The sequence below is a fragment of the Onychomys torridus genome, chromosome 4, assembly GCF_903995425.1.
Source record: "Onychomys torridus chromosome 4, mOncTor1.1, whole genome shotgun sequence".
NCBI lineage: Eukaryota > Metazoa > Chordata > Mammalia > Rodentia > Cricetidae > Onychomys > Onychomys torridus.
Genome location: NC_050446.1, coordinates 66,321,848 through 66,465,502, shown reverse-complemented (window position 1 = coordinate 66,465,502; position 143,655 = coordinate 66,321,848). Strand labels below are relative to the sequence as shown.

General features: G+C 50.4%; 1 protein-coding gene across 1 annotated transcript; it reads right to left on the bottom strand.

The window, feature by feature from the left end:
- Positions 1-34,146: 34,146 nt before the first annotated feature.
- On the bottom strand, positions 34,147-79,418 carry Cd82 (CD82 molecule). The gene is made up of 10 exons (XM_036186432.1): positions 79,280-79,418; positions 58,353-58,428; positions 52,406-52,488; positions 48,862-48,934; positions 44,845-44,969; positions 44,666-44,740; positions 36,817-36,930; positions 35,548-35,751; positions 35,260-35,343; positions 34,147-34,972 (listed from the first exon to the last, which is right to left on the bottom strand). The coding sequence occupies exons 3-10, from the start codon at positions 52,466-52,468 to the stop codon at positions 34,895-34,897; spliced, it is 816 nt and encodes a 271-aa protein (XP_036042325.1). The 5' UTR covers positions 52,469-52,488; positions 58,353-58,428; positions 79,280-79,418; the 3' UTR covers positions 34,147-34,894.
- Between the last annotated feature and the right edge of the window lie 64,237 nt (positions 79,419-143,655).

The following is a 143,655-nucleotide window of genomic DNA, read 5'->3' as shown; positions in this document are numbered from 1 at the left end:
ACCTCCATGTATGATGCCCTTGTCTGTTATACCCAACAGAAGCAACTTAAAGGAGGAAAGATCTAATGGGACTCATAGTTCCAGGTGGAGTTTGGTCCAACCCGGCAGGTAAGGCATGGAGGAACAGCTCTCCATCTGTGTCTCAGCAGCACGTGGTTGGGCTCCTCTCTTGGGGACTGGGCTGGGGAGCAGAGGGCTAGACCAGAACCAGAGGCAGGAACAACCTTCTGTCTAGTATCTGGTTTCCCACCTATCCACTTCCCCGAATCTCTGTCCACTTAATGAGAGTTCTTCCTGGCTTGGGACCATCACTGTGTCTCCTCAGATGAGCAGGCTTCACACCGTGATGTCTCCCTCAGGTTTCTCTGATTGGACCTCATGGAGCTGCCTCCAACACATTATGCAGCAGGGAGAGTCCAGCCTACTGGTGAGTGCAGTGCCACAGGGGCTGCAGTTAGAACGGGCCCTGTGCTTGGGGAGCAGCTGGACAGTAGAGAAATGCTGGAGGGACCCAGCTGCTTGGAGCACAGACAAGGAGCTAGGTGTCTCACACCCCCTCTCTCCGTGCCCTTCCCTGTGAAGCTATAGGGAAGCTCTGATTTGTTCCATTTAGTCGCTGAAGTACTAGAAGAGAGGGCTGGGCGTGGTGGGGAGTGTGAGTGTACCTCTGCCTCCCACAGCCCCACATTTTATCGGTTCTTTTCTAATCTCTCCAACAAAGTGCCTTAGCACTAGTTGGGCAGTCAGTTTCTGAAGGCTTTGTACATCGTGGTGGGGAACAAATGACAGGGTGACTCTCAGCCTTTGCTATGGAAGCCCTAGGGCTTCTCACATGTTGGGCAGACCAGGAAGCGGTGAGCTACACCCAAACCTCTCAAGCTGCACCCTAGTGGACTATAGCCAAGCTAGGCATCCCATCCCAAAGGTTCCATAGTCCCCCAGCACAGCACCCCACCTGGGACCAAGTGTTTAAACATATGAACGTTTAAATTCAGACTGTAGAAGGGTTCTAGTGAATGATGTCGCCAGCCTCACCTTCAATCTCTCCACCAGCAAACCCTGCACGCCACCGAATGGCCCTGACTTCCCGCCTGCACCTGTGTCCTCCCACCACCTGCCCCCAAGCCTGACGCCTTCTTTCCCAGGAGGCATCCTTCACACTCTCTAGTGCACCTCTCCAAGGACTCCTCCTCCTCCTGGAGGTCTTCCTGGATCACCCACCCCGTCAACTCCAGCAAGGGTCCCTCATTTCATATACTCACCCTGTTTGTTTACCCTCCCCCTTCTGCATGGCTCCCTCTCTGTCTTGCCTGAAGATGAGTAAAGTTATATTTTTTCTCTCCGAGCTCCACCAACAGGGTGTGGCTTCTCTGTCAGTCACCAGTCCCTCACATACACAGTCTAGAGCCAGAATGTGCTTAGTGGACAAGTCAACGATAAGTATGCTGAGCTAGAATTATAGCTGGGATGGTACTAAAAACTGTCTACTGGCTAGCAGAACATGGATAGCGACCAGGAGAACAGTAGGGGCCAGCCAGGCAGCATCCCTGTCTGCAATTCTTCCATCCAACTACTAACCAGCCCTGACTCTGCTTAACTTCAGAAATCAGATGAATCAGGAGTGTCCAGAGTGGAACGGCTGTAGACCCTGTCTGAAATTCTCTAAGTGCACCAAGCTTGCTCCCAGCTCCCCGCCCCACCCCACCCCTGACCTGATATCCACCCATTGTGTAGGTATTTCCTCCAAAATTCCGTTAAGGCTCAGAAAACAAACAAAACTCCTGAAATTTCTAGGATTCCCAAGACCCCCTCCCATGGTTATATGATCAGTAAGGGCGGCTGTGGAGAGGGGCACTCTGAGGGCTGCTAAAAGTCCTTCAGGAATTCTAAGGATGCAGATTTGTGAGTCTCTGTGCTGGGGTGGGGGCAAGTGATGCAGCTGTCTTGAGTCACCTATGTTCCTGTTAGCCACCCTCACCTCCTTTGAGTAACCCTTCACCCATGCTCTTATTAGTAACCCCTCACGCTGTAAATAACCTGTAAATAACCTTCACCTGTACACCTGTAAGGAACCCCAGTGAACTCTCTGGTTCGATAAGCTAGGCTCAGCTGAAATCACTTCACCTGTCCTCGGCACTCTGTCTGGAGTGGATAGGTATCTGTTCATGTCTCTCTGGGAAAAGCATATATCACCTGAACCGGAGGAGCAGCTGATGGTTCTGCATGTCTTGGAGGTTGGGGTGGGGGGAGGACGGGGAGGGTCTGAACTTGATCTGGCCATCTCAGACCTGAGCCTTCCTTCCTTGGCCTTTCTTACCCCAGGCTAGCTCTACCCAAACTCTTAAGCAGTCTGGAAAGGGTGTAAGGAACCCAGGAACCACATACCAAGTGCTGATGTCTAACAGCATGCCTTCAATGTGGAGCTGACCTGACCTGGTCCACACTGCTCTCTGGAGTTTGCCCATGGTTTGCCCAGTTCTACAGATGAGGAAAGTGGGGTCTAAAAAGAATTTTCCAAGACTTTCTAGTGAGCACAGGGCCAGGGCTGGAATTCTCATGGGATATTCTCAGGGCAAGCGGCACCCATGCACTTTCTTCTTAAAGAAGCTAACCCTATGTGGTGGGAGTGGTCTCCTGGAGCTGGGCACCAGGCTCAGGGTGGTTGCTCCTGGCTGTGGGGCTTGTGAGAGTTGAGACTGCAAAACCTGTTTGGAAAAGAAGCCTGTCCAGCATGCAGAGCCTGACTTTGCCAGCATCATGGCATGGATGCCACTGCTTCCCTCCCTTGCCTGTGTTTATCACTGTGAGGTGGGTATAATGATATGTACACTTGAGAGGATGGTGTGTGGTCAGATTCTTGCTGGGACACAGAATTACCACAATGACCCCAACCATTGGCCTCTTGCCTCCTGGGCAGCCAGGCTGGGTGGACAAATGAAGCTGTAAACCGCTCTTCAACCCAGTGAGCTCAGCAAAGTAGCATCCTGGGAGGTTCCTGGTTGACTGGGACAGACAGCAACAGTCCACCTTGAGCTCCTAGGCTGTGCAGTGGATAGTGTGCTGCCCTTGGTGCCTGGAGGGAAACTCCCCTCGGGGACCTGGTATATGGTATACCCTGGGTCTACCCAAGTGCCTATTAGCCCGAGGAAGTGAAGAAAATTTTGCAAAGCATGTCAGGGGCAGAGGGACACAGAGATGGAGAATTGAGCCCTGCCCCCTTCCCACTGAGCTTTGGAGCTAGCTCCGGCCCCACCCGTCTCTGTTTGAGACCCCATGGAAAAAGGTGAAAAAGAGAGGCAAAACAATGCTTCCTGAGAATGAAGAGGGCCCCACATCCCTTACTTTAATTCTGTCAGGAGCAAAAGGGCACAGCCAGCAAAATCCTGTCCCTGGCCTCGGGCCCCCGCAGCGCCTCTTCCCTACACTTCCTAGTCTGAGGCTGCAGACACCTTTCTAGATAGAACATGGGGTTCAGCGTGGGGATTTCTCTTGGAAGTCCTCACTTGACAGATTGCTCCAGGTTGGTCTAGGGACATAAAAGATCTTGTCCTTGTGACAAATGCTGAGTATCTTCTTAGATCTGTGTGGTAGCATGTGGGTGGAAGGTCTCCACACCTTTTACAGATAAAAAGATGTGGGTAAGAGGACCCAGCTGAGGTTGGGAGGCTGGCAACTGTACTTAAATGCATGCCCCTAATAGTCGGCACAAAGCTGTGTGCATGTGCATGTGTGTGTGTGCATGTGTGTGTATGCATTTATGGGAGTGTGCACACGTGTACATATTCACGGTGCCCTCCTTTTTATTTCTAGGTACTGTCTGTTCTTGGCCCTGCAAGGGCTGAGTGAGTTTGCTGGCCCACTTTTGAAAGTCCCCACCTCACCTTCGTGTAGTTCACTGGCATCTACTTTGGTCCTCTGCAGAGCATGGCTGCATGTGGACAACATAGTTGGCCTAAGCAGATACTCCTAAGCTCGGCAACTGCCTGGCCTTGTACTACAGGTTAGAACCCAGGGTCTCTGGTTATTGGCTCCTGTGGGAAGGCTCAGACTGGCCACCCATAGGTATGTTTTCCCTGTTACACACCCTGCAATGAGCAGATGAACAAGAAGACACTAGTGCTGTCCATGAAAGATGCCAGTGTGTCAGAGTCAGGACAATGTTTCTGTAACCATACAAGGGAATTCATGCTGGTGTTTTCTGGAGATGTGACTGGTTGGGCCTAGGGACTCTAATTCAGGTCCCCCACAACCTTCAGGCCCCCTGACTCTTCTCCCCAGCTTGTTTTCATGAGGAGGTTAAGTGACACATGGCCTAGTTCCCTGCACATTCTCCAGTTTGGTGGAGCCTACATCCTTTGCTCAGGAGGGCTCCTTGGTACCCTCCCCATCAGCCATGACTTCTGGTAGCCTTGTGTACCTGTGTATTGGGGCTAGATAGGTGACTAGCCCCACCTCTCAGTACTGCACACCATAGGTCTGCCTGCACTGCAATTCTGCCCATCCCTCTCTTCTGCCAGTGTGCATGTGAGACCCCGAACCATAAGTGAACTCAGGAGAAAACACACAAAGCACTTTTCATCCATGGTCTAACAAATCCCAGTATGCACTCCCAGGCAACCTGGGCTCCAGTGTAGGACAGGGCAGGGTGGGCATCTAGACCTTGAAGCTGGGAACGGAGAGGGGGATGGCCGATCCACCCCAGCTGTTCAAACATTCAGGCCCTTTCCCCTCTTCCTTCCCAAATCCCCCGTCAGCACTCTGGCCTGGCTCAGGGCCACTCTGGCCTCCCCGGTCTCTGCAGTAAACACCTTGTAGAGATTTCCTCCTGTAGACAGAAAGGGTCTCTAAGCTTCCCAGGCCAGGAAAACTACCACCCCAGCGGGGAATGGGAGGAGGTACCAGGTTGTTGAGCACAAAACCAGAAAGGATGTCTCTACGGAGCTCAGAGGCCAACACAGAAAAGAGTGCGACTCGTAAGAGAGAAGGAATACGACTGCCCTGGACTCCCAGCCTTTGCTCCCCACCTGGGTGGTGCATGCCACCCGCAGTGACCAGCCCCTTGGTGTGTTGTTCCTCTTCACTACACCCAGCTGTGGTGGACCCAGCTTCTTCCCTAAGCACACTCCGATAGCCACAGCTGTAGACCCACCACACTGTTGCATAGAAAGCCTCGACCTTCAGCAGTTGTCAAGAGCCCAGGAAAGAGCTTCAGGGGGCTCACTACCTGTGACCCATTCTGCTGCCATTGGCTCATTTGCTCTCTATGTTACATGGTGATGTCTAAGTGAGGCTGCTCCCTGTGCTCCTGGAATTCCTGGGACCCAGGAGCCTGAGTCTGGCCAGGCAGTTCCTGAGAGGGCTTGAACCCAGAGCCTATGAGAGCAACGGGAGGTGACCTCTACAGAGCTGGTCACTCTGCTCTTTAGACGTTTGCGTTCTTGTTCTGTTGGATGGTCACATGGCCTGGTGTGGTAGGCACTGCCATTTAGTCTGTGGAAGAGGCAGCTGTCGTGTGCCAGGGCCTTCTGTGCTCTCTGAGTTTCTCACTGTTGGTACTGAGGCATACGAATGAGACTGTGTTCATTCCATTATACCCTTCCACTCTTTGAAAAGAGAGCTGGGTGAGGGGAGCTGGAGAAATGGCCCAACAGTTAGGAGCACTTGCTGCCCTTGCAGTAGCCCCACTGTCTGTTCTTAGCATCCACACTTTGGCTCACAACACCTGTAACTCCAGCTCCAGCGGGTTCTGACATCCTCTTCTGGCCTCAGAGGGCACTGAGCATATGTGGTGCACATATATACACATTCAGGTAAAACATTCATGCACATAAAATGAAAATAGAAAATAAACAGCATGCTGACGGGTCTCCTCTTCTATTCTCGCTTCTTAAACGTGCTAAACGTGCTGTGTAGCGTTGGAACCATCCAGAGCTGCAGCGCTTGGCAGAACTTGTCTGTGAAGCTGTGGGAGTGGGCTCCCCAACTGTGGGAACTTTGAAACTTCTGATTAAGCCCCAAGACTACTGGGTCAAGGTCCCAGGTGACACATCCTTAGGAGACACTGTTTTATATCATATTTAAGTTTTACATTTCTTTTTAAAATATTTTAATGAATATTAAAATATTTAATTTTTATGTATATAAGTGTTTACTGGCACGTGGATCTGTGTACCACATATGTGTCTGGTGCCCAAAGAGGCCAGAAGGAGGCATTGGGATCCCTAGAACTCTAGTTGGAACTAGAGTTACAGATGCTTGTGAGTCACCATGCAGGTACTAAGAACTGAACCCGGGTCCTCTGACAGCAGAAAATGCTCTTAACTGTTGAGCATCTCTCTTTCTAATTTTAAATTAAATGTTATTGGGGGGATGCATGCCCCAAAAAATATGTGGAGATTTGAAGGTAACTTGTGAGAGTCAGTTCCTCTCCTACCATGTGGGTCATGGGGATTTAAACCAGGTCATTGGCTTAGTGGCAAGTGCATTAGCCACTGAGCCACACTGCTAGCCCTAAGCTTTATATGCCTCACAATTCACGGATGTCACATACTTTGAAAAGCATGTTTGGATAGAGTTAATAAAGTCCTGATGATTTTAACAGCTCAAGCAAGATACCACATGCTCCCTGTACTTCCCAGGCTCCTCCTCCTCTCTAGGTCCTGCCAATCATCCTTCTAACCTTTTATACGTGAGTTGCAATTTCCATAATTTTATAAAATATATTCATACAACTCTCTGCTTCCTGTGGGTGGATGAAAATGTGATCAGCCCACTTCCAGCTCTCCACCACACTGTCCCTCACTGTCACCCTGCCTTCCCCTTCATGATGGACTCTATCCTTCTGGAGTTGTGAGCCAAAATAAACCTCTGCTCTGTGTGTGTGTGTGTGTGTGTGTGTGTGTGTGTGTGTGTGTGTGTGTGTACGAGAGAGAGAGAGAGAGAGAGAGAGAGAGACTTCATTTTGTTTTCTGTTGGTTGGTTTGAAGTTCATCTAAGTCACTGTGTATTAAGAGCTCATTCCCTTCTGCTGCAGTCATATTTCATTGTATGGATATACCACAAAACTTACCTCTTCACCTTTTACTGAACTTTTTGGTTAACTACAGATGTGAATACCAGAGGCAAAGCTTCTACAAACACTGGTATGCAGACTGAATGAACACAGCTTCCATTTCTCCCAGGCAGAGGGAGGGCTATGTCACATGGCTGGTATATGTTTAGAAATGGATTCTCTTTCCTAAGAGGTAGGGCCACTCGGCATGCCCACCATCTGTGTGCTATAGGCCTTCTTGCTCCTCTCCAACGTTTGATAGGTTCAGTCTTTTAAAATTCAGTCATTCCAATGACACAATTTTTAACAACACCTCCTTGGGGGTTACTCTGTATTTCTCCATTATAATGACATCACACATATTTTATGCTCATTTCTTGTCAGTAGGGTATCTTTAGCAAAGTATCTGTACAGATATTTTACCCATTTCTAATTTTAAATGAAGTTTTAAAAATATGTTTTTTGACAATTTAATGCATATATATGGTGTATCTTGATCATTTAGACCCCCTAAATTCCCACTCCACCAGGTACCCGCAACACACACCCCTCACACCTTCATGTCCTCTCCACAAAGTCTCGTGTAACTCAGGCTGACCCTGAACTATTAAATAGCCACAGTGTGTGTGTGGAGGTCAAATGACAGACTTTGGAAGTCATTTCTTTCACCAAGCGGGTCCTGGGAATCAAACTCAGTGTCAGACTTTACAGCAAACCTCTTTACCACTGAGACATCTTGCTGGCCCAGTGTTTGTTTTTCAAGGCAGCCTTTCTCTGTGCAGTCCTGGCTGTCCTGGAACTCACTCTGTAGACCAGGCTGGCCTCGAACTCAGAGACCCACCTTCGTCTGTACCCAGAGTGCTGGGATTAAAGGTGAGGGCCATCACCACCAGGCTTGCCCACAGTTGATTTTTATATGTTGCATGTGTATCTTGTCTTCTTAATTCATCTGGTGGTTTGAATGACAATGTCCCCCATGGTGCTCAGATGTTTGTATACTCAGTCTCCAGGTAATGACAGTACTTGGAGAGGTTAGAAGATGGTGACCTTGTTGGAGGAAGTACATCACTAGGGCCAGGCTTTGAGAGTGTAACAATTCTTGCCATTTTGAGTTCACTTGCTCTGCTTCCTGCTTGCAGTTTGAGATGTGAGCCCTCAGCTCTCAGCTTCCAACTCCAGTCACCATGCCTATTACCGGGCTTCCCCACCTGGACAGTGATGGGCGTTATCCCTCTGAATCCATAAGCCGTGTAGCCCATTCCTTCTGTAAGTTGTCTTGGTCGTGTGTTTCATCACAGTGATAGAAAAGCAACTAATGCATCATCTTAGTTAAGATAGTATTTGTGCCGGGCAGTGGTGCACACCTTTAATCCCAGCATGCCGGAGACAGAGGCAGGCTGATCTCTGTGAGTTCGAGGCCAGCCTGGTCTACAGAGTAAGTTCCAGGACAGGCTCCAAAGCCACACAGAGAACCCTATCTCAAAAAAACAACCCCCCCAAAAAAATAAACGAGAGAGAGAGAGAGAGAGAGAGAGAGAGAGAGAGAAAGAGAGAAAACGTTAGTATTTATATAGATTCCATAGGACTGTATAAATGCTGTATAAATCATCATGTCATCTGCAAACTAAAGACAATTTTTACTTCTTGTTTCATAATAAGAATAACTGTTGGGGCTAGAGAGATTACTCAGCAGTTAAGAGTTCACACAGGTCTTGCAGAGGACCCAAGTTCAGCTTCCGGTACCCACATGGTGACTCATGAACCTCTGCAACTCCAATCTGATGCCCACATCTAGACTTCACAGTCACTACACACTTTAGTGTAAAAAAAAAAAAAAAGTAAAAGTGTAAAATAAAAAAGGTACTTTTTTCCCTTTCCCTGGTTTTTTTTTTTTCTTCTCTTATACATAAAATAAAAATAAAGAGCCCTTGGCTGGGCAGTGGTGGTGCACAACAAATCCCAGCACTCAGAAGGCAGAGCCAGATGGATCTCTGTGAGTTCGAAGCCAGCCTGGTCTACAGAGCAAGATCCAGGACAGGCACCAAAATAACACAGAGAAACCCTGTCTCAAAAATAATAATAATAATAATAATAATAATAATAATAATAATAATAATAATAAGCCCAGTGATGCTGATGCATGCCTTTAATCCCAGCACTCAGAAGGCAGACTTTTAAGACCAGTCTGGCCTACAGAGTGAGTTCTAGGACAGCTAGAGCTATACAGAGAAACCCTGTCTCAAAAATAAATAAATGAATAAATCTTGAAAACAGTCAGAACCTCCAAGGGAGTATTGACTAGAAACCCTGTCAGCAGGCGTCCTTGCCTGACTTCTCTCCCTGGGGACAACTCAGTTGTGCCTCCTTGGAGATGCGGTTGCAGGGTCTGTGGTTCTGGTTATCACACTGGTGAAGTTCCATGCCAGTCCAGTTTATTCCTTGTGTTCTAATCCATCCTGTTCTATCTTACTCTACCCTGAGGGCTTTTCTACAGAGTGGATGCTGGATTTGGCGAGCACGTTCCCTACACTCATTCAGACCATCCGACGGTATCTACTTTTAATCTGTTAGTGCAGTAGGTCCCTTTGATCGATTTTGTGTGGTGAGCCAACTTCACATTCTGTAAAGAACCCACCAGTCAAGAGACACCTGCTGTATTGTCACATTTTATTTGGTGAGACGTTAGCTAAGAAGATTTGTACCTCTGTCCGTGAGGATATCTGCCTGTATATCCTGTATATGCTATAATCTCATTTTCTTCTGTCTTTATCTGGCCATAACATCAGAATAATAACAAACCCACCAGAATGAGGGAGACGCTCATTCATTGTGTGTGTGTGTGTGTGTGTGTGTGTGTGTGTGTGTTGTGTGTGTGTGAAAGTGTGTATTATTCATATTTTTTTAACTTAAAACTTTTAGTACAATTCCCCTGTGAAGCGATCTGAACTTGGCATCTTCCTTGTGGAACACTTTAAATATACATTCAATTTTTTTTTTTTGGCTAGAATTAGAGTTATTCAAGTCATTTTCTTCTTGAGTGAGCTTTGATAGTTTGTGTCTTTGAAGGAATATCCACTTAACTAAAATTGCCAAACACATTGGTATGAGGTTTATAATATTCTCATGTTATTTTAGTAGCCAGGGAGCTTAAAGTGATGCATACTGGCAATGTGTTTCCTCTCTCTGGACAGAGGTTTATTGATCTGGGTCCTCTTCTGACTCAACGTTTGATTTCAGTCTGCCCCATCTGGTTTTTCTGTTTTTAACTGTAGTACCTTTCACTCTGCTCTCCATTATTACAGTTCTTTTATTTTAAATTTAATTTCCTTTCTGTTTCAGCTTTCTTAGGGTAAAAACAGAGGTATTTACATCAGACTTGTTTTACCTCTATGTTCTTAATAGTATAAACAATTGCTCTGAATTCTGTCTTTTTTTGTTTTGTTTTGTTTTTCTAGACAGGCTTTCTCGGTGAAACAGTCCTGGCTAACCTGGAACTTGTTTGTAGACCAGGCTGGCCTCTAACTCACAGAGATTCACCTGCCTCTGCCTCCCAAGTGCTGGGATTAAAGGCATGCACCACCACCGCACGGCCTGAATTCTATCTTACATGCATCATAAACTTCAATTCAAAGTAATTTCTAATCCTCTTTTTAAAGTAAAACATTTATTTTATTTATTTTTTATTATGTGGAAGTATGTGTGTCTGTGAAGGGTTATATACATGAGTGCAGATACCTTCAGAAACCAGAAGAGGGTGTCATATCCCCTGGAGTTGAAATTATAGGCAGTTGTGAGCCAGCTGTTATGAGTGCTGAGAATGAAGTCCTTTGGAAAAGCAGTACATGTTATTACCCACTGAGTCACCCCTCTAGCCACTACCCTCCCTTTTTGAGACAGGAGTGTACATAGCCCAGGCTGGCCTTGAACTTGCTATGTATACGAAGTTTCTGGTCCTCTTGCTTCCACCTCCTGAGTGCTGGCGTTTCAGGGATGTGCTGCCACACTGGTGTATACAAGGCTGGGAATTGAACCCAGGACTTCATGCATGCTAGGTAAACACTCTTCCAACTGATCTACACCAGCCTACCCTCACACAGTTTGAAAGTCTTGTTATTAGGCTCATAAACATTTTGGGATACTATTTTTTCTTGATCAATTGACTTCTTTATAGTTATAAAATTACAGTGTTACACAAGACTCGTGTATGGTCTTTGCTCTGAAATACACTTTAATATTAATACATTCATTCTAGTTTTCCTCTTAGTTTCCGCATACTTTTCATCTGTTTGTGTATTTACATTTATAGGCCATGTACTATTGGATCTTGATTGCCTCTCCAATCTGTTAATGTCTTCATTCCTTTTAACTGGGATGTTTAAGCCATTTATATTTAAAGTAATTATTGATGTGTATATTAGAATTCTCCAGAAAAACCAACAAAATTTCCCCCCCCCTCTCTTTCTTTCTCTCCATCCATCCACTTACTGAAGGATTTATCAAATCAGCTTAAAGATCAGAGGCTGAGTAGTCCACAGTAGCATCTGTCTGTCAGTAGTTACTCCGGCCAGGAAGCTGGAAGCCTCAGGATCTGAGAGAGGTGCGTGATGCACCCCATCCTAGCTGAAATCCTCCTGCAGAGCCACCAGTGCACACAGGGTGAAGAACCCGATGCTCATGGGCCACAGCAGCAGAAACTGTACCTGCCCAAGCAGAGACTGTGTGTTCCTGAAAGTGGTTCCCGCTCTGCCTCTTCACCCCCACCCCTACCCTTTGTCATTAAAAAAATTTTTAAAGACAGGGTCTCACCATGTATCCCCAGGTCTGGAACTTGCTACATTTTGTATATATATATATGTGCATGTGTCTCCGTTCACCAAGTCTGGCCACCTGAGTTTGATCCTCAGCATGGTAGAAGGAAAGAGCAGATTCTCATGAGGTTTCCTTTCACTTTTACACACATGCTATGGCACAAGTCCATATTTTTTAATGAAATAAAACAAACAAACAATAAAATGAGCTTGGGACTGGGTATTGTATTAAACAGATTTGATCGTCTATGAAAAACACACTTGAGCCGGGTGGCAGTGGCACACACTTTTAATCCCAGCACTTGGGAGGCAGAACCAGGTGGATCTCTGTGAGTTCGAGGCCAGCCTGGTCTACAGAGCAAGATCCAGAACAGGCACCAAAACTACACAGAGAAACCCTGTCTCAAAAGACAAAAACAAAAACAAAAAACAAACAAACAAACAAAAACCACTAAAGGAGAAAAACACACTGAAGGAAGCACCCGGACAGCAGGAGTCCACTTAACCAGTGGTGTCCAGTGGTGTCCAGCAGTCACAGCTGTCTGGACGGAGATGTGCCTGCCCCGTGGGACTCTCCGTCAGCTTGCATGGCCAGCTCTAAGACAAGGTCCTCGTTTGCATGTGCTCGATTTCTTCCACTGTCTAATGACCAACAGCTTTGTTTTTCTGCACGGCCTTTAGAGTGCTGTCTTTACTATCTCAACATTCTTACTCAACAAAGGTGAGGTCAACATCATTTTACTGCTAAACAATAGGAAGAACTCTTGAACTTTTATTCCACTCTGCTTCCAACGCGCCAGTGTCCCTCAGCACGCCCCTGCTCCTCTATTTCATAGTCCTCAGCGGCTGCTATGGCTGTGGTGCAGACAGTCCTCGTTTGGATTTTAACCATATGTGTACCGTGGTTACCTACCATTCTCTCTTGCATCTCAGGCCTTCCAAATGGAATGTTTCCCTTCCTTCGTGAAGTGCAAAATGTATGCTTTAAAAAGCCAACACTTTTCTTTCTCTGTCATTTTATAGTCATGAAATCCATGCATTTGAATGGCGTGGTCCAGTGGCCTTTTGTGTATTCATGGGGTCATTTAAGATGCAGGTAACCAACCTTTGGATGTTGTCATCACCTAATAAACAACTACAGAGTCATTAGCTGCTCCACACTGCTTCCTAAATCTCTCAGCCCCTGGCAACCATCAAGTACTCTGTTTTGTATTTTTATAGATCTCCCTATTTTAATCATACAATCTATGGTGTAATCATACAGTGTATAGTTTCTAAATTCATCATTTTAGAGGCAGGGGTACTGGTCTATTTTTGTAATTGTAGCACTTTGGAGGTAGAGGAAGGAGGATTGGGTATTCAAGACCACCATTATCAGCTATATCATGAGTTCAAGACTAGCCTGGGTTGCACGAGACCCTTCCTAAAACAAAATAAAACAGAACAAGGCTCATTATGTCATTCCATGCACCATATTCCTTTTTGTTACCAAATAGTATTCCATTGTATGAATATGCCACTTATTATTACTTAATCATTCTTCAACCAAAGTTCATATGTCTGTTAAGAATAAAGTTGTTGGGGATTTAGCTCAGTGGTAGAGCGCTTGCCTAGCAAGTGTAAGGCCCTAGGTTCAGTCCTCAGCTCTGGTTAAAAAAAAGTGAAAGAATAAAGTTGCTGTGAACATTCATGTACCAAATGTGTCTTAGTTGGGATTACTAATACTGTAATAAGACACCATAACCAAAGCAACTTGTGGAGGAAATGGTTTGTTTGGTTACACTTCCACATCACAGTTCATCATCAAAGGAAGTCAGGACAGGAACTCAAGCATGATAGGAACCTAGAGACAGGAGCTGATGCAAAGGCCATGGAGAAATGCTGCTTACTGGCTTGTTTATTATGGCTTGCTCAGCATGCTTTCTTATAGAACACAGGATCATCTGCCTAGGAGTGCCACCAGTCACAATGAACTGGACCCTCCCTCATCAATCACTAATTAAGAAAATGCTTGCCTGGTGGTGGTGGCGCATGCCTTTAATCCCAGCACTTGGAAGGAAGAGGTAGGCAGACCTCTGTGAGTTCAAGGCTATCCTGTCTCCAAAAAGGAAAGAAAGGAAGGAAGGAAGGAAGGAAGGAAGGAAGGAAGGAAGGAAGGAAGGAAAGAAGAAGAGAGGGAGGAAAGGAAAGAGAAAATGCTCTACAGGTGGATATTATGGAAGCATTTTCTCAATTGAGTTTCCTTCTTTCAGATGACTCTAGCTTGTATCAAGTTGACATAAAACTAGTCAAGACACAATGTTTGTGTGGTTGTGCTTTCATTTCCCTGAAGTTTATATCCAGGAATCCAGTTGCTGTATCATATGATAAATTCTTATTTAATGTTTTGAGAAACTGCCAAACTGCTTTCCAAAGTGGCTACGTCATTTTGTTTTACCACCAGTAGTGTATGAGCATTCCTATTTATCCGTATCTTTGCTAATGCTGCATCTCCGGCTCCTCCTTCCCTCCTCCTCTGTCTCAGTCACTTTTCTATTGTTGTGACATAAGACCATGGCCAAGGAAACTTATAAAAGAAAGCTTTTAGTCTGAGGGCTCATGATTCCACAGGGCTAGAGTCCATGACCAGCATGGAGGGAAGCATGGCAGCAAACAGTCATGGGGCTGGAGCAGCAGCTGAGAGCTTTACATCTAATACACAGGCAGGAGGCAGAGAGAGAGAGACAACTGAATATGCCAAGGGCTATTGAAACCTCAAAGCCCACCCCCAGTTACATACTTCTTCCAACAGGGCCACACCTTTTAATCCTTCCCAAACAGTTTCACAAACCGAGAATCAAGCACTCAAATACGTGAGCCTATGGGGACCATTCTCATTCAAACCTCCAGTCCCTCCTACCTCTCTTCTTTCCCTTCTTCCCCCTCCTCCATTCTGAACACATTGCATCTGTCAAGCCCTCTGCCTGTTCTTCAGCTTGGTGGTCCTCTCTCAGTCTGGTGCTAGCTCTTGTGCAGACACGTTCTCAAGGTCTGTAGTTCTTTGAACTTTCTTTATAGTGTTTTTTACAGTGCAGACACTTTTGTCTACCTTTCCTTTCAATGTGTTTTGGGGTTGTATCTAAACCTGAATGTGTAATCATACCTAAGATCACCTTAGGATTTCATCTGCACTTCTACACATTCTTAGGAGTGTTCGAGTTTTCAGTTCCTTGATTTAGGCTTGCGATCGATCTCCAGATAATTTTAGTACTCAGTGTAAGAGCCCGACTCCATTCTTCTGTGTGTTGATATTCAGTGGCTTGAGAACCATTTGTCGAAAAGAATATTCTTTGCCCACCGAATTGTCTTGGCACCTTTTCCACTCCTGTTGGGTTTATTTCTAGGTTCTCGGTGCTGTTCCATTGATCCAGCCACTGCCAAAGTCATTTTGTCTTCATTACTCCAGCACTGTGGTTGGTTTAAACGCAGGGAGTGCAAAGCCTCCAACTTTTTTTCTTTTTCAAGTGTGTTTTAATTCTTCTCCTTCCCCTAAATTTCCATATGCATTTTAGGATCAGCCTGTCATTTTCTGTAAAAACAGCCTGCTGGGATTTTGATAGGAGTTGCACTGAGTGTGTAAATCAATTTGGACTCTATTGCCATCTGAACAATGTGAAAATCTCCCAGTGTATGAAGAAAGAGATGTTTCCATCTATTTATGCTTCCCTTAATTTATTTCAGCAATGGTTGATGGTTTTAGGGAGAAATCTTTGTCTTTCTCTTGTTAACCATATCCTGGAGTATTTTACTTAATTAATTTATTTCAGCAATGGTTGATGGTTTTAGGGAGAAATCTTTGTCTTTCTCTTGTTAACCATATCCTGGAGTATTTTACTCATTTTGATGCCCCTGGAAATGGAGTTATCCTTCGTCCATCAGGGTTAGTGATGGAGAAACAGAATGGCTTTGTACACTGACTGTAGATCTGGCATCCTTGATGAACCTGTATCTTTTTTAAAAAAGTTAAAACTTTATTATAAAAACTTACAAATGTAAAAACATCACACACTAAAGTTAACTAGCCCCAAAGTCTATGTATCTCAATGGACTTCTAAACAGAGTAGCCCATTTGGAATGGAAGCTAAAAGTTTCACATTATATTTTACTTTCTCACTATCAAATATATTTTTATGCACTTATCCACCACCAAAACAAACAAACAAACAAACACACACACACACACACACACACACACACACAAACCAATCCATGACAGAGTTAGAGAAAAAACAGAAAAAAAAAAAAAAAACACCAATATACCCAGAGAACTCAGTTCCCAGCAGAGCTCTTTGTGTCCTGGTGTTTGTGGCTGCTTTATTTACAGTGGCAAAGAATTGGAGCCAACCTTGCTGTCAATCAACAGATTAATGGATAATTAAAATTATATGTATGTGTGTACATGTGTATATATACATATACATGGACTACTATTCAGCTCTGAAAAATGCAATTACAAATTTTTCAGGAATTAAGTGATTAAGTGAGGTCACAGTCTCAGGAACAAACCATTTGCTCTCCCTCATATGCAGAATTTAGCCAAAAATAAATAGTCCATTGCCACCGTGGTAGGGAACACGGTGGCATGCAGACAGACATGGTCAGGACAAATAACTGAGGGTACTACATCTGAATCTGCAGGCAGCAGGAAGAGAGAGACTCTGGGCCTGAATAGGCCTTTGAAACCTCATAGTCCACCCCAGTGACATACCTCCTCCAACAAGGCCACACCTCCTCCAACAAGGCCACACCTCCCTCAACAGACCACACCTCCTCCAACAAGGCCACACCTCCTCCAACAAATCCACACCTCCTAATCTCTGTCAAGTGGTAGCATTCCCTCAAGACCACACATTCAAATCTACGAGCCTATGGGGGCGTTGTTACTCCAACCAGCACAGGTATTTTGCCTGACAGTATGTCTGTGTGAGGATGCTGGGTCCCCTGGAACTAGAATTATAGACAATTGTGAGCTTCCGTGTGGATGCTGGGAATTGAACCTGGGTCCTTTGGAAGAGCACTCGGTATTCTTAATGCCGAGCCATCTCTCCAGACCCCGTTTTTTTGTTGGTTTTTTAATTGTTGTTTGGTTGGTTCTTGTTTGTTTACCTTGAAATGATCTCACTGCCTAGGTTTGTTTGGCTGGCTAGGACTCACTGGAGATCAGGCTGGCCTCAAACTCACAGGGATCCTCCTGCCTCTGCCTCCTGAGTGTTGGGATTAAAGGTGTGCGCCAGCACAACTGGCTGGAGGATTTGTTTTGTTTTAGGAAGTGTTGGGTTTTCTGGGTCGAAGGTCTGATGTTTTTCACTAGCTTTTAAAAAACCTCCAGTCATCTCCTCAAACATGGCCTCCTCCCTGGGCTGTCCTTGCTGTCTTCTCAGGAGCACCCTACTGCTGCCCTCCTTTCTCTAGGAACCATGTGCAGGACAATTTTGTCTTCAGCTTTATCTGTTTTCCCCCTGTACTCTGAATTCCAACATTTAAAAGATTAGGTTTATTTCTAGAAACTTCATTTCCCGAGCCATTTTGTTTGTATGGGGCCCTTGTTACTTGCTCAAGACTTTCTTTCTTTTCTTTTTTTTTTTTTTTTCAAAAATACCCTGAGCTGGGCAAGGGAGTGTACATGTGTAATCATAGCACAATGGAGGTGAAAGGAGGAGGAGGACCCGAGTTTTAAGGCTAGTCTACATACTGAGTTCAAGGCCAGCCTGGACTGTGGAATACCGAGTCTCAAAAACAAAGCCACAAACCCCAAATTCTGTCTTTGAATCTAATCACAGTGCTGTTCATGGGCCCTGCTCTGATTCTGCTACCCAGTGCTTCTCCTGGTTACTGTTTGGACTATTTTCCTGGTATGTTTTAATTACTTTTTTAGTAGGCTATCTGTGAGAGTCTTTAATGTCATGGGGACTGTTTCTGGTTTCTTTGCTTTCTGTTGTTTGTTTGTTTGTTTGCTTCCAATACTGGGGATTGAACCCAGGGCCTCTTGTGTGCTAGACAAACATTCTACCAAGGTATAGCCCTAACCCTCTCTATTTTGTTTTTCTCGTTTTTAAATTTTTATTTTTGTCCTGGGAGTCACACTTGAGCATTACCAACAAACACATGAAGCTGGCATCTCTGCCAGGCCACACGGCCCAGTGGCTGCATCCGTGCAAGGGGAGCACACCTCAGGGCCAACTCGTCCCTCCTGTGCCCATCTCCCCTTTCCCATGATGCTGTGCTTAAGGAGGGTGTGCTTCCTCGTTTCCCTGAGTGTGCGCTTGTCAACTGCCCTTACATGAAGGGTGGAGTCCTGTGAGACACCCCCATGCCTTCATGTGTAAGTTCCCCAGTAGACCACCCCATCTTGAGGAGCTGGGTTCCCTCATCTTCTATTTTTGGCACTGAGGATGGGGACAGAGTGTGTGCTGTATCATGCCGTGCTGGAGTAGAGTTCTGGCCAGCACACCTGGGAGAAGCAGCAGCTATGGGCAGACCAATGATCATCCGTAGGGCAGCGGACAGAGCACTCCAGCTGGGGCTCACTCATGTTCTGGCCTCCTGCCGGAATGGAGGCTGACTTCCCCAGGCAGCCAGCCCTTTGTGTTCTGAATTCTGGGCTCTCAAACCCCAGGTGCCAGGAGCTGGACTGAACAGCTTGGTTACATTTCGAGGCTGATCCTGGATAAACCTCCACCCAGGAATTTCCTTGGTTGAGAGGAAGGAGAAGAGACCATAACAGGAGTTGGGGTGGTAGCTGGTGGCCATACTGAGGGTGCAAGGATGATGCTGGGAATTTTCATGTGGTGTCCTGGGACTCCCTCCCAAGCTGCATCCCACACTGGGGGATTGCCTTGTTGGTCCCTGGAAGCCAATGTTGACCTTATGTAGTAAGCACATTGCTGAATGGTCCCTTCCCTCAGGTAGCCATGATGGCAGTGAGAAGGCAGGAGTGAGCATCTCCTGGGCAAACAAGGTAAACAGAGGGTCACTGTGCCAGTGGGAACAGAAGCTAGACTTCAGCTTGGCGCTCAGACCAAGGAAGGACCTAGTACTGCTACCTGTTATATGAGCTCAGGAGGTAAAGTCACCCATCCCTAGCAACCAACTGGTAAGTGAAGGCATCCTACTTTGCATCTGGACTGGATGTGATGGCTGGAGCCTAGTAATTCCACTGAAAGAACATCACCACAGGAGGCAGCCAGGGGTCTGGGAGAGGGGACCTTCTGTGAAGGTCCCAGGGGAGGTATGCCCCCTCCCTCACATGGGATGTGTCATCCTCACAGGGTCAGCCAAGGGTGAAGGGTAAGCTGTGAGGGCGGGTGGGAACAGAGAAGGTGACGTCACCACAGCTCTTAGTAATGCTTGGCAGAGCCTGGGTTCCCACCTTGGGAAGGGGAGGGGGGAGGGGCAGTTCATAAGCTTCAGCCAGGAGGCTGCCAAGTCCAAGTCCTCGACACAGCTGGGCTTCCAGCCAGGACTACCTCAGACTCTAGGGGCCTTCTGAGTGGGGGAAGGCAGAGGGCTCCAGAGAAGACAGTTCCCCTTGGTGTCTTGGGAGGGGACTCTGGAGAAAGGTGACCAGATCAGACTACCTGTAGAATGATCTCAGACTGGCTGGCTGGCTAGGCTGGTGGCCAGCCATGTCCCAATCAATGCCCGACTGACTGTCTGACCGACTATAGGTTCATTCCCTCACGGCCTCAAAGGCTGTCTAACTGATTTACATGATTGACACTTGGAGATGCCAGGGAGGATGGGCTGAAAACTTACTCTATCTGAGATCTCAGGCTACCCCTGACCCTCAAGCCACCTCCTCAGAAAATCCAGGGTTGGAAGAGTGTGTATCTGGCCCTGGTCCAGGTGCTGAAGCCAGTGCCCTAAGGAGTGCACATTCTGGCTAGAAAGGCAGAGTCAGACACCATCACTAAGTTGGTTGGTGTTGGGGAAGCTGGACTGGTAAGCAGCTGGGGCAAGTCAAGCTGCCTTCCAGTAGTACCATGTTGAGTCCATCCCAGGAACTTTATACCCACGCTCAGGTCAGAAGTCAGCAGTCCCAGAGTTTCTGAGCACTGTAAGGTGACAGAAAGTTGCTACTCTCTGGTGCGAACCCAGGTTAATGATGGAAAGGGTCTGATTGTCCCAGGGAACTGGCCGGAACCAGTTCTTGCTGCCCGTGCTGTCCTCTTTGGGCATCCACCTGGAAGTGAAATGGCCTTTCTGCCCTTTACATGTCTTGGCTCCTCTTCCCTAGGTCATTATTTGCAGTTTTGGATGCTTCTGGGTGAGCAGGGAAGGTGGAAGCGGGAAGGAAGGTGTCTTCATTAAGGTTTCTATTACTGTGAAGAGACACCGTGACTATGGCCTCTCTTAGGAAAGAAAACATTTAATTGGGGACTGGCTTACAGTTTCGGAGGTTTAGTCCATTAGCGTCATGGTGGGAAGCATGGTGGAGTCAGGCAGACATGGTGCTGGAGAAGGAGCCGAGGGCAGCAGGAAGCGAGAGTGAACCACTGCCTGGCTTGAGCTTCTGAGACCTCAAAGCCCACCCCAGGGACACTTCCTCCATCAAGGCCACACCTCCTAACTGTGCCTCTCCCTCTGAGCCCATGGGGGACAATTTCATTTGGATCACCACGGAAGGGTTTTCCTTGCTGCCTTCCTGGGAGGTCTGGGGGAAGGCTAACTTGAGTCCTCAGAACTTGGAATGATTGAACTACACTTGCCACTCTGTGGAACATGTGAGACTCTAAGGGTTCTGCCCCACCCTTGGGTTCTCCAATATCTACCCTGCAGATATTCTGTTATAGTACCTCAAATATACTCCCAGGGGTACAGGAGTAGGGGAGAAGGAACAGAAGGAGGAGAGGGAAGAGAGGAGGAGGGAGAGGAAAAGGAAGAAGAGGATGAGGAAGAGGTGAAGGGGGAAAGAAGAGGAAAAAGAAGAGGAAGAGCTGTATTTGGGGAAATAACTTGGTAGACCTGGTTCATCTTTGGGCTACAGAAAAAAACACCTATGTCCTGTACTCTAACAAGGGGTCCTAGTTCATCCTTCCCTTCAGAGCCGCTTCCTGTTCCTGGGCCTATTAGTCGTTCCAAATAGGAGCTAGATCTGTCCATTCCACCATGTCCCCAACCTACTGTCAAAACATGCCGTCACCTCCTATGGTCCATGGGGAACACTGACCAAACCCAACAGAGGAGCAGACACTCAGGTGACCTCCTCCTCATGGTTCTAAACACTTGCCACTTCCTGGGGCACCCCAGTTTTCCCCCCACACACATCTTTCCGACCATCCTTCCTGTCCTCTTCATTAGCTACTGGCCCGTACATACGCTCCCACAGCTCACTACCCAACCTCTCATCCCAGACTTCTTTGGGGCTCCTGTTCCATGATTGCCTCTCATCTGCCAACAGCTATGCTCTTCCTTTAGGGTCACCAAGCCCTAGAGGAGTGCCAACATCGCTCCAGCTGGAGCTTGACAGCATACTCAGACCCTTGCCCTGTCACCCATTACCTCCCTTTGCTTGCTGGGTCACCAGCCCAGCCCATTTGTTTGCAACTGCTCAGGTTTGGGTGGTGACACCTGGTGAGAAATCCATCTGTCCCAGGCAGAATCACAGCTGGCTGTCCCACTCCGTCTCAACAGCAGCAACTGTGACATGTGCACACAGCCATGGCCTCAGAACTCAACTCCCGGCCCTGACTCAAGCCCCTCCAACAACCACAGAGACCCTACGAAGATATTAACTGGCCCCTCACCCATGCCCACCCGTACCTCAGTGCTCTCTTCTTTTAGCCTCCAGCTTCTGTTCCTCCTGCTTTGGACTCACTTCCAGGACTGGTTCCCAGAATTCCCTTCACCATCGTCTCCTGATACTGCTCCTTACCATGGGGCTCTTGTCAGTCCAAAGAAGCTGTGGTCTCCTTCCGGTCTGTTCACCAGCTAGTGTGGCCCAGCCCAGAGCCCCGAGGCTCTCAGTGAGTCCTCTAGACCCAGGAGTGAGGGCTGGCGGAGTACAGATGCACTGGCAGTCCTCTGTTTATTTGTTCAGCGTCTATCGTGTGCTGGGGGCTGTGCCGGGTGCTCCTCACACAAAAGAAGTATCGACATTCCTGCACAGATTCAAGAGCCATGTGACACACATGTGGACTCAGGCTCATGAGCAAGTGCGCGCACAAGATTCTACTTTGGGAAAGTTTTCCTAGGTGCTGTGCTTCATGAGTGCCAGGTTTACAAGGGATATCTAACTCTCCAACACTTCCCCCCACTTTCACATAGGAAGCCCCTCTCCCTTTCTGGGGTCTCGGGGACCTTCGTTGACTTCTAGCCCTAAGACCCAGACTGTAACTCCAGTCTCTGACTTCGCCAGGCATTGTCTTGCTAGAGCTCACGGCCTCCTCCAGGTCAGACCAGGAGCTGGCCTCAGGCCATGTTGGGTTCTAAGTTGGGTTATTTTGGAAAGTGTTTGCCCATGCTCTACACACACACACACACACACACACACACACACACACACACACACACACAAATGGACCCAGGGCCTTGTTAAGGCGTGTCATCCCTTCCCTTGGCGACATCCCAATATACAAGATCCTGAACCTCCCCCCACCTCCATGTCTTCATCCCCTGGCAGGCTGGCACCTCCCCTCAAGGCTGACACCACCTTAAGAAGCCCTCCATGTCTCTTTCCTGGCCTCCCACTCAGGCAGGAGGGCATGCTGGCACCAAGCCTCAGCAGTAGGCAGAACCCAGGGCCTTCTTCATGCCAGGCCATTGTCCTACCACTGAGCTACACCTTTAGCCATTTAAACGTGTAAAGAATACATATTTGTTGTTGTTGTTGTTTGGTTTTTACATTACAACCAGTTTCCCCTCCCTCCCCTCTTCTCAGTTTCTCCCCCGAATCTCTCCACCCTGCTCCATCCTCTCTTCCTCCACTGTTTCTCTTCAGATAGTCTTACCAAGTTTTCCAGGCTGGCCTTGAATTTCTAACCCTCTTGCCTTAGCCTCTGAGCAGAGTAGCTGAGATTACAGGCAAGCCTGAGCCACCACATCCATAGGGTGGCATGTCTTAAGTCACCTGCGTGTCTACACAGGTGCTTGTTACAGGCTGGATTCCCTAAACCCCTCAGCTAAGGACCCGGCTCTCTAAGAGGAGACTGAAGGGTGACTGGGCCAGGAAGTACAGGATTGCTTCAAAGTCCCGCTGCCTCAGCTCTTTCTGTAGCACCTCATTTCCTTTGGGGACTGAGAATGGGCACATTTCCTGTCTCCGTCCCTCATCTCTCTGTCCCTCCATCCCTCCTTCTCTCCCTCCCCTTGTTCCTTCCTTTCTTCCTTCCTTCCACAATGTGTGTTAAATGCTGACTACATGTCAGTCCCTGTTCTGCAAGCTGGGGGCAGGGCATAACACAAACCAGAAGCCCTTTCAGCCTCCAGGGAATCTAGATTCCAGCACAGGGTACAACCTCCAGGGCAAGGCTGGAGGGGGGTAAGCATGGCTAGCTGGCTCTGCACTGAGCAGCCTTTCTAGGCCAGGAACTCATGGTGCCCTGTGGCAGCCCTGCAGGGCAGGGTCAGAATTAGGCCCAGTTTTGAGAGGAAAAACCAACAAGGAGAGCAGGGCTTGAATTCGAACCCACAGCCCACTTGGCAGGCAGATTGGAGGCACTCACTACGGGGAGGCCAGGTCAGGCTGCTTGCGTGTTTAAAGGTGGACAGGGAGCTCCAGAAGGCTAATCTGTAGGGACCAAACCGAGGGAGATTACTGTGGATCCAGCACCTTCAACTTAACCCGGGACAACAGGAGCTGAGATAACTAGCTCTGACAAGCAAGTGCTGACTAGCTGGGGATCTGTCTGCCTATTTGCAAACCTGTTGAGAAAAGGAGGCTGACAGGCACAAGGCTTAGTTAGACCCTGAACGAGGGTCACAGTGGCTGAGTCCAAAGTTCGTGACTATTTACTGAGCAGTGTTAACTGAGTCAGCTGTATGACCTTGCTCCCTCACATCTGTGAGAAGTGAAGGCTGCCCAGAACCATGCGGGAGCAGGTGGAGCTGGCATAGGGGATATGATAGTGTGTATGATAGTGTGCAGAATCCTAGGCACATGGTGGTGTCTGCTGCCCACTAGGCTCAGGAGATTAAAGATGAGATCTTTAAACTAGAGATGAGATCACATCTCTAATCTCAGCACTCGGAAGGCAGAAGAAAGACTGCTACAAACGTGAGACCAGCTTAGATGTATAACAAAGTACTAGGCCAAGCTGGGCTACCATCTCCAAAATGAAATTAAATAGGCACCGAAGGTCCAGAGGACGGCGGCTTAGCTACAAGCTCTCCACTACTTCAGGGCCCAGTGTCCCAGAGACTTCCCTCAAGCTCCCTGCCTCCTCTCCCAACCTCTCCTGCCCTGGTACAATGCCCCAGGGTTACATGGGCTAGATTCTTATTGGCAAGGCACCTTGGGCAGAAGTTCTGATTGGCCAGACATTTGGGGCAGGGACTCTGGATCCTACAGGTTAGGGGCTAAATGCCCTCCCCAGTACACACCCTCCCTCCCTCCAGGGATGTGACCACCTGGGAGAGAAGGTAGCCTGGGCACTCGCTGCATCTCCCATCGGTAAACAGTTCTGGCGGGGAGAGAAGGGTCTGGTGCCTAGAGCTGGTGGTGGAAGATGGCAGTGTGAGCGGCTAAGCAGGGAGGAGGGATGGAGAGCAGAAATGGAGGATAGCTATGTCTGCATCTGTCAGCCAGCAAGTGGAGCAATGGCTGTTTCCCACTCCCTCAGCATGTGCACCTCTTCCTAAGTCATGGAACTCTCTGGATCACCCTGAGAGTCAGCAATTTGACCGAGAGCCAACTGTCACTTGAGGCCAGGAGACGCCATCCAGCAGTATCTTTCTCCTCAGTCTTCCAGCCCCATGACCACAACACATACAGAACCTGGGGATGTTTCCCCATCCGTCTGTCCATCCATCCATCCACCCACCCATCCATCCATCCATCCATCCATCCATCCATCCATCCATCCATCCACCCATCCATCTATCTATCTATCTGACACAGGGGCTCAGTAGCCAAGGCTGGCCGTGAATTTGCTATGTGGCCAAGCTTGACTTTAAACATCTGATTTTCCTGCCTATATCTCCCATAGGCATATGCCACCACACCCAGTTTATGCAGGGCTTGGGATGAAACCCAGGGCTAGGCAAGGCACCTACTAGATGAACTACATACCCAGACACACAATGTCTTTTTTAAAAACCATAACTATGATGACCAACGGAAAGACACCTGCTTGAACTCAGCCAAGTAGAAGGCAGAGCCTAGGCTAGATACTTTCATTAGGAAGGATCTTACTTATCTGGAGCTCCCCTTCTATTACCTGTAAAGCTGGGCAATCCTAACCTGCCCAGCCTGGCTTGAGGGAACTTAGAGATGAAAGGGGGCTTGGCACATAATAGGAATGCAGAAAATTCATCACTAAAGAAGAATCAGTCTCAACTGGGTCTGGTGCGGCATCCTGCAATTCTAGAGCTTGTGGGGGTGGAGGCAGGAGGATCACCACTAATGTGAGGCCAGGAAAGGCACAAAGCTACACAGAGAAACCCTGTCTCCAAAAAAAAAAAAAATTAAACAAACAAACAAATAAAAAGAGAAAGACCATTCTAGCAATGAGCTTTTAACAGCCCCTGGGTAAACATTTCTGGATCAAACAGGAGATGGGAAGGAGGCAAATGGCACCAATACCTGGGATGGATGTCATCTGTGCTTTTCCACAGAGCAGAAGCACATGGCATTAGAGGTCCTGGCTGGCAACAAGAGTGCTGGGGGAGGCTCAGAGTGACTGGGGACCGGAAGACTGGAAGCATTCCAAATGACGTCAGCTCCCGTGTTCAGAATGCATCACTCCCACACCGCTGCTTCTCACTGTTGTCCAGAAGGAGACAGACAGCGCGTCTGTGAGGATGGGTGGGTACCTTGGCTCCACTCTGCCTCCAACTGTCCCCCAGTCTTGCCCTGGACCACTGTCCCCTGCCTCAAGCCTGCTTTCCTATTAACTCAGAGTATCTGTCTGGAAGGATGGGATGAGGTCCTATCTGTCAAGGCCTCAGAAGAGAGCTGTCATTATTGCTATCTGAGGCCACCATCAGATTGGTTAGTGAGCAACTGACCTTCAAGTTCTAGGCACAAAAGAACCACTGTTTATACAGATCAGCTCCAGGCTCTGCTGACTTCCACTTCTACCTGTGGCTGGCTACAGGCAGTTCTGCTGGGGGTGGGATGCTGCTGTCTGGACCAGCTGATGGGTACTCCCACCTCTTACTTTCCATCATGGTGACTTGGGCTTTGTACTGCAGTACCAGGGGTGTGTGTGGGGGTCTCTCTGTCTCTCTCTCTCTCTCTCTCTCTCTCTCTCTCTCTCTCTCTCTCTCTCTCTCTCTCTCTGTGTGTGTGTGTGTGTGTGTGTGTGTGTGTTCACAACCACTTGAGACTCTGGCTTAGAGTTGGCACACTGTGCCTTCCTCATATCCTGCTGGCCCAATCAAGTCACAAGCCCAGCCAAGTCCCAGAGAAGCTGGCCACAGTCATCGTGCTGACCGGAAATGCAGAACTGGATAAGGGTAACTACTTTTGCCAACAGCTGAGCACAGTACCAAGACACAGGGTAAAAATAGGTATCTGGCCCCCATGGCAGTAGCCCCTCAGCTATCCACTCTGCCTCTGCTCTCCACCTCCAGCAGAGCCCATCCAGTGTCTTACTCAGTAAGAGAAGAGAAGCAGACAGTATCACAGGAGGACAGGCACAAGCATTCCCCAGTGCAGCTGTGGGGATCCGCTGACCCAATCCCTCATCTGTCAAGCCTGTGCTCGGAAGCAGGATGTCTACACAGCACACCTGGATGACCCTCGTCCCTAGCTGCTGGATGGGTCCACCATTAACCCATCCTGGACTCAGCAGTTCCACTCATCTAAGCTGCAGACAGTTCCCTTGGCCTCTTGAGAGAGGTCTTCTTGCCAGGTGCACAGGAGCCCACTGGGAAATGGGAGCTGGGCACTGCGGGCAGGAGTAGGAAGTGTCTCATTTGCATTCACATCTTGATTGGTTCCTGTGCCCACTCTTGACCCCCCCCTCCCCATCCTGATAGAGTAGTAGCCTGAAATGCCCCAGGCCATGTGGCAGTCAGGTGTCAGCAGCTAGTCTTTCATTTACCATGTGCACTTACTGTGATGAAAAGACAGAGGCTGACTTCCCAATGCTGCCTGCCTGCCGTCTCTGTTGTGACACAGGGGCATTCCCCCGTTTGTATTTGTATTCGTTCTTGGTGTCCCTGGCCCCACTGGACTGTAAGTTCTGCAGCCGAATGGACCCAGCTCTGCTCGGTGAGCCCTGGCTCTTCCAGGCTGGGCACAAGTAGGCACGTGGTAATAGGTACTGCATGAATTCATGGATAAAGAGCTGGCTTTTTCCAAGGTGTGCCTCCTCAGAAAAGGCCCAGCTTCTCTTTCTCTAAATGAGATCTCCAATTTCTGATGACCTTGAGGCCTGATGAAAAGGACGTTGACCCTGAATCACAGGCCCCAGGAGTCAGTTTAGCTGTGGCAGCGGGCATGCTGCTATAGCATACTAAATTGTGGCTCCTCCAGTCCCCACCTTCTGTCCATCCTGCTCATGGGCCTCGGCTGTTCTTGTCTCTCCCAGTATCCTGCAGAAAGGGTTATCCTGCTCCCAGACAGAGGCTTTTGCCAGAGGCACCCGAGGTAACATGAGGGGGAAGGCTCTGTCCCATTAGACTGCCCTGCCTCTGGGACCAGTGGTTACTCTCCTAAAGGTCCACGGCCCCGTCTTCTCCTCATAGACCTTGTTCACTCACGGGAGGGCCACTTGCAGGAGATGGTGCGCTGTTGGTGCTGAGTCGCTGTGGAGTTCTTGGGAAGCTGCACCAGGGTTGCTTGGGAAGCATTTGTGGGACCTCCTGTGTTCCCCGAGTTGCGCTGGGTTACAGCTGTTTTTCTTAAGACCAAAGCAAAATGAAGCTGCTTATCCTGTGAGCCCTGGGAACGGGGGTTCCTTTGACCTGACTGACTTGCTTTCCACGGGGGTTTGGGGGGTAGTGTGACTAGTACTCCCCCGCTTTCCTGCTTTGGCTACTCCCCATTCTTCTACTTCCTTCCCCAGGATGGCCTGGAGTGTCCTATGGTGCACTTGGCTTAGCCTGTGCTCACAGCAGTTGGCAGTCGAATGCTGAGGTGTATCTTTGTTCCTGTGTGTGTGAGTGCACGCGTACCTGTCACAACACAGGCTTGGGACTTGTGCATATGTGCATGTCCAGGTGTGCATGTAAGGATCCTTATGTGGGTCAGTACAGGGCCATGTGGGCTGGGGGTTGGGCTCTTTGCTTCTGTGTTCTTGTATTGTGTGGAGTGTTGGGGATGGAGCCCAGCACCTTACATCTGCTAGGCAAACACTTTGCAGCCCCAGCCTCATTTACAGTGCTGTTGTTTTACTGTTTTGTGTGTCCAAGTGTCATGCCTGCATGTATGTCTCTGGACCATTTGTGTGCAATGCCCTCAGAGGCCAGGAGGTGGCACTGGATCCCTTGAGACTGGAATTACAGACAGCTGTGAGGTATCATGTGAATGCTGGAGACAATACCTGGGCCCTCTAGAAGGGCGGGCAGTCAGTGCTTTTTTTTTACCCCAACAAAATATTTTTTATTGATTATTGGGGAATTTTATCTCATGCATCCTGATCACACTCACTTCCCAGTCCTCCCAGGTCTGCCTCCCAAACCTGTGACCCAACCACCAAAAAAGAACAAAAAAACCAACCAAACCAAACAAACAAACAAAAAACCAAACAAACACAAGTCCAATTTGTGTTGACTCACTGAAGCACGGTCAAACTCCCAGTGGCCAGTCCCTTAAAGAAAATTGAGTCTCCCGCTCCCCACCTCCTATCCCCCACCCCACCCCCCTCCAGAAGCCATCAATTGTGGAGAGGTACACTTCAGCATCCTTATCACAATTTTTAAGAGTTCTCTTCAATGGCTTTCTGTCTAGGCTGTTACTTTTTGAGGGGTGGGGTGGGGTAGGGGTTGTCATGGAAGCTTTCTATACCCGTCTTTCTCAACTGTGAGTCTGCAGTCATTGATGTCCCTGCAAAAGTAGTGTCCTTGCCTTTTACAGTCAGCAGGAGCATGGACTTCCACATGGTCTCTGGTCTCAGAACATGCCATGACCTCAGCATGGTCTCCTGTGCCAATATAGATCACAGACATCAGCACAGACCTCTGCCACAGCGCAGGCCATGGACACCATCATAGCCCTCTGTGGCAGCACAGGCCAAGGACATCATCATGGCCTCAGGTGGCCACTCACATCAAATGGCCCCTGGCGGCAGCATGACTCACGGATCTCAACATGGCTTCAGGTGGCACATGGACATCCACATGACCTTTGGTGGTAACACAGGTCACAGACACTAACACAGCTCCTAGCTGCAGTAGGCCAATGGACTCCAACGGAGCCCTTGGCAGTAGTATGGACCACAGACACCACCATGGTACTTTGCAGCATCACTGGACATGGACATCAACATGACTTCTGGCAGCAGCATAGACCATGGACACCTGGGTGAGCATCCAGTGCTCTTAACCACTGAGCCATCTCTCCAGCTCCTGTGGGTTTTTTCATGTAAAATTTATTGTCAGTGTGTGAGGGCATACATACACGGTGGTATATGTGAGGCTAGAGGACAACTATATGGAGTTGATTCTTTCTACTTTTGTGTGAGTTCCCAGGGATCAAACAAAGGATGGCATCGTTGTTCAGCAACAGCATTTACATGCTAAGCCATCTTGCTAGCCGCATGGCAATGTTCTTAAGAGATTGTAAATTCCATTAGTGTCCAGTAAGCACTCATGGGATGAATGGATTTACCTTAGTCCACAGGTTTGGAAAACCCCAAAGAATAGTGAGACATTCCTCCCAAGGCAGGAAGGAGTACCAGCCCTAGCCAGGAGGATGCCCTGGTGACTGGATGACCCAAGGTCTCTGTCCCACACACACCTTTCTGTCATCACTCAATGGAAGTGACTGCCTGAAGGACCTCCAAACAAGGATCAGCCTGGGAACTGATAAGTAACTGGAGTACTCCACTTTGGAAAGGCTCTCCCACTGTCCCTCTAGTTGGGAAGAAACTGAGTCCTTGGGGGTTTCAAGGGTCTGGCACCCAGGTGGGTCATGTGTGCATGGACACACCCTGCCTGACATTTATAACAACTCCGGCATGCCAGACAGTCAAACTAAAATAACTCTGTACTGGCCACTGAAATTCCCCAACCTGCCCGTCTCAGCCTCTGCATCTCCCTTCAACCCATACACAGGATCTAATCCCGGCCTGACTTCCCTCCAATCAGTCAGCATCTACCCTGTCATCACCCTAGTGCACTACCATTGGCTTCCCCAGGGGCTGGAAGGCACAGTCCTGCCTGACCCAGCTACTGCTGGGCACTACCAAGGGTACCCTTCCTCCTGCCCAACATGTCCATGTACCAATCTGCTGCCCAGCATGTCCCTAGTCTGGACCATGGCAGGAGGAACAGCAGCCTGGAGTAGGCGCTGTTGTCCACGGAAGGCCTTATAGGAGATGGGAGAGCTCAGCAGCCCAGGGAGAGGGTCTGGAGAGACAACACCCTATGTCCAAGGATGGGGGTGCACCTCAGAGTTTAGGGGGCCAAGACCAAGTCCCTCCTGACAGGGCATAACAGACATAGAAGAAAGGGAAAGATGAACTGGGGTGGGGTAGGATTGCAATGAGAGGTCACAGTGCCCACAAGAGACTCAGCTTGACAGTATGACACAGCTTGGGGTTTTCCCAGTGGAACCCACATTTCCTCCCAGTAGGACACAGTAGGCCGAGGTGGGTGGGGCAAACCCGATGTCTGTCTGGGGCCTGCTCTAGTCACTGATGGCAGCCTCTTCCTAGTTCCCGTCATTCCCTCAGAGTTTAGAGCAGAGTGTATGGAGGACATGTGGCCCTGGAGCATCCAGGCACCAGGGCGTTTCCTGGACATCTGGCTCTTTCCCTGGACAGCGATCGGCACAGGCCCCAGGTGGCCTTTGAAACCAGAAGTGTGGGTCCAGTTCTGACTCTGGTGCTCTCCTTTAGGCAGAGTGGACAGGTCAGAGCTGTCAGTCTGAGCTGTACTCCTACCCTGTGACTATGGCATGTTCTTGAGTGTTTTCTGTGTGGAGTTGACCATAATCTATACTTGCTCTCAGTTCCCTGACAGCTGCTACTCCTGGGGGGGGAGGGGGAAGAGTGGTGGTGGTGGTGGGGGTGTCTCGGCTCCCTAGACAGTCTCAGTACTTACACTCAGCTTCTCCTATACTCAGGCTGGGAGCAAGAGACCCACCCTGTGTACTGACTCCAACCTCAGGGGACTAAGGGAACCCCTAGAAAAGACCCTACTTAGAACTCACTCCTCCCCACAGGCAGAGCTGCAGGGAAGAACTCTCTGCCCTCCTGGCAGCCACCCTCCATCACCCCCACAGACTCTAGCATTCCTACATCTTACCTCCAGACTGGACAGGTCTGCTCAGCCTGGGACACTGAGGTTGCCAAGTGTCAGGCGCCTTGCTGAGGGATTCACAGCACCGTGCTAAATCAACCCAACACTTCAAGGGGGGAAAGGGAGACCCCAAGAACCCTGCCCAGGGTCCTGTAGCCTCCCGAGTTCAGTTAGCTACTCCTGTCACAGCACAGTGGCTCTTCCTCAGAGAGGGGACGGGCTTCCTCCAACCTCCCTGAGGCCTACTGATGAGACCTCTAAATGATCAAACCCTTTCCAGGCCCCACATGGGTCTGAGGCCAGCTTGACCCTCACTTCTCCATATCTCATGCAGATAACTGACTAGCTCAGGACTAAACCAGCTTAGCTTCAAGTCCCATCTTGCCCAGCGTGCTCTCACAGAACGGCCTGTGAGCAGGAGACAGACCCCAGCCACCTCACAACTAGCCTTCTTTCGGCTGTTACAAGGACCAAGGCTAGGTGTCCTTGACATAACTCCACCATGCAGCAAAGCCAGCAACCCTCTCCCTACACTGCCTACCCCAGCTAGGGCAGTACACTGAGCTTATCCACCTCAGGCTCTTCAGTGTCTGTGAAACAGGGCTCCCAGCACATGCTACATCAGTACTAACTGCTGAGTAAAATTGGGACCCCATTGCATAAGCCCCTGGCCTTTCCTGGTCGTTGTTGGCAAACAGCGCAGCTTCTGTGCCCACTGTTAGTGGGGAGCACACAGCTGGGCACACAACAGGTGGGTTTTTCGGCCCAATGACAGGAAAGTTGTCAAGGGTTGGGGAAGGGCATGGAGTAGCCCTGAGTTCTCGAGTCCAGAGAGTCGCACCTTCCTAGCACTAAGAACAGGGACAGGAAGCAGTAGCTTTGAAGCTGACAAAGCTTTCCCCTTTTAGCTGTCTACCTAGCAGCTCTGAAGCAGAATGACTTATGGTTTGATACAACCCTGAGAGCTTAAGAATGGTGACTGTTTTCACTCTGAAGTCCAAGAGATTGACTGACAGTGCTGAGTCGAGCAATCTAAGGCCACAATGAGTCATGTGGGTCATTAAGTATGTCCAGAGAGCACCTAGGCTGAGAAAATGAGATCTGTGATTGATTGCTGATGTCTGCTGAGGATGTAGCTGTGTAGAGAGGTCTGGATATGCATTTGCTGCCTATGGGCCACTGGGCTGATTATTTCACCCAGCCCACACTTCCTAGATTTAAAAAAAAAAAAAAGATTTTTTTTTTTGCCATGTTTTATGGTTTTGTTTGTTTGTTTATTTTGGAGACAGGGCCTTATTATGTAGTCCTGGCTGTCTTGGAACTTGCTATACAGACCAGGCTGGCTTCTAACTCACAGAGATTCTCCTGCCTCTGCCTCCTGAGTCCTGGGATTAAAGGTGTCTCACTATGCCCAGCTTTATGTTTTAATATGTCACTTTGTGGGGCAAGAAAGGTTATAATGGGAAAAGCTGAGTCACCATTACTCAGAAACCCTATCCCTAGAACATGGCAAGTGCTCAACCCAGGTTTCAGCAAGGGTCCCACACTGCCCTGCTAAGCCTGACTTTAAAAAGAAAAAAGCGGGGGAAGGTAGTTCTAGAGGTTGAAGTTCCCAGGGAACTCAGACTTCCTGAGGCCCTAGCCTGGTATAGGGTGCCACGGTGGGTGTGGCGGAGAGTTTACACAGATGGACTCTGACCACAGACAGTCTCCTGACCCTCTTCCGTCCCAGCACCAGGCTCCCTAGCCGAGTCCTTTCTGCCCACTCCTTTCTCTTTGACTCACCCTGGCTCAGTCTCCCCAGACCCTGTTACTCTAAGTCAAGTCAACTCAATGCAGAATCACTTCCTGGTTTGCAAGAATGCAGGTTCCAGCCAGGCAGTGGTGACACACGCCTTTAATCCCAGTACTGGGGAGGCTGAGCCAGATGGATCTCTGTGAGTTCGAGGCCAACTTGATCTACAGAGCAAGATCCAGGACAAGCACCAAAGCTACCCAGAGAAACCTTGTCTCAAAAAAAAAAAAAAAAAAAAAGGAATGCAGATTCCTTGTCCCCTCCAGCTCTGTAGCTCCCACACTCTTCAGCCCTGGAGTCTGCAGTGTCCTACGTGTCCCCACTGGCTAAGAGAATCCCAGACTTGGGGCAGGCCAGGTGCCAGCAGTTAACAGGAGTTGGTTCCCTGGGCTCCCAAAATGGGGCAGCAGCGCCCTCTGGTGGATCCCACAGAAGCATCCACCTGCACAGCCCAGAGAGCCCCTCACTTGGAGACAAGGGTCCCCTCTTCTGGGGCGGGGGGGACCCCACAGGTGAGTGGGAGAAGTGCCCACCTGGCCATCCCTCCCACCTTCCATCTGCTCCTGTGTGTGTGTGCTTCCTCACCATGTCATTTGGCTCTGACTTTGTCCAGGCTATGTATGCTGGGGCTGTGAGGACAGTCCATCCCAAAAGGCCCGGAGTTGCACATCCTACTTGCTTTACTTATTATGAACTTTCCTTCTGTAAGTCTTAAGAGAAACTCGATGCTCCAGAAAGAGGCCACACTGTGCTGTGGCTGCATGGCCCTCTACAGCCCACTTCCAAACACGTGGACCCAAGTCTCTGAGGAGGAAGAAGCAGGCTCCCTCAAGTCACCCCCATGTCCCTCCCACCCCATAATTCAGGACAGCACCTCTTCAGGCTATATTGTTACAAACCCTCCTTTAATAGTTGATTTCAGAGCGGAGCATATGGAGGCCCCTCCCCCACCCTGCAAGGCACAGCCTCAACTACCCTTAGCCCAGGGGACAGGAACAGCTGCCTAGAAACACCAGTCCAGCTCCTCCTAGTCCAAAGAGCTGAATTGTCCTGTGCCATACCTGAGGGACCCATGCCCCTAAGCAGTCAAGTCCCTCATCATGGAAGAGCTCACTAGTGGCTGCCTGGGACAGTTCCCCCCAACCCCTGCTGAGCTGAGCTGCTGGAGACTGGGGGTGGGAGCTGTCAGGTGTGGGGAAAGACTGCCTACTCTTTCTGTCTCCCACAGAAACATGAAAAACCCACAAAGAAAGTGTCATAATGGGGGGGAGGCACTAACCTTTCCTGTGGCCTGTCCCTGGGCAGCCATGGGTGCTACACCCACCTTCCCTGGTATTTAATACAATATAATATGACTTCAGGGTGGGGACCCAGCCATTCTGTACAGTAACACTGGGAGCCATTTCAAGCTGTTAATAGGTCCCAGACAGGTAAGTGAGAGCCACAGAACAGCCAGGGCTCCAAACTGGCAGCAGAGAGGCAGGGAGAAGGGTCCAGGCCCCAGAAAGTCCCTGATACGGCCTGTTCAGGATGAGCCAGAGGCCTTAGAGGTGGGCGGCTCACAGGCCATGGGGGAAGAGCCATCGGAGGCTGAGGGTGGAGAGACACAGGACAGAGGGGACGTCAGCAGCCTCAGTACTTGGGGACCTTGCTGTAGTCTTCAGAATGAACGTGCCGGCACAGACAGATGGACAGGAGCAACCCCAGCAGCTGTAAAGGACAGATCAAAGTCAGGATGGCCGGCCCCGGTCCCAGAACCCTACCATCCAGCTCAACCCTGGGCTCCAGTCACAACCATCTGACGAGCAGGCTGCTAGAGGAGGCCCAGAGAGGGGCAGTGCCCTGTCTGATCTCACACAGCTAGATGGGCTAAGGTTAGGGCACCTCTAGACACCCATGGACCACTCACTCACCCCGCAGGAGGTCAGTGCAGAGACAACAGGGAAGAGGATATGTGAAACAAAGCCCAGAGGAAGGTTGAGGGAGAGAGGACAGACCTCAATTACAGCAACGCCAACACAGACGCCCAGGAGGATGCCCAGATTCTCCTGCAGCCATTCTTGCACCTTCTTCATGCACCCCTGTGGGAAGACTCCACGTCAGCCGCCACGCCCCGCAGCAGGGGGCCTGCCCAGGGCTCCCCGTCTCCTGATGCTCATAGAGGACGGCATGAGCAAACAGCGAGGGGACTAAGGAGGGACGTGACAGCCCAGGCAGGCCTAATGGTTGTGGAACACCCACCCTCTCAGGGCGGGAGTGTCTGGTCCAGGCCTGCCCCAACACACCTCCTGGTACACAGGCCACTCTTCTGGGATGTTTTCGCCCTGGGTGCTGTTGCCCTGGACCTCGCAGAAGCCCTTCTTCACAATGCGCCGATTGTCCTCTTCCCCCGTGACCTCGCAGGAGCAGGGGTAAAGGGTCTCCGTAGACTCATTGATCTTCAAGTTCTCTGTCCAGTTGTTGAAGCTGGCCCAGCCACAGCACTCCACCTGTGCAGAGTCGGGACAGGCTGTGATCTGCCACTCAGCTCATCCCCAGCAGCCCACATCCTGGGCGAGACTCGGATTGGCCACTTCTGGACCTCCAGGGGTGGTGTAGAGTGTGGGCTGAACTTAGGTCCTGTGTGTCACGAGGGACTTGAAGAGGCTTTTGAGAGGTAGCGCAGACTACCAACTCAGCAGCGAGCCCCAAAGGAGACACAATTAGCATATGCATACAGAGTGGAGGAGGTGAGTTCAAGTGCCAGGCAAGGTGTGTGGGGTGTGAAGCTTGGCAGGTGGTAAAGGCTGAGCATGGGGGTCCGCGGCCAGGGGCTGGGTTCAAATCCCACTTCTGCCACTTCAAGATGAGCTGAGGGTCCCACAAATGGAGAAAAGGAACTAAGGTCCCTATGGGGTGAGGCAGACAATGTGCACAGGTCCAGAGAGCCCAGTGACAGTCAAGGCCAGGGTTACCTCTCAGTGCTCAGCATCAGCTGCTGAAATCTGGCACTGAGCATCCTAGTCACCAAAGTGAAAAAGGAAACAGGATCAATTCTGCTGTTTTAAAGCACAAAATGCTCTCATCCAGAAGGCAGAAAGTCTTTCTGGGATGGAAGGAAGCTCAAGCTGCTGCTATCCATGAGTCCCTTTGGGGATCAAATGGGAGGGACTAGTATCCATTCTGACACCCTCTGGGCCATCTTGTGCACTCAAACTCAGATCTGCAGCAGCCAGAAGGGGGCGCTCCAAGCACGCACAGGGGAGATGAACTCCTGTCTCCCCAGCTGTCAGGAGTCTGACAAAGAGGCTGGAGCCCCCAGGGGTGGGTGCCACAGTCTCTGTCCCACTAAGCAGACAAAGGCAGGCCTCGATTATTCCGTGACACCAGGAAGGGACCACCTTTCCAGGCCCAACAAACAAGAGTCAGCAATGTGAGCAAGTCCCAGGAGCTGTAGCCAAGGTTGTGCTTTGGGGGCCAGGAGCACTTACGTCCCGTCCCCACGGGAAACACAACCACACACCTCACTGTGCAGACATCAGACTGCAGATGTGTGCCCCACCAGCCCTCCTCACCTGCGCCTGCACGTAGTCCCATGCCTCCTGCAGGCTCTCCTCACGGCTGCTGCTGGCATTGACCTTGTAGTTCTTAATGATGTCCATCACCATGCTACCCACCTCCTGCTTCAGCTGTAGAGGGATTTGAGGGTCAGGGATGGACTGGAACCTGAGCCTCACGGCTGCACAGGCCGACACATACCACCTCCTCCACCACAGCCATCCCAGGCCACACTCATGGCTCCAGAGCATTTCAACCACCTTCCTGCTAATTCCTAGTGCCCACTTGGTCAGTGCTGACCTCATTTGCCTGGGGTCTATCCCTTCTTAACCATTAATCTTTCCTGTCCATGCAGGAAAAGCCTCCTGTGGCCTTCCACAACTTTCAGGAGACATGTCACTGTCCCCTCAGTGACTTACAGGGTCCCACAGCTTTTGCCCAGGTCTTCCCAGCCCTGGTTTCCTGCCCTTTACTGCTGTGCTCCACTACAGAAGGCCTCTTGCTGCCTTTATGCTGTTCCCTCTGCCTAGAATGCTGTTCCCTTGTATATGAACATGGCTGGCTCCCCTGTCAAACTTCATCGCCTCAGCAAGGCCTTGGAGATGCTCTACGGGATGCAGGTTTCCTCTGCCTCTGTTGCCCTGCCCTGCCCTCCTTGTCCTGCAGGGTTACGTGTTGGCGCCACCAGCTCATCTCTTTGGGCTTAGGGTCTCTTTCCTCAACTGTGGGGAGATGAGCTGGCTCTGGGTACTGGCTAGAGTCCCCAACAGCTGGAGTGGAGCTAGGTGTATGGACAGAGATAATAAATACACTTTTCCCATGGTTGGTCTTCAGAGAGGCTGAGCATGTCCTATGTCCTATTCCTTGCTTTTGTGGGTTGGGCTGCAGTTTCTCCGGAAAGTTCTGAGACTGCAGGGCAGGCAGCTGAGGAACCTCAACTGGAAGCCCACTTCAGTCTCAGCCCCTTGACTCGGCTCTCCTCCCTACAGCCAGCAGGGCCACACGAGGCTGAGGTCCTCCTGTCTGTTAGAGGGGTGGGGTGTCTGGCCCTTCCCTAGGACCTACCTCACAGTCCATATCCTGACTAGTGGTTCTCCCCCACCCACCCACCCCCGCGCTGGGGACTCCTATAGTAGGTGTGAGGAAGCCTAGGATGTAAGGCAGAGGAGGGCGTCAGAGGTCACAGGCCATGGTCTCACAGCTTCTCACTAACTACCAGCTATGCAGATGGAGACCTTTCAGGTCTCACTCTGGGGCTTGCTGTGGTGCAAAAGATCTGCAGCTAGCCCCAGAGCAAGGTGAGATCTGCAAGGATGGGGACGTGGCCTCAAGAACCACCCAGGAGTTCCTGCTGGCTTCCCTGACACAGTGGGGAACCCACTTGCCAGTGAGGGACCCAGAAAGATCGCTGTGGAGAGGGAGGCCACACACTTGCCCTTCTTCCCGGTATCAGCATTTCGTGTGCTCTTCCCCCAGCCTCCCAAGGGGAGGCTTTAGTGCTGTGCCCAGGATGCTCCCCTCCTCCAGCTGTGCCAGCAGCTGGGCTGCTCGCTTCTTCCCTCCTCCACCCAGGGAACCAGTGCGATGCTCTCAACATCCTCTCAGGAAAGCTCCTAGCACCATCTTCCAAAAGCCTCGCAGGCTGGGCTGGGGCTCCGTTAGTACAGAACTTGCCTAGGTCAACCTGGGGTCAATCTCCAGCATGGCATAAACTGGGCACACCTGTAATCCCAGCACTCCAGAACTCCGCAGACGGAAGGAGGGGGGTGAGACGTTCAAGGTCATCTTTGGCTATGTGGTAGCCACTTTGAGACCAGCCTAGACTACATGAGAGCCCGACTCAAAAGATAAACCGACCAACAACAGGGAAAGAAGGAGAAAGCCAAGAAAAAGCATCATGGAATTCTACAGTTTGCGAATCTTTCCAATCCATAGTCAACAGTGGCTTGACTTACAGAACATATCTCCTGACCCTCCCACCAGGCCTGTGGCCCAGCCATTCTTGCTGTTGTTCCCTCATCACAGGATCAGAGAGGTGTGTGAATTTAGCCACGTCACATGACCATGGGCAGGCACTGAAGTTAGGAGGTGGACTTGGCTTCTCCCTGAATCCAGATTTCCTGTCATCCACAAAGCTCCCTCAGCATTCAGCCACATGCCACAGAAGCCCCTGTGGTCTGTGCTCCGCACAGCTGGGCTTTCTGCCTGCCTGCAGGTTTTGGGTCTGACTAGCCTGACCATCTGGGCCTGACTTCTAGTCCCTGGTAAGCAGATAATCCCCAGGCATCGAAAGCCCACCTCCCAACCACTTCCACATCCTTCCCTTGTAGTAGGCCTCCTTTTGTGGCCACAGGGCTCTGTATTTTCCCGGTATGGTTGCCATGACAGCTGGACTTCCCTATCTCCTCCACAACTGTCACAGATACCAGAAGGTGATAGAGGCCCTGGGTAATTTCCACCAGGGTGGGTAATTTCCATGGCGATCACTCAGCATCCTGTAGTCCAGGATGTGGCTGACACAGTTGGGTTTGGAGACTCCGGCTGTCACTTGGTGCTGTACAGACATGTGTGTGGGTTTCTTGTGTTAGTGGAGTGTGTTGAGAGGCTCCCTGGGGGACAAGCCACCTCAGGGGGAGGGCTGAGAGCTGTCACAGCTTTGGAGACTCATAGCTGATTAAGAGTCCCTTGTCCTCTCAGTCCCTGGGATGGTGTCAACCCCACCATCCTCCCCAACTTGTCAAACTGTTCCTCCTAAAGAGACCCCCAACCCTCCTGGGTCACACAGCCAGCCTGCGGCAGATTCTGTAACCCAGATCTATGCAGCTCCTGTGATCCCAGAGGCCTCCACCTGGACACATGGACACACCACCCACCCCAACCCACCCACAAAAACTGCCAAGGCTACGCTGCTATTTTTCCAGGTAGAATGCTGCTTCTGAGTCTGAATGGTGAATGACCTTCAAGCCCAGCACCCAACTCAAGACTCCTTCCCACACCTTCCTGCCCTCTGCTTAAACACTTCCTGTCATGGAGAGTACAGTACCCTACAGAAGCATGGTTGGGAGTTTCTCAGTGCGAGCAGCTCACCACACTTATTAGTCTCCCCCTGTCTCACTGGCACTGGTCCCCTTAAGTCCTAGCTTTGACTACACAGGACCACTTAAGTCCTTTACAAAGATCACTGGTACCCTCTGCCCTCCTTCCCATAGTCATTCTCCAGGTTCTGTGGGACACTGCATAGTCTTCTCTAATGTGTTGGAGCAGCCCAGCACTGCTCGCAGGGTCCACTGAAGATGCTGCCTGGTGCTCCTTTTGAGGGCCTGCTAGGAATGAGGGCCTCCACTTGGGCCATGAGACAGGATATGTCACCTCTATTGACCACCCGAGTGCAATCCACAGTCTGTAGGGGTGTGTCACACCCCGGCCACCATAAGCTGACAGAGAGCCTGGGTCCCTCCTAGTTCAGAGTCAGACTCCAGGTCTCAGGGATCACTTGAGAGATTCCACCCATGTCTCTGCAACCCTGGGCAACCAACAGCCAGCTGCCTTCTCCCTTCACAGCTGGGAAGCCAAGGTCACCTGTCCTGTGACTGGAACTCTCCCTCCTACAAGAGCAGACTGTTCACAGAGAAGGTTTTGTCTCTGCAGACCTGGCCCACCACCTCTGTCACGGCTTGAGCACACTCATGACCTCAGGCTTCCTGGAGCCGGGAGGGATCCAACTGGCCTACCACCTTCCCTGGAACAATCTGGCCACACCCCACCGCCACAGGGACCCTTTCTCCTGCAGTTCTAGCTGCGGGCCCTGCACTCAACCCCAGTCTGGGTTCTTAACACCTCTGTGCATGTTAATGGGATGCTATCATGTGGCCGTCATAGGAAAGTAGGAAGACCCCATTTCTTCCCTGGCCCTCTCACTCTCTACTGCCCTAGGGAGGATCGGCAGGCCTAGATATCTACACAGCTCAGATGGTGTGTGTAATTTCACCCAAGCCACACAGCAATCAGCATCAGAGCCTGCCAAGGAGCAGGCCCCCTGAATGCCAGGCCTGGGCCCTGCTCCCAACACTGGCTGGGTGAATACACAGCAGCCAGCAGCCAATGGGTGGCCACTGCACCTTAGGTCCCTGTGACTTCACTCTTGAATGAGTCTTGCTCACTCAGCCTGGCCTATCATAACATTGACTGTTACAGTGGGTGCACTTGCTACCCATAAGCCCTCACCAGGCCCAGCAAAGTCTCCAGTCAGTGATGCCATGATGTCAACTGGCCAGCCAAGGGCCCTGGGACTGTGCACTCTCTACCTTCACCACTGTCCACACAGCACTCGGAGGAGCCCTAGACACATTCACATTTTATAGAGGGACTGGAAAGGCTGGGGGTGTGGCTTGGTGGCTCCTGGTATACACAAAGCCCTGGGTCTCATCCCCAGAGTGAATAACACAGGTGTGTGTGTGTGTGTGTGTGTGTGTGTACTCCTAGCACTTGGGAGGGGTGGGGCACAAAGAAGTATCACAAGTTCAAAGCTATCCTTGGTGGCAAAGTAACTCCAAGGCCAGCCTGGAGTCTATGAAACCCAGTTTCAAAACAAAACAACCAGAAAGTGTTGGTGACATGTCATAGCCCAGAAGGGCCTGAGGCATTAGCACAATTGTATCCACTGACTTCCTCAGGGACATCAGCTATGGGGCACAGGGGCCCTGGTGTCCTGCTCGTGGACCCCACTGCCATGAGTGGCTGCAGATGCTGTCTCAGAGGACATACCTGACAGGGACCCAAGGGAGAGTGGCCTGAAGCACCATTCCACAGAAGAGGAAGCTGAGGCAGAAAGAGATTGGGGGACTTCCTGCCTGGGGTCTCAGAACCAGGCTCTGATGGGCCCTTGAGGAGAGGCCAGCCCATCTTCTAGAAGGCCTCTTCCTCTGTCCTGAGAAACCCTGCCCCACCTCCCCAGCTGTGCCTGTCTGCAGGAATAAACATCACCAAGGGATGTTTAGTCTCCTGCTGTGATTAACAATGTGCCTAGAGCGGAAATTATGCTCCTTCCAACTCAGGGGTGCAGGGGCAGAGCCTCTCCAGCCCAGAAGATCCCCGTTCTATGGAGGAAGGAGTGAGGTGTGAAGCCTGAGGTGGCCAGGTGGCAGAGGAAGAGCTGTGGGGCATGCAGCACTGGAAAGAGCCAAGGCCTGACTCCTTGACCAGCCCTGATCCAGGACTGGAGGCAGCTGGAGGTGGGTTCCTGGGTTTCCACCACAGATGGGGGTCGACAGGCAGAAGGACCCAGGGGAAGTCATTCTGAGGCTGCTGAGTGTGTGACTATGGCCAAAGTCACCTTGTCTCTGTTTCTTGGATGGGAAAGGTTTGTAAATTTAAAACAGGTTATGTTCAAGCTTGGCCCCTGGCAAGGGGTTGATGGCCACCCAGAGGGTGCTGCTGTCATCACCACGAGATGGTGGCTCCACTAGGGGTGAGGGTGGGGGTGGCTCAGACCCCCTGCAGAGGCCACCAGCTTCCAACCTAACTGCATTGCAGTGTACCCTGACTGGGTCCCAGAAAAGCTACACAAAGGACAAATGAGTACCTGACCCTACCCCCTGCTGGGTAAGGAGTTTCCCTCCCCTAACCAAGGTTTCCTGCCTGACACCCAAGTGAGCTTCTTTTCATCTAGTAACTCCACCATTTCCTCTTTCACTTTGGCCCCCTGGAGGCTCAGGGCTCAGGCCAACCCTCAGCTGTCCAGGTTCAGCAACAGCAGCTCTGCTTCTTGGCACAGGCTCTCTTCTCTCTCATTTTGACTGCAGCTGCCCTATGCCCACACTGGGAACCCTATGTCCACGCTGGGAGCCCTATACCCACACTGGGAGCCCTATACCCACACTGGGAACCCTATACCCACACTGGGAACCCTATGCCCACACTGGGAACCCTCTACCCACACTGGGAACCCTATGCCCACTCTGGGAACCCTATGCCCATGCTGGGAGCCCTATACCCATGCTGGGAACCCTATGCCCACTCTGGGAGCCCTGTGCCCACTCTGGGAACCCTATGCCCACTCTGGGAGCCCTGTGCCCACTCTGGGAGCCCTATGCCCATGATGGGAGCCCTATACCCATGCTGGGAATCCTATGCCCACTCTGGGAGCTATATACTCACTCTGGGAGCCCTATGCCCAGCTTACTTGATGAACAGGCTGGGAGTGAATTATAAACCAAAGCAGTCTAAGGTAAGGAACCACTGTGATGAATATTTTATCAGCATGACCACTGACATCAGAGGGCCTGAATTCCCATCCTGTCTCTGCTGCTCACTAGCTGTGTGAACATGGCTAAGTTGTTTAACTTCTCTATGCTTCAGCTCCCACATCTGAAAATGAGATTCCTCCCTCTCTGATCTCCTGCACAGTTTTAAGAAATGACCAAACGACAAACTTATGTGTGTAGAGCACCAGGCTCCTTCTCTGTTCTGCAAAACTGAATGTTGAGCCAATGTTCTCAGCTCCCACGAGGGACCTATGACCACATAAGAAACCCTTGCCCCAGACAGCACAGCAGGAAGGAAGGGAGGCCCCAGGGCTCAGTTGGGCCCCAGTGGGGCCTCTGAAGGGAGTCAGAGCGCCTGAGCCTCCCCAGTTTCTCCACTGGCAGGATGGAGGCCTGGGTATGACCCAGCCTCTCACATGACCTGGCTGGTGACAAGTGACAGCACAGGCATAACAGGGTCACCACTGGGCTTGGTCTGTGGCCTGTGTGGACCCAGCACAGAGATGCTGGGGGCTGGGTGACTATGACCAATGTTTTCCCTCAGCACCCACTTCTCCAGACATGGTGGTGCACATATTTAATACTAGCACTCAGGAGGCAGAGGCAGACGGATCGCTGAGTTCTGGGCCAGCCTGGTCTGCATAGTGAGACCCTGTCTCAATAAAAAAAAACATTTGTTTCTCCATCTGTCAACATGGAAGCTTCTAGATGGTGCCAGTACACACAGCAGGTGCCCAGACCTGAGCACTGGGCAGTCATGATTCCCAACAGCCAGTCTGAAAGGTTTCTCAGGTGGCTTTGCGACCCAGTGCAGGGAAGCCAGCTGAGAAAAGCGATGGCCTTGGCTGGCATTGCCCTCTCTTCTTCTGGTCACAGCAGGACAAATGCTGTGCCTGGTGCTGTGGCAGCCACCTTGTGACCATGAGGTTTCATGCCCCAGAACATCCACCTTGGGGGAGGCTGACCAGTCTCTGAGCTTCTAAATGAGACTTTTGGAGAAGACAGCAGTGAATGTCCTGTGGGCTTAAGTTACAGTAAGTCTGACTTTCCATCCGGAGAGCTAAACATTTCTTTGCTTACAAAGGACTAATGTCTGCATTAACAGACTCCTCCCCAGCCTCTTCTGTGGCAGAGTGGTAGCGTTTGACACAGACTAAAGTGCTTTCCTGACAAAATGGTCTGCCTGTGTCAGCCGCTCACCCAGCTCTGCACGGTGGAGTCCTCAGAGCCTCACTGCATCAGTCCTTGTTTGCTGCCGGTAAGATGGGTACAGAGAGGGAAGCGGCTAGTCTAAGGCCACACAGCAATCTGAGATTCCATCACAGGCTCTGGCCCTCCCTCTGCTGTCCCACATTCGATCACAGATGCCACCAAGGGGCCTCCTAGGGGCAGAGGCGCTGCCAAGGCCAACCCTGGCCTCCAGTAGGGGAGACAATTCTGCCTGGCCGCTCTCACAGCCTTGGCCACCTAGAGGGGGGCAGTGTCCTTGTGCAGGGGGCTGTCTAGGACTCTGTGGCAACTGAGTGGCTTCCTGTCTGCCCCATACCCGAGGTGTGTGCCTCATGGGACCTCACCCACTGGAAGTGCAAAGGAGGGTGCTCACCTTGCCCGCATTGAAGTAGAAGAGGACCCCTACGGTCACCTGTGCAATGAGGATCAGCAGGAGGAAGGCAAAGTACTGGGGACAAAGAGGTACAGAGTTAGCTATGGCCCAGGGATGTCTGTCCCCATCCCAGGAAGAACTCCCCACCTGGAGATCTGGGCCCCAGGGCCTCGACTCACCAGCCCCAGCAGGCAGCGGACCTCATTGACAGCACCAATGCAGCCCAGGAGCCCCATGAGCATGGTGATGGCGCCCACACCAATGAAGACATAGGCTCCAACCTGCAGTGAGCTGGACGAGGTTTCTGAAAGAGAAAGGCATCCACCCAGTGAGCCATGAGCCGCAGGGCAAAGGCAGCCTGAGGCCCGGACTACTGCCTGACTCTTGGGAACTGGGGTGGGGGCAGCCATGTTTCCACCCTCTCCTGGTCCTGGGTACAGCTGCATTCCGCTCTCATCCAGCCTATTTTTCTTCCTTATTGTTCTCTACACCTCACATCTGATTTTCCCTGAATCCAGAGACTCTGAAAGCAGAAGGGTGGGGCCGGGGGTTGTATTTCCTGGGAGGCCCCGCATGGCAGGCCTGACTTTTGAAGGAGCATGTGGGTCACGAAGCAGACACCACAGAGGTTCTGTGGAGGGCCCTGAAGACCTGCAGGTGCCCATGCTGGCCGGGACCATGGTGCAGGGAGAGGCTGGAGGGTGGGAAGATGTTAACGGGTGCAGCAGTCTGGCATGCTTTGTAGGTAACAGAAGCCAAAGGAGGTGCAGAGGTGAGGGAGGGAGGGGAGTTCGGCATGTCTGGGAAGGCTGTGCCTATGGGAAAATGGGGACCTACCAGGGAGTGGCACTGGGGAGCTGGGCCGACCTCACAAGGGAAGGTGGGGCTGTGGTCGAGTAATGGAGGGTAGAAGTAACAACTCTTTCTGTGTCTTATTTTGAGATGGAGTCTCTCTGTGCAACCCTGGCTGTCCTGGAACTCACCATGTCGACCAGGCTGGCCTCAAACTCACAGAGATCCGCCTGCCTCTGCTGGGATTAAAGGGGTGCCACCATGCCTAGCACAACAGGGGAATTCTTTTTGTTTGGTTTGTTTTCTATTTTGAGCAAGGTCTTGCTACTGACTAGGCTTAAACTCCTGATTATTCTGCCTCTGAGCACTGCCATGCCACCATGCCTGGCTAGAGGAACCTCTGAGACCCAGATTCATACAGGGCCCTGGGGTCAAACTCTGCTGGAGGGAAGAAATCCTTCATGTGGTCCTCTAGGGGTGAGGCACAGCCAGGGCCAACTCACACCCTCCTGCAGGGGTGACAGAGACCTACTTGGTCATTCTCACTGCTTGCTCAACAAGGTGCTGGCTGCAGGGTGGGATGGAGTGGGCAATGTCCTTGGAAATAGATGCAGCTGGAGGGTAGATAGCAGAAGGCCTTATGACCTTAGGTAATATTCCAGAACTCAGGAAAAGCCGGGCCTGTCCTCCTTGCTGCTACGGTCCTGGGGAAGCTTCTTTGCAGCTCCACTCAGAATCTCCAAGAAGCTTGGGAAAGTCTCCTGAGGTGAGTGGGAACCCCTGGAGTTGAGCTCCTCACACTGGCCTCACTTTCTGGGGTCACAGAGATGGGGAGAGGCCAGCAGCTCCCCAGTCTGGGCTCCAGGGGACGGGCTGGCTGGGACAAGAAGGGTGCCATGCACCAGCTCATGCAGCCCTGAGTAAGGCCCTTGAACTAAAGCCCTTTGCACCAGCCAGCACTGTTTGGGGAGGTAGAATTCACACCCAGGTCTCTCTAGGAGCTTCCCTGAGGCTGAGGAAAGCTACGGAACAGGGAGCTGGCCCTGTGAGATGCCAAGACCTGCTGTCCTGACTCAGTCTCTGTCTGCCTGAATCTGAACAGCCTGACAAGTGTCTGTCCTAGGGTAGCCCCTGCCCTGTGTACAGCGGGAGAGTGTGTCTGACTCAGCCAGCAGGCAACCAGGGTGGGAGAGAGCAGGCCATACAGACTGAAGGGCCTGGGCAGCACCCGTTCGGGTGACCAGTCTGCCAGCACACCACAACCAGCGGCAAACCACAACCGGCGGCAAACCACTTCCTCCTTCCTCCTCTGGAAAATGAGACTTTGTGCTGTGCCTCAGGGTCATAAGGATTAAGCCATATTACACAACCACTCCAAGCGGTCCTAAAGCCTTCACAAAGAAATGAGATCCTTTCTGCTGTGCCTGTTGGAGACAGGGTCTCACTAGCTCAGGCTGGCCTCAAACTTCCTTGAGCTGAGGACAGTCTTGAGCTTCTGTTCCCCCTGCCTCTAACTCTCCAGTGTGGAGACTTGCACAAGAAATGAGACTCTAAGGTCTCACAGTCTCACAGGGTGTACTGCTGTCAGGGGGGCTGTGTAGGTGAAGCAGCGCAGAGAGGTAAAGAAACCTGCCGAGGACCACACAGCAGATCTGTGATGACTGACACCCTCCCCCTGCCCCCTGTCCTCCCCCACCCCCCACATCCAGGGTTCCCTCTTAACCATGCCTGCCTGCTTTCTCTTCTGAAGAGCCCACCTTGAGGGACACGGCAGTCACATGGTGCAAGGGCCGGGGCACGGCTGCCATCTCCACTCCCTTTCTGTCTATCTGTGTGCCCTCAGGCAGGTTATCCCCTCCTCCTTGTGCTTAGGATTTTTTCCTCTGTAAAAGGGGACCATGGAGGAGAGTGGAGCCCAGTACCAGGGATTCACAGCAAGGGGGTGTCTAGGTAAGGGACAGCTATGTCATACAGGAAATCAGGAGCCCTGGGTCCCATTTTGACACTCTCTTGTAAGTAGAGCCTCTACCAGCCTCTGTTTCCCCAAGTGCCTGGGCTCCGAGATCAGCATTTCTTTTATCTGTATTTTGACTTTGATTTTTGGTGGTTTTATTTTGTATTTTTTGAAATAAGTTTCACCCTATAGCCTATGCTGGCCTAGATAGCACAGCAGTCCACCTGCCCTAGCCTCACAGATCATTGTTTCTGGGCCCTAGCTGCCTTTGAACCCCTAGAGGCTGTTGTGAACACAGAACAGTAGTAGGTGGGTGTGTGATGGGTGCCACCTGGGTCTGGAATTTACAGAGTTGTGGGCAGTCAGAAGCCTTTAAGGCTTGATCACACAGGGCAGAATTGCAGGCATGGATAAGGTGGCCTGCAGACTTTGCACCCTGGCACAGTGCCTGCTGGGTGTGGAATGGACTCATCAAGCCAGACCAGATCTAAGGAGAGCTTGTCCCTGGGGGTGGGCATTGGAGTATGGGGGTGGGCACAGAAACCCCACCCAACCCTAACCCAGACACTGACAGCTCACAGCAGGGCCATCCCTGCTTTCTACCTCCTGGGGCAAGGCCCGGCCCTGGGAACCTAGGCAACAGGTGTAGACCCTCCTCTCTATGTCCCAGCCAGGTTTGGTCTCATTTAGGTCAATCAGCTGTCAGACTGGCCAGAGTCCAATCCAGCTGCTTGAGACAGCTGCTGAAAGTGAAGAGGGCCAGGGCCTGCCACTCACTGGGGAATGGCTGGCACAGAGTGCTCCTGGCACGCTCCACCCTTCTCCACCCAGAACGGGGACAGGCCAACACAGCCAGTCATGAGGGCCTCCTAAGGGAGGAGGAGGCAGGAGGTTAGGCAACCCATGCTGGTCACCTCTACTTCTGAAGAACGGAAGGAGCCTTGCATGGAGACTCACCCCCATCCTGGGCTGCATTCAAGACCAGAGCTCGTGGGGTTGGGTCTTACAAATCACCATCAGGAGTTGTGTGAACTTCAGTCAGTGTCCTAAGGGCTCTGTTCCTTCACTCCTCCGGTGGGAACAGAGCAGGGCTATTGGGACTAGGAACCTATATGCACCTGACTGTCTGCCATTCCTGGCTCTTTCCTCCGGCCCTCTGAAGTAGGACACAACTACAGCCTACATTTCACTGCGCAGTCAAACACAGGGACAAAGGATGTGAGAGGCTTTTCTGAGGGTGAGGAGAATGAGTTCCTCCACCCCCAGCCCAGTCACCCAAGGATCTGTAGACAATGGTGGCTTTGTCTGTGAGCAGGAATTTGTCCTGGACCCTGGCAAGGGCCCCTGTGCAACAGTCAGCAACAGGAGCTGGCCACGTCCCTGAGGGCAGCTGCAGACATATGTCCCTCCCCTCTAGGGCAGGCTGTCTGTGGGGCAGGGGGTGTCTTACGCAGGACAGAAATGAAGCTGTTCTTGTCTGCGAGGATCCACACTCCAAAACCCAGGATCACAGCACCCAGGATCTGTAAGCAAAGGGGCAGTCAGTGGAAGCCCAGAACAGGTAGGTCAGAAAGCTGCCCCCGAGGCCCAAACAAGGGAGGGCAGGGGAGGGGAGGAGTACAAGAATACACAGGTGTTACTTCCAGGGTATGCCCTCTGTCATACACATGAGCGGGGACACACACACACACACACACACACACACACACACATACACACATCCCAACAGTACCCTTCTTCCCATATACTGAAGTTTGCAGAAAAAAAAAAAAAAAGGCACACCAAGTTCAAGTGCTTTAAATTTAATTAAGGAATAAGACTGTGGTTGTGGAGAGTTGGAATGTTACAGGTTGAGAGTAAATTATTTTGTTTTTTAGTCCTCTAAATAGCCATTTGTTACACACCTTGTGTATAATCTACCATCCTTGTGACTTTTAGGGAAATCTCTTTGGAACATATAAACACTAACTTCCACCAATCCAAACACTAAGAATGTCATCAGATAGCATCAGAAGCCTACAACAGAGAGCCTCCACCCTGATTTGCTGTAACCCACACACCAGATGTTTCTACCAAAGTATTTGAAAAGTTCTCCGAGTTCACTTCATGTCAGTTGGTCCTGCCTGGCTCCCCAGGCTGCCAATCAGCACCCTCAAAGTTCTATGTACAGGAGCCCTGAATACCCAACCTGACTGGAAGGGAGGTGGGCCAACCTTGGGCACCATGGCCTTCCAGTGAGTCTACCTCAAACAACTTAAAGAAGATATTTCTAAGTGTAAAGGAAGAAATGGATTTTGAGTGAAGTCTGGACATCTGTCCTAGTCAGTACTGTCAACTTGACACAGCCTAGAGTCACCTGAAAGGAAAGTCCCACTGGAGGAATTGCTTAGATCAAACTGGCCCGTGAACACATATGTGGGGCTTGGTCATTAACTGATGCAGGAGAGTTCTGCCCACTGTGGGCAGCACCATTCCCCAGGCAGTGTATAAGAAAGCTAGCTGAGCATGATCCTGTGAGTGAGCCAGCAAGCAGCATTTCTCTGTGATTTCTGTTTCAGATTCTTGCCTTGAGTTTGTGCCCCGAATTCCCTCAATGATGGACTGTGACCTTGAAGTGTAAGGTGAAATAACCCTTTCCCCTCCTACACTGCTTTTGGTCATAGTGTTCATCATAAAGCAAACTAGAACCCCATCCTAATATAGCATGCGCCACATAGTGACCACAGCTGCTCATCTAGATCTGACCATCTATTGAGTGAATATTCTAGAAAACCTCTATATGAATATACATCAAGTCAGAGCTTGTTTTTGTATCATTCAATAAGATAAATAAAAATCCTCTGATTTCTTAAAATGAGATTTAGTTTATTACTTTCTTTATTCTCTTACTAGAAAAACCTCCTGAGGGGTTGGGAAGATGGTTCAGTGGGTAGGTGAGCTTGCTCTGTGAGGACCTGAGTTCAAATCCCCAGCACCCACATAAAAATCTGTGCATGCTGTGAATGTACGCTGTAACTCCTGTATGCGTAGCAGTGACAGGCAGATCATGCTAGCAAGGCAGCACAGCAGAAACTAAGCTTTTGACTCAATAAGGGACCCTCTCTCCCCAGCCACATGTGACCACATCTGGCTGACCTTCCCTTTTCTTTTGGCCTGGTCCTTTATGGTTAGTACCTAGTACTCTACCAACCAAGCAGCAACCCCAGCCTCACCCCTATACTCTAAATCACCTCTAGATGGCCTGTAATACTTGACACTCATAGGAAATGCTATACACACAGTGGGCATATTGCAAATCTAGGGAATAGTGAGCGGGAGTGGTCTGCACATGCTCAGGAAGGATACAGCATTTTGGAGATATTCTGAACTGTCATGGGTGGAAGTCACAAATTCAGCATCTGTGGCCCTGTGCTAGAGGAGTGATGGGAAGGAATGCATAAACGCTCTCTCTGCCTCCTTCTCCTGCCTGGCGAGATAAGTACCTAGGCCGATACACAGGCCATTAATACCTGTCAAGCCAACTCTGGCCTCTGGTTCATGAGTCAGCCTAGAGAAGCACAGAGGAGAGACCCAGGCCAAGCCATCCAGCCTTCTCTCATTTTCTACAAGCTTAAGGACCTTTTTCACTGTCTCTCCCAAACTGTATAGAAGGCAAAAAAGAGAAAGAATACCTATGTGCTTTACCCCACATACTGAAAACCTCACCCAGCATGGACCCTGACGCCTTTTTCTAGTTTCCAAGGCCTGATATACAGCAGTACCATGCTGGCCATACCCTGTAGTCCCTCTCACCTGGACCTTGGCCCAGGAGCCTGGTGTCCATAAGAGCAACTGCTCTGTCTTCCTGTGCGCTTGTTCCCTAGGAGCCAGCTGGGAGGGATCCACCTGCCAGGCTGGGAAGGGCAGCACCCATGCTCTGTGTGCCCAGCACAGGTGGGTTCTGGGACAATACCCTCATTGCAGGGCCTGAGGCCTAGAGGGAGGGAGCAGCTGGACCTATTGGAACCTACAGTGGAACATGCCAGGACAGCCCACCTGTGTGTGCATACATGTATGAATGTGTACTAGGGACATTCCTGTAAGTACCATGTACTGGGATAAAGTTTTGAAGGGGAATTTAGAATAATTCTTTGTGAATATTCCAAAGTTTCCATAATCTTTGTACTTACAACATGAAATTTCCCCCTATAAGTAACTCATTTATATTTCAGAAAAACTCCAACACAAGCAGGCAGGGGCTTATCCTTTGCCTCTCAAAGGTAAGACTCTAGACATTATAAAACATAAAACCTGGCTGTGGCAAGTACCTGATGTATATGATCTGTGTCCTACAACTATTTAGGATAAACCAGTATGGAGAAGCCAAAGCCTCAGTAGCACTCTGAGGCCATGGAAATCCCTTCAGGTTGCTCACACTCCCACCACACAGAAGCACACACACACACACACACACACACACACACACACACACACACACAAGCACACACCTACATGCATCCACTCACGCACACATGTACACATCATGGGTCTGGCAACACCAAGGCAGGACTGTTGGTTCCAGGCCAGAGGGGAAGCCCAGGGCCCCAGGAAAACCAGCTCCAGATGTGCTACGGAGCTCACATTTGAGCGGGCCTGTGGTGGGGGGTGCAGTGGGTCTATGGGGGGGGGGGGGGGGGGGGGAAAGGATGTCCCCTGTGGCCTCTGGGAGTTCAAGATGGGGTGTTGGGAGACTGCTTAACTGGAGCTGTAATGGGAATCAGGTGAGGGGTAGGGGAGGAGAGCAACCAGCCAGAGATATTGGGGGGCTTTCTTCTGCCACTCCGCCTTAGAGGTAGAGGATGTGTCCACCCTCAGTCAGGCAGAGGTCACTCCATCTCACCATCACCAATTCTCTTAGGGACAGTGTCCTGGGACCCACAAGCCACATCCCACCTAATGCCTGGCCAGAGTCCAGGGCTTGAGAGGGCTGGATACCCTGGGAGTCACATACTTACAAAGAACAGCAAGTTGAAGAGGAAGAGGAAGTACTTGGTGACTTTGATGCAGGCTGCCCCCATCCTGCAGCTTCTGGAGCTCCCTGGAGAGAAAGGGAAGGGGAACAGGTGATGGAGGCAGACTAGAGACCAGTGGAGGAGGGCACAGCAGGGCAGAGAGCCAGCGCCATCATCCCCAGACCCAGTCAGCTCAACCCACTCACAAAGGAGCAGCTATCACTGTGCCTGCTTTACGTGATGCTGAGGATCAGAGAGGTTGGATGCCTAGCCCAAAGTCACACAGCTAAAAAGTGTGAGTCCTCTGGTCCAGAGAGATGTCACTATACAGGGCAGAGAAGGCTTCACCTCCATACACCAGGCTCTAGGACTCACCTGGGGAGACACTAGCAGAAGTCACAAGGCCAAGAAACTAGTAAGTGACTGACAGACCAGAGTGAGACCCCCGGCTAGCTCCTCAGCTTGGTGCGCCTTTCTAGGACCAAGGCTGGGGATTCCCGGATGCTGAGGCTGGAAGGGTCTTGGCTTCTCAACAAAGGGGATAAATATATGTCACAAAATATCCCCAAAACGCAGAGCAACACAAATGCCAGCCATAGACTCTTACTCTCATAGCCCCACAGCAACTAACATCACCTCAAACAGCTACTTCCTGTGTGTGCTTTGTGGCCAAACTGTGTTTGTGCCAGGGAGAGGGTTCTGCATAACCTCTGCAAAACAACATTTGCTCCAAACACAAAAACACACAATCTTACATGTCTCATGGGAATCTACTATTAATCAGTACTTATTCATATTTGGGGGTTCTGCATTCTTTCTGAAAATTCACATGTAGGTAGCATTTTTAGAATCTGGTAGCAGGGGTTGGTTACAAGTCAGGCCCCAGGAAAATCATTCAAAAATTCCCATGCTGCTGCACTGAAACCCCTAGTCCATGGAGAAAATGGTTGGTAATCTACCCTGGGATACTCAGGTTGTTTCCTAGTGTCCACGACGGTCTCCCTACATAACATAAGCGGCACTTCTGAAGTGACAGAAGCCAGTATGAGGCACCATACCTCTCCACAGCAAAACCCCCCAACTCCCTGGGAACTAGAGGATTTGGGAGAGGCAGGAAGTTGGCCTCCCTCTCTTCCCCAAGGCCAGGCAGGTCCTATAGGATGCTGGGAGCCATCTACAAGCAGCTGGGCGTGGACAGCTGGGCTGGAACAGCTGCAAGGGTAGGGCCAGGCTAGGGTATGGGGCAGCACAGACCCGACCATTCCTGCGGTCCTGGGGAGGGGAACCCAGGGCAGAAGGGAGCAGAGGCTGTTCATACCCATCCTCCTCTGAATCTACACATCCACACACGGGCCCCCACTCTTTTCTGAACACATTCACAGTCTACCCTCCTTGCTGAGTAGAGCACCACTTCTTCCCTGTACACTTCCAGAGACCGGAGATGGAGTTGGGCTAAGGGAGAGGTGTGTGGCCTCCCGTGAGGACCCCTTCAGCCTGTGATAGCTCAGTTAAGGGGAGGTTTAGATGCCCTTTTGAAAGGGTGGCTTTAGAAACTGCTTGAAGAAACGCCATCCAGGGAAAGGAAAGACTGCCCAAGGGTGGTGATCTCCCCATCCCGGGTGGTGTGTAAGTAGAGGGAATTAACGCTCACAGGGACTCCAGGATTACATGGGGGATGAGAGGAAATGGCTGTTCCAGTCTACCAAGATGTCAGGCCTAGGTGCAAGAACTGCAGAGTGGCAGGGACCTTCTATTTGGAGGTACTTCCAGTCTCAGTAGCTCCCACAGAGTCTCCCCAAGAGGGAAAACAAACCTTGCCTGCATCAGAGAGCTGGAGCTGGAGATGCCACAGCCCAGGCCTGGCCCAGGGAAGGTCTGCCTGGACACTACAGGGACAGATATTCTTCCTCCTCCCCCGGGCCTCCCAGGACAGCCTGGAACCCCCACAGACTATCATAAACTCCAGGATAAACAGTCCAAGAGGAAAGCTATGTCCCAGAACGAGGAGCTGTTCTCACCTAGCAGGTGACTGCTTTGCTCAGGCCTGTCTATGTTTCCTTCCCTGCACATTCCTCGGAATGGCTGGGCCCAGGCAGGCCAGAGACATTCCTCCCTCCACGGGAAAAATGTAATGTGATTGTCCAGGAAGCTGAGTATCAGGAGCTGGTGCCCAACTGTCTGCTGCCCTCCCGGCAGGGACCCCTGAGGCAGGTCTGTAGTGCGATTTCAGAGTCTAGAGTGTCTTGGGTACTGTTTGGCTCCCACACTCTGCAGGTAGCTGGGGTCTCCAGAACAGGTTTCCAGGGAGTTAAGAGTGATATCTGAACAATGGGTCCTGCTAAGGGACAAGGAGTGGCCTCAGTGAATAGCACCTGCTATGGACAATCACCCTCACCTCTCATCCCCTTTAATCCTCCCAACAAGCCCTGGGGGACCTGGGTCAGGCAGGCTCCCACTGGCCCAGTCAATGCCCAGTACCGAGTGCGAAAGTCAGGCTCCTCCCACCCTGGAGCGCTCCCTCTGGGAGGAAGGAGCCCACTAACATTAGTTCTTGTGCTCACAGTGATCCACCAGCTTCTGCCTCTGGGAAGTGAAGGTGTGAGTCTACATTCTTCCTCAAAACAACCAAAATAAAAACAAAACACTACAGAACAACAACAACAACAATGCCTCAGTTCTATCTGTAACAGCCTTCAAGCAAAGACTGGAACCTGTGGGCAGACAGGGCAGGTGGGCTATGGCCAGTGACCACCATGACAGTGGCACGCCTGCCTGAGAACCGCCCTCTTAGCCCCTCCCTGAACCACACCATCATAATAAGACCTGCAGGGCCCAGGCAGAGCTGGGACAAACCACCGGCAGTTTTGAGCTCCCCGCAGAAGCTGTGGGACACTGACAGCTTCCTTCCTTGCCAAACATTCAGCCCTTCCCAATAAACCCAGACAAGATGGCCTCTACCTTCAGGCACCTGCAGCCACCACCCACTACCTGTGGCGTATTTGCTGGGCCTGTTTCAATGACAGAGTCTGGCTCTGCCTCTGCTTCAGAGCTGGTCCAGGTCTGCTACCCTACCAGAGATAAATGATCACCTAGATGGTGACAGGTGGTGAGGACAGAGAGCAGCTGCTCAAAGGAGCTCTGGTTGGGAGGCCAGGAGGAAGCCTCAGCCTTGGACACACTGGACCACACCCCAGGATGGTATTTCCCTGGTATCCCAGGCCTCCGACACTTGGGCTGGCCTCCTGGTTACTCATCAGACCCCTACCACACATTGGCCTAAGTCCTTCAGCTCCCTGAAAATAAACAGAGACCCAAAGAGGTAAAAGACCATGGCTAAGGTCTCCAATAGCCGACAGGCAAGGGCAGAGCCACTTTGAAGGCAGTAGATTCCTATCCTGAAACAACAGCCAGGCAGTGCCTGACTGGCAGGCAGCTCAACCCATTGGGACTTGGGAACCACCTTAGGAAGTGTAGAGGCTGAGAAGCAGCTTTGGAGAGGGTGTTGGGTGGCCCAGCATAGCTGTCACAGGTCCAGGCCACAGGTCTTTGTGCCTAGAGGCAACCAGCAGGCAGTAGAGAGCAAGATCATTCTCCTTGCTGAGCACAAAACAGACAGGAGTCTCCCTAAGGACAGACAGGCAGTTCAGTGCCGGCTGGAGACATGCCCAGGTTGCCCCATGTTTGAAAGTGGTACCAGGTTCAGAGAACCCACAATCACCATCATACCTGAAAAAGACCCTAAAGTCTTATTAGGGGCACAGGGTTCTATCTGGACACGCCTTGGCGTCTGAAGGGACAAGCTATAGTTCTTGCCCAGCTGATAGAAATAAGCGCTGGTGGAGGGCAGGGCCTGGCCAGCCCCTGCCTCTACTAACTGGGCTCTAAGAACAGACTGAATATTTTAAAATAGTTAACCAAACAAACAAACAGAACCTGGGAATGCAGCTCAGTTGGTAGAGTGCTCACAACTTTAGCAACATAACAAGTCTGAAAGCATCCTGAGCTACAGGAGAACCTGTCTCAACAAAGCAAAAAGAAAACCAAGCCCAACAAACACAAAAAAACCAAACAGACATTTTGCAGTGCACAGAAATGACATGAAATTTAAATCTGTGTCCATAATTAAAGCTGTTTTGGCAGGCACCCGCCCATGACATTTAATCCCTGGCCCAGCCTTGCCAAGAGATCAAACAATATTCACACAAGGGTCTGTACCCACACAGGGTCTGTAGGAGGTAGCACGGGTCATGACTGGCCTTAGCTGATGGTAGAGAGTAAAAGGCTGGAACCAGGGGCTGACTGCTCCTGGGAGAGGACAGACACACAGTCCCTGGATGAAAGTTCAGATCCTGGCTCTGCTAGCACAGTCACAGGGAAGAGTTTCCTGGGGCTAGACTGTCCTCTATACTGTGGCTCCTTTCTGTGAAGAGGGCTCCCCTCTGTGCAGCGGGCTCCCCTCTGTGCAGTAGGCTCTTCATAGCTTAAATATCAGGAAAAGAGGAAGTTGGGGCCTGGCAGCCCTGGAGCTAGTGCTCAGGATACCAGGGATGCACCTTGTGGCACCGAGTTATACAACACTTGCAGAAGTCAGGGGTGAATGCTGCTACCCAATGGAGCTGAGCTAAGAGAATACCCCCTGGGTTAGGTGCTCTTCTGAATACTTTATAGACACCTTCCTGCCAGGGTGTGTCAAACACAAATGATAACACAAGGACTGAGCTGCAAGCACATCTTATGGGAAGTCCCAGAGTGATCGGGGGAGCTGTGCCAGCGACCCTGTGGCAGGCCAGTTGGCCATTTTTTAAGCAAGAATAATTTAAACTGATGGAATGCAGTTTTGTGCCAAGTCAGTTTATACAACAAAACAAACACACCAGTATTTCCCTTCTGCTGTCTATGACATTCATCTTAGGCCTGACCTCCTCCACCGCACTCCCACAAACACCCCCCTCATCCCACCATCACCCCTTGGCCCTAAGACACACGTTAGTTGGAGGCATCATTCCTATAGCACTGGATACTACAGAAGCTTCCGGAAGTGAGGTGTAGCATTAGACCATATGGGTTTGAATTCAGTTTTATCACCTCCTAGCTGTGTGACTCTGGATAAGTGATTTAACCTCTCTGGATTCATTCTAGTCCTGTGAAATGAGAAAGTTTAAGACCTGTTTGTTTGTTTGTTTGTTTGTTTGTTTGTTTGTTTTTAATTTGTTTCCCAGGTGCTAATGTAAGTAAAATATCTGGTATGTGGTGGGCTATCAATGTATGCCAGTTGCTGTGACTTCTGATCTGTGTGTGAACTGTGGTGTCTTTAGGGGAAGTCCCAGTGCTTTGTAAGTGGGTACCCCACAGAAGTAACTGGAGGTGAGGTGAGGCTGGATGTGTAGATGAGTGAGTGTGTGAGTAGATGGTGAACGGATGAATGGATGAATGGATGGGCCGTGGAAGAGGGGGGACTGTCACAAAGAGCGCATGACTTCAGGTGCTCAGCCACCTGAAAAGTGTCTGAGGTCCACTGTGCCAGAGTCACCTAGAACTATTATCAGACACACCCTATGTTTTCACCCATGGGGTATCGTGAGGCCACACCTGATGCCCAAGCCGAGCCAGCTTTGAGTGTGTACAATGTTGCCAGACCTTCCCACCTTCCTGGGAGCCCCTGGGAGCATTAGTGGGGCCCAGGGAGGCTGGGGTCTCCAAGAGAATATTTTTGTGTCACCCCCTCCTGTGAGTTTGCACTGTGTATTGGGGGAGTAGTTGTCACACACGGGGGCACAGGAATATGCCCTCCAGCCGGACCTGAGGGCCCACTCCTGTGTTCCTAAGTGTTCCGGGGTGTAGGGACCACAGTGCTTTCTGGTCCAGTGTTGGGAGATATGAATTCCAGGGTTCCACAGGAGAAGCCATGCAAGACCTGCACAGGTGGCTGCCTGCCCCGCTTCCTCCTCACCTGTTCAGTGATCAGCTTGGAGCAGAGCAGCAATTTCTGTGGCAGTTTCTCAGATGAGTTCTGGACAATGGACACACTGTGAAGAACAAACAATTCTGCTGTTACCAGGCCGGAGATCAGGGAGTCTCTTCCCAGGAGTCGCCGTGTGCTACCCATTCCAATTCCCAGCAGCAAACACGTCCAGCTGAGGCACTCCCAACATCCGTGAAACCCCTTTCATTTAATGGCTCTAAACACCGTGTGTGCCACCTCTCAGGATGCACCCAATCGGAATTCCAGCTTTCCAAGGTCCCTAAGGGGGCTTCCACTCCTGGCTCTAAGTGCTGTAGGGTTGAGAGAAGAGGAAATGGTCCACCATCAGAACACCTAATCGCTGTACAGGTCTCCTTCCTCTCTGCAGTTTCCCCGCTTCCCTTAGGCCAGCCCAGAACTGAGCAGGGGGCCAGTTCCACCCCTGCTCTCCTCCTCCTCCTCCTCCTCCTCCTCCTGCAGGGATACCGCTGAGAAACGCAGCAAGAATCCTGTCCATCTGCAGCCAGAAACTTTCCTGCTGACATACTGCCTATAAAATGCAGACTCCGTACACGGCCCTCTGGGCCCTGTCTGGTTTTCCCTTCCTTATTCTTGTTGCTCTAGTTCTCTTACACACGCTTATTTGATCACACATGCTCTTACAATCGCCCCGTACTCTTGGCCCTTATCTACACCAGGGCCTTCGAGTGTGCAGTTCTCTGTTAGAAGCCTTTCTGTAAAGAAACTCCCAATGCAAATTTCTCAGCCTCTGTGAGTCTCACTTCCAGTGCATAGACAGCCTTTGCCAACACCCAGGCCCATACTGCCCAGCTCGTACCATCAGAGGCTCTAGAGGCGAGCTCGTGCCCCCAGGCGACTATCATATGCCTTCCCCACCAGATCTCCCTAGAATTCAGGGTCCTTCAGGGGCGTCCTGCACTTATCCCCTGCTCATGACTCTACAAATGCCCAGGATGCAGTGAGCTCCTGGCACATGAGCGTGAGAATAAGTTAAGAGGTGGGGATCTGGAAAGCTCAGGAAGGTTCCTTAGAGACACAGATCAACTTCGATCCTGCAAAGGAAGCCACTGAACACCAAATGACATCACCGAACCCAGCATGGGGCACAAGATTGTAACCCCAACATTTTGGAGGCTGAGGTAGAAGGATCAGAAATTCAAGGCCAGCCTCAAGTTTCATAGAAAATTTGAGGTTAGTGCGAGCTAAATGAAACCCTGTCTAAAAAGAAGAAGAGGAGGAGGAGAAGGAGGAAGAGGAAATGCTGGGTTATTGCAATGGAAGTTAGCTGACTCCTACCAGGATTGGTTTGAAAACTCCTCTGAGTCTGAAAAGCTGGGAAAAGCACAGATTCCCTTCCCAGGAAGATGCATACAGACGGTTTACTCCTGTAATCCCAACACTGGGAAGCAGAGGCAGGAAAATCTCCAAGATTGAGGTAAGCCTGCCCTATGTAGTAAATTCTAAGCCAGCCAGGAATACATGAAAGATCCTGTCTCCAAAAAAAATACATAGGATCTGCACTTAGTGGTAGAGTGTATACTGCTGTTGCAGAGGGCCAGTTTGGTCCCTAGCACCTATGCAGGGTGGCTCACAAATGGCCCTGCCCATAACTCCAGCTCCAGGGGATCCTACATCTTCTTCTGTCCTCTTTGGACCCTGGCACTCACATACACATACCCACCCGGAGACATATAATAAAACATAAATCCTCACAAATAAGTAAATAATATCTGGGAGAGAACTCAGCGGGGTATAGACACTTGCTGTCAAGTGTGAAAGCCTGAGTTCAACCCCAGGACCCACATGCTAGACGGAAAAAACTGACTCCTGAAAGCGGTCCTCTGACCTCCATGTGCATGCAGTGGTGCACGCACACACAATATAAATAAACAAATGTAAAGACAAACTTTAATATGAATTAATTAATAATAAATTTCTAAAATGCTCAAAGGCATGCTTCCACCCAATTTCCAAGGACTGCCGGCCCTGGAAAGCCCACATGGAACCTGAGTATCTACCATCCCCATCACCCCAATCTCCTGGAGCTGTGTGTGGTCCCATCTTGGTTGCATATTGGAACTGTCCTGGAGTGTTAAAGCTTGTGGGCACTTGATCTCCATGGTCAGAGATCCTGATGAGCTGCTCAGAGTGCAGTCAGAACTCAGGTTTTCAAGCTCTCAGGATGGAACATGTTGAGGTGCACTCAAGGGTCCAGCCCAGACGTCCGCTCCTGTGTGGTTCAAGCCTGAGTTTCCTGGTGCCACAGTGTCATGTGATTCTCCCACCCCTCTGCTTTCCTTACCCTTCCAGAAGTTCATTTCCCTCTAGCCGCTTACCCCAGAGCACCGTCATGAGGGCCATCCAGGAGATCACTGTCTTCAGAGAGACCAGACAGAGTAAGAGGCACAGGGTCACACAGCCAGCTGGGCTGGGCAGGAAGCAGAGTGCCTGGAAGTATGCAGGCCAATTCACACCAGAGTTCCATCAACACACAAGTCTATGCTGAAGAGGCCACATGGGCCACCTCCTACCAGCTATGGCCTGGGACCACCGCCTTGCTTCTGCTGTAGCTTTCCCACCAGTGAAAGGAGCTGAATAGTGGGTCCCCATGAAGCCTGGAGGAGCCAGGTGAGGGACTAATAGTGTCAAATTCAAAGGCAATGACATTTGAAGTTGGAAAGCAGTCAGAAACCATCAGAAGCCTCCTCTGATGTGAACCCGCCCTGCAAGCTTCTACCCAGTGGTCCTGGCCTGCTCTGAAGCAAGAGTCGGGTGGATCCCCAGAGGAGGGAGATCTCTGTCATCCCCATGGCAAAGCACCTGCTCCCAGCCATAAGGATCTGGCCTCTGGGGTCCTGCAGGCTGGGAAGTCTGACAGCCGTGTCTGGTGAGTGGCCTGCTCACACATGGCAGAATGTGGAGCGAGAAAAACTGCCTGGCTTCAGGGCTTTGGAGACCACCTGGCCCAGCCTGGCCCCACAGGCTGGTGTCTGGCACAGGTCTCCAGCCTCTGTCTGGACTTTGCCTTGATCATTCACTGGAGGAGGCTGGGCATGGTGACTGTGTGTGTGTATGGACCTGTGTGTTGTAACTGGCTGTCACAACTGACTTGGGGATTACTGGTGCTTTGACCTCTCACTATCTTATTTTCCAATCTCTGGTTGAACTTTCAGTTGTTGCTGTTGTTAAAATGAGAAAGGGGAAACAAACATCTGTTACTCTGGCAACAAGAGAAGCACGGGGCCATAAGGCAGCCTGGGAGTTGAGGTTCTCCGGAAGACCTCTTGGGAATCCTGCTCTGCTTCCTAGCTGCTGTGTGACCTAGAGCATGACAGATACCAAACCTCTCTGAGCCCGAAGGGGCCTCACCTCTAGCAGAGCAGTGCTTGTGGGCCCCTGAACACAAGTGGCTGTCTCACCCTAGCACCCCACATGTTTACTCACAGGATTCCAAAGTCCAGTCACATGACCCCATGAGCCAGATCGACAGGTTCCCACTCTCTGCCACCTAAACACTGTAGCCAGGAGATGACAAGCTTTAGCCTGTCATCTGCCATCACCCACAATTTCTCACTGAAGTTCCATAACAAGCATCTAGATAAAGCGCTGTCCCCATTCAGCAGCTAGAGAAATTGAGACTCGGAGGTGCAGTGACTTGCCTAAGGCCACCCGGTGACTAAGCCAGCATTCCTTCCTTACCTGATGCTAGGTAACGAGTTGGTGGAGGCCCTACCCAACCTTTCCTCACCCCGTCTTCCACCAGACCCCTTCTATCCTGACCAAGCTCCTGAGGTGTGATTCTTGGCTTCCTGTGAAGGAAGGAGACCAGATCCTCCAATCCTGGCCAGGATGTCCCTTCAATTTGGCCACTGAGGCCTATAGAGGTGGCCCTTCTTGATTTTGCTCTGAAACCTGAGCAATGTGACTGGAGGGCCCTTGACTGAAGAAGAGGCTGCCTTGGAAGGAAGTAGGGAACAGGAGCACAGACCCTGGAGCCAGCCTCCTCACCTGGCCCACACACCAAAGGCACAAGCTGAACCAGGGCCTCTGACCTCCCCAGTGTGCTGGGTTCTGTGGCTCCCACACTCAGATGTACTGTGCTAGGAATGCCCCAGACACCCCAGTTCAGTCTCCACTTCCCAGTGAAGAGATGAGGCCCAGAGACAGCACTTTCGGGGAAATGCATGTTGAGGAGCTGGGGGGCTAGTTAAAGTGGCCAGTGCTCTGGACTGCTTTATATTCCGGTGGGGAGAGGTGTTAACTTTTGTTCATCACATTGGGATATACAATAGATCTGGGCTTGGCCTGTATGTCCAGCCCAGGGCTCTGCCCTTGGAGGCAAAACAAATGACCATCTCAAGCTAACTGTTCCTCATTTGGAAGGTCAGAGAGGCAGCTATGAGTCTGAGGAACACTTAGAGATTTCAGGCCAGGCAATTCAGAAGTCTCAGATCTCAGATTCTAGGGCCTCATGTCAGCACCTAGGTGCCCAGGAGATTTCTACCTTTTAAGACCCTCTCCTCTCCCCAGTAAACCAGGTCATAGTGTGGACTCTGAGTTGAGACTTTATAATCTCATTACTCAGAGCTATGTGACCTTTGACAAGGAGCTTTCCCACTCTGGGCTTAGCACCATCTGTAAAGTGGACTATCATGGATGTCCAGGAAGAAGCCAGTCCTGACTGCAGACATCTGAGGCCTTGTGAACTCTAGAAGGCTGTTAGCTAAGTAGTGAAGTATCCTCTCCTCACACAGCAAGAGGGTACGCATGAAGATGTCCCTTGAGAGGTGGGACAGGCCTGGGGATCCAGCAGACTGGCCCAGAAATGTCAAGGTCACTAAGACCTTGAAATGGAGTCTGGTAGAGGGCAGAGTGGGGGACAAAGGGAATGTGCTCACTGCCCAAGTCACCATATCCAATTCCCAAACCTCAGCAAGCCCACTGGGGCTCAGGAGGGAGCAGGCAACATTTGCCCTGGTCACACAGGGATAGTGGCCCAGCTCAGCTGGGCCTTCAGGACTCTAACTCCACAGCCCAAGGCCCTGAACATTTTATGTTAAGAAGGTACTGTCCCTGAAGTCAGGGATGACATGGCTAACTGGCCCCTGAGACCCTAGAGTCTGAGCAGATGGGAGTGGTGTCCAGTATCTTCAAGGTCAGTGGCACAACACTTCACAGCTCCTGCCTGCCCTGTCCCAGCCAGCTGGACAGAGTTGACCCACAGGGCCTGCTGAAATCCCAGTGTAAGGCTCAGAGGTAAAGGGCTCAGGGACCCAAAGGCCACTCAGGGACCCCCAGTGACTTCCATCCTGAGCCACTGCAGTTCACTAAAATCCCACCAGGGGCTAGCCTCAATCTGGACACACAACACAGGAGCTCCCAAAACAATGAGGCACAAGTAATACTTTGTGACAAAGACCCAGCTGTCCTGCTGCCTCTGAGGGATGGCTGGGTCATGGGAACAGTCCACAGGACCAAGTAACCACAAGTGACCACAGGTCACAGTGCTAGGTGACCGCAGTTATCCTTGATGGAGAAACTTGTTGTCTCTGACTCTCCACACCCAGGACACAGTTGGCAGACGGTTACCCCAAGATTTGATCCAGATCCCCCTGTGCTAACCACTGTGTTTCACGGCCAGCAGAAACAGTTTGGCATGATAAGGAACTGATGGACCCTAACCAAGGTTGTCTTGCTTCTTACTCAGGCAATTTTATAGTTCAGACACCAGACCTAACCAGCAGCAGACAACCTACAATGGACCTTGTGAGGTCTGGGGAAGAGACTCGCTCACCCACCCATATGATGGGCAAACTCTGGGCCTGGGCCAGGGTTCCTAAAACAGAGCCTGGGTGTGGACCCCGAGTGGGTGATTAGGGACAGGGAGGGGACTGTAATCAGGGATCCCACATGGCAGCAGGCAGCAGGCTCTGGCAGCTCCATTGTAACCTCCCCAGGCTGAGCTTGGACAGAGGAGAGGTACAGCTGCAAGGCTGCTTCCTGCAGGCAGCCCTCCCAGAGCCCTCCTGCCATCTCCACAAGCGTTCAGACAGGCTCATACTCGGCTCCTTCTGCCCCTTCCCAAGTGTTTCTCTCTCTCTCTCTCTCTCTCTCTCTCTCTCTCTCTCTCTCTCTCTCTCTCTCTCGTGTGTGTGTGTGTGTGTGTGTGTGTGTGTGTGTGTGTGTGTGTGTGTGTGTATGTCTCCCCCTGACCCTTTCTGTCTCTCTTTTAGACAGGGCCTCATGATCTGAGCCCTGTCTTCAAACTCAATCTGCAGTCAGGGATGACCTTGAACTTCTGATCCTCCTGCCTTCACTTCCTGAGCGCTGGGATTTCAGGTATGTGCACCACACCTGGCATAAATGGGGCTAGGGACTGTACCAAGACTCCATGCACACTATGCAAACTGAACCACATCCCCAGGCCCTGAGACTTACTTTCCTGAACCTCTGCTTCCATCCCTGAAAATGGCCAGACTTCCTGCTTCCCCCAGTTGCAGTAAAATTTAAGAGGTATTTGGCCTGTTTAGTGGGGGACACCGGGGTGAGACAGCATCACACACAGAGGAACCCAAACACAGAAAGGTGGAGACAGATGTACAACTCAGAGAGCATCTTACTGACATCTAGCTCCAAGCGCTGGCCAGGCTGGGAAGAGAGGAGACCACAAGCTCTCTCTCCTGTCCCCCGCTCTGTGGTTCCCGTGCCTCCTTGTCTCTGGGACCACCTCTCCAGCAACCACAGAGCCCGTGAACACACAGGGTCGACAGCCACCTCACCGAGTATATAGCTCAGACGGCAGCCTCATCAGCCCTCTGCAGGGTGGGCACCAGGCTCTAAGGAGGGGGTGGCTCAAGACATCTAGTTCCACAACGGGCACCGGGGGCTGCACCCTCAGGAGGCCTGGCTGAGGGCTGTGTCACCCTCTGCCTCTCCAGCGGGCCGTGACCACAGCACAGGCACTCAGCCGTCAAAGCAGGAAAGCATCCACGGAGGAAGCCAGTGCGTTCTGTACTTTTCCACTGGGACCCCTTGGGCTCTTGGGGTTCCGTGGGGCTGCTGAGGAGCCACGGCCAGGAGACTTATCAAGGGTGGCTGTAGGATGAGCCAGGATGAGTGGGACACAGGCGCTCTGCTCAAAGAAGCATAGAGGATCATGGGGAGTCATGATGGGGAAGGAAAAATGTGAGGGGTGAAAAGAGGCAGAGGAATGTGAGGAGGAGAGATGGGAGAGGAAGAGGGAGGGAATAAGACAGAAGAAGACAGACAGATATCCAGGTGACAGGAGCCTCCTCTTTCAGACCTCACGTACTCTCTGGTCCCTAGAGGTATGCTTGGAGAATGCCCTCAGAGGGAAAGTATGCAAATCTCAGGCCTTACTGGCCCACCAGGAGTCAGACCCCCAGGCCCTAGCAACTCCAGATGCTGATGAGTCCATTCACACCACCTCTTGTAACCAGGGCCCTGGGATCCCTTGGGGCTCCTAAGGACATTGTGTCCCTCTGGCTCTGCCTCTCTACTCTCCCCCATGAGCTACCAGCAGCTACCCACCTCCCCAGCTTGTCCTTAGTCCAGGCCATACCCCCTCCAGACTCCTGAGCAGTCCTCTGGGCTAGTCTTTATTGCCAGATGGGGTACAGGGGAGCTTGGAGCCTAGCCACCTCCCATCCCCAAAGTAAGGAGAAACACACGGGGAGTAGGAACATTACTGGGGTAGAGAAAATTAAGCCAGAGTCTGAAACTCTCCAGCTCCCGCCAAGCCCTGGCAGTCCCGCAGCCCACTTATAAAATAAACACACAGACGCTTACATTATTTAAACTGTCTGGCCTAATGGCTAGTGCTGTGCATGATTGATTGACAAATAAAGTACTGATTGGCCAGTAGCCAGACAGGAAGTATAGGTGGGATAAGGAGAGAAGAGAATTCTGGGAAGTGGAAGGCTGAGGCAGAGAGACGCTGCCAGCTGCCATGATGAGAAGCAGATGTTAAGATACCGGCAAGCCACGAGCCACGTGGCAACTTTTAGATTAATAGAAATGGGCAGATTTAAGATATAAGAACAGTTAGCAAGAAGCCTGCCACAACCATACAGTTTATAGGAAATATAAGTCTCTGTGTGTTTACTTGGTTGGGTCTGAGTGGCTTCGGGACTGGTGGGTGAGAGAGATTTGTCCTGACCCTGGGCCAGGCAGGACCAGGAAAACTCTAGCTACAAGAGTCTTATAATATAGTACAGGCTAGCCTCAGACTTGCGTCAATCCTCACGCCTCGGCCTTCTAGGTGCTGGGATTAGAAGCTTGTGCCACTGTGCTGTCTGGGAGAAGAACTCAGTGTCAGTCAGCAGCAGAAACGTCACAGCCACACCAGGTGCCAAAGAGCCCATGGGCTCCTTTCTCGGCTCCAGGGGGGAAAAAAGGACAAAACAGCTGGACCAGTTCTTCCCTTCATTACTTGTGGTCCCAAATCTCAGTATGCCTATGTGTGACACCCCTATCGCAGCCCCTAAAGCCAGTGGGAATCCTGGCTCTCCACCCTTACACTCAACACTCGACACTCTTCTCTCCTCAGAGGACCGCCACTTCCCTTCCCTCTCTTGGCAGACAGTAGGCCAAGCCTCTCGGATGCACATCCTGAGGGTGGTGGGTCCTGGCTGTGGCCCTTTGAGGGTGGCCATGCTCACTCCTGCTGTAGGCAGTAGGAAGTCTAGGCAGCTAAGGGACCAGTATACTGATGACTGGCATGAATAACTAGGAGATGCAGGGTGGGGAGTTACCGGCATTTGCAGAGAGCCGGGGCAACCCAGGGGTGGTTAGTGTTTTTCCCTGAATGCCTGCAAGTCACCTGTGGGAAAAGCATCCTTTTCCTTAAAAGACAAGTGATAACTCCACGTCCTCAAGACCTGAAGACCACAGGTCTGAAGCTGATCGTCCTGAAACACACAGACCCAAACACTCTGAGCCCCAGGCTCTGGTCCCACATTGTGCTCAGGCCTAGTTAGGGAGGCCACTCAGGCTAACCAAGCTAGCAAGGCTAGTCACATCACCAGCTACACAGAGTTTGAGATTACAAGTTTATGTCCCCTTGCCTGGCTGGGAGAAAAGACTCAGTGTCAGCCCATAGCAGGGATATCGGAGCAATACCAGGTCCCAAGCCTGTGGACTTTCCTCTACTCAGCCTTCAGGATCCTAGGGAGGAGGAACAGGAACCAGTTGGACCAGTTTCTTGGTCAGAGAACCAAGTTTTCCTCCAGGGAGGATGGTGGCCTCGAAGGAGGACAAGAGATGGCAGACATTCAGGCAGAGCAGTGGGCCCCACATCCTGCTGTCTGGAAGTCTGCAAAATACTGTTCAGAGGACATAAGGATTCTAGGAAAAGCCAGGGGCAGAGTTTGCCTAGGATCCCACTCTCACCTCCACACCTACCTGGGCTTTTACATGCCAGGGCTGGAGGCAGTCTCGACCATCCTCCACATGGGCTCCAGACCTGGTCCTTGATGGGGTCTTGGGCCCCTCACACCAGGGCCCACCAGTTCACTGGGCTCTCTGGGGCTGAGGAGAGAGGGGCCCAGAGTCCTCCCTTCAGGAGGTAGTGTGGTGATATGGAATGGGGTTGAAAACACAGCCACGTTCTCCTGAGCTGTGGGATCTGGGCAGCTTGCTCAGCACCCTGTCACTGTGAGAACAGACTAAGTAACATCCCTCTCCCTGCCTGATTCCCAGGGCACTGGAGGGCCTGAGGGTATGTATGAGAAAAACTGTCTGTGGCCAACAGCTATAAAGTACAAGGTATCATTATGAGAAAAGGGGGGGGGGGTGCCCCAGGAAGGAGTGTGGGATTGGAATGCCCAGCCCCGCCTATTTGGTTGGCAACCTGAGCAGATGCTTCCAGTCTCATCCCTCAGTTTCTGAGAAATGGGTACTGATGACCTCTACTTGGGAGGCTGACCTGCTACAATAATTCTCTGCGAACAGCCCCAGGCAGGCCTGGCTCACACTAGATGCTCAGAAGCCACAAAGCACCCTCCCTCTGTTTCACGTGACAGGCAGAGCCCAGGCTGAGGGAAAGTTTCTGGCTTCCGGGAGCGCATACTGGCTGGGGAACAGGAGACGTGGACTTAGATCACGTTACTGAGGAGTCAGTGGGGAAGTAGAACAAGGCACTGCCTTAGGAACGTCATGGAGACTCAGCTCCCCGGGGAGTCTCCCCGGGTAGGCACAGTGCTAGAGAAGGTTTGGAAGGTATGGCAGCTTCCCTACTCACAGGAAAAAGTCAAGGCAGGTGAGGGTGAGGGGCACAACAGGGTTAAAGCTTGCTGGAAGCCAGCTTTCAAGAGTCTTGTGCCCTCACACCCAGGCCCCACCGGCCAGTGCAGAGCCTTGGGTTCTCTGGGGCTGAGGAGAGAGGGGGCAGGTGCCAGAGCCTCAGTTCTCCTTTCAGTAAAATGGGGGTTCTCCTATGTGTAAACTTCCCCATTCACACAGAGTCCATATGGAGAAGGGATGGGAGGGCAGTCACCAAGCCTCACTGGGTGAGCCTATATTAACAGGACACAAGCCCCACCTCCACCCACATCTATTCTGCTCTGCTGGCTTCACTAAGGGATGCCCTGCAGGACCTCCTGGGATGGACGGTGTGTTAGAAACGTGTTTGTCAGGTGGTAGAGCAATTGCCTAGCATGTGCAAGCCCCTGGGTTCAGTCCTCAGCATGGAAAGGGGGAAAAAAGGCAGAAATGCATATTCTGAGCCCAGCAAGAAGGTTCAGAGGGGGAAGGCCCTTGAGGCCAGGCTTGAAAACATAAGTTCAACTTTCCAAAGTTCCATGTGGTGGAAGGAGAGAACAGATTCTCACAATGTGTCCTCGGACCTCCACATCCCCCTCCACCAGCCCTCATACACATACTAAAATAGATAGACAGACAGACAGACAGATAGATAGATAAATAGATGATAGATGATTGAAAGATAGATAGATAGATAGATAGGTAGATAGATAGATAGATAGATAGATAGATGTAATAAAAAGTGAAATGCATACTCATAGGCTATGTCCCACCTTAGTTGGACAAAGCTTTTCCTAAGCTTTCTAATGGCATGCACACCAGTGTGAGAGCCACAGCACCCACCTCCCACTTCCTGAGATGTCCTATCAGGGGCTCATCTCCCGGAACCCTGGTTTCCAGAAGGCTACTAGGAAGAAGGAGTTACTGCAGGGACAGGCCATTAAATAGTAAAGTGATCCCATGACCAGTTAATGATACCACAGGCTCCAAGGGAGGAGGGTCCAAAGTCACACCAAAGAGAGACCTGGCTGCCTCTTGCTGTTTCCTGTCTCTTCCAAACACAATAAGCTCCTGTGTATATACTGCCTTCCTGTGATCTTGAACCCAGAGACCACCTGACCCAAAAGCTACCTTGAGGAATTTACTTCTCACTCCGGAGGTCAGAAGGCCTGAGCACAAAACACAGTAAGGACAAGGTGACCACTTCAGCCACACGGGTCATCATGAAATATTCAAATGGGTGGGCGGATGCTGAACACAGGGAACGCACCTCCTCTTACCGCAGCTGGGAGTTGGGCTGTGGGGTCATGTGGCAAACTCTTCCCTAGGCCATGGTAAACCCAGGCTCAGGCTCACAGGAAGCCACTTTGATGGCACAACCCCAATCTGGGGGTGTGAACACTTCTTTTATGGTTTGTTTTTAAAAGCCAAAACACCAAATTGTTCACCATGGTTATCTCTGAGTAATTATTTCCTTTAAGTATATGGTTCTGTGTACTGTAATTTTTTTCCACAGAATCTCTCTTCAATAATTAGAAAGTTTTTCAGTTTTTTTTCCTTTGGTTCATATGGAAACAAAGATTCTTTGGTCACTGTTGTTTTGGGACACATATGTGTATATGTTGTGCCTGTGAGTATGTGTGTTCCCATGTATATGAGCACACATGTGGAAGCCTGAAGTTTAAGTCTGGTGTCTTCCTGTGATTCTTCTCAACTCTGTTACCGAGATGGCTTCTCACTGAACCTGGAGCTCCCCAATTCCAGCCGGGTCTACCCAGACAACTTTCCCCAGGGATTCCGTGTTTCTGTCTCCAAGTGCTGAGGTGACAGGCACCCTTGCCTGGCTTTTCGATGGGTTCTTGGAGTCCTCACAATTACAGGACCCATGCGTTACCCACTGAGCCATCTCCTCGACCCACAAGGTTGTTTGGCTTTGTTTTTTAAGTCGATGCAAGCACCCCTGCTCTGTTTCAATGTTATCTGGGTCCCCTCAACTCTATACCAGCAACACCCAACTCCAGGCTGGGCTTATTCAATCGGAGTAAGAAACCATAAAGGCCAAGTCCCCAGCCGATCCTTGGCCCTTCGGGCAGCAAGCTCCCTCATCCCAGCCTGGGGCTGCCTGGCTCTGCTCTCATTTGCCACGGTCGTCACACTTACCAGCTTCTGGCTTTACGAGGCTGGACTCTTCCCGCCACTAACATTCCCTCATTCACCCTCCCTGCAAGCCCAGGGTGAGAAAGTGCTACAGGGAGGCTGGGCATGGTGGCACACGCCTGTAATCCCAGCACCCGGGAGGCAGAGGCAGGGGGATCTCAGTGAGTTCAGGCCAGCCTGGGCTACAGAGTGAGTTCCAGGACAGTCAGGGCTATGAAGAGAGACCCTGTCTCAATCAATCAACTAACCAGTCAGTCAGTCAATCAATCAGTCAATCAATCAATCAATCACTCTGGCTAAGCCTGAAGTCCCAGTGTCTGGAAGAATCCCACCAAGGTGTCTGGAGCTCCCCGAAGTTCTCTGCTTACAACGCACACAAAGCTTGAGAACAAGGCACCACGCTAAACTGTCTCCAGGAAAAACAAGGCCTGCTGCCTGGGGATCTTTTGGACAGACTGGAGCAGAACACACATCCTCCTTGCCCTGGCCACTCTGCATGCATGCACGCATGCACACATGCACGCATGCATATACACACACACACACACACACACACACACACACACACACACACCCCACATGGACAGAGGCCAGAGGTCAGAAAGGTGAACGGTCTACATGACTGAGCATGACTCGAAGCTTGGACACCCACTCACTTATTATAGAACTTCAAAGACATCAATCCTCTTCAAATGAGTCCACTGAGTTTCTATACCCTCTATTAACAGTGATGCCCTGTCCATTCCCCTGCAGTGGCACACTAATAATCCATCTCCTCAGACAGAGAGTGGGAGATGATTTTCTCCCTCTAGAATTGCTAACTGTTGTGACTAGCAACAGGTGGTGAACATGTACTGAGTGCTTACTACACACCTGAAGTGCTTCGTGTGTGTGTGGGGGGGGGGTGGGTACACACACTCCTCTCTACACTTGTTACACGTTGGAGGGACCTCTATTGAATGCACACTTCTAGCCTTGCCCCCACCCCCGCCCTTCTTCAGTCCCTGCCCCAGATGCCAGGGTAGCTTATCTGATGGGCTCCTCCAGGAGACACACTGGGCTGGCTAGGCCAGGCTCCCCCTGGCACAGAGCCAGGTTGTCTACAGACAGCTGCCATCTTGGTGTCGTCTGCTCTTGCCACCTGGTTCTGCGGCGAGGCAGGCTCCTGCCAAGTGCCACCTGTATCCAAACAAGTGACTCCACAGGTTCCAGAATAGACAGCGCACAAGCCCTATGCCCAGAGCTAAAGCCACGTTCTATCTTAGGCCTCGCTTATGGTAAGCTCACCTAACCCTCATTCAGTGCCCTGGTATAAGCTTTACTAGCCCCGTCCCCATTTCACAGCATGTTGAGGCTCAGAGAGGCAACTAAGCTGCCTTTGTAAGCTGCTGGCGACAAGCTCTGTGAACAGCACCTAGCTCTCGGGTGGGTCACACCCATGCTACCTGTGATATTCTCACTCATATCTGGTGTTGGTTTCCCAAGTGGGCTGTGGCCCAGGCACTCCCTGGGAGTTGCCTGGGCCTTGACAAGCTGATATGTTCTTCAAACCAACACTCCACCCCTCCTCTGAAAACACAGGATTGATTAACAACCAAATACTCACTGTGACCTCAAGTTTACAGAATCTATTTTTCTTCAAATACGTGCCCTTTGTAATGTTGTTGTGTGTGTCCATTTTTTAAAAACTGAATATCAAAGTAATTTGGGTTTCTGGCATAAGGTTTAGAAAATAAGGAAACTTTAAAAGGCAATAATTGGTCTCAAATCTGCATATTTGGATATGGTAATGTGCATATATATTTACTTGGGGTGCTAGGTTATTTATTATGTGTATGAGTGTTTTGTCTATGTGTATGTAAATGCACTATGTGTATATGGTACCCATGGAGGCCAGAAGAGGAAGTCAGATCCCCTTGGAAATGGAGTTATGGACAGGTGAGAGCCACCACGTGGTTGCTGGGAACTGAACCCAGGTCCTCTGCAAGAGCAATAGTGTTCTCTTAACTGCTGAGACAGCTCTCCATTCCTTATTCTTCTTTTTGAGGTTGTTACATTTATTTATTCATTCAGTGTGTGGTGGTGTGTGTGTGTGTGTGGTGTGTGTGGTGTGGTGTGGTGTGGTGTGTGTGTGTATGTGTGTGTGTGTGTGTGTGTGTGTGTATGTGTAGGCGTGCATGTGGAGGTCAGAGGACAACTTCTGGGAGTCGGTTTCTCTCCTTCTGCCATATGGTTCCTGGGGCTTGAACTCATGTCCTCAACTTGGAAGTAAGTGCCTTTGCAGGCTGAGCCACCCCTCAACCCACTGTGCATATTGAAAGAGGTGTTGAACTGCACTCGGGCCTTGGTGAGGGGTCATGGGGAGCAGCCACTACCCTTCTGTGCCGGCAGAGCCTCCTGGCAGCAGCTGAGAGCTGACCATCCCCACCTTCCTCCCGGGCTGGTTCACCAGATGTCCTCCCCCTGGGAAAGGTCCTGCTCTGCCCACAGTGGCCGCACATGTGCCAAGATGACAAAAGCCTCACAGAGCAGCTGCAGGATGACAGTTACAGCTCTGCAGTCTGGGGAGGGCTGGAACTTGTCTGAGGTTTCACAAGAGGTCTTCAGGACAAGCTGGAGTAGGAACCCAAATGCCTGGTCTTTAGATTCAAGGCTCCAGTCTCCCAGGGACTTAAGCTGCTTCCTGTCGACAACAATGTCCAGAAGCAGCATGTATGGAGACAGCATCCAGTAGCCCAACACTGTCAGAAATCTTTCACAAACATTAGCTCCCGTGTCACTGTCAAACAGCATGAGGTGAGCACAGCTGTCCCTTGGTGCCTGTAAAGGACACCAAATCTGGGGATGCTAAGAGTCCCTTATGAACAACAGTGTAAAGTCTGGATAACCTGAGTACATCCAGTATGCCTTGAGCCCTCTCTGGTTGTCACACAGTATCATTAGGAACTAATGACAGCTCGCAAAGTCTGCCCACATGACAGTTTTCTTCCAAACACACTAGGTCCACAGCTCACTGGCTCTGCAGATGTGAAGCCCCTACCTGTGGGATGGTTAACCCTACCTGCCAAGCTGACAGGATCGAGATCACCTAGGAGACCAGCCTCTGGGCATGCCAAGGAGGGACTATCTAGATTAGGGTGATTGAGGTGGGAAGATGCCCCTTGAGAAGGCAGCATCAATCGGTAGCCTGGGGCTTCAGACTGCATGAAATGGAGAAGGCTGCTGAACATTCTACTTTCTGACAGACACAATGTGACCAGCTGCTTAAGCCCTCCCCTCATAGTGTGCCCACCATAGCAGACTGTATCCCTTCAAACTGCGAGCCAAAATACACCCCACCCCACGCTGCTTTAAGTTGCTGTTTATCCAGAATTCTGTCATAGCAATGAGAAAATAATGAATGCTCTGTGGACAACCTGTGGCTGTCCCCTTCACAGGTACTGACACTGGGTACTAAGGTATACAGATGCTTGCCCAAGGTCACTCTCAGCTGGTGAGCAGCAGCAGTGGCAGACATCCTGGAAGTTTGATTCCAGAGTCTCTGACCCGGCCTAGGGTCCCTGCACTCCCCCAGGGGCCCAGGAAGCCTTTAAAACATATGCTGCCTGAAGCAAGGAAATCAGGCAGAGGCCCACTCCCTGCCCCAGGTTCCTCAAGAATTCCATGGCACAGCTAGGATCTGAACCCAGGCCCAAACCTCCAACCTCCAGCACTCTGTCTGGCATCTCATCAGCCCTGAGAGCATAGACCCAGAATGCTGAGTTACTACATGTGAGACTAGCTTATCAAGGAGAGTTGGATTGGGCCCCAAAAGGCATAGATGCTGCAGCACAGGCCAAGAAGTCGGGGTGGGGTAGCACTTCCCAAACTGCCCAGGTGGCCTGTGGATGATGCATGGCCTGGGCATCCTGGAGGGCACCTCTCCTGTCTCCAGCCCAAGCCCCACATGCAGTAGCTCTGTCTGCTGCCAGGAAGGTGCCTTTGGCTGAGTAAGGGTTCATGAAGGGCTACAGAGGTCCCTCACTAGGCTAGGACTGAGGAAGTTGGCTGTTCCCCTCTCTGTAGAGTAAAGGCCAGGCTTCATAGGGAAGCGGAAGCCCTGTCTGAAACCATGGAAGCCCAGGCAGCCCACCCTCCTTCCTGGTACAGGTTGTAGGCCCTACTTCCTGAAGGTTCGACCTCTCAAAGGAGTCACCAAGGATCTCACATGGAGCTGAGTCCTACTGAAGGCCCCCAAGACAACCCTTTATTCAGTTAGCCGTCATTTTCTGAGTGTCTACTGAGGGCCAAGATACATAAATGGACAGGGTAGTCCCTGCCCGGGAGGCCTCTGTATGCCACAAACCAGCAGAACCAAAGGGAAGTTAAGTCATGGGAGATCCAGGCGGAAAAGCCTAGGAGCACCTGACACTTAGAAATGACTAGTGTCTTGGGGCACCCCATTACACATATTGGAGAGGAACAGAAGGCCAAGGAGGCAGGCACATTGAGAAATGTGTCTGGTGGAGCTGGTACGAACCGGCCACATGCATGCAGACCCTAACACAGCTCTCAGCAGTTCCGCACCTGCCCTGTGCCAGGGATAAAATGCAAGTGTTTGTGGTGTCCTCACACCATCCCATGAAGCCGTAACCACCACTATCATCATTTTCCAGATTCAGAAACTGAGGCTCAGATACAGTTACAGAGCTAGGAAATGGAGCTCCCGCGTGCAATGCTGGGCCACATGGCATACTATGTGCTCGAGCTCTGTCAGGCAGAACGGAGGGAACAGAACAGGAGGCAGGAGGACCCAGACTGAGGGCATTGCTCAGCCCACTCTAGTGAGGTTGGGGTGTGCATGCGTGTGCCGCCTGAAAACCAAGCAATGACTGGCCCGTGGCAGGGCCTGGAAGGGATGGCCGAGGAGGACTCATCTACGTTCACACGGAACAAACATGAGAGCTAGGCTCATTATCTCTGCTTCTCTCAGCTGCTTCTGTGTGTCTGCCCTGTATGTGTCAGCTGCTAACAGGAAACACACTGTGGTGCAGGGGGATTCCCAGGAGTGAGTCAGGAGTAAGTCAACTGGACAGACCCCAGCTGGACCCTGCAGGGCACTGGCTTCAGGGTTGACTCCTCTTAGCAGGACAGCATCAGCAGCTGAGGGGAAGGGAAGAACACATCTAGACCACTGGGCCCTGTTTACCTCTGGGCTTCCCCTTCAGGCTTCTCAGACCAAGGCTGGCCCTTTCCTGCTGAGATTAAACAGGTCACCTCCCCCAACCCCATCCTGTCCCACAGAAGGGTCCAGGCCAAGCAGCCTGGGTTCTACCCACCCTTCCCACCAGCCGCCTCTTGCAGAGCCAAATTCTGGCTGTTTGATGCTACTGATTGTATCATGGCTACAACCCAGCTTCCCACAGGGCAGAGGAAGTGGGCATAATGGTTTAGAGCAGCGGCCAAGGCTAAGGTCTCAAGGCAGGAGAGCCTGCAGGTTTCAGACATTTTAAACCCAAAGCAGTGTTCAGGGCCTGGGCTGCTGGGTTAGGTGCCAGTGTCTTGGGACACCCCCTCCCTCTAATGAGGATCAGACTTGGTTTGGTCCCCAAGTGAAAGAGTTGGGTCCCCAAGGTGGAGGGAGTTGCCAGCCACTGGGAACTTCCTCTTCTAAAATAAGGGGACACCCCTGCATGTCAAACTTTTGCCCCAGGAAACCAAAAGCCATCCCTTGTGGGAAATTTGTGTCCAGATGGCTGACCTCTCGATCCTGCCTTCTCTGGGCTGAACAGGGAAGCCTGGGTACTTTTCCCACCCGTCCTGATCAGATGCCCACTGCTAGGGGCACAGGCTCCCCAACTCAGCCCAGACTTCACTTCTTCATGGGTGAACACAGGGCTTCCTGGGACTACCACCCTATCACTCAGTAGCATTCACCCTTCCTGTGACTACCACCCACTTATGCAGCCATCTTCATTAGGTCTGACTGGGCCCCAAGGGCAGGCGCAGCTGGATTCTTCCCATATCACTCTTGGCGGGCTGTCTTTTCTAGCCTGTGATCTCCTTCAACCAAACGTCCCCTAGACATGTTAGTCCTCTGCCTCTGTGTATCTAGCACACACAGTATCAAACTTTGTATCACCCCCCACCCCCGATAACCCCTTCAATGGTTCTTCTCACTTTCTATGATCCAAGCCTAAGCATTTAAAGCCCTTCTGGAGCTCATCCTACCTACTATCCCTGCTTTGCATGCCCTGAAAGCTCAGTTGTAGCCAGACCAGTGTTTCTCAACCAGGGTTTCATTTGTGGGGGTCAAATGAGGCCATAGAAAACACAAGACATTTACATTACGATTCATAACAGTAACAAAATCACAGTTATGAAGTGGCAATGAAAATAATTTTATGGTTGAGGAGGATCACCACAACACAAGGAGCTGTATTTAAAGGGTCGAAGCACTAAGGTTGAGAAGCACTGAGCTAGAAACTCAACTCAGCCACTTACAAGAGCTCGCTCAACAGGCTGACCTTGCCTTTGAGTTCTTCCTCTGTTCAAGATGCCTTCTGCCCTAACTTTCCAGTCCCTAAGGCCCCAAAGGCCCTTCTCGTCCTTTCTTTGAACATCTTGTGTCACATTCCCTGATCTAAGCCCCTTCCCAGATGCTGAGAAGCCCAAGGGCGTGGGGCCAGTGTCATGTCATAGAATGGGAGTGGTGGTGAAGAGGCCCATCCACACCAGGCATGGGTGGGAGAGCATGTCTCCTTCTATCAAGACTGCTTCTCTTCACTGTAGCAAATTCTCATCCAATGCCACTGAGATGCTGACATCTGTGGAGCAGGGAGTGTGTAGGCCCAAGCTTAATGAGGAGTGGGGAGTTCAGGCAGAAAGTCTTGTCCAAGTCACACTCCCATCCCTGCTATGGTTCTCCAGAGTCTCCCAACAGACTCAGACTCAACACACACACACACACACACACACACACACACACACACACAGAGAGAGAGAGAGAGAGAGAGAGAGAGAGAGAGAGAGAGTATCTCCTCCACATGGCTCAGCCTTCAGCCTGGCTTTCCAGGGCACTTTCTATTTGACCCCACAACATGGGTTCGTCTCCCCCCAAAATGCAGGGCCTCACATGTAGAACCTTCCATGCCTTCTGCACCCATCCTGCTCACTGGGACTATCTGCTCATCCTGCCCCAAACTGAGCCTCCAGCCACTAGAGCCTCACAGACCCCTGAGACTTCCCCTGAATTGACCCAAGCTGTGAGAGAGCCTCTCCAGGAGGGAAATGGGATGGGGGAGTCTCACAGCACCTCAGGATGAGGGCAATGCCAGGTCCTTGTGAGGATACACATCTACATCCTCAGCTCTGTCTTGTATGCAGTACCCATCAACCCCAAGCACTGTTAGGAACTCAGGCACTGTTTACTCCAGGTAACATACTTTCTGACTCACAATTAACAAGATGACGGTGGCTGGTGTCTGTTTCTGACTCTGGTGAGGTCAGGGGTGGGACAGCAGCAGCTACCACCAGCCCTCCAAACCAAGCCAAACCCCAAAGACAGGTTTATTTCCCAGAGGGAAGGCAACATATCACCTGCTCACTGACATCACAGGAGGCTTCTGGGCACCCAGTGTCTTGTTAGGCATTGTACACACAGTTCCACTTAGTTCTTGTTAACTACTGTTAGGTCACTGTCCCCCAAGTCACAGATAAAGTAAAGTTTGAAGAGGGAATGGAATCCAAGTCGGCTGAGTCCCAAAGCCTAAATCCTTTGACACATCGAGGGCCCGGGACCCAGGACCCCCACCACCATTAGGGCTGGAGCCCCTCAGCACAGATACCTAATTCTGGACATAGCAGGGAGGCCCAGGACTTAGCTAGATTCCAAGCAGGTTTTGTAGGGGAGAGTTGCTCCTGCTAACCCTGGGTGGGGGTGGCTCTTCCACCTGCTCACCTGGAAAAGTCTGGCTAGGTTTCCACTTCCGAGCTCAGTGGTGCGCTCAGAAGTTGGAAGGAGGGAAAGAATGTTAATTGCCTTGCTTTGGGGTCCCTTCCTGGTACTCAATAACCCAGAGCGACATATCAAGTGTTTTTCTCTCGGTGGCATTTTGCAGCTGAGGTCTAGCTACGCGGGTGGCCTTCCGTACCCCAGTGCCTGTCACCTGCTAGCCCTCACCTTCCGGGGTTCTGGTGAGAAAGAGCACTCCGGGAACACGGAGCTCACCTCAATCAACTTCCTCCTTCTGGAACCCGAGGAGCTCAGGGCTGGGGGCAGGGACCGGCCCAGGGCCACACGGCTGCTGTGTGGTGCTGCCAGAACTAGGGAGTTCGGACTCGGAGGCGAATGATCTTTCTCAGTCTGCTCTGGGTCTTATTACCTGTTGCCAAGCGGGCCTCCGAAGTCTGCAGAAGTCCAGGCGAAGCTAAGTTTGCTTCCGATTGTCCCGCCCCCTCCCCCACGCCCCTCTTACCTGCCGTCTGGGTCCTGGTTACACGCTGAAAGTCCAGCTTCTTCAGCTGGCGCCCCAGCCCCCGTCTGACTGCGCAGCTTGGCTCAGTTCTTCCACTCTCTCCCGCCACCCCCTCCAGGAGTCAGTCCAGCTCAACGGCCTCGTCCGGCCACGCCACGCCCCCCGAGACCACGCCCTCGACACGCCCCTTGTAATGCTCCTCTCCCAGCCTGGCGGAAGGTAGCACCAGTCTCCGCCTATCACAGCCTGCTGGTCCAATCAAACGGTCACACCCCTGGGCACACCCCTGAGCTGCCCTTTGCCAACCCTCCAGCTCCGCCTCCGGCCCTGCAGCCTGGCTCCAAGCCGAGCTCGTCCCTGCCCACTACAGCCTGGAGGTGAGGCCATGGGCGGGCTTTCTCCAGAGGATGAAGCCGGCCTAGGACCCCAGTCTCTGCCTTGTTTTCTGCGCCCTTCCAGCCTCTAACAGCCCTGCCTAACGGTCCTTCCCCCTGAGGTCTCCCTCAGCCTTCCCAGTTCCCTTTTAGGCTGCTGGCGATCCTCTTAAGCCTGTCGTTCTTCCCGCCTCCATCACTTTCTTTAGGGGCTTACCCTTGGGCCTCCGTCTGGGAGGCTCCGCCCCTCCTCCGGGTTCTCTGCTCCGCCCTGATCTTGTTCCCCCTGGCAACCCCTGCTCAGGGCTGCAGGCCTGGGGGCCCCACGCTGGCATTCTAGGACTAGCGTATCCTGGTGCAACCCCGGAATGGCGTGGGAGCGTTCGCGTTCCAAGACTGGGCCTCCGTGTGGAGGCGGTTCAGACCCAAGCACTTTCTGAAAATACTAACTGCTACCGGTGGTTGAATCCTTGCTCAGAGACAGGCTGATTAGTCAAGAGCTGTGAAAGCCATGATCCTTGAATTCTACTGCTCCTGGGCTGCTTTCCTTGCGCCCATTTTACAGATGCACAACCCAAGCTTTAGAAAGGGGAAGTCGTGGGCTAGAGTTCAACAGCTTAGTTGTTTGTGAACCATTCCCACGGCTCCAGTCACAAACTTAGGCCTGTCCTAGCTTGCCTGGATTTTGGCCCTTGAAGAAGTGGCCCAGGCCAGCAAGCTGTTGGTACAGCAGGCAGATGAGGGTGTGGCAGGAGAGGGCTGAAGGCCTGAGCCCTCCATGTCCGGCTTCTCCCTTTAGAAGGTGGGCTGCCAAAGATCTCCAGATGTCTGCACACCCTACCCTGCATGTCCAGACTGTGGACCAGCCTCGGGCAGATTACCAGGTTAATGATCAGAACCCTTAATTATTATCTCACTGGCATCTCACTGCAAGCCACTGTGGAGAGGGTATGAATGAGCCTGCTTTGCAGGAACCCAGAGGATAGGGAGCACTAGATGCCCCTGGTTCTCCAGGCTCTGTCCTCACCCCAGAAGCCCTCATACTGCCTGGGAACTTGTCAGGGGCATGCTTGGGGTTTGAGACATCCCAGAACAGAGTGAGAAACTGCAATGGTTGGTTTTCATAAGGTTTCCAGGTGATTCCGAGTCAGCCTTGAGTTTGAGAGCCACTATTGGAAATAGATGAACACCTGAGGTTGGGTTGAGACTCACAGGATCTAGGTAGACCTGGCAGCTGAGAAACCCAGGGCAAAATAAAGTCCTTAGAATGCACCTTTAAGAAGGACCTAACAGCCAGGTAAGGTGGCTCACATCTATCCCAGCACTCAAGAGGTAGAGTCAGAAGGATCAGGAGTTTGAGGCCAGCCTTGGCCACATAGCAAGTTTGAGGCTAACATGGGCTTCATGAAACTCTGTCTGAAAAAAAAAAATGAAAGAAAGAAAAAGAAAAAGAGATTAATAACAAAAAATATTAATGCCAATTCTGAGGGTGGCCATTGGAAATAAAACTTTATTTTTGGTTTTGGCTTTTTTGAGACAGGGTCTCATGCAGCCCAGGCTGTACTCAAATTCTGATCCTCCTCCAGCTTCCTGAGTGCAGTGCTTAAGGACACGAGTCACTGCTCCTGGCTTGGAGATGAGGAGAGATGCTCTTCACCGAGAGTTCAGCGTGGAGTGTGGAGTAAGGCAGGTATGGTGGTATAAGCTGAAGTCCCAGTACGTGGGAAGTAAAGGCAGGAACATTAGGAGTTCAAGGTCATCCAGGCTGTCTCCAAAAAACAGGTAATGAATTAATCAATTTACATACTAAGTTTAGGAAACCAGCTAGAGAGATGGCTCATGGGTTAAGAGTGCTTGCTGCTCTTCCAGAGGACCAGAGTTTGGTCCCAGTACCTAAGTTGGGAAGGTTACAATAGCATGTAACTTCAGATCTTACCAGTCCAAAACACTCTTCTGGCTTCTGAGGTCTTTGCATATGTGGTGTGTACACACACACACACACACACACACACACACACACACACAGCCCATGTAAAATAAATAAATAATAAATAAGTAAATAAATAAATAAATAAATAAATAAAAATAAGCTCAGGGAACAAGGACTGTCCTGTCCCCAGACGATAACCATTTACTCCATAAGATGTCATGATCTCGCCAAGTTCCCAGATGCTGTGGATGCTACTGGTGCAGGGCCACGGTGAGAGAACAGGTATGCTGCTGTGTCTTGGGCTAGGTGCTAAATCTTGACCCTGTCCAACCTCTGTCAAGTGGCCACAGAATACCCTCCCCAACCACCCTGCTTGGGTCTGCCTTGATCTTTGTGATGTTTGTGATGGTGACTCACAGATGGCTGTTGTGTGACAAAACTTTTACTGGGGGGACTCAACATACACAACAGATAGGGAGCCCATAACAGACAAAGTGTGGGTGCCACCAAAGTCCAGCTTGGTGAAGCAATGAGTTTTATTGGGGTTACTTACAGGAATATGGGTGAGGGGTTACTTACAGAAGCAGAAATGACCCAAAGGTAGCTGCATTACCAAAGCCCACCCCAGCATGAGTGACAGCTCACAAAAGCTGGGAACCTGGAGCACCCGGCACAGCCTGTAGGCAGCTCAACAGGTTGCAGAGTGTCCTTTCCAGGTGATTCACTTGGGCTAAACCTCTTCCAGTCTGGTTTCTTGGTCTGAATCTTCTCTGTAGTTTATCTTATCTGAAACGCTTCTTCACAAGCTTTATTGCCTACTCTGGGAGGGGGCCTAGTGAACCTGGTCAGTTTCAGGAACTTCCTGAAGCTGTTTTGAGTTGTTTCCCTTCCTGCTTAAGGAGTTTCTCTGCAGGACAAGATTTTGTTTCAATCTCAGAGGAAAATGGTATACAAAACTGGTAAAAGGCCTGAGTCCCATCAGCCCCTCCCTAGCCCAGATGAGTCCCTCCTCCACCCAGATTGCCTCTCCTACATAAGTCCTGTTGGTACCCACTTCCTGTTCCAGCCACTCCAGATTAGAGATGGGGCTGCTGTGGGAAACAGAAGTAGGCAAGCAGCTTCTGAAATTTCTGTCACACAAGGCCCCAATCTTTTGCAGTCCTGCTGAAGTTTCCCCCAAAGGCATTCACAGCCTGGGGCTCTGGTGCGTTGTCCATGCCTCTTTTAGCACAGGAAGCCCAAGTTCAGAGTGCAGTTGAGGTGTGCTTCCTCAGGCCTTGAGCAGTTGACAGAACACACAACAAAGGGTCCCCCTCCTGCCTTCACCATCATCTTCATAACCTTCAGCAAGACTGTGCTCGAGTTTAGACTTCCTGGATTCTGAACGGGTGAGGAGGTCTGTAGCAGAATTGTTAGAAAGTCTTATTAATAAAATCAAACCTGAGCCAGTTATTGGGGTGAACGCTGGAAGATCAGAGAAACAGAACAAGCCACAGCTTCCTCACCTCGCCAATTCCTCAGCTGATCCTGTTTCCTCAGACTGGAAGCCTCTGAGTCCTCATCCAGAATGAATCTCAGCTGAACTGCTGCTAGAAGCCTAAAAGCTTAACTACCAAATGCTTCTAGTTTCTGGTCTTCACGCCTTACATATCTTTCTGCTTCCTGCCATCACTCCCTGGGATTAAAGGCTCACTTCTTGGGATTAAAGGCATGAGTCACCATTTCTGGTTGTTTCCAATGTGGCCTTGAACTCACAGAGATCCAGAGGGATTTCTGCCTCTGGAATGCTAGGATTAAAGGTGTGAGTGTCACCATTTTCTAATCTCTGTATCTAGTGGCTGTTCTGTTCTTTGACCCCAGATAAGTTTATTAGGGTGCACAAGATTTTGGCAAACACAATACCACCATAGAGATCAGCTTGACTCCAGATCTGGGCCACCCACCTGCGTCTCTTCTTGTCCCCATTTCCATCTGGTGTCACACTGTACAGGATTCATTCATGAGGATACTCCAGCCTGTCTGTCCAAACTCTCTCCACAGCCACTGTCTCCAGGGGTTACATACCGGGCCAGGGCCAGTTATCTGGGGATAGAGGTGTTAGGAGGTTTGGGTCACCCTTGAGGCTGCATGTGTGCCAGCTGGACAGAGATCCCCATGTTTCCACACTGAGGCACGGTCAGGATGACCCAGTGGACTCAGGTGCTCCTCATGTCCGGTGTCTAGGTCCTCGTCTCCTAGAACTCATACACAGTGTCTGGACCCCTAAGGGGTAGTCCTGGGTGGGTACAGACACAGCTGCTCATTTGCTGGAATAGATGGATGTCTCAGCATTGTTCCCCCTTCTCCTCCAGCCTTACCTGGTATTTTGTCAAAAAGAGAACAGAACTTCTGGTGAAAGACTCCATCTGGTATGAAATTCTTAGGCCATTCCAGAGGTGAAGCCAATAGTTCTGGAGGTAAGATGAGCCACTCTAGAAAGCTTAGCAGAAGAGCCCGAATGGCCAATTGGAGGGTGTGGGGTAGTGACTAGATTTTTAAAGAAATGTATGTGGTCATGGGTGTTGGTTAAATCGGTGCTGCTCGCTGAGGCCATGCCAACGGAGGAGAGTGCTGCAGGAAAGTCATGAGCCATAGTTACCTTTTAGACTTTTATTGGGAGAGAGAGGGAGAGATAGAAAGGGGAGAGGGAGAGAGAGGACCAGAGAAACAGAGAGACCTGCAGAGGGAAGAGAGCGGAAACAGAAAAGGGACGCACAGAGGGCCCGCCCATGTTTTAGGCTGGGCCACCGTCCCAGGCTGATGATGTAATTAAAAACAGGATTCTTAAATCAGGGTTCCCAGACCACAGAAGATTCCACCATTCCCCAGGTGGCAGAGGGGCAGAGCAACAAAAGACCTGAAGTCATGAGCAAGAGAGTAGGCATTGTAGGCATCAGGTTCTTTTGGTGCCTGGTTCCAGCAAAGACTCCAAAGCTTCTGCACAGCTCAGAAACGTTGTCTCCCATTGTTATTGTATTCATCTATTTTGCATTACTATAAGCAAAATACCTGAGGCCAGAAGACTTACAAAGAAGTCTGACTTGAAACTTGTTCTTCTGGGCAAGGTGCACATCTGGTGATGTATGTTGTGGACAGGGTTTCCATTAGCCCAGGGCTTCACAGTGTAGGACAGAAATGCAATTGTGTGTTGTCATGGTCAGTGTTCTGTTGTTGTGAAGAGACACCACAACCATGGCTGCTCTTACAAAGGAAATCATTTAATTGAGGCTGGCTTACAGTTTCAGAGGGTTTGTTCATTGTCAGCATGGCCCATAGCATGAAGACACACAGGCAGACAAGTAGCCAAGAGTTCTACATCTGGATCCCTAGACAGAAGGAAGAGAGAGACATTGGGACTGGCTTGGGCTTTTGAAACCTCAAAGCCCAACCCCTGGGACACACTTCCCCCAACAAGGCCTTACCTACTCAACAAGACCACACCCATTCCAACAAGGCCACACCTCCTAATCCCTTTCAAGTAGTGCCCCTCTCTGAGGACCAAGCATTCATATCTATGAGCCTCTGGAGGCCATTCTTATTCACACCACCACAGAGCACTTACCTCTGTAGTCCTGGTACCTTGGGAGGTGGAAGCAGGAGCATCAGGAATTCAAGATCAGCCTCAAGAAAGGTGGGAAGGAGAAGAGAGGAGACAAGGAAAGGAGGGAGGGCAGGAGGGGGCAGTCACAATGTGTAGTATAGTCCTCCCCTCCCCAGGGCCCTCAGTTTGGCTTCCTTATAGCATGACTTATGTTCTGCAGAACAATCTAGGGACAAGGAAGATGCATGTGGCGTCTTGTGACCCAGCCTTGGAAGTTGGTGTGTCTTCCTTTTCAGCCCACAGTGGAGCTCAGAAAGGACCACCCTGTTCAGAGGGAGGTGGGGTTCAAGGATAGTCACTGGCATGGCAGAAGCTGCTGCAGGCTTCAAATGGGTCCTCAGCGAGGTGGGGTAGAATTTCCTTTGACGAGAACTGGGAATCTAAATTAAATTGAGTCAAAGCAAGAACAATCTTCCTTTCAGAATTCTCTGGACAGAGGAAGCCCCTCCTGCCCCTTGGCTGGCCCTGTTTCCTTGACATTGTGAACCTGAACCAAATTTTCCCACCTACCCCCAACAATGCCCATTCTTAGAATGCCTGCTTCCCACATGTGGGAACAGAGGTACAGAAAAGCATTTGCCCAAGGTCAAGGTCATGAAGGAAAGAGAAAGGCTAATGTGGCCAACTCTGTGGCGGCTCACAGCTGGCTTCTGCACATCTCAGCTGCAGGAACTGAGCATCACAAAGCTTTGACTTGGACCATATCCAGGACCCAGATTTTGGGCACCCAGCACCCAGCACCAAAGGCCTGCTCTGGACCAGAAAGCCTCCCCAGAATCCAGGGAACTAGTCACATCTAACTGTAATAAATGATGCTGGCCCCAGAGAGCCAGCTCCAGAGAACCCCACATATCTCTGTCCCAGCACCTCTGTACCTTACCGTGTCTGGGTCCATCAAGTCCCATCAGCATCTCCATCCTGTGGCATTTGAGTGTGTTCCATTGAGACACTCGCCTTCATCGTCTTGGCCAATGGACCCATAAAGCTCTGACCTCTAAACCCATCCCAGCTGGGTCACAGCCAAGGCAAGGGCCTTGTTCCCACAGAAGAGCCTGGGTGCATTCTAGTGGCAGCCACTTAACAAAGATCAGCTGGACTTGATGGCATCCACTGTCCCTTGCTACCTCCAGAAGTCCAGGGAGACCTGGAGACCACCCCACCATGGCATTGGGGGGTGGGAGGGTGGGGGTATGGGGGGAGGCTTTTAGCATTAGGATGGTAACTATGGCAACCATGGTTTTAAAAATAACCAGTTACAGAACCTCAGCAGCTGTCTGCTCAGGGGATGGAACCCAGAGGCCTGAACCTACCAGACCAGCGCTTGACCACTGAGCTACACTCCCAGCCCCTGCCACACATTAAAAAAAACAAAAAACAAAAAACAACAACGAAAACCTACTAGTTTAAGTGTATCCACGAATTTACTAACTTGGCATGCTGCACCCTACATTTCATAAAGATGTCATTTGTCGACAATCTCTGCACCTGAGTCCATTAATATCTTCATCCACAATTTCCTGTCACAACTGCTCTTTTTCCTTTGTTGGCATAGGCTCAACTCCAGGATGGGGCCTAGGTACTTCAAACACTCGTGACGCGCCATCTTAGCAGCTGCGGGTGTATTTATTCTTTTTGTTTGTTTTGAGGCAGGGTCTCTCAAGTATGTAGCTCTGGCTATCCTGGAACTCAGTATGTAGATCAGACTGGCCTTGAACTCACAGAAATCCACCTGCTTCTGCCTCCCAAATGCTATTATTTATTCTTTTTTTTTTTTTTTGAGCTGAGGATCAAACCCAGGGTCTTGTGCTTGCTAGGCAAGCGCTCTACCACTGAGCTAAATCCCCCAACCCTATTATTTATTCTTTTAAAAATTATTTATTTATCCACTTATTTATTTTGAGACAGATCTCACTACATGGACAGAGAGCTGGAATTAAAGGCATGTGCCACCATGCCTCCACAGATTTGTTTTTATGATTTTTATTTATTTATTGTGTGTGTGTGTGTGTGTGTGTGTGTGTGTGAAGAAAGAGAGAGAGAGAGAGAGAGAGAGAGACTACCACAAGTGTGTGGGTACCCAAGAAGGCTAGAAGAGAGGGTCTGATACCTTGAAATGCAGTTTTAGACAGATAGCCACTGAAGTAAGTGGTGGGAACTGAACCCAAGTCTTCTACAAGAGCAGTATAAGCTTTTGACCCATGAGCCATCTCTGCAGTCTCTGTGAGTTTATCTGTAGCTAATATTCCTGTGATGCTTTACCTATTTTGCCTATTATGAACCATGCACCAACATGAATTTAAGAATATTTTTGAAACAGTGAACAGATATCCAGCATTCATGTAGTAACTACAAAGCAGCCCTGCCATTTCCTGCAGTAGACCATGGAGACCATTATCCACAGCCTTCATGCTCCTGTGTGAGGGCTGCTGGGTAGCAAAGTCAACATAGAGCAGACCCATGCTGTGTGGCTTTTGGTGGGAGACGTGAACAAATGTCCCCTCAGTTCAGGCATCCACAATGCCAGAGCAAAGAATCAGACCCAGCAGTCTAGTTGGGTGAACCAGTGGGGCTCTTGGAGTTAGTTACTTCAGGAAGCACAAATGACCCTCAGGCAGCTGCAACATCACCCAAAATCCCTTCCCAGCAGGGGCGACATCTCATGAAGGCTTATCCCTGGAGCTCCCGACAGGCAGGCATCTTCACTGAAGAGTCTCCTCTCCCTAGCAAGGTTACTTTATAACCGTGGAGGGGCCTTGAGAGTTCTGTACATTGCTGAGGACCAGGAGCCTTGAACACTTCTTTAGCTTTCTGAATCTCCTGAGCCTCTTTTCTCCCCTCAAGAGGGAATGTTTCAGTTCAGAGGAAACAGCTACACCAAATTTCCCTAAACAATTTCATGTCCAGATCACCATCCACCCAGAGGTGGATGAGAAGGATGGGAAGGAGAGACATGAAGAACAACAGCCCTCACACTGACCTGGGCTGGAGTGCAGGGTACCAGTGGGAGAGCCTTCACTATGTCAAACCCAGGTCAAACAAAACACTCTCCAGCTGGCTTGGTGGTGGTACATACTTAATCCCAGCACTCCAGAGGAGGCAGGCCAGCTTGGTCTACATAGGGAGTTTCAGGCCAGTCAAAACAAAACAAAAAACTCCAGCAGCCCCCAAAGCCTGTGGGGTGTGGCAGCATAGACATTCTCTCCCTGAGACTTGAATGGGAAAAGTTTTGAATCTGTTGCCAGCATTTAAAAACTAGGAAATTGCCAGACAGTGGTGGCGCATGCCTTTAATCCCAGAACTTAGGGGGGGTAAGCAGGTGGATCTCTGTGAATTTGAGGCTAGCCTGGTCTACAGAGCTAGTTCCAGATCAGTCAGGGCTACACAGAGAAACCCTGTCTTGAAAAACCAAAAACCAACCAAACAAACAAAACCCCCCCAAACTAGGAAATTTTACATTAGTATTTAGCTGTGTACCTTCTGGTACAGGGGGAGTATCTCTGGTTGATGTGGGCTGCAGCTGGTTGATGTGGGCTGCAGCTGGTAGACATGGGCTGCAGCTGGTAGACATGGGCTGCAGCTGGTTGATGTGGGCTGCAGCTGGTAGACATGGGCTGCAGCTGGTAGACATGGGCTGTAGCTGGTAGACCTGGATTGCAGGTAGTATAGACATGGGCTGCAGCTGGTAGACCTGGGCTGCAGCTAGTAGACATAGGCTGCAGCTGTAGACATGAGCTGCAGCTGGTTGACATGGGCTGCAGCTGTAGACATGGGCTGCAGCTAGTAGACATGGGCTGCAACTGTAGACTTGAGCTGCAGCTGGTAGACGTGGGCTGCAGCTGGTAGACATAGGCTGCAGCTGGTAGACCTGAACTGCAGCTAGTAGACTTGGGCTGCAGCTGGTAGACATGGGCTGTAGCTGGTAGACCTGGATTGCAGGTAGTATAGACATGGGCTGCAGCTGGTAGACCTGGACTGCAGCTGGTTGATGTGCACTGCAGCTAGTAGACCTGGACTGCAGCTGGTAGACCTGGATTGTAGCTGCTCACTCCACTTGCAACATTCATCCTCCAGGGGGCCACAGCCCCCCAACCCCCTAATGCACCTCATCCATTTGTTTCCTTTCTGTCACTTGCCAGGTTCCTATGGGGACATGAATTCCTATGGGAATCATGGATACTAGCTGGCCCTTCAACTGCATCATACAGCCTTCTGGTGTGAGGAAATAGCCCATGCTCTATTTTCTTATCACATGACCTTGGGCACTGGCCCCTCTAGGGACTTCTTTGTGCTTGTTTCCTCCTCACCTGTGAGCTGCTGCATTTTACACAAAATATGAGGGAGGATGAGCTCCTTGCTCTAAAATGAAGTTATATATCGCCCCCTGGTGTTCATAGTTATCAATGCAGCCAATCAAATGCCTGGGAGAGAAACCAGAGTCAAAGTGGGGGGGAAGGGGGGAGGACGGAGGAAGGGAGGGAAGGAGAGAGAAGAGAGGGGAGGGGAGAGAGAGAGAGAGAGAAAGTCTGTGCTTCTCTGTATGTTGTCACCTCCCTCAGCCAGTCGGAGTCTTAGGTTAGCCCCTATGGCCAGGGGACCAGGAGAAGGAATTTAGACCCCACACAAGGATTCAACAACAGACACTCTCCCAGTGTCAGACCTTGGGGTGTGTATTCACAAGCCACTGTTGGTTGGTGCATGGTGACCTGGTGCCTGGAGGCCTAAAGGACCTGTTGCCTCTTCACTGAGTAGCGGTGACAAGTGGAATGCAGTTACAGAATAATTAGGACACAGCTCTTGCGAACACACTTGAGTTATTGAGGGGAGGAGCTGGCCTGGGTCAGAAAGGCAGGTTCAGGCTCAGGATCCAGGAGGAAATCCCTATCCACACAACAGTGTTGGCCTGATGTGACAAGTGTCACTGTCTCCAACCTCTGGCCGCAGCCTCAGGAGGGAAACTTGGTAAATTTGGGGGACTGCCACATGGTGACTGCCTGGCCCAGCCAGCAGGGTCTGGGAAGCCCCTTGAAGAGTCATTTTCTTCCCAGCACTCACTTGTAGATCCCAGCCTAGAGCAGAAGGGCTTCAGGGGCAGCTAGGCTACTGCATCCAGGGTCTCCAGGATGTAGTGGGCAGCCATTCCTTTGACCTGGAAGTTCCAACCCCCATTGAGGCTTCAGTAATGGTCACGCCTACAAGGTGGGGGACTGAGAGAGGACGTTGAAGACCCAGAGTTCCAGATGCCTGGGCTCTCTTGGCTCCAGGACCCTGGATGCTGGAGGTAGACCGAGCAGAGTTCTCCAGAGAACAGTGCCTGACTGCACCATGCCTTTCCCAGACCCTACAACTTACTTTCTTCCATTCATTTGTAAGTACCCCACTAAATCAACCTCCCTTTTAACTATGTGGAGTGGCCTTCATAATTTCCCCAATACGGGAGCCTAGAACTCAGAGTTATTCTCCTGCTTCCATCTTCCACATGCTAGGACAACAGACTTAAGCCTCCATGGCCATCTATACCCATATTTAAGGACTTCTCTTTGCAGAGGAGAAAACAGAAGTTAGAGGAAATAGTCCAAGTCTTTGACAAGGTCAAGCAGCTTGGCTCTGATGGAGGAGGCATTGAAGTCCAGTCACTTGGACTCTGGCCACAAGTGGTCACTACTCACTGTGACTGGCATCTGACAGCTTCTGAATCCCCAGAGAGAAGGTGTGCAGAACCAAACAGCTAGCCATGGACTCCCCAAACTGTTGGTTAAATCAATCTTTTTCTCTGTAGGGAGACATTCATTTCAGGCATTTTGTTAGAGAGACAGAAAGCTAACTAACATGGGATGCCTGACTCTGGCCTGGATCAAAGCCTTTGTCCTGTACTCTATGTGTATTGGTCTATTTCTATCCAGGTGACCTCTTCTTTGAGCCCTGGTTTTCTTGTAAGGCAGGAAGAACAAGCTCAGAACCACAAAGGAATAGACAGATGAGTGAGGCATAGTCAAGGCTTCAGGCTTTATGAGCAGGATGAAGTTCAAAAGGAGAGACTGGTGAGGGTGGTGGTGGCTATGATGATAGCGGTGATGGAGATGGACATTTCTGCTGGTGAAGGTGGTGATTACGCTGCTTGCAGCAGAAGGAAATGATGGCAGTGGTTAGTGATGCCCATAGTGGTTAGAGGCGGTGGCAATGGCAATGGTGTTGCTGATGATGGTGTACAGTGGTGATGGTGGTGACCACTGTGTTGGTGATGTGGCAGGGATGGTGGTATTACGAGGTCCTAAGGGCCTCCCTGGTGAAGAGTGTGATGATGATGATGATTCATAGTGTTGATGGAAATGATAGTGCTAATGTAGATGATGGTGATGAGGATGTTAACAGGACAGGGGCAGAGATGATGGAGATATGTCAGTGACCGAGATGGTTGTGATGGTGGAGATGACAGCGGTGATGGATATGATGGATGGCTGAGGTGGATGATGGTGGTGATGGAGGTGATAAAGATCATGGCGGTGAGGGTGATGTCAGTGATGGAGACGACAATGGTGACAGAGATGATGGTGATGGTGAGGGGATAATATAATTGAAAGGATTAGAGTGAGGGGTATGCTGCTAGTGATGGATGATGGTGGTGATGGGCAATGGTGGTGGTGGATATGATTGTTGATGAGGGAGGGGTTAAGATAATCAAGATGATGATGATGGTGGTGGTGATGGAGATGGTGGTGGTGGTGGTGATGCAGATGATGATGGTGTGGATGGTGGCGGTGATGGAGATGATGGTGTGGATGATGGTGGTGATGGAGATGGTGATGGTGTGGATGATGGTGGTGGTGGAGATGGTGATGGTGTGGATGATCGTGGTGGTGGTGTGGATGGTGGTGGTGATGCAGATGATGATGGTGTGGATGGTGGTGGTGATGCAGATGATGATGGTGTGGATGGTGGCGGTGATGGAGATGATGGTGTGGATGATGGTGGTGATGCAGATGATGATGGTGTGGATGATGGTGGTGGTGGTGTGGATGATGGTGGTGATGCAGATGATGATGGTGTGGATGGTGGTGGTGATGCAGATGATGATGGTGTGGATGGTGGTGGTGATGCAGAGGATGATGGTGTAGATGATGGTGGTGGTGGTGTGGATGATGGTGGTGATGCAGATGATGATGGTGTGGATGGTGGTGGTGATGGAGATGATGGTGGTGTGGATGATGGTGGTGGTGGGGACAATGATGGTGGTAGCAGGGCTTCTGTTGCTGGGTGAGACACTTAGAAGATGTAGGTATGGTGTGGGTTTTCGGTGGCATCAATTTGAGTTCTTTTGTAGTTCTCCTAGCCCCTCCTTCCCTTTGCTTACTAGATGACATTTGATGTTTCCAGCTGTGCTCTGGTGGGCAGGTCTTGGACCCATCCCTTTACTGCCTGTTTTCCTCATCTGCTGCTCCTGCCAGCCAGTCCCTCTGTCTGTCCTCATCCTAGTCAGCCACAGCACCTGCCACCCTTACCAGGTCACTCACCCTCTGGCCATTGTCCTTATCTGCACCAGAGCTGCTGCTGGTGGTGATGCCTACCTCCTAAGGGCTGTTGGGAAAACTAAATAAACTCACCACATAGGATGCATGACATGTGCTCAGCCAGCCCCAGCCACCACCGTGAACTGCCCTCACATTGGCGTTCACTTCCAGTGACCAGCAGGAAAAGTGTGGGGAATGATTATCTTTTTAATCGTCATATATTATCTGCTTAAAATGCGAATTTATCACAGCGTTTTCAGACCAGAAGCACCACTTTCCCTCACCACTGTGACGTGGCAAACCCCTAACGCAGGCATCTTGACGAAGCCTCCACTTGGGCTCACGGTTTGAGGGCACTTGTCCACCCTGGCAGGAGAGATGTGGCTCCGCTGCTGCAGCTGTGGTAGTGGGGTAGGGATGCAGCAGGTCATGTGGCTTCTGCAGTCAGGAAGTAGAGCGAGATGAACCGTGCTGCACTGCTCGGAGCTGTTCTGTGCTCTCTCTGTTCAGGCTGGGAACCTCTCCGTGGAACTGGTGCCGCCCACCGTAAGGGAGGCGCCGCCTTCCTCAGTTAAATCTTCCTGGAAACATCCTCACAGACTCATCCAGAGGTAGGTTTCCAAGATGATTCTCAATCCTGTCAAGCTGACGATGAAATGTCACACCCGATGCATGAAATGCTTGGGTCATTTGTTGTCACCCCACATCTCCTCTCGTCCTCCTTCACACTGGTTTCCATCTCTTTCAAGTTAGTCTCCCTCTGTTTCATAGGTTTGTTTGTCTGTTTAATTAAGGTGAGATCTCGCTATGTAGTCCTGGCTGTCCTGGAACTCGCTGTGTAGACTGGGCTGGCCTCAAATTCACAGAGAGCAATCTTAGTCTGCCTCCCGAGCGCTGGGATTAAAGGTGTGCGCTGCAATTGGACTTGGCTTAGGGCCACCAGCTCACAAGTAACGATACAGAGACTTAGCAATTATTAAAGCATGGCCATTAGCTTAGGTTTGTCCCAATAGCTCTTATAACTTAAATTAACCAATATTTTATTAATCCATGTTCTACCACATAGCTTTTACCTCTCTCCCATTCTGTCCACATCTTGGTGGCGTCTCCTGTGCTCCTGGATTATCTCGTTTCCTCTCTCTGCCCGGAAGTCCCACCTATCTCTCCTGCCTAGCTATTGACCATTTAGTTCTTTACTAAACCAATCAGAAGGTGTGTAAGACAGAGACACATCTTTGCATCTTTGCAGTATAAACAAATACTCTGTAACAGTGTGCCATCACACTCAGCCTGTTTTCATGTTTTTAAAAGCTAGATTTCACACATCAGTGGTGTTTGTCTTTCTGAATCTGATTTATTTTCCATAATATGATCATCTCTAGTCCTGCTGAATTCCCTGAAAATCTCATAATCTTGTTCTTCAAGACCAAATATAAACTCCATTGTGTTCCTGAGCTAATTCTCTTCACTCCTTGAGCCTTAGCTTTTCATATCTAACCAATTATCCCTTAGGAACAGAAGGGAAGTGAGGAGAGAGGGAGGGGGAGGGAAGTAGGGAGGGGGAAGGAAGGAGGGAGGGAGAAGTCTAGCATCTTCAGGGCAACCCACATCAACATGTCATGCTTGTAGATAGCCACCAGGTGGCGCCCAAGCCCATTTACGAGGCTGTGCGAGCAATGGTCCAGAAGGCGGAGGTGCTGAGATTGTTGCCCCGGATAGTTGCTCTGCTCCAGAACTTTGCTAGAGAGATGTGGAGGGCTGAGCACAGAGGCTTTGCTTCTCCCTCACCCTGGTTCCCTGGTCCTTCTCCGGCTGTGTGACTCAGGTAAGTCTCCCGCTCTTTCTGGGCGTTCTCTGCGGAATGGGAAAGGCCAGGTCTCTCCAGGGTGACCTTCAGTCATATCCTCTACTCCTACCCACGTCCTGTGTAGAAATTAGAAATAGAAGCAAATAACACAAAGCCAGGTCTGGGTGAGGGATGAAGACCCCAGTCTCAGCGAGGTCCTCCCAGCTGTGAGCCACAGCATCTCCAACAGCTGGTACTCTGGGTCCTGATCAAATGCAAGTCTTGCTGACTCTGTTCTCCACTCCAAATCCCTATGTGCCCCAGGCTTACACACACACACACACACACACACACACACACACACACACACACACCATCCCACCCCTCTGACCTTGGAAAGGGTCCCACGAGGGGTCACGGGCTCTGTCCACCTGCATCATAAATGAGGAATATGATTGACAGGGGCCAATAGGCTAAGCCCAGGCTCCACCCATCTGCACCTCACCTCCACCGTCACCCAAAGCCACTCCTCAGTCCCCCGAGAGCAGGATGGATGTCTGAGGAGGCTGAGCTGGTGTCCTGGACAGTGGGATACCAGTCATAAGCCCAAGATCACCACCCTTGACTATCTTCTCATTGGTAATTAACTCTAGGCCAGGCCCTGGCAGCTCCCAGGACACCCAAGCTGGGGCCTTGTCCACCATCCCGATCCCAGAAGAGGGGTGAAGTCAACCTCCTGAGGTCATGGCTGCCTGCTCTGTTCGTCACTATCGCCAGGGACCCTCTTTCCCTAGCTCTTCATTCCTCGCAGGAGCTGGAAACTCCAGCGGTTCAAAATCTGGGGCTATCAGCTTCCTGCTGTGTGACCTAGGGAAAGCCACTTCCTCTCTGACCCTCAGACTCCTTTGCCCTGAGATCCCCTTAGGATTTAGTGAGGTATCGTGAGCGAGTGCCTAGCGTATTGTGTGCCGTTGATATTTTCTATTGTTCTTTCAAGTGTTTCCAAAAGAAGAAATGGACATTTCTTTTTCAGGAACCCAAGGCTCCTCAATCTGATTCCAGCTCCCCCAGGTCTGGCCCTTTTGCTGTTCTGGGAAATACCCAGCTTTTGGGGTGTGACACCATTGCCCCTACCTCTGTTTACCCCTCCCTTCCAGCTCCAGGAGGTGAATGGTCATCAGGGCCTTCCTGGGTCTCCAGCATTTCCAAATGTGTGATAGCATTCTCCTGGTTCAACTCCCCCTGTGGTGGGAGCAGACTGGGGGTCATGCCTGCCCATGCTCCTGCATCCCACCGGCCATGTGCTAGCTGCACCTCCCTCTCTTTCTCTGCCTGTGTTTCCCTGGGTTAGATTCCCTTCCCTGTAGAGTGGCAACAAGACCTTGTGACAACTGAGAGCCTGCCCTAATTAACATTCTGGGTGTCAGCTCTTTTTAAAATCTGCCCACCAACCCTTTGACATTGCATGTGGGTGGGGAAATTAAGGCATAAGGAGACCTAAGTAGGTTTAAGGTTGTGCTACCAGCCAGTGATGGAGCCAAAGCTTCAGTCCAGGTAAACTAGTTTCGAATTCTGAGGTTCGGGGGAAATATTGCAAAAGATTGTAATCCCAGAACGTGGGAAGCAGGAGGCAAGAGGCAGGAGGATTGCCATGAGTGTGAGGCCAGCCTGTGCTACATAAGGCATTCCAGGCCATCCTAGGCTGTAGTGTGAGGCCTTGTCTGGGAAACCAAATTGCATTGGGCGTGGTGGTGCACACCAGTAACCCACACTGGGGAGACTGAGGCCGATTTGAGGCCAATCTGGTCTACACAACCAGATCCTGACTAACAAGCGACTGATAAGCAGATAATAAAATTAAGAAGTCAAAGGAGAACAAAAGCTCTGGGGGTGCATCCTAAGCACAGATCAATCCCCACTTCCTGGTCAGTGCTACCAGGCTGACCAGGGACTGCCACTCCGTGTAGATTACCACTCAAGTAACTCAGAGCTGGTCCCTGCCAAGGCTGTGTGCTCAAACAGCAGCTGGAGTTCTGCCACCTGGTGGTCACATTGGGAATTGCACCATTCCACCTTGGTCCTGTTTTTTATTTTTATCTTTTTGGCTTGTTTTTGTCACCCTCAAGCTTGGTCTCAGTAAAATTAAGATCTAGCCCCACAGTTGAGCCACCCAGACTCCCTGGTAACTCATCCACAAGAGTGCAGATGCTCACCATACCCCCTCCATCCTCCAGCCCCGACACCTGCCCAGTTCACCTGGGTATGTGCCACTGCCCCCCAGCCTCCGGTGACCCTTCTGGCCCCTTTTTAGCCAATGTGTGGAGCCATTTGCTGAGGGTGGAGACACTGTCCTGCCTTACCTGTAGAATGTCTGGCCCAGGTTAACCCTGGAGCTCTGGGCTGGCACTTCGCCCCCGACAACTCTTTCTTCCCCCTCACTTACACAGACCCACAGCACTGGGCTTCTCTCTACAGCTCACATGCACCAGGTTGGTGCCTGCCCCAGGGCCCTTGCGCTGCCCGTAGCTCCTCCCCCACAAAGAAGGACACACATTAGGGTGTCTTCTCCAATGCCCCTTATTTTACTTAGTGTATTTTATATATTATTTGCATGTGTGTACACACACATGCATGCGCACCCACATGTGCCATAGCGCACGTGCAGAGGTCAGAGGACAACAGTTCTCTCCTTCCACCTTGTGGATCAAGCTCAGGTCACTAGGCTCAGCCACAAGCTCTTTGACCAGTGTGTGGCTATCATTGTTTTCTTTGGTTGGTCTTGAACCTGGCAGGATCCCAACCCTCAAAACCACCCAGCTACATCTGCTAATCGACTAAATGGATAGAAGATGGAAAGAAGGAAGGGATGAGTGAAGGAATAAGGAACCACAAAGGGAAGGTGGAAGAGGAGGGAGAGAGGAAGGGCGGGAAGGAGGATGGTCAGAGAGGAGGAAAGGAGGAGGATAGGGAGGAAAGGAGGAAGGGAGGAGGGGAGGGAGGAAGAAAAGGGAGAAAGGAGGAATGGAGGAGGAGGGAAGGGAAACGGGAGGAAGGGGGAAGAAAGAGAGAAGGGGGTAAGGAGGGAGGGGAGGAAGGAAGTTCCTCTTTGGGACCCATTAACCCAGCTAATCAGAGGTGGCTCCCAGACCCATGACCCTTCAGAAAATGCAGATTCCCGGGCCCTCACCTTTAGACCTTGGTATGTGGAGATGGCACAAACTGAGAAGATGGGACAGGAATGACCAGGCTGTGTCATGTGATTTCTGGAGTGTAAACCTCCCATCTCACAGATGAGGAAGCTAAGGCCAGAGGATGGCAAGTAACTTGTTCCAGGTCACACAGTGAGTGAGATAAGGTGGGGGCTGCCGCCTAGGCTGCTGACTCTGCATCGTTCCTCTGCTTTCCTTCTCATTCTCCGTGCCATTTTTTTTTTTTTCCAAAACAGCATTTCTCTGTGTAGATTTGGTGCCTGTCCTGGAACTCACTCTGTAGACCAGGCTGGCCTCACAGAGATGTACCTGGCTCTGCCTCCCGGGTGCTGGGATTAAAAATGTGGCCATCACCACCCTGCCTCTCTGTTCCATTTTTGGTGGACACTGGGGAGGGAGTTCCCGGGTACTGGGGCAAGCTGGATATGGTGGGGCTGAGGACAGTTGACTTTGGATGACTCTGACATGAAGATACAACAGAAAGCTTGTACCTCAAACCCCTTCCTCAGGAGCACCCCATAACGTGGCACACGGAAGCTCATAGAGGGCCAGACTGTAAGGGCATCTACTGGCTCCAGTAAGAGCAATGGCTAAGAAGGCTGCTGTTGAAATGGGGGCTGGAGAGAACCATGGGTCCCATGGAGCTTACTGGGTCATGGGGAGGGGACCAGAGCTGAGGATGTAGATTCATTCTGCCTGACTCAGAACCACTCATAACCATTGTCATCACCATCATTAGTGTCTGCATCCTCTCTGCCCTCTGCAGACCAGGGCTCAGTATGTGAATGCTCGATGTAGCCTGGTCCAGCGAGGGTTGGGAAGGTGCTGACGGCCAGCATTTTAGGGTAGGTAGGGTAGGTGCTTCTGGATGTCCCTGCCCAAGGATAAGATCAAGGGCCCCTGGGCATCTGTTCACATATTTTCTTGAAAATCGTTTTCTGCAGGGTGTCTTTTTTGTTTGTTTGTTTTTATTGTTCATGACAGAGTTTCTCTGTGTAACAGCCCTGGCCATTCTGGAACTCACTCTGTAGACCAGGCTGGCCTAGAACTCTCAGAGATCTGCCTGCCTCTGTCTCCAAGTGCTGGGACTAAAAGTGTGTGCCACCACCCCCCCCAGCTTCTACAGTTGTCTAATAAAAAAGTCTGGTGTCATTAGAAAGGTCTCGCTCCTTTAGGTTGGATGGAAGAGGTAGGATCTTGGACATGAACTCAGACTCACAGAGACTGGCCCAGTTGCCATGACCACACCCTGTTGGAGGACAGAGCTGGTATGCAAGTCCTACATACCACACTGGGCCTGGAGTGCCTCTGCTTGCTGACTTGAGAGCTAGAAATGCACTCACGAAGGCTGGGCTTTTCGGTCTCTTCCTGGCTTGTGGCTGAGTTGTCACTAGAAGACTCTGGGCTGTACCTGGGCCTCAGTTTCCCCATTTGCAGAACATGTTATGTTCTACAGAGTCAAAGAAAGGTAATTTTAACTCCTTCAGCATTCAGTGAACTGTGATCTCTGAGCTGTCAGGTGTAGCCTCTGCCTGGGGACATCTGAGGACAAGGATGGCGTGCCTGACCACCTGTACACTTGGGAGATGGTGTTCTGAGAAGTGTGACCTTGGGGTTCTGTGGAACTTGGGAGATGGTGTTCTGAGAAGTGTGACCTTGGGGTTCTGTGGAAACATGGATCGCTCTTTCTCGGGGCCTGCTGTGGGAGGATTTAGTCTAGTCTGGAAAATGGCCAGCTGCTAAATGTGCCAATTTTGCTTAAGAATCTGGAGGTTGCAGGAATGCACCCTGGGGGCGGAAGGGGCTGCCGGGGGCCTGGCTGCTGGACACATGCAGGTGAGGCTGCTCCAGATGGGGCTGCAGTTGTGCAGTGGTGTGTGTTGGGGTGAAGCTGTGCTCTGGGGGCCTTCCCACTTCATCTGCCCTCTTCAGTGTCTCAGAATCCTGGGACAGTGGAGTGGTTTCCCCAGGGAGCAGCCACTAGCACCTTCAATGGCTTCTGGGATGACAGGAGAGGTGTCCATCATGGAGAAGGTACTGCCACTGTTTAGACGGAGGATCAAGGTACAGACATGTGAACAACAGCGGCTGGAGAGATGGCTCCGTGGTTAAGAGCACTTGTCACACTTGCAGAGGACCTGGGTTCGATTCCCAGCACCCATATGGAGTTTTGTCTGTTCTACAACTCTAGTTCCAGGGGGCCCAGGGCCCTATTCTGGACTCTGGAGGCACTAGGCACACATGTGGTACACAGATATACCTGCATACAAGACACTCACACATAAAATAAAATAAATATTTAAAAAAGCAAAACATGGCCAACTGCAATGTGGTGACCAGGCCTGGAACCAGGGACTGGCTGCACAGGTCATGTTGCAAGCCACCTGAACACAAGGGATGGCTCTGTCAGTCACTTACCTCTTGAACAAAGCTAGGTATGATAAGACCAAGGTAGGGAGTGCCATGGCTCAGACCTAGGGCTGCCCAGCACCTCTGGACTCTCAGTTTCTGCAAAGCTAGGCCAATCTTAGAGGAGTGGACCTCTGAGCACATGGAGGTGATGGTTCTCTTGGGTCAGTGGGGATCACTGCAGGGCCCAAGAGAGGACACTGACTGCTGCCCTGTCTTTGGAAAGATGAGCTGGAGAGGCATTAGGGTCCCAAAGGGACACAGGAAAAGGAGTCTCCCCGTCTGTTCTTCTACAGCTGGAGAGGGGTGACAACTTGTGGAAGCAGCTGGCAGCTGGATGGACTCACAAACGTCAAGCTCTGTCTCTGGCTGTCTCAGACTTCATGGATGAAGGAGAAGGCAGTTGTGAACTCCAAGTCACCCTGCCCCAGCTCACATGCAGTCTTAGGTTGTCCCCTCCCTGCCCCAGCTTTACCATCTTAACTGCCTTCAGCCCAGTCAACCCTCCTCCTCCCCAGGAACCTGCCCCTTATACTCAGAGCACAGTGCAGAAAGCGTGGCGGTGAGGAGTCCTTCACACATGTCCTAAAGGGGGCCAAGAGGATATAGGAATCATGGTGGAGAGGCCTGGAGCAAAGGTGCTAGATATCTGGTACATCTACCAGATGGAAAAGAGAGATGGGTTTGGAACCCAGGAGGCAGAACCCATGTAGGTATAATCATGTCCAGGACTTGGCCAGGACATATAGGGTTAACAGGAGCTGCCCAGCCATGCCTGCTTCTGCTGGGTGCTGTTTCCCAATGGCTGTCTAGGAGGACAAATATGGTGGCAGCCTCTGCCTTGGGCCTTGTATCTTCCCAACAGGGCAGCCCAAGAGTCCCTCCTGGGTGCTCATCCAGGGAAAGAGTCTGCTCCAGCCCCGCCACTCCACCAGAGCTCCTGAGCCTTATCTTTCTGAGTCAGGACGTGCCCCCACAACAAAGTCACCATCGGCATAGTAAGTCACCCTTTCAGGGTTTTAAGTGCATTCTGGGAAGAGATTTATCTATGGCTGCCCCTGCTGTTATGGCCAAGCACTGAGCAAGGGGAGAGACAGTGAAAAACTCCCAGACCAGTGGGCAGGCTGAATGGCCACTGGCAGATTGCACATTCCAAGGTCAACTTCAACTGCTAGATGGCACTTTGTCTCCAGGGAAGGCAACATGCTAGAGACTTGGGCCAAGCTTTTAACGGATGTCAACCCCATGGAAAGACAGTCCAGGCCACTCTCCAAGGGCTAGAGATCCAGGGAAGACTTTCCTCTGCAGGAGCCCAGGCTGGGCCTTACAGGTAGGACCCAGAGACCTCCACCCAGTTCAGGCCTCACAACAACTTTGGAGGGGGGAGCGTCCCACATTTATAGGTGAAAGTGAAGGTCTGGGGAGGTGACTAGCTTGGACAATGTCACACAACTAGAAGGTGACAGTCCAAACCTCTCTGCAGAGGAAGTGGAAGTCAGTAGAGCAGATCAAGACTCTAGGGGCCTCCACCCAACCCTCATCCCTCCCCATCACCTATAGATTCAAAGATTCATTCACTCTCTCGTCCCTCTCTGTTTTCAACAAATGCTTACGGAAAATCTCCAGGAGATTCTTTAAGGCTGGTGAGATGGCCCCATGGGATAAAAGCCCTTACCACCAAGCCTCATGTCCCTGGTTCAATCCCTGGGATCTCCATGGTGGAAGGAGGGAACTGGTTCCTGCAAGCTATCTCTTGCACCTATACACGATGCTTCGTGCACACACGCACACGCACACAATGTAATTTAGAAGTTTCTCTAAGGCTTGTGCTAGGAAAATGAGTAATAAAGGTGGCATTATTGGGAAGGTAGGAACCAGGTCCCAGCCTCAGTGACTTTTGGGAGTCCACCACTTTCTTTGTTACCCCAGGGCTTTGCCTCACTGGAGCAAGGCCAGTTTCAGCCCCTGATCATCCTCAAATTCATTTTCACCCACTAGGAGCAGTCCAGGTGAGCCCTTGTAAGCCTCTCCCACCTTCCTTCCCTACCCCCTCAGCCCTGGCCTATGGCCCCCATCCTCCTGGTGCTAGCTCAGCAGGGACAGGCCAGGGGCAAGAAAGCCCCCAGGGAGCCTGGGTCAGCTTGAGGAAGGGTCGGGGTGCGGGGAGCGGGGACTGCAGAGGTGTGTTTTGAAATCTGTTTCCTTTTGGCCACGCTTGAACTTCTAAGCTGCTGGGTTTGACTGACAGGCGGGGAAAGGAGCCCCAGGGCAGAGATGGAGGGGCTCTGCAGGGGCTGTGCTTATGGCTGCATCTCCTGCCTTTTCCTGGTCTCCAGCTCTCAGGGCTGGGGGAGGGAGCCTGGGGCTTAAGTCACCCTGCTGGGGGAGGGCTCCTGGAATCAGAAGCAGAAGATTCCGGAATCATAGCAGGTCTCAGCCCTTTCCGAGCCCCTCGGAAGGCTAAGCCTGCAGCTCTACCCCTGCAAAGGCAGGCTACTTTTATTGCGGTCCCATCTGTTTGACAAGTATGTCTGTGAAACGAGCTGATCTTTGCAAGAAGCACACAGCTGATGGCCTTCCCCCCAAATACCCAGTGCCCTTCTCAAATCAGGGCCTAAGTGAGTCCAGGACCTGTCCTTTGCCAAGTTCAGCTCTTCTCTGGCCTTGCTAGGTAGCTCAGGGTCACGCCTACTAAACTACACTTCCCAGGTTCCCTGCCCACAGCTTCCTGTAAGCTTTGACCAATGGGAAGAACTGGTTGGAGATTAATGGGCAGGAAGAAAAGGGATCCCAGGGTCCTTCCTCGCCTCTCCCCTGGGCACAGATGGGTCACCTGCATGGTCCAGCTCCCAAAGACAGACTCTGCCTGATGGTGACTCCAGCGTCCCCATCTGACTCATGGGTTCCTTTGTCCCTCCAGTGCCAGGATGTCACAGGTCCCTGCGGCAGCTGCTTCCTTGATTGCCACACCATCCCTAACAGGCCCCCTCAGCTATTCCAGATGAGGTCCCTGCATGGAACTTTTTGTGGAGATCCTAGTGGGAGCTCCACTGTCCTCACTGGGTTCAAACATCTAAGACCCCAACACTGTGCCAGGCTCTGGCCCCTGCCTCCCAGGAGTATTTCCTTTAATGGGACAGGAGGATGGCTGTGGGCTCAGAGACCCCAACCGCATCCCTTTCTCCTCCTGCCTCCCCGACATGCTTTCCCTGGTACCATTTTCCTTGCTCTCTTACTTTGAGCTCTCTGTCTGCCTCTCTGGGTTTTAAAGGGAAAGCTTTCTTTCTCTTAGGGCCTGGTCATGCTGCCTCTGACCTGATGTGCCATCTCTCCTAACTGATCTTCTATCTCAAGGCCTGATCATGACCCCCACAGGTGTGACCCTCCTCCTTTCTAAAGGCTAATTCCCTGTCAGCTCCTTTCCAGAACCTGCAGCCCCGGCTTCTAATGCCATTAACTCGTGACATTTACCCAGAGAAGCACTGATGGCAGTGAGTGTTGTGAGCACACCTGTGAGGACCTCTGTGAGCACACCTGTGAGGACCTCAGTGAGCACACCTGTGTGTGGACCTCTGTGAGCACACCTGTGTGAGGACCTCTGTGAGCACACCTGTGTGAGGACCTCTGTGAGCACACCTGTGTGAGGACCTCTGTGAGCACACCTGTGAGGACTTCTGTGAGCACACCTGTGTGTGGACCTCTGTGAGCACACCTGTGTGAGGACCTCTGTGAGCACACCTGTGTGAGGACCTCTGTGAGCACACCTGTGTGAGGACTTCTGTGAGCACACCTGTGTGAGGACCTCTGTGAGCACACCTGTGTGAGGACCTCTGTGAGCACACCTGTGTGTGGACCTCTGTGAGCACACCTGTGTGAGGACCTCTGTGAGCACACCTGTGTGAGGACCTCTGTGAGCACACCTGTGTGAGGACCTCTGTGAGCACACCTGTGTGAGGACCTCTGTGAGCACACCTGTGAGCACACCTGTGAGTAGCTTTCCGTGGCTTAGAGTTACTGCTCCCCTACCGTATGGAAGAAAGGAAGTTTGACACGGGGCACCCCTCCCCTGAGGCTTCAAGGCCCCAGCAGCCCAGTTGGACCTGTGTGTCATCTCTGCTGCACTTTTTCTCCCAGATCTCTTGAAGTCACAGAGAGTAAGCTTCGTGATGTGATGCCCAGGTTCTGGAGTCCTGGAGCAAAGAATGGGGTGAGGGACACGAGGCTAATTTGAGACACACATGGTTTATTAAGGTAGAAAGGAGCAGCACTCCTGGGAATGGAAGTGGACTAGAGAGCCAGCCGGTCCAAGGATTGAGCCCCAATCCTTTCCGGTCACTTACATTCCTCTCACTAGGTTATTGTGGGATTTCCTCAAGCATCCTCTTTGCTGCTTGTAGCCCAGGTGGGAGGGGTTCGTCTCCCTCTGTCAACTGGCTTATTTAGTGGTGATCTTTTGCTGTTTTAGGATTTATGTATTTTAATTTTATGTGTATAAGTGTTTGCCTGCTATGTATATCATGTGTATTCCCGGAGCCCCCAAAGCTAGAAGAGAGCATTGGATCTCCTGAATCTGGAGTTACAAGTTGTTGTGACTGTCTGATGTGGGTGCTGGGAAATGAACCCAGTCCTGTGCAAGTGCAGCAAAGTGCTCTTAACCTCTGAGCCATCCTCCGGCCCAAGTTCAATCTTGATGTCTCTCCTGCCACCACCTACTGTCTGCAACTGACAATTTTTAGAAAAGGCAATCTGCCTAGACAGGGACAGGATGTCCCAGTGCCACTGGACCAGGGGACACCAGGTCAGCTTGTCCTGGAGTGGACCCCAGGGCTGCCTCTGCCCTGAGGAATCTTCTCCATCACAACTCAGCTGCTGATTCTGCCCACCCCACCCCTTCCAGCTTCCCTCCAATTCAGGAACGAAGCAGTTTCAGAAACCACAGAGCTGGGCCCACTGCCAGAGCCTACTCCTCAACGACCCTTTCCCTGGCCTTGGTTCCTGAAATTGCTATGCCTCTGAGGGAAGCTTTCTCAGCCCTCCTGGGCTGGGTGTGGTGTCATGCATGTGTCTGTAATCATTTGGGATAAGGCTCTTGGGTGATGTAAGGTTCAGGACAAATAGTGGCCCTAACCCTCACTGAAATTTATTGCCACAGTGTGGACATAAACTTCTGCTTCAGAGGGCACAGGTATATGGGAGTCTGGGGGTTCTTGGAGTCCAGGAGACCTTCCAGGATAGAGCAGTCCCTTCAGTAGGCAATCTGGGGCCCTGGGAAAGAGCTAAGGGCTTTCTGGCCCGGTGCCGCCCAGGCAGGGACAGAAAATCAGGCCCAGAGAGAACAGGGAGGCAAGACTCCAGCACATCTGGGCTGGAGGAAGGTGCAAAATACCCACACAGGAGGAGAGGGTGTGGAGTGCACAGCTCAGAGGCTGCTGGGAAGCTGAGGGGTCAGGGGTCTCGGTGATCTGGGAACCGGTCTAGGAATGGGTGGCCGGACCTGCTGGTGCCTTCCTAAGCATATGGGGAACCAAGGCTGAGGCAGGGCATGGTTCATTCGAGCAAGGGCCTTTCAATGTTGTGCCCACCATCCTCCATGGGAGACAGCCAGAAATGGATCAACACCTCCAAGCTTTAGCCTGCCTGCCTGAAGGAGCACACACACTGCCCTCACCCCAGCAGCCATATTTATTAAGCCCTCACCTCAAGTCTAGCTGCCCTTCCTGCTGCCTCACTGGAATCCCAGGAGACAAGCACTGTGCTCACACACTTCAATGATGAGGAGTCTGAGGGTCAGGGAGGTGTTAACTAGCTCTAGGTCAGATCTAAGGGTCTGGAGGAAAGTGTCCCTTGCTCAGGTGTCCCCAAGGCGGCTTACCACGGCTATACCATGTGAGAACGTTAACAGGGACCCAGCAGCTCTGATGCCATCCTGAGCTCTACATGTGTCTTTGCTCCTCAGCCCGAAAAGCTCCTCTGGTCTCTTTTTCTGGTTCTTCCGTCCCCACCTTTGGGGCTCAGTCTGAACTTGGTTACTACACTGGGAGTCCCTCCCTCAGCCCTGGCTAGGCTGGGTTTCTCTCTTTACCCTCAGAGCACTCCTACATTCCATCTCTAAAGCGTTCATTCATTCAATCCTCACTCGGCCAATGTGCTCCAAGCACTCAAGAGCATGCCAGGTACTAGAGACTGAGGGAATGGCCCCGGCACCCAACCTCTACGCATATTAGCGACTTGCAGATCATACAGGGGGGAATGTGAATTTGGACTCACAGTTTCCAAAGTTTTCAGTTCATCATGGTGGAAAAGCATGGTGGAGTAGCTTTGCCCAAGGCAGCCATGGTGTGAGGCCAAGGCTGTCCACATTCTAGTGGACTTGAAGCAGAGACGGAGCCAGGAGCCAGGAGCAGATCTGCCCTCGTGAATCATCTCCTCCTCCCCAAAGTGCTACAACCTCTGAAACTGGAGCTACCAGATGCATCAAGTGACTGAAACATGAGGCTGTAGGGGACATTTCAAATTCAAACCCTAACCAAGATAGAAGAAAAACAAGTAATACATAGTCTGGTACCAAAAATGCTATGCTGCCTTTTAGGGAAAAAACAAAGGAAAGAAGATGGAGACTGGCAGATAATAGTTTAGGGTTTGGGGGAGGTCCCTTGGAAGAGGTCACATCTGAACAGAGGTGGGAGCAAAGGAACTTAGCACAGTGTGAATTTATTGTTTTCTGAATAATGTTGTTTCTAATGCCTGTCTCTCCCACTGGGATATCATCATCACCACTATAATCATCATTCCCATTATCCTCATCATCCTCACCATCCTCACCATCATTGCCATCACCATCATCACTACTACCATCATCATTATCACCATTATCACCATCACCACCATTTGAGGGAAGGGGTGCAAGGAGAAGTTAGCCATGGGTGGAGGTGACAACTTTGTGGAATCAGTTCCGTCTTTCCATGGGTTCTGGGAATCTAACTCAAGTCATCAGGCTTGTGCAGCAAGCCCTACGCACCTTTACCTCTATGCCATCTTGCTGGCTTTGTTTTCACTGTTGTTTCATTTAGTTTTGGAGAGAGGGTCGCATGTATCCAAGGCTAGCCTCAAACCCCCAAGATAGCCAGGGATGATCTTGAACTTCTGCTTCTCCTGACTCTACCTCCCATTACAGGTGTGAGCTACTTGGAACCCCACTGATGGGGTTTGAACCCAGGATCTTGTCCATACTCAGCAAGCAAGCATTCTACCAGCTGAGCTGTAACCCCAGCCCTTCCTCCTGGGATTGCTCTACGGACAAGAATATCTGCCTGTCATAAGAAACTATTTCAGTGCTTAGAACAATGTCTGCAGTAGATGCTCAACTAGCCTCCCCAACATTAGGTAAAGGAGTGACTAGATGAGATGGAACACCTTTGAGGTTCTTCCTGAGGGGTCCTTCAAGTTCTAATGGAAAAGACCAGGCACCCAACTGCAATGTTCTAGCAATCACCCACATCTGCCCTCCTCAGCTGAGCCCCCCTAAAAAGAAGAAGACAAGGGTACAGCAAAAGATGGACAGTGGATGGTAAATGCAGAAAAACAGCAGCAGAGAAGAACAAATCTCTCAGGCTTCCTGACTTCCTTGCCCAGGCTTGTGATTAGCAAACTACCCACTCCCTTTTGTGTTTTGGATTCAGACGATGTGCACCCAAATCCTGGCTAATGACTCTCTGTTGTATAAAAGTAAGAGGCCAAGCCACCCAGGGCAGAAGAGTGAGGCCAGTGAGTTATTCTGTTAACATCCCTAAGTCTAGGTGTCAAGAAGAAAGGGTCCCCCTTCCTCAGAGGACCTCTTATGGTCCCTTAGGAAGAGGTTGGTAAGGACAAGTAGGAAGAAGAGAGCCCCTTACCTTACAAAGGAAGCTTTCCAAAGTGCCCATGCCACATTATGGATGAAACTCCCCCAAGGCGCCATACTGCAGACCCAGGGCCAGCAGATACCTGTGTCTTCGACACGGAAGTTCTTGAAGCCCAGCCCTGAGTTGGGAGAGCTGGCTCTGTTCTTCAGTGGGTGACCCTAGCCACCACTGCCCCATGACCTGATCTGGTTCACCTTCCAAAGGGTCGATCCCTCTGAGGCCATCACTCTGAAGGAACTCAGGGCAGAAACAAGGCAGGGGGCAGCCAGGTTGCCATGAGAACCTCCCCTGCAGCCTGGCCTCCCCAGGCCTTTAACGAAGCCATAAATCCCAGGCCCTGCACATGTCCCAGTGGCTGGACAGAGGACTGCATCTCTGGCTGGCTGACTGGTGGGGATGGCGCCCTGACACCCCATCACTCATCCCCTGCGCCCTGCGACCCCCTCCTGGGCAGCAGCCCATCCATCTTGGCCGGAGACTTTCAAGTCCAGCTGAGGCCTCTCTGCTTAGTGTTAAGATGAGCCTCGCTCACGCGGACTGGTCTTATTTATCTTTTGGTGGGTCCCTTAGCGGCCATCACTCTGCAGGGCGGCCTGGTTCTCAGCCCAGGCCTCCGGAATGCAAACATCCTCCACCTTCCTTTCCGCCTCCACCTGGTGGGATCCAGCCAAGACCTGCAGCCCTGGTGGATCTGTCTTAGTCAGCAGAATCTCTGGCCAGTCTTCAGCTGGTGCTGTGGCCTAGCAGCCTGGAAACAGCTCTTCAAAACAGGAGTGTCTGGCCTTGATAACAGTGGAAACTGAGGCACAGAAAGGGGAAACCATCCTCAGGACCCCAAGTCATGAATTTGAGGGTCATGAGGTCTCTGATTCTCAGCCTGAGAGGCCTGGAGGGAACATGTTCAAACCTCCCAGAGACACAAGACATGAATAGGAGTCTGGTGAGGGCACCCTTGCTCACAATCACCATGGCTTTCTTTGTGCTGGGTCCTTGGAGGGCCAAGACTTTTCAGGAGCCCCTTCAGACAAGACACAACCTGCCATGTTGAAGGAACCCTGCCATATAGAGAGAGTTCCATCACGGGGTGCCTGGAGTTTCCACAGCCCAGTGTCGAGACAGCCCATTCCCCAGGAACCAGAAGGGGGTGAATGACTGCTTTTGAATAAAACTTAGAGCCTCCAGAAACACAGGATCATAGAAGCTACCTTCTTTGGGGACAGAACTAAAAAAAATAAAATAAAAAATTAAAGGGCCATTTGAATCTACCTTATTCTCCACCCAAGGTTCAAGGGCCTCCTCTCAAGGGCCCTCCCTTGTTCTCCATGGCAGGACTCACCAACTCCACAGTTACATCAAAGGCAGTTATCATAGGGGTTTTGAGGGGGAGTGAGCACTGATTGGAGAGTTAAGCCCACCTGGGTCCTCACCTGGCTCTGTCACCTGTTGTCTGGACTGGCTAAGGTGTTATTAAAGATGGCACCCAGTCATCAGGGTGTAAGGTCACCAGGCTTAGGTTAAGAGCTGGTCTCTCAGTCTCCAGGCATTTCTGTTCTTTTCAGAGGTAGCATCTGGGCTTGCTGACCCCCTCCCCCAGTATGGTGGCCAAGGTCTCAATTTGTTGTCCCTGCTGCCCCATTTACCATCAGTGGTCCCTGCTCCAGGGGCCCAAGAGCAATAAACATAACTTTCAGGCATTTTTTTTTTTTTGTGTGTGTGTGTGTGTGTAACAATCAAAGGATTTTAGGATCTTCCTGGCCAAGAATCCTCCCTGGTGCCCATTTCCCTTGCTGGGCAGGAGACAGGCTTGTCTGTACTACTTCCCACCCACAACTGAGATCTGGGTGATGACCCCTTCACCCATAATCCAGAGAGAAGAAAAGTCATCCACTCACGATCACACAAGGTAAGTGTGACAGAGACCAGGGTGGAAACCCACAGACTTAGCTGATCCCCTTGGTGGGCTCCTCTTCCCAGCTGCCACACCCAGGACATGAAGGGGTTAAAAAGCACCGGCAGCCCAGCCCAGCTCTGAGCAGCTTCTGGGAACTCCCAGTATTTCTTTCTTCTCCCTCCTCTTTCCCCTCCCCCACATGTCACTGGCTATAATTCATGTGCTTATTATAATCATGACCATATGCTTAATGGCCTCTAATAAAACCACTGCTAACCTGGCTCCCGCTCATGAGTCTCTGGCCACCTCACTCCTGGCCTGTCTCCTAGTCCCAGGCTACTTCAGTACTTTCTCATAGTATCATTGACTAGAAGGACAGGAGCCAGAGCTGGAGAATGAAGTCAGCCATTCACTTAGTGCCCATTCACTCATTCATTCACTCATTGGTTCATTTATTCATCCACTCACCTACTCTATATCAGGTGCCTATGCCCCAAGCACTGAGAGGCAAGAGTGTGGAGCCCAGTGAGTCTCCACCTCCATCCCTATAGACCTGGTAGGACAGGCAGGTGTCTCACAAAGAGGTCATATGATTATCACAGCCCATTACAGAGGTGTGGCAGTGTAGGAAGGTCCATCTGGAGCAGGTTTGAGTTTATAAGACACACTGGCATAGATAGACTGAGCCTTGGGAAGGTCATCCAGCAACACCAGGGAGTGAGTGACTGCCTCAGCAGATGGGTGTGTTGTGGACATAGCCCAGAAAGGGCTTTCCTGAAGAATAAAGGCTCGATTCTAAAAGAACAGCCCTCAAATGGTGTGCCCTAGAGAACCCAGAGGGTACATGGACAAAAATAATGAACTTCTGATGTGGGTTTTTTGGTTTTGTTTTGTTTTTGTATTTCTCCATCACGCTAGTAAGGAGTGGGTACCTTTCCGGTACCTCCTATATAGAGTGCACACTCCTAGCACAGATGGCAGAGTCTGGAGGAACTCAGACAGGCCATGCATGTAGTGGAGTTGCTGCTGGTGGCGGGAAGCCCCGGACATGGTCAGCTTGGCTGGTGTTTGAGAACCACAGATCTGGTGGCTTTGATACCACACGTCTATTTCTTAGAACCTGGGAGCTCAAAGGCCAAGTTCAAGGTGCTGTCTGGCTAGGTTCTGGGTGCATTTTCTGGCTTGCAGAAGGCCACCTTCTCGCTGTCCTCACGTAGCTTTCTAGTGTGAGAGAGAAACAGAGACGGGGGGGGGGGGGGGGGGGCGGGGATCTTGCGTCTTTCAAGGGGGTCGACACACTACAGGCCTTTGACTTTTGCCCTGCAGCCTCGTTCCACCTTACTGTCTCCTGAAAGTCCTATCTACAAATGCAGTCATACAGGGCGGGCTTCAGCAGAGCCGTTTGGGAGTGTCACCTGCCAGCTGTACTCTTCAGGAGAGAGGAAGGTTCTCCTGAGAGTGTCTAGGTAAGGAGAGCCACACACAGGAGGCCAATGGGAGCCTCAGCTGCTTCCGAGAGGCTGGGAGTGTGCTGGAGATGAAAGGTTAGAGTGCTTCTCCTTCTAGTTTAGGTTTCTGCTGGCACGAGCCGGGGGCCACTTTGAGATGTATAAAACACTATCAAAGGTGGCAACAGGGCACAGTGGGAGATGCTCTCTGCCTACTGGGTTCCTGGACAGAAGGATGGCTGGATGCAGTCAATGCTGATTTATAAGAACAGAGCCCTTGGTAAAAAGCACTTTAATTTATGGAGCCATTTCCTGGCCTTCCAGTCTCTTCTTGTCACACTCTGGGTCTCAGGATTGCCCCCAACATCTCCTTGGATCTTCTATGCTATAAGTCTCAAGCATACCAGTCTTTTTTGGCATAGCCACACACATTGTCATGTGCCAGATTCATGACTGAGAATCTTGCAAATTACAAAAAAGGAGAAGAAATCACCAAAAGTAATTTTAAAATGTTTTAAGTGAGTTTTTGCTTTTGTGGGGACCACAGTCATGGCTGTCCTGGGCGTGCCTTCAAGCTTCTCACTACACTCAGAATACACCCAAGTTTCTTCCAAGGCCCACGGGACCTGCATGACTTATCTTTTGGCCACTTCTTCTGTCTCTGCTCCTATCTTGCTCTTTCCTCTTCACAGGAGCCTTTGTGCAGTGGTCTGAACACCGCCTCCTACCCCAGGGTCTTCACATTGGCTCTTAATGTCTTCTCACTGTGCCTAGGGGTCTGAAAAAGTACCTGGCAGCAATGAGTGCTCACAGAATCTGTGCTGAATAAATGAAAATTGATCTGGTAACGGAAGAGACAGAGTCTCCTATGGAAGGTGAGGGTAGGTAAGGAAGGCAGAGCCTAGGATTCCGAGGAGACCCTGAAAGGGAGTCTGGGTTTGACTCTTACTGCATGCAGTAGGGAGCCAGCAAGGTGTTGAGCAGCATCACCTTTTCATTTTAGCCTTTTGAGAAATTCCCCCTAATGTACAGGGGTACAAGAAAAGGAGAAAGCCTCCCCCTATAGAATTGGGGGCAAATGAAGCAATCTCTGGGATTAGGGAAACCCAGTAACTCTACCCTCAGTCTCCTTTTCTGAACCCTCACCATGTTCCTTCTTGCCCCCGTGCATCCCTCTTCAGTCTCTTTAGTTGAGACAAGTCACCAAAGGGAACGGGCAGAGTGGGGTGACAAAGCCCATCTGCCACTCCCCCCAAGTTTTATATTGGGCCCCCCGCATATCCCCCCCCCCACTCCCGAGTGTGTGAGCGGAGACCGGGCACTGATTTATGCTGCTGACAGAGAACCTAATGAATTGGAGACATAAAAGCATAACAAGGGTCCCCCCTAGGGTAGATCTGTTCTGGATGCAGCCTTTGAGAAGGGCAAGGGCCGTGCTGACAGCCTGGTGTCCATGAAGGATGTGGCCCTAGATGCTGAGCCAGGGGGCACTGTGGTGATCCTGAGGCTCTGATGGGAAGAATGGGTAGAGATTCAGGAGCCTCTAAGCATCCTGGCCTTGGAGCAAAAGAAGCTGAAGCTGAATCCACAGTGGAGATTTCAAGCATGTTGGGGGGGGGGGGCACAAGGGTAGCTTGGCTTCCAGAGGCAAGGGAAGGGCACAGAGAACCAGAGACAGATGCAGATAGGGAGCTCCTGAGCACCAACATGGCTACTAAATGTGACCTTAGGCAAATGCATCCATGTCTGCTTATAAAATAAGGCTTGAATTGGTCAGGGCCTGAAAATTTGAGATGATTTTTTTAAAATAAAAGAGAAAAGAGGATAGAAGTGTGTGGGGGGAGCAGACCATTATCTCTGTCCCTAACAAATATGATGGCAGTTTAATGACTGTCATCAGAGCAGAATGCAAGCTTGGGCATGGGTATGTGGGGAAGGGGCACGTGACTCAGTGGGTAGAGTGTTGGATTAGCATGCACAAGCCCTGGGTTCCATTCCCCAAAACACACAGACATAGAGTGACACACAGCTATCATCTCAGCGCTATGGAGGTGGAAGAAGAAGAATCAGAAGTTCAAGGTCATCCCCAGTTATAGCGTTAGTTAGAGGCCATCCTGAGCTATGGGAGACCCTATTTGCGAACAAAATAATATGGGTCTGGAAAAAGGGTGGAGGTTGGGGTCTGTAGAGCTCTGCTAAGCTGAGAATCAAATGTTAGGGTTCTATGTAGGTTCTCCCATTTGAAATATACTGGCAGCTAGATCAAATAAAACCATTTAAATGAGGGTGGCTAAACCCAGCTCACGTACTGAGATCTCTCATTTGAGATCTCAGATAAGATGACTACACAGGGGTCCCATTTCATCTTAACTTGGTATGTTCAACAGTCTTTACTATAATTCTGTTAGTGGGGGGCATTTTACTGAGCCCTGGGGTTATAGGTAGAACACCCAGGGTCCAGCAGTCAGTAAGGGTAGCTGAGACAGAACTTTGTGGATAAAGGCTCAGAGACCAGAGGCTTGGAGGCATCTTGGGGAAGTACACAGAGGTGGCCCAGAGCCATGATGGCCGCCATGACTGCAGGCTGAATGGTAACAGGAAGTAGGTCTTCAGGGTCTGGCATCCTAGATCAGAAGAGTACCTTTGTTGTGGGGCCACCAAGAGCTGTAAGTGTTAGATCTCTGTGTAAAAAGGTGCTATTGGGCAGCAGTGCAGACAATGGTTATAGGTACAATTGTAGGCACAGGGAGACCCACACTGGGGCTTCTTTAGAGCCAAGCAGTTGATGTGAACTTGAACCCAAGTAGAGGCAGAGAGGACAGAAAAGCGGTCACCACCTTTAAGAGATCGAGGATGTTTTCCACATTTTCTAGGTTTATTTTATTTTAGTTTTTCCCGGTACCATTAACCTCAGTGACCCAGAGCTCCTTGCGACTTGCAACAGAAAGCTGCTTTCAGCAGACAAGAGCCAGAACAGGCGGCTTGGAGACCATGCTGGAAGAGCAGCATCTGTGGTCAGGCTCTAGAGCTTCCCAGAGGAGGTGCCATCACCAACCCTGAGCATGCCCTGCTGGGCACAGCCTCCGGGCTGTAGCTGACAACCCCGGCTGGCTAGGGCAGAGTGACTTCTTACTTCAATGAGACTGCCTTAACGCTCAAAGGTTCCCATCTACAAGGCTCCTGGCCCACATTCCGGTGCCTAACACATGACCACACCAGCATAATGGCAGCGGTCACTGTGGTCCTTAGCATCTCAGTGTTGCTTTAGTGACTTTCTTAATAGTTTCAGCATTGAGTTAGAACTGCCCCAAGGACAAGACCCTTAAATCATGCTTCTTGTGTCCCCAACAATTCTCTCCATAGTTTAGAAAGTTTCCACCCCAAAGTCTCATCTGTGTCTGGCATGAGTTACCTGTTGAATACTTACATGGGAAGGGACTGGACTGTCAAAGGAGAATGAGCGAAAGGCATGACAAGTTAGATATTTCCAGTGTTTTCTCTTTGATTGGAAGTGTCATCACCCATTTTATTCACTCGGCCATCTTCAAGACAGAAGGAGAACAGATGTCCCTTCAGTCATCTGAGGGTTCCCCGGCATTGTTAAGACACCATTTGTGGTCAGTTCCATCTCCCACTAGGAAAGGAAGTTCCAAATGTTTCTAGAGAGCTGGATGCTCAGTGGAAGGGGAAATATGATCAGGGAGAGTGTCCAAGACAGACACCAGCTACAGGCTTGCCCCCAGAGGGATTATTTTGGCTCACAGGTCACCATCTTTCAAGATGCTAGGAGCTTGAGGAAGCTGAGGATACACTGAGTTCACAGAAAGTGATGAATGCCTGTGCTCAGTTGACGTTTTCCTTTTTATTCTGTCCAGGACTGTCTTAGAGTTTCCTACTGCTGTGAAGAGACATCATGACTACATGATCACGACAATTCTTATAAGGAAAACTTTTAATTGAGGGTGGCTCACTTACAGTTTCAGAGGTTCAGTTCATTATGATAGTGCTGATCCAGAGTCGACCACAGACCATGATTCTGCCTTGGTTTCAAGGGTGGGTTTCAGATTCATAAGTCTCTTCTTGCTGGAATGGGGTATTCTTGCAAGAGCAGAGAGCCTCCCTTTGGGGGGCCATTTTCTTTTAAATCACCACAAGGACCCAGACCCATATGATGGCACCGACCATCTAGGGAGGGTCTTTCTATCTCAAGTAAGCCAATCTAGGTAATCCTTCCCAGGCATGCTCAGAGGCTCCATCTTAGGCGATTCTAGGTCCTGTGAAGTTGGCTATCAATATAAACCATCACCTGTGCCAGACTGTGAGAGATAATAGGAAGCCACCAAACATTCCCAGCTCTGCGATCCTTCTGTCAGTAGATTGTGACTGGGAGCTTGGTGTCTCTTCCAGGCAGAAGTGGCTGTGGCCACTGAACTTCTACTGTCTTCCTCACCCTGTTCAGGGACCTTAGAGGCCACATGTTTAGACTGTGCCGTAATTGCACAGGTTTCCTATGTGGGGGAATTCCACTACAGCTGGGCTAAGTCAAGTAAGTATTTGTCACTGCCCTGCCTGGCTTCCCATCTAAACCAGTCTCCTCTTACCCAAATGGTTATAGCAACATGAGCTTCAATGCCCAGAATCATCTAGTTCAACTGCCAGCTTTACACAGAGGAGGAAACTGAGGCAGGCCCAGAGAGTGCAAGCAACACTGCTTTCCAAAGCTGCACAGTGCAGTAGGAACACAGGTAGTGCCACAAGAGACCTGCCTGAGCCACAGCCTTTCACACCCTCTGCATAGTAGAGCTCCATGACACATATTCTAAAAATTTGTCTTCTAATAAGCCCTAAAAGGATATCTTGTCTGGGGCCACTTATGGCCTCCTGATGTCCACCTGCTTCTGAATGACTTACTGCAATCATGCAGCTTCTTTGAAACTATACAAGAATCCTCCTTTACTCTCTCATAGTCCACAGTCCCCTGGTCCTGCCCTTCCTTCCTTTATGGAATCCCATACAACAAAAGTCTCCGGTGAGGCTTCATCCCATTTTCAAAGCTCCAACGAGGCTCTGCACCCTGGGTGTGAATATGCACCTCAGTAATTCATGCTGCTTCTCACCTCTCAGATATGTGAGCTTCTTGACAAGAAGGACTGGCTGTTGTGGGGTTGAGGATGCTGGGGATAGATAGGTTATATGTGTTCATGAGATACTCATGCCTGAATGGCCAGGCCCACCACTGAACTCAGTAGACCCCTGCTCTGGGGAGCTGGTGTGATGATAGGAGATGCCATTAAGCAACTCATTGATGACAATCATGACAAACGTCACGTGTGAGTCACAGACTGGTGTAGAAAAAAGTAACCTCATGGAAGGTAGAGATTGCAGGCCAGGGAATCCTTGTGAAACAGGAAGTCAGGTGACATGGAGAGATTGAGAGTGACATCTTCAAAGGTCCTGTGCTAGGAAAGGGCTGAGAGAACTTGATGAGAAAGCAAGCTAGAGAGAGATCAAGAGAGATAGAGATGGAGAGGGACACAAGCATGGACATGGACATGAGATGGAGATGAAATAGAGATGGAGATGAAATAGAGATAGAGATGGGATGGAGATGGAGTTGAGATGGAGGTGGAGTTGAGATGGAGGTGGAGATGAGATGGAGGTGGAGGTCGGATGGAGGTGGAGGTGAGATGTAGATGAGGTGGAGATGGAGATAGAGATGAGATGGAGATGAGATGGAGATGGAGTTGAGATGGAGGTGGAGATGGGATGGAGATGAGATGGGGATGGAGATGAAGATGAGATGGAGATAGGATGGAGGTGGAGATAGGATGGAGATGAGATGGAGGTGGAATGAGATGGGAGTGGAGATGAGATAGAGTTGGAGATAAAATGGAGAGGGAAATGGGGTGGAGATAGAGATGAAGATGAGATGGAGATGGAGGTGGAGATAGGATGGAGGTGGAGGTGAGATGTAGATGAGGTGGAGATGGAGATAGAGATGAGATAGTGATAAGAGGGAGACGATATGGAGATAGAGATAAGATGGTGATGAGATGGAAATGAGCTGGGGATGAGATGGTGATAGATCTATATATAGAGAGAATGAACTAGGAATCCTTCATTCCTGTAATATTCTTCAGGAGTCAGGGAGCCCAGCCATAGCTCAAATCTAGTTTCAGGGTAGACATCAGAGTTGTCTGTCACCATCAGAATACAGAAACAAGTAAGAAAATATCTCTTATCTCATAACCACAACAGCTCACTGTTCCTTCAGCCTGGAACATTATTTCCATTTGGGTCAACTTAAATGCACACTTCAGAGACTGTGTCACTTTTCTAATACAGTACTGCCCAGGGCCATCAACCCCATCTCCCTTCTGCGCTGATGCAGAATAGACCACAGCTCATGATTCTACTTTGGTTTCTTGGATAGGTTTCAGATTCATACGCCTCTTCTTGCTGAGATGGGGTATTTTACAAGAGCAGAGAGTCTTGCTTTGTCTATCCTGAAGCCCCCAGGACTGAAGAGCCCAGCTGCAGTATGGGCTCCTGGCCATGTTACTAACCAGAGGTTGGCCAGGGAAGCCAGTGCAAGATGCCTATGTTTCCAAAAACCACTGAGGACAGGAAAGGAAATGAACTCCCCCACAGTTACCATCAGGGTCAAAGGCAGCTCTGGGGTGAGTTCAGGATTCTTAGCACCCGTTCAGGACATGTCCTCTCTTCATAGTTCCTACAGTGGCAGCTGCATCTTTGCAGAGCCAAGGGAGTTGTGACTACCTTTGGGAGCAGGAACCTCCTCCCACTACACAATGCCCCTGAGTGGCCCCCTGGCTTCTGCTTCCCTAGTACCTGGCCCTGAAAAGCCACAGGGACCTCCCTGATGCCCCCTCTTTCATATGGCTCCACATGGCCAAAGTGGCCTTCTTGGAGAAAGGTCAAGGCAAAGGGAGGCTGGCCAAGGATGGGAGGGCACACTGAGTGCCAAGAGGGGAACCACAGCCTGCCACAGTGTTTTATTGGCAGGATAGGAAGGTCTCCAGATCAATAACTCTTGCAGTTACAGTTTGCATGATTTTATAAGGTTCTCCCGTAGAACCCCTCCACCATCCACACCCATCAGGCCTAAAACTGCCTTAGCCATCCAATTGAGGCACCTGGCCCAGCAAAACCTTGCCTCCTTCTCAGACCTCTTGCTCTTAAAGGGTCCTAGGAATTGGAACATGAGGGCTGCTCATCACCAGACTGCAAACCAGTGATAACGAAACCAGGGTGTCTATGTCACCTGGTCTGACCTAAGGCTGATGGTGCAGGAAGGGAGCACCACTGCCTTGGGAACCAAGTGCTCAGGTGATAGAATAAGAAAGGAAAAGAGGAGAGAGGCCATGGGCTGGTCATAGGGATAGTGTGAAACTAGGAGGAAATTAAAGTGAAGGAATTAGGAGGGATCACAGTGAAGGACTAGGAGGGATTACAGTGAAGGACTAGAAGGAAATACAGTGAAGGACTAGGAGGATTACAGTGAAGGACTAGGAGGATTACAGTGAAGGACTAGGAGGAATACAGTGAAGGACTAGGAGGAATACAGTGAAGGACTAGGAGGAATACAGTGAAGGACTAGGAGGAATACAGTGAAGGACTAGGAGGATTACAGTGAAGGACTAGGAGGATTACAGTGAAGGACTAGGAGGAATACAGTGAAGGACTAGGAGGATTACAGTGAAGGACTAGGAGGAATACAGTGAAGGACTAGGAGGATTACACTGAAGGACTAGGAGGAATACAGTGAAGGACTAGGAGGAATACAGTGAAGGACTAGGAGGATTACAGTGAAGGACTAGGAGGAATACAGTGAAGGACTAGGAGGATTACAGTGAAGGACTAGGAAGAATACAGTGAAGGACTAGGAGGAATACAGTGAAGGACTAGGAGGAATACAGTGAAGGACTAGGAGGATTACAGTGAAGGACTAGGAGGAATACAGTGAAGTAATTTGGACCCTTGAGTCTCTGCTTTCCCATCTAAATGGACACTCACCCCTGGGAACAACGGAGAGAGCTGATTAAAACTAGAGTCATACCCCTTGTATTCTGTCAGGTGGGGGTGCGGTGTCAAAGAACTAAAGTGAGAGATGACATGGCTTCCAGCCTGTCCCACGCACCCCACTTTCAGTGACTGACAGGGTTTCTTGGAGCAGGAGCCAGTCCTCCTGCTTAGCCACCTCTTGGTCAGTTTGTAACTGTGCCTCGGCTTCCTTTCTGTGTGTCAGAGAAGGGAGAGTTCCCCTCTTCACCTTCCTGCAGGGGTTGACTGTGGGCTAAACAGAACCAGATGCTGGAGGGTCGGCCCCAGAGCCTAGCTATGGTAAGTAGCTGTTCTAAGGTGACAGGGGAGTTACCTTTGAATTTTGCATAATCATATGCAACCTGCATAAGGAAAGTTTAAATATGGATTATTGACAGTTAATATTTAATTTTAACTTCATAGCTGACCTAAAGTTGGAAACAGACCATGTTCCATAAGAATCATCTCTACACTGACTGCAGTCTTGGGGGTGTCCCCTGCTGCAGTGCTCTTCCCCAAGAGCAGTGTCCACATCTTTGGGAACAATCATGGAATATGACATGTCCAGGACATGCAGTTTGCACATTGTATGTGCTCATGTGGCAGAGTCCTTCTGCAGGACATTATGATATATGTGTCCTTTAGAGAGACTCCATGCCCCAGGAAGCCTTGCCTTTCATTTTCCAGTTATGGACAGCCATTGGGCAAAATCCTTGACTCTACTGCAGCATAGTGGTACAGGTGTGAGTCTTGATGCTGAGGAACTGTAGCCTCCCTCAGCTCTGCCATTTCCTATGGAGGAAGGTCTGGAGTACTTGGCTGTGTCTATCTGGTCTGTTTCCTCTGCTGACAAAGGAAAGCACTGCAGAATCTCTTCATGGCGTTGTGATCATTGCCTTGTCTACCTTTGGCACTGCTATGACCAAATAGCTGGGAAGAAGCAGCTTAGAGGAGCAAGGGTTATTCTGGCTCACAGTTCAAAGGGACACATTCCCTCCATGGTAGGGATGGCACAGCAGCAGGGTAATGATGCATCTGGCCAGATGACTTCCACAGGCTATGAAACCTCAAGGCTACCCTCAGTAACCCACTTCTTCTGACTAGGCTCCATATTTTTTAAGTTCCCACATCTTCCAAAATAGCACCAGTAGCTGGAGTCAAAGTAGACAAACACGTGAGCCTGTGGGGGCCATTCTACCTTCAAACCCATCAACCCACACTGCAGATAAACAAACTGAGACCCAGGTCATTACGCCAGATGCACTCACCCGAGTCACGTGAAGCCCTAGAGGAAGACAGAGGTCAGTGTCTGGTCCTTTTCCTCAAAACTTCAAATCTACAGAGAACTATCCTTGCTCTCAGAGGCTGGGAGCTGGACCAGACTTCCCAGCCTTCCTGCAGTGGCCTCTCCTGCTCCACTCTCCTGTCCTTGTGTGTACCTTGTCAGAGTGGGCCCATGTGCTCCCCATGTCTTCCTATCTCATGTGACAAAGTGATTGAGCAAAGATTTGGAAAATCCTGCTACACATGCAAGGGCCCTTGACATACTCTTGACAGGCAGGGAGGCTGGGGCCGACAGAGGGCAGTGGAGAAGAAAGATGACTGGAAGGGCCATGTCTTCCAGGAAGGCTACAGTGGTGTGTTGCTTAGTGTTTATTATTAACTTGTCAGAATCTAGACTCACTGGGAGATGGGCTTTGAGGCATGCCTAGGAAGACTATCTTGATTGCTGTAACTGATACGGGAAGACCCATTTTGACAGTGGTCTGGACTGGCCCCTTGGCAGGGGGTTCTGCACCATGTAACACAGAAAAAGCAAGCCGAGCACTAAGGAGCACTCAGCATTTGCTGCCTCTTGAGTGTGGACACGGTGTGCTCCTCTGGGTGACCTCCCCACCATGGCGGACTGTGAGCCAGAAAATGCCCTTTTTCCCTGGTTTGCTTTGGTCAGCACATTAGTGTCATGGTGACAGGAAGGAAACTAAAACACGTGGGCTTTTGCAAAGCCCTAGGACATGGTCATGTGTTGGAATCTTAGAACGTACTTTTGGTTTTTTTACATTGTGTGTGTGCATGGAGGATTGATTCTCTCTTTGTCATATGGGTTCAGATATCAAACTTGGGTTATCAGGCTTGGCAGCAAATGCCTTTACCTGCTGAGCCAAAGACCCTAGAATATGGTTTTCCAGGGATAGTTGGTGGTGAGGGAGGCCCACATGGCCAAAGAGGACCCAGCTCGTGGGTATGACAAAGTTCTACTTGAGGTAGAACTCATTGCCTCTCGGCTCAGGAGGTGAGAAACCCAAGTTCAAGATATAGCTGGGTTGGGTTTCTTCTGGGGGTGGTGTAGCTCCAAGAGAGATGGCCATGGCCTTTGGGGCTGGATAGGCCCATCACAGGCCTCCAATGACTTCCATGCATGCCCCTCCCCCAGCCTCTAGCAGTTTGATGATCTTGGGTGTCACCAGCTCTAAGAAGCATTACCCTGTAGATGAACCTCAGCCTTCATCTTTGCATGCCTTTCTCCTTGTGAGCACACAGCTGGGTACAAATGTCCCGTTTTTACAGGGACACTGGTCACACAGACTTTGGAGTCCTCCCTCCTGCATGGTGACCTCATCTTAATGAAGCATATCTGCACTAGGGATGCGGCTCAGCTAGTAGAATGCTAGCCTACTGTGCATGAAACACAGAAGAAACTGGCCTTAGTAGGGGTACATCTGTTTTTCCAGTGCTCAGGAGGTAGAGGTAGGAAGACTAGAAATCCAAGGCCATCCTCAGCTGAAAAATGAGTTCAAGTCCAGCCTGGGCTGCATGAGACATGTCTTGCGGTGAGGAGGAATTTAAGTGTGTCTGCAAGGGTCCTGATCTCAAGCAAGACCATATCCTGTGCTTCTCGGCACTAGGATGCCAGCATAAGAACTCAGGGGAGCCACACAGCTAACCCTTAACAGAGAGCTCCTCTGTAGTCTGAGGGAGACAGAAAGTGGCTTGCTTGAACTCAGGTGGTGTCCTCGGGGAGGGTGCAGCGAACAGATAGAACTAAAGACACCTTGAAAGCAGAGCCGAAGGGACTTGCTGATGGAGTGGATATGGGGGGGGGTGTAGAGAGAGACCCACTCATTGCAGATCCAGCTTTAAGAAACAAGGGGATGATGGGTGGGGGTTGGGCTCAAGGGGAGAAGTCAAGAGCAAGGTTTTGCAGCCAGCTGTGGCTGACACATATGGTGTTTGCCCCGGCTTCCCTCCCAGGCCCACCTTGTCCTGGGCGGAGGAAGCAGGCCCTAATGGAAGGCAGCTGCGGTCGGGCGGCCAGCTTCATTTGTTCTGCTTTTCAGCATCAAAGGCCTGTGAAGGGTCTGTCCAGCCCCGAAGGCCATGGCCATCCATCTTGGAGCTACACCGCCAAGGAGCCAGGTCCCTGTGGCCAGGGTTTACAAACTCAGTGAAGAGCCCCTCACCCCATTCAGAGTACAACTTCCTGGCTGCAGCTTTGGAAACTTCCCCTCCACTTGGGTCCCCACCCACCCCGGGCCTGCTTTGGTCTTCAGGAAGGAGGTCAGACACCTGAGATGAGGAGATGAAAGGGAGAGAGAGAGAGGCTCCTGAGGCCATGGCCAACAATCCCCAGTGACCCCTGAACACGTCCCATTCTATTTAACAGAAAAGGAGGGCAGCAATCTATTATAGCAAGATGGCAAGATGCCGGAGTCCTGAACAACCTCTTACCTGCTCATGTATAACCCAAGGGGACACACACAGATCCCTTTTGAGAAGAGGACTGTGACCCTGTTCTTAGCACTGTGTGTATACTACACTATAAATTCTTGATATGTTGCTGTTAGTATTACTGGGGTGCCAGGTATGAATTTTTTAAAATTAATTATATTAAAAACATATTTAAAAGTCACATGCAAAAAAATCAACAAAAGCCCAGACAGACTGTCACCATTCATCTTCGGTGTTAGTTAGAAATGTGAGCGGAGGTCCAGGGATGTGGCTCAGTTGGTACAGGGTTTGCCTGGCATGCACACAGGCCTGGTTTTGATTCCCAGTACACCATAAACTGGGAGCAACGGTGCATGCCTGCAATCCTAGCACTTGGGTCGTAGATGAGGAGGATCAGGGGTTGATGGCCATCCTTGGTTACACAGCAAATTGGAGGTTAGCCTGGGCTACTTGAGACCCTGTCTCAAAAGGAAATATAAGCAGTTGAGGTATGATGCATTAATACATAGTAGGAACCTCCTGTGTGTTAGCCTCAGGCTAGTGTCACGTAGAGGACACTACTAGAGGGTCATCTAGTGCAGTCAGCAGACATTCAGTGCCTATTCCGCCCAAGTCTCCTTGCTGTGTGACTCTCGACAAGTAGTTTCACCTCTCTGAGGCTCTAAATTAAAGACAAGGTAAAAATACTCCTAAGTATTCAAGATGGCTCCTAGTCCCCCTTAATGCATTTCATCTTCTATGGTTTCAATTAACTGTGGCCAGACAACCTCTAAAAATAGTCAAATTTCATTTCTAACTTAAGCAGAAGATCAGTTGACAAGCCCTGAGCTTTTGAGCATGAATGTTTACATATGAACTTGAATATAATTGATTCTCCCAATAACAGTAATAACAGTAGTAGTAGTGCTTCTCAAAAACTTACCACATGGCATTCCTGAGTTTGCTATTGATAGCACTATGAGATCGCCTGCTGTCTCTCTGTGTCCCACAGAAGACACGAATCACCCTTGTGCCCATTGTTCCACGCCGTGTATGCTGCTCACCCATGATTTATTAACCCCTCCCTGTTACAGAGCAACTGTCACACTGTCATATTACTAGTGTTAATTAATAATGGTCCTTTTATTACAGTATTGACAGCATCACTCCATTCCATTATTAGTTCCTGCTAACCTCTTACTGTGCCTCATTCATGAATTAAACTTTATCACCGGCGTGTGTGTTAGCTCCTTGTCTTGTTGCTGTGACTGAGTATCCATCGGAAGCAGCTTTTTTTCATGGAAGAGAGGTTTACTTAGATTCACAGGTTAGAGGGTGTGGCCCGATCTGTCGAAGAAGGTGTGGCGGCTAACGGAGCTCTGTCCATGGTGGTGGGAGCCTGTGGCACAGCTCGTTATGTCTTGGAGGATCAGGAAGCTGAGAGTTCATGTTGGAACCAGGGGTGGATATCACTTACAAGGTAGTGACTCATGCTAGTTTGGCCACAGTCTCAAAAGTTCCAGTCTCCTGAAACAACACCACGAGATGGGGACCAAGTATTCCCAACCTGAGGGTGTGTTTAGGAACAGAATGTGGTAGAGTTTACAGTCTTAGGTATCCTTGAGGGGGGCTTAGAACTTCCTCTCTCAAAAGTCAGTGAACCATAGTGTCACTAAGGATCCAGCCTGGTGCCTGACTCAGAGTACACGCTAAGTGCAGTTCGGAGTTGCCAGCCCCCCACTTTAGCCTTTACCATTCTTGTTTCTTTGCCCTCTGCTATGAACCTCTTTAGTGACCTTGCTCCGTATCTGTGGCACACACATGAGACTTGCTTTATCCAGTGTGCTGTCGCTAGCTGGGACTCAGGTACATGCTTCAGAACATCTGCTTCCACTCCCTTTCCTGTGCCTCTGCACCTGTGTCCACGGTGTGCCCAGGCTGTCTTGTTAGAGCCACCTCAGCCTGGCCCTCTCAGGCCAGCAGAGATCTTGTTGACTCTATACATGTACCTGAGCCCAGAACAGATAGGCAGAGCTGCCCAGCAGACTGCAGATGTCTGAAAGCATCCCTCAAGGTCACTCTGGTCCAAATGAGCCTAGCCCAGCCCAGGTCAGCAGGACTTACAGACTCTGAATCAAGTGTATATTCCCTGCAGTATAGTCCTTTCTAACTTGTACCTCTCCTGAGTCCACACAATAAAGGGAACAACTAGTAATCCTCTGTGTTATGCATTCTTGCTTGTGGTGGGGGTCCATCTTCATTGTTGATTTGATTAGATCTAGACCCATGTAGGACACATGTCTCTGAACATGCCTGTGAGAGTGTTTCCATAGAGACTTAGCTGTAATGGGAATATCCACCCTGAATGTGGGCATCAACATTCCCTAGACTGAATAAAAAGAAGGAAGCAAGCTGAGCAGCAACATTCATCTCTTGACTTCCTGACTATGGACAATATGACCATCCACCTCATGGTCCTCACCATGGTGGCCTGTATTCCATATCACATTAGTCTAAACAAACTCCTCCTCCCTTCCTTAAGTGGCTCTCATCAGGTGTTTGTTTACAGGAACAAGAAAAGTAAATCATGAAGTATAGATTTTTCTAGATGATTCCTAAAGGACCCAAGACCCAAAGCCGTTAGCATTTATATTGGAAATCCCCCATTTCCTTGATGTCTGTGAGATTATTTAACTTTTGTACAAGTTACTTATTATGTTGCTACCACAAAGTACTTAGTCAAAGCAGTTTAAGAAAGGACATGCTTACTTTGGCTCATGGTTGAAGGATGTCATCCATCACAGTGGAGGAAGGTGCCACACATCGTGGTGGGGGAAGCATGGCACAGGAACCCGAGGCATCGGGCATCAGGAAGCAGAGAATAAATGTTTGTGCTCTGCTCACTTTCTCCTTTGTAGTCATTCAGTCCAGGGCTTGGCCCACAGAATGGTACCACCCATATTTAGGATGGTTGTTCCCACCTCAATTCTTAAAAAAACAAACAAAACAAACACACCATCCAGAGGCTGGTCTCTTAATTGATTCCAGGTTAACTATCACAGATCTAAGCTGTATCACCTTGATACCAAAATATACCACTTTCAATTAAAAAAACTATGTGTGTGAGTGTTTTGCTCACATGTATGTATGTATGTATGTATGTATGTATGTATGTATGTATGTATGTGCACCATGTGCATGCATTGTCATAAGAGACCAGAAGAGGGCATTCGATCCCCTGGAACTAGAATTACAGGTGGCTGTGAGACAGCAGGCAGGCACTGGAAGAGCAAGTGTTGCTCTTAACTACTGAGCCGTCTCTCCAGCCCCCAGACATAACTTTTAAGACATAATCTTCTACCCCTTGTCCCCACAGGCTCATGGCCTTCTCATAAGGCAAAATGCCTTCAGTCCACCTTCAGAAGTCCTCTCAGTCTTTATTCAAATGCTGTTTCAAAGTCCACATCTCAGCTGAGACTCAAGAAGACAGCTCAGCTGGAAGCTCCTGTTACCTCCTTCCAGCACACAGTGATGCAGAATAAACATTGCCATTCCAAGAGGAAGGGATGAGAACTTAGCAAGGGATGATCAGACAAAGGCAAGACTGAAACTCAGCCAAACACCAAACCCTGAAGCTCCATATGCAGCACCTGAGGCTTGGGATGGACTTGTGTGGACTTCCCACGGTTGATCTTCTGCCTGCAGCACACCACATAGCCCCAAGATGGCTCCACTCTGTGCATGAAGCTTTCTCTGGCAGACATCCCATTTCTGACCTCTTCAATATCCTGGGGTCACCACTGCAACTTAGGCGTCACCTTCACAGCTCCACTCAGGGCCCTTTCAGGGTCTTCTCGCAGGGACTATAACCCCAGCACAGACTGCCTAGGCTCAAAGGCTCTCTAGATCCAAGACTCCATAGTCCCCTCAACCCTGCATCACTCATGCCTGAAAAACTAGTACTTCATAGATGATACTCAGGACAAAATCTGGCCCCCTTGAGTTAGAGTTGCACCCACTTGTATGTGCTGACAACCCTCCCCTAGGCAGCTGCTTTTGAGCGGAGAACCTCTTTTGACACATTTTTAACTTAAGCTCTCTTCTTTCAAGTAAATTTACATTTGCACATATTATCCCATGCAGAGCAGACTACTTCTCCAGTTTTTTTCCTTCTTTGGTATAGGGTTTCTCTGTGTAGCCCTGGCTGTCCTGGAACTAGCTCTGTAGACCAGGCTGGATCACAGAGATCCACCTGCCTCTGCCTCCTGAGTGCTGGGGTTAAAGGCATGGGCTACCACCACCTGGCAGTGTGGAGATATATTGGGTACCCTAATAAAATTTGCCTGAAGATCAGAGAACAGAACAAGCCACTAGATTAAACATAGAGGCCAGACAGTGGTGGCATACACCTTTAATCCTAGTACTCAGGAGGCAGATATCCATCTGGGTCTCTGGGAGTTCAAAGCCATCCTGGACTACATGAGATTGACTCAGTCAAGGAGAGAAGACAGAGCCAGGCAGTGGTGGCACACGCCTTTAATCCCAGTACTGAGAAGCACACACGCCTTTAATCCCAGGAAGTGACAGCTGGGTGGAGAAAGGTATATAAGGCATGAGGAGACAGGAACGAAAGGCTTTTCAGCTGAGGAAGCTCATTTGCTAGAGGCTTATCAGCTGAGGCCCTTTCAGGTTGAGGAGTTGGTGAGGTAAGAGGTGGTGGCTGTGGCTTGCTCTGCTTCTCTGATCTTCAGGTAAATTTTATTAGGGTACATAATATATCACCACACAGCAGAATATTTCAATTTAACAATAACACTCTCTTTTTTCAGCTCCCACCGTGGCTGCAACTTTAATCTCACCTGTGCTCTTTTTTTTTTTTCCTTGCTAAACTGGACATTAAAAATTATCTTTCATCCTTATTTGTTATTTTTCACTGTAGACCTAGATAAGAGCAACGAGTAATAACCGTGCTACAGCCTCAGTGCTGTCCTGCCTTGAAAGTTTCTCCAGCACACACTTAGTCCACTGCTTTTAAGTTCAGCCTCATTGGAGATCTCAGATATGGGCAGAATAAATGGACTCTATCCCATTTCTTGGTAGAGTCCTTATAGCCCTCTGAAATCTGATGAGCTCCACCTTCACCATCCATGTTTCTCTTGAACTTGTGGTCTTCCAAACTTCCACCAGAACAGCTAGTTGAGTTCTGTTTACAGTATTTAAGATCTTCTCTACTCAGAAGATCTAAACATTTCCACATTCCTCCCATAAACCAGATCCAAAGGCCTAAGAGCCACATGCTCAGGTTTATCGCGGCAACAGTCCCCATTTCTTGGCAGCAAGTGTCTGCATCAGTTACTTCTCTTTTTCTGCAGTGAAATGCAAGACCACAGCAACATAAAGAAGGAAGGATTTTATTTGGCTCAGAGTTCAAGGTTGCATTCCATCATGGTGAGGAAGTCATGGTGCAGGGAGCATGTGGTGGCAGATCACATGGCTGGTATTCAGCTTACTTTCTCCTTAAATTCACTCTAACACCCCAGCCTGTGCAGTCCCTCACATATAATTAACCCTTCACATCTCAATTAATCCTTCCAGCAAATGCCCTCACAGACTTACCAAGAAACATCTCTCTCAGTTGATCCCAGACCTCATCAAGTTGACAGCCAAGATTAACCATTACAACGGTGAACATACAAACCTGAAACTCTGAAGGTGGCCATTGGGCTCTGCAGTTTTGTTTAGCTGGCACTGAAGAATGAGAATGTAAAAACAGGTAGTAAGGTTGGCCAGGCAAAGGGGACTGGATGAAGTGTGTGTGTGTGTGTGTGTGTGTGTGTGTGTGTGTGTGTGTGTGTGTGATAAGTTGCCCTCTCCAGCATCTTCTACCTTAAATCTTAGAGATATCACAGTCCCCGAAATTAACCCTTCTCTGTGCCATATCTATACAAATGTAATTCAAGACAAGAAAGCAAGGAAAGATTAGGCCAGAGTAAGACCAAAACCCAGTAGGCCAAATACACCTATGTGAATATGTGTATATGTGGCTATATACACTCTGATGCCCACTTGGTTTAGGCAGCCTCATGCTGGTAGCCTTCTGTTTGCAGTACCAGTGGGTGTCTCTTGGCCTGGCTCCAGTTGGTGTCTGCAGTTTTCATTTTCGTATGGTCCCTGCTCCTGGTCCACTAGCATTGTGGGGACATCACTGCAGCCTCACCTTCACCATCACACCTTTGCACATGGCTCACTCGGAAGCTCTGTGAAGGGAATCTGACCCTGCTCCAGAGTGTCTGGCCTCATGGGCTTTTGTGCAGAACCTTGGTGCAATCATCAATGACTCCACGACTCTTAAGTTTACCTCATGTCTGAAAAGTCACCACAGTGTGGACAATGTGAAGTTCTGCTATAAGCTTGGACCACAGTGCAGCAACCTGTAGGCAGCTGCACACCTGAACCAGTGAAAACACTTCTCTGATGGCCGTGTTCAAGCAGGGCATCCCATGACTATCGTCTCCAGCACCTCAGATGCTCTCTATAAATGAAAGAGTGAGCAAATGGATTTGCATTTGTGTACTCTAGAGCCTTTGATAGCTAGGGCTTTCCTTCCAGGCACTTTTTATATTGTCTCTGTGACAAGCATTCAGTCTTTCTTTAATGGTGTCAATCTCTTTATCAATGACAACTGTCCAGTCTGTGGGCCACTCCTTTCCTTGCCAAACTGAACCTTTTTCCACATCTTTCTGTCACATTTTCATAGAATCTCCACTATAAATATGGCTGCGAGCATCCAGTTAGCCTGGTATATGCAGCAGAGACAACAAAAAACCTTGTTTGGAACAGTATGGAAAGTAAGTCTTGACATCCGCCCAGTCCCCTGACCTCCATGCACACCGTGGCACATGCTCGTCCACCACCTGTAAAAATCATACAGACCTTGGACTGGCAAGGTGGCTCCGGGGGTGGAGGAGCTGGCCTTCAAGCCGGAATACCTAGTTTAACCGCCAGAATCCACAACTAACTTCATTAAATTGTCCTCTGACCTCTACAGGCATGAAATGACAGATGTGTACCCACACATGTATACACACATGCCCCCACACACTGAATGAATGAATGAACAAACGAATAAACAAACAAACAAATAAATAAATAAAATGATAATGATAAAAATACAGATCCTGGGAGTTGGCTCAGGGGTTAAGAGCACTGGCTGTTCTTCCAGAGGACCCAGGTTCAATTCCCAGCACCCACATGGCAGTTCACAACTGTTTGTGACTCCAGTTCCATGGGATCTGACACCTTCACACCAATGCACATAAAATGTTAAAGAATTTTTTTTTAAAGACTTAAAAAAAAAATACAGATCCTGAAGGATGGCAACTGGTAACTGGTGTCTTCATGGTTATAGGAAATAACACAGGACCATGATGTGCCAGATGCATCTTTTCTGATTCTGTCTGATCTCTGCTTCCTGTGTGCCGTCATGCTGTGAGCAGCCGTCTCCAGTTGACGTGACTGAGTTATTCTGTTGCTGTGTCTTCCCCGCCATGATTGACTGGAGACTCTGGAAACTGAGACAAAACAAACCTCTCTTCTCCAGCTCTTTCTGCCTGGCGTTTTGTCACAGTGAGAAAAGTAACTAAGTGAAACTTCTGTCCAGAAGCAGCTGTTGTGACAGACCCAGCTGTGCGGCTCTGTGGCAGGGGGACAAGGAGGTGGCAGATGTTCACATGGGGCAGTCGGGAAATGGCGAGCACAGTGGGAACCAGGCCTGAGTATAACCTTCAAGGACCCATTCCAGTGGTCAGCACCCATTAGCCAGGTGCCAGCCCCTTAGGCTCCACAGTCCAGAACTTGGCATTCAAGCCATGAGCCTGTGGGATCATCCCAGATTCAGCCCATAGTAGATCATTCTGGAAGCAGTCATGAAGCGGCACAGCTGTGCACAGCCACCATTCCCGGTACCTGATGAATGTCATCTTACTAATATGCAGGACTTTCCTCTGAGGTAGTACTGTCAATAGCCCCATTTCTCAGATGAAGAAACAGAGGCACGGAGTGATAGAGTGACTTGCCTAGAGTTGCTGCTTGTGTTTGTGTTCACATACATTTGTGTGTGTGTGCATGTGCATGTGTATGCTTGCACACGTGAGTCTGTGGAGACCAGAGGTCAACTTTAGGTGTCTTCCTCACTTAGCCCTCCACCTTGTTTTTTTGACATTAGGCCTTTCCCTGCCCTGAAGCTCACCTATTTGGCCATACTGGCTGGACAATGAGCCCCAAAGCCTTTTGTCTCCAGCTCCTCAGCATGGTGGCTAAAAGTGTGCATCACCACACCCCAGCATGGGGACTGAAAGTGTATGCCACCACACCCCAGAATGGGGACTGAAAGTGTGTGCCACCACACCCAGCTTCTTATGAAGGTTATGGAAATTGAAGTCAGGTATTTGCCCTTGTGCAGCAAGTACATTACCCCTTGACCTCTCGACTCATGGTCATGACCATTACAGCAACATGGGTTTCCAAAATCTACTCTTTGCAGGAAGCACCAGAATAGCTTAGATCCTGAGTCCAGGTTAACACCAGGGGTACTTTTCCTGTGACATCTCCCTTGACTTGGTTGCTCAGAGGTCAAGGACACCTAGCTTCCCAGGAAGCCCCAGGACGTTGGCCCTGGGAGACAGAGTCATTTGTACAGCTGCCAAGTGAAGACACAGAGGTGAGCTATAGGACGTCCAGATGTCCAATGGGGTGTGCAGGCAGAAGATGGAGGGTCTCGGGTATGAAAATGCAAATCTTTGTCGGGAGGCTCTCATTTTTCAATACACTGTGGCCTGAGCGCTGGAACTTCCTCCCTCTTTGAAAATTGTTTCTCAGTTTGGTCCTTGACTTCTTGTTCTTGGGCTTGTCCATTGCATGGTGAATGACATGTCATGCACCTGTGCTAGTCCATTCCAAAGTGGAGTTTTCCAGACACTGTGGCCACAGGCTCCTTTCTGTGGCCTTGGGATAGTCTTCCCAAGAGCGACCCAGCTGACCCATAGATTCTCTGGGCAAAGTACTGTCAGGGGACATTTCCAAGTTGCTTTATTGTGTCCAGAATTCTGCTGATCCATGTATTTGACAGCCTGGTCCTTTGTGTGTGCTGGGGAACACTGAGAAGCAAACATGAGACCCAGGCTCCCCCTGATGCCAGTGTGGAGTCCACCACTGCACACAGGAGGCATATAGGTGCACATGGGTTCCTGGCCAGCCTGGGCTACACGGAGTTACTGGGTCTCAAAACAACGGATGATCCTTTGCCCCAGAGCTTATATTCCAGGCAACTAACAAGTGAACAAAGGAATGAATGAGCCTCACTGGCTGAGAATGCTGTGAATAGAGATTAAGGAGGACAAAGGAGGAGACAGGTGTGATGGGAGGTAAGAGGAAGGTTGCATTTTGCAGCCCTTCTCTGTCTTCTTTCAGCCCCTCTTCTACGGTGGTGTTCCCTGAACCGACAGGGGGTGGTATGGGTGTCTTGTGCAGCCCTAAGTCTCTGCACTGTTCACCGGAAAGAGAGGCCTTTTTGTGTAAGGACGCCAGGAGTGTTTGTGCTGTGACATGGAGTAGTAGGAAGCTCTCGCCTTCGCCTTCGCCTTCGCCTTCGCCTTCGTATCTAGCTCCTGGCAAGTTATTCAGCTCTCAGACAGCACCCCACGGACTATGCTAACGGGTGACTCACAGTGGTCCCTGGCTAGAGTATGATGACTAGGTGGTTCAGGGTGGGGCTTGGCTACACCAGGAAGCTGCCCAATGCCAGCTCAGTCCTGGGAAGTGGAGGATCTAGAGGTCAAGTTCAGCCTCTTGGCCACGACTCTTCTGTCATACCTAAGTCAGGAAGCTCTGTCGAATCTCTGGACATAGACGCTCTGCTGAGCACTGTCACAAGCTTGTGTCAGAAGGTGACCATTCCTAAGGAGGAAGGAAGCTTCACCAGGGCAATGCTCCAATGCCTTCCACTGTAATAAAACCAGGCTCAAAGTCCCCTGTGAGTCTTCCCAGGGATTATTGAATTTGATGAGGATTCTCAGAGAGCTGAATTTATCTATGGTCTGGAGCGAGGGCAGACTTGGGTGCAGACTATATGCTTGGTCTGTAAAATTTGGTCCAACTCCGTACATATGAGTGAAATATTAAATGTGTGGGTTTATGACAGCCGGATAGAACTACAAGCCCAATTTTTAATTTTTTAGATTATTTTTTTGTTTGGAGGGGCACTTGTGGAGGCCAGACATCAATGTTGGGTTTCATTCTCTATCTCCACCTTGTCTTCTGAGGCAGGTTTCTCACCATTTCACCAGGACTGGCTGGACAGTGAGCCACAGGGATCTGTCTGTCTCTGACCCCCACACCCCCGGTGCTGGGGCTACAGCACCGGGACACATCCAGCTTTTGCATGGATTCTAAGGATCCGTGCCCTGGTCCTCATTCTTTTATAGCAAGTACTTCTGCCACAGAGTCCCCATAGTCTGGCCCAGCCTGGAATAGAAGTCCCAGCCCAAGATGTCAGCTCCACTGGGTTGCCCACCACTGAAGCCTCCCTGTAGTTGCTGTGGTTCTCTCTCACCCCGTCCAGGCCAGGCCCTCCATCATTGCTTTTTTTTTTTTTTTTGGCACAGCCAACTTGGGCAGGGAGTGAATGGAAAGCAGAGACAAATGACACTGTCACATTCAGAGATGTCCTACATGCAGGGGCTCTTCACACGACCTATTCAGACTTCCAGTCCCCTTCAGAGAGGCATTCACAGGGCTGCGGTCATCACTTGCTCTGATGGATGACCCAATTGGCCAGCCCCCGGCCACTTTCTAGTTCACTCCTAGGTTCCTGAGGTTTGGAGAGGGGCAAGTGACTTTCCAGGGTCATACAGCCAATGGGGAAGGATAGTTCAATGGGAGCCTAGCTCAAGGCGGTCAGCCAGCACAGTGTCATGACACAGGGCCAAAGACAACTTGAAGTCCTTGCAGGGAATTTCAGTAGGCATTTATTTTGGGGGGGGGCTAGAAGGTTGTGTTCTCATTTACATTTATTTGTGCATGTATTTGGAGATCACACGCATGCCACAGTGCTTGTGAAGAGGTCAAAGGATAACCTGTAATAGTTGGTTCTCTCCTTCTGCTAGGGATCAAACTCAGGTTGTCAGGCTTGGTTAACTTTTTTTTTTTTGAGACAGGGTTTCTCTTTGTACCTTTGGTGCCTGTCCTGGAACTTGCTCTGTAGACCAGGCTGACCTCAAACTCACAGAGATCCTCCTGGCTTTGCCTCCCGAGTGCTGGGATTAAAGGCGTGAGCCACCACTGCCCAGCTGTTTGGCTACTTTTTGAGCCATCATGCCAATCCACTTTTGAATATTTTTGGTTTCCTAGAATCCCCTTAGAAGTTGCTAAGCATTCTGGGATGAAAGAGTCCTAAGTAAGTGCAAAGGGGAGCATGACAACATCTGGCTTCTGTACTGGATAACTGAGCCATGCCCTGAAGCACCACCCCTGGTGAGGGAGTAGGTAACTGTTACACCTGCCTATGACCTTGAGGTATATGCCCCTGGGGTGGGGCCACTGGGGGGGGGACCCTTAAGACCTGCGATGCACACAGGCGGCTCTCTTTTCGCTACCTCATGGTTTGGGGTGCTGGGATGGACCAAGAACAGCATTGGACCATGCCTCACCCTTCCAGGATCCTTCGATGAATTCCTTAATTCTGTCTTGGGAGTTAACCCCCAAGTAAATTCTTTTGATCATTAAGTGGACTCCTTGGATTGCTAGCGATATAATCCCATTACATGGAGCCCAACTTCCCCATGTGGGAGGGTGGGTTGGCCATTCTGTCTACCCACCCAGACAGCTTCCAAGGATCCCCACCCACAGACTTCAGGAGCAGCCAGTACAACAGGAGCTCAAACAGTTACCCACTACATACAGGCTTCCTTCATCTTCACCTTCTTGGCAGGAGGGCAGAAAGAAGCCCAGAACACACGCCAGATGTCGGGTCCTGGAGGGGGAGAGGTTCTCTGGGAGGTGTTGGCAATCCATTTTACTCCTGAGGGGATGTGACTTGACTTCCTGTCAGTCTGCATGCCTAGAGTCTGGGCTCTACCACTCCCAGCTCAGTGATGGGCATTCTAGCCCCTTCATTGTCCCGAGCCTAACTTACTCCATTTGTTAACAAGGAATCATACATCTGTTCACCCGCCTGGTGTAAAATCGGCACAGTCTAGATTCCAGCCTTTGAGCTGACCGCCCCTGGGGAGGCCCAGAGAGACCACAGTTACCTGAAGTTGCTCCACCCTCTGTCTTGGGGCTAGAGTTCACAGCAGCGGTTTTGTCTGTCAAGGGCTCCTGGACCAAAGTATCCAGGCACTTTGGAACCGCAGACACAGAGACCTTGCCATCGCAGCAGGAGTGTGCATTCTTCCTTCCCCATCCCTGGCGGCTGGAAACTCATCCCTGCTGCCCTTTCTTCTCCTCAGGAAACAAGGCCAAAGATGAGCCCCTCCTCTGGGGACAGTGGAGCCCCAGTCTCGGGAAAGGCAAGGAAGCTCTGGCCCTTCCCCATACCAACCACAAGCACACCCAGCCTCCATTCTCACCCGCTTCTCCAGCTGGCGGTCATGCAGGGTGGAGGGCCCTGGGAACATTCCCTGGAGACCAGCCTGGAGCCAGCAGACAGTGCCCCAGGCCTTGGCGGGGGCTGAGTCGCAAGATGTTCCTCTGGGGCCTCAGCTCAGGGAAAGATGTGCTGAACTGATGTCTGGTGGTGTGGCACTACCCTGGTGGCCTGTGCTTTCCAGGTGACATGCATGCCTAGGTTCGAGGCTGCCTTGGCTCAGGGAAGGAGATACTAGAGGGTTAAGTACCCAGAGGTGACGAGTGAATTCGGGAATGTAGGCTGGAACAGAGAATAGTGTTCCAGACTTAGAAACGCTCTGCCACCTCTACCGATCCTGACTCTTCCTGCAGGAAGCAGCGGATGCATGCTGGCCTGACAAAGATAGCCAGGAGTCTGTTTAGGAAATTGGACAGTGTCTTGGCTATCTTCTCCAGCTTTTCACCCACCAGCAGAAACTCTGAACCAGATCCTTAGGAAGTGGGCTCCAATCCCATCCCATGATGCTCAACACTTTCCCCATGACTCCAGAAAGATGCCCAGAGTGGCAAAGTTGAAATACAGGTAAAAATAGAAAATAGTAACCACCTTTCTTGAACCCTGGGGAGAAACATCACTCTCTTTTCCTCCTAGACATAAAAATATGTCTAAGAAATAAACTAGGACAGTACAAGCTGAGGTCTGTGGACTCCTTACCCAGTATGAAGAGAGAAGTGGGGGCAATGAGAGGAGGCACTTAGAAATTAATGCCCCAATTCAACATTACCACTATGTGTGTGTGTGTGTGTGTGTGTGTGTGTGTGTGTGTGTGTGTATACACATATATATGTGTATATATATATATATATATATATATATATATGTGTGTATGTGTGTGTGTGTGTGTGTGTGTTTACACTTTTATTTACTATTATTTATTGTGTTGGGGGATACCATGGTACACATGTGGAGGTCAGAGGACAACTTTCAGGAGTTAGTTCTCTCCTCTAACCATGTGGGTCCTGAGGATGGAACTCCATTTGTCAGGTATGGTGGCAAGCTCCTTTACCATCTAGGCTACCTTGCCCAGTACCAAATTATCACTACAATTTTATTATGTGTTGCAAAATACCAACTTGAAAAGATTGGAAGGTACAGAGTGGCCCTTCAGCCTGGCTTCTTTGAGAAGCACAGATGTCTGTTTGCTGACTTCCATACCCTGTGCTGTGACCTGTATCTGGTTCAGTCTGTATCCCATGTCTCCCTGACTGCTCGGGTGTCTTCTGTGGCTGTTCACCATGGGTGGGATCTTAATAATGAAGCCTAAGATATCTTTGAGCACTCAGGGTTTTGAGCTAAATCTGCCCCATGTCTTTGTCATTTGCTCTGTACCTCAGTGTCCTTATGCCCTTAGATGAAGTTTCAGAGATCAGAACTCCATGGCAAAGGAGGCACAGGCAAGGGCCCTTTCATATTTTTGACACTGTAGCTACAGTGATATGAAGGAAAGCCTACTGAGTCCACCCACACTGAGAGCTCAGGTGTTGACAGCAGGCTTCACCACAGGGCCCATTGCACAAAGCTACTGCCTCTTGTGATGACAGCCTTCTACATACCTGGAGACCACAATCGTGGCCCTTCTCTAGCCTCCAAAGTCTCAGTTCTTTCAACCACTTCTCATGGGTACGCAACCACAGGAAGACACAGCTTGGGATCTACGGACCACTGCTTCTTTAGGATGCTAATTGGTACTTACCAACTGAAGGTTTTATGTTACAATCATCTGAGATATCGGTGAATCCAATCCAAGATGGTCTCTGCGGAGGACTTCACAGTGTGTGTGTGTGTGTGTGTGTGTGTGTGTGTGTGTGTGTGTGTGCGCTTAAGAGAGGGTCTCACTATGCAGCTAGGGCTGGTGAAATTTTCACCCTCTTGCCTCAGTCTCCTAAATGCTAGGATATCTAGTGTAGCCACTAAGCCTCGTTAACATATATCCTTTGTCAATAGTAAAGTGCTGGAGAGTTCCAAGTGTCCTCAGCTTATCCAACCACAGAACTCTTGAAGGAGGGACAGCTTGTAGGCGACAGGGGGGATGGATAGTGCTTTATCTTGGCAAGGTGTATTCACACTTTTCAGGAGCCACAGAACTATTTCTGAGGAGCATTTTCTGTAGAAAACCTCAACTTATGTAAAGCAGATTGAAGTGGAATGGGACAGCATGGGCCCGGCCGACTCATTGTCCCTAGAGGGCTCTTGGGAAGGCCTGGAGGCTCCTAGGGACCCACATGAAGAACATTGGTTCCTCTTCTATTTCCCCTCCCCCACCAGGAATAATTTAGAAGGCCAGTGTCAGGGGAGACAGCTCTAGAGACACTTGTTGAGGAACGTAGGTCAGACCTTGTGTCTGGTACGCAGCTGCAGATGTTAAGGCCCATTCCCTGTCCCTGGTAGTTCAAGTGCGGTGTGTGAGCTGCATAGAGACTCCAGCAAAGAGAAACACAAGTAGAAAGTTCTGACTGTGGCATACATCTGTTCCTGCCTTCCTTCTTCCAGTGACATCACTGGCCATGTGCCATGGGTAAAGTCCTTTGTCTGGCCCATCAAGCTGTTCCAGGGCCTGTGCTGGCTAGTAAGTCCCACTCTTTCTGGTGTCAGTGGCCTGTCTGGGATGGTGGTGAGTGCTTATGGGGACCACAGAATAAGGATTGGCACATGACTACAGCTAGCAGTGTCCCCTTTCCTGACTGTATCCCCCTGCAGAGGCACTCCATCCAAGGCACGGCAGGGTGAGCTGAGCCAGCCTGCAGGAGATGGAAGGTTGAGAGACAAAAGGCCAGTGACCTACTGCAGGCCTGAGTTCTCCAGTGCTTCAAAATAATCAGCTTGCCTTGGATGCTCCACGATAGCTGACCCACCTACTTTCCTTCGTTCCTAAGACAATGTCTCACTGTGAAGTCCAGGCTGGCCTTAAATTCTCTGTGTAGTCAATGGTGGCCTCAAACATACTCTGCAGCCCTGGCTAGACTCTTAACTTACTGTGTAGCTCAGACTGGCCTTGAACTCACATCAGTCTTTCTTCCTCAGCAGCCCAAATGTAGCATTATAAGCCTTGAGCTTCCACACTCTGCTCTATAAACTGACTTCTTGGCATTTGTTGTCAGAGATCATTGGCCAGTTCAAGTAAAGGAAGGGGTTAATGAGGAAGAGGGCTTTCCCCACAGGAGCATCAGAGAGGGCGGGCATTCCAGAGAATGTTAAACTGGACTGTCACTTGTGAGGATGGAAAGCCTCCAGGCAGGAGGTAGGAAGGGTGAAGTGAGGACCACAGAAGGATGGGATGTGTGTGTGGTTTCTTGGTGAGAGGGCAAGGGGGTGGCTTGAGGTCATCCAGGTCTGGTCCTGGGGCAGCGTTTTGTACCTAACAGTCAATCTCTACGGCCAAGCTTCCATTCTTGGCTGCCAGGTTCCCGGCATCTCACTTGACTCACATATTGCCCTCTCTTGCTTCCTGACCCCCACCATGTGGTCTGGTCTAGCCCATTGACATCCAAGCCCTGGTCTCAGTCTCCGTTTCCTGTACTGTGGGGCAGCTAGCTTGCTAAGGGTCCCTTCCTTAGATGTACTCACTGCAATCTGTAGATATTCACACTGAGGTGTAACTAGCTGCTGGAGTCCTATCAACCTAAGAAATAGTGGCCTTTTATAAGCAAGGATATATTTACCCAAATGGGTCCCTAGCTGTGGGATTCCTGGAAGTTCAACAATAAGATAATAATATCCAGACCAGCTGGAATCTGTCCAGGCTCTTCTCCCCAAAACGGGTCTAAGTTTTCTTCCTTTATTCGATCTATTACCTTGATTTAAAATGAAATAAAAAAAAATCTGTCCTGATATGATAAATAGGGAGGGACCCAAACATCTATGAATGGTTATCACCAAGAAATATCAATGTCAAACCAAGTCTTGAAAGTTAGCTTCAAGTTGACAGGAAATACAAGTTTTGAGGGAAATACTAGGTGACTCCAGGAGGAAGAAACTATTTGCAGAAGTGAGGGTGCTGCCTCCCAACGGCCAGCCACAGGCCTGTGGTCTCCATCTGTTCTGCTGACTGAAGCCTGGGTGGCTTAGGGATGACAGGGACTCACCGCTCGGATTTCTGGAGTCTAAAAGCCAAGATACAGGCCCAGGATGACTTGGCTTAGGGTGAGGGCCGCATCCAGGGTCCTAGATAGCTGTCCCCACTGTCCCAACACTGTGGCAGGAGTGTGATGTCTCTCTGAGGTCTCTTGTTACAAGGACACTGTTCTCATTCCCCAAATCTCAGACTTTGTGATCTGGGCTCCCTAGTACCCTACGTCTAATGCCATCACCTGGTGGAGTGGGCACAAAATGTTCAGACTACAGCCCAGGGGTATGAAGGGTATGGGGGTTGGTGATGTAGCTCATTGAGGAAAGGTGCTTTCAGCCAGATCTCACCACCCAAGTTTGGTCCCTGAGCCCCACATGGTGGAAGGAGAGAACTGAATCTCATAAGTTATATCCTGACCTCCATAAGCACACTGTGGCATGTGGACACACAGATACAAACAGACAGACAGACACATAAACACATAATTTTTAAGTTAGGTGAGAATATCTTGAGATTTAAAGACTTGAGAGACACAGCAGCCAAATGGATCCAGTTTAAACAAATCAGCTATTAAAGGTCATCTTTTGTTTCTTCATCATCATAATCATCATCATCATCATCATCATCATCATCATCATTATTTTGAGACAGGTCTCACTTTGTAGTTATGCATAGCTTGGCATTCACTATGTAGACCAGACTGGTGACAAGCCTTCAGCACATGGCCTTTGGGGACATTCAAGATGCAGATGAAACAAGAGCTGTTGCATTCCTGTGGGCTCTAACTCACCACACCATCTCCCACATACAGCAGTTCCCCATACTTAACACACACCCTGGTCCAGCCTTCTAATGAAAGCGGCTCCATATTGACCTCAACTCCCATCCCACCCCACAGACCAGCTCTGCCTTTATTAGATGTCAACAACCTCCCACCTGCTCCAACTCCCTTCAATTCCTTTCGAACCATTTTGATTTTAATGCAGTTTTACTTTGTGGAGTTCATGGAACAATGAACATCAACCTGGTGACGTTATCACAAACCACATCAGTAAGTCCTGCACTACACCCGCATGTCGCTATTCAGAGCCATGTAAAATGTATCAGAATTCTAATCCTCCTTCACTCAAAACTCTCACGTCTGGAGTTTCTTGTACACTGCCTGGAGTTTATGAAAACTGCATGTTTCAACAAGTTCAAGGAGGTAGGGCTGTGGGCGGGGCCTGGCACTCAGCAGCTCTGAAAGAACCTCAGGCAACTGAAGGCCGCAGCCCCAGCTTAGCATCTTCAAAGACAATGGCAGAGCCTGTGGCGCCACTGGGAGTCTAAAACTGTTTTTGAGTGACAGGATCTATCATTACAGGGGAACTTAACCCAGAATCTTAAACCCAAGACAGACAAAAGAAGAAGCTCGGAGGAAATGAGGGTGTAGGACCAAGGTCATGTCCGCAGGGCCTCCCTCATGCTGAGGTACCAGGTTGGGAAACTTTGGGAAAGGCCATGGTGAGTCCCAGAACATTTGCTCCTGGGCTTCCTCCCTAGGCAGTTCATGTAAGGCTTCCCATGTGACCGTAGAAAAGCAAAGCCTCCCAAGTCATGATCAGAAATGCAAGACTGCCTTTAGTATTCTTCTACCTTGTCCTCCCATGAAAGCAACTTAAATATGACATCAAGGCAGAGAACACTCTCCAAGTGACAAGAAGCAACACTGTAGTTTCCAAGTAGGACTCACCAAACCTGTCATTTGATGTGGGCGTTGTTTTAGGTACTCTTCTGCTGCTGTGGTGATTGCCCTGATGGAAACAACTTACAGTTCATTGTGGCTCACCATTCAAGGGTAGAACCTGGTATTGCAGGGAAGTTAAGGCAGCAGGACCTTGGGGCAGAGGGCCACATTGTAACCACAGTCAGGAAGCAGAGAGTGAATGTTGCTGTTCAGCTCTCTTCCATATGTGTGTGTGTATGTGTGTGTGTGTGTGTGTGTATGTATATGTATATGTATAATGTATATGTATATGTGTATGTATATATGTAGCTCATGATCCCAGCATAGGGAATGTTCCCCCAACAGTGGGCAGGTCTTCCCATTTCAGTGAATTTAATCAAGATGACTCCTTACAGGGTGCTCAAGGGAATGGAATCCAAATAATTCCATGTGTCATCAGACTGACAGTGGAGATTAACCATGACAGGTATGAAATGGAAAGACACAGTGAAGAGCAGAGATTGTGTACTCCAACAGCTGGTGCTCACACTTTTTCAATATGACTCAACTGCTGAAAAAAAAAATTATCAAGGAATAAGTAGATCTAGCCTGGCCTATAATCTCAGACACTAGTGATGATGGAGCAGGTAAGTCACAAGTTCCAGGTCATCTTGGGCAGTTTAGTGAGACCTTATTTCAAAGGAAAGAGTGAAAAGGGAGTTGAGAATGTAGCTCCATGGTAAAGCGCTTGCCTAAAATGCATGAGGCCCTGGGCTTCAATTCCAGTACCAAAGAAAGAGGAGGGGGGAGGAAGGACAGAAGGAAGCAAGGATGGTGGGAAGGATGAACACTGTAGATGTAAAATAGAGCTTCATGTTTTCATATTTTGAGTTTTGTCTTTGTTCTTAACTATGTTTTACAAATCTGTGAGTGTGTGAGTGTGAGTGTGTGTGTGTGTGTGTGTGTGTGTGTGTGTGTGTGTGATGCATGTCACCACAGCACATGTGCAAAGGTCAGAGGGCAACTTTGGGGACTTGATTCTCTCCTCCCGCCTTATTGGGGGTTTCTGCTGCGTTTTCCAGGCTAGTTGGGCCCCTGAGATTCCAGGTGACTCTATTGTCTCTGCCTGGCAGCTCACTGTGGGAGGGCTAGGATTACAGAAGTACCCTGCTACATCTGGCTTGTGATGTGGGTTGTGGAGAATGAACTAAGGTCTTCAGACTCACACAGGGCTTTTACCCACTGAACCATCTCCACAGCCCATTATTGGCCACTTAAATTTTTTAAATTTTATTTATTTAGTGTCTCGTCACAGTGTGCATGTGTAAGCCAGAAAAAAACAAAAAACAAAAACAAAAAAACAAAAATGAAAACACTAAACAAAACCCACCACCACCCGCCACCACCAACAACCACAACAACAAAATCAAAACACTTGTGGGAGTTGGTTTTCCCTTCCATCCTTTGTGTCCCGGGGTGCCAACATCAGGCTCGGAGGCGGCGGCAGGTGCTCTTACCTGCTGAGCTGTCTCGACATCTCCTTTGCCATGGTCTTGGTATGTTTTCAAGCTGTACCTGTTTATGGGGCGGTGCTGTGTGGTAAATGAACGGCTCCAGGGGAGTTGTGGGGAGGACATGGGGATGCCTGCCTTTCCGTCTCTGTCAACGCTCTCACTTCTGTGTTCTGGAAGTCTGTCTGTAACCGTCCCCTCCCTTGATTCTTCATGCCATGGACTGTACCGAACTGTGCTGAGGGACCAGCACATGTCCTTCCAGTCCATCTGTCCATTCTTCCTCTCTCCTTCCTCTGAGGACATTCTCAGGCTCTGGGGCCACTCTGTGTCCACTCTCGGGACAGCCACATGAGTGACAACATCTATATTTGTCATTTTTTGCCTCCACCCAGCTCTTAACTCTCCTGTTTATCTATCCCCCTAAGATCCCTTGTGACCTCACCTCCCAGAATCCTGCCCACTGTTCCCCAGTCCTCCCGGGAGCCAGAATCTTCTCTGGCAGAGCCTGATACATCCTCATCCTCCATACCTCACTACCCAC

What these genes read in the sequence shown, in the direction of transcription:
- Cd82 (XM_036186432.1), bottom strand. Translation starts at nt 52,468, where the DNA reads ATGGGGGCAGCCTGCATCAAAGTCACCAAGTACTTCCTCTTCCTCTTC. An exon ending in CAGCTTCATTTCTGTCCTGC is followed by an intron (nt 44,970 to 48,861) that starts GTAAGACACCCC and finishes TTTCTCTTTCAG; the next exon opens with AAACCTCGTCCAGCTCACTG. An exon ending in TCTACTTCAATGCGGGCAAG is followed by an intron (nt 36,931 to 44,665) that starts GTGAGCACCCTC and finishes ATCCCTCTACAG; the next exon opens with CTGAAGCAGGAGGTGGGTAG.